Below are 144,179 nucleotides of genomic sequence, written 5' to 3'. Positions count from 1 at the left end.
TGTTCTGGGGTTAGGGCCTTCCTAGTTCTGCTGTCTCTATGCTTGATCCCAAGAATATTCAGCAATAGAGGTGCACATGCACAAATTAACTAAAAAACATTTCATCTTTCTACAACACGCTGTCACAAATGATCCTCCAAATGGCAAGGGCAGATGACCAGGTGACTTTCTAGTAAGAGAAGCCAGAATGCAATATTCTATTACAGACTTAGGTATGCACCCTCTTCTTTTTAGGTCTCCATATCCTACCTGATGAATTCTGCTGATTATTCATCACCCTGAGCAGTCATGAGAAGCGAGTGAAGAAAATCTACGAATTGTTTAACCCAGAGTTTGAAAGTATCTAAAGACTGGTCCAGTGACAGCTTGTTCCAACAAGTCACAGCCTTCAGTTGACCTCATATCTACCCACCATGGAACTTCCAGATGTAAACAATACCTCTACATAACCATGGTGACCTCAATATTGTTTCCCTGGGTTTCACTTCCAGAAAATATCACCTTCTTTCTCCAGCTTGTAGTGTCCATGAGCTTTTCCTTTTAACTTGTGGAGTTGGGGGAAGGAACAAGAAAGGTCCCTCCCACCCTGCCATCTAACTGTAGATATATATTTTTTTTTCTGAACTCTAGATTCCTTAGCCCCCATCTGAGTCTTGGTCCTCAATATTCCAAACAGGGCTCTGGATTATTAACCTCATGTTATCTAGATCTTCTTTGTCCTCTTCCATTTATGAAAAGAAAAAAAAAAACATAAGTATGGAAATATGCAACTACTACAGTCAGAAAAAACTCTTATCTTAATAAGTGAGAATTGCACTCAAAGTGTTGCCATAAAAATAATGCCATTTTGGACAAATGGGCAAGCAGTTGGGGCTGCAGAAGTAGTAGGGTCCTGTCAGAGAAAACCGAGCAGGACTGTATTTAAAATCTACTTCTGATATTTAGCATCTCTAGGAACGGTTCCTGCTTCTCTCATTTTCAGCTGCCTCACTGTATGAATGGGATAAGCAAGGCTACTATCTTCACAAGTGGTTATTAGAATGCAATGGCAGTTTCTGTTAGCTACTGGACACAGTTTCTGCTACCTAGAAAATACCCAACTGGTTTGAGCATCCTATCCTCCATCATTAGAATAGCATCCAGGGCTGACAAAAATGACTCAGTCAGTGGATAAAGGAGTGTCCCACCCACCGCATCTGAGCTCAACCCACAATGACCCATATGGTGGGAGAAGAGAGCTGTGGCAAGTTGTCACCAACTTCTGCCCTCATCCTATGGCATGAGTGTACACACACACACACACACACACACACACACACACAGGTCTGATTAGCTTCTACTACATAGTTCTAGAAATACACTTCACCCTTGAGATGAAACAGAGATTAGTACCAGATGAATTCATGGTCTAGTAGAGGTAAGCAACTATTTTTTTTAACTTTTATTAATTATGCTTTATTCACTTGGTAAGCAACTATTAAGTAACCATTCATACAACAAAAATTTATAACAGCAATGATTTCCTGTCCATAAAGATGTGTGTTGATATGAAAGAGAAAATAGGTAGGTTGGCCTGGTTTGATGGGACAAAGAAGGCTTGCTAAAAGGCCCTGAATAAGACATGGCACTAGTAGAAAATGGTCATGATCCATTTCAGGAATTGAAATAAGGTGGCCAGGGCCAGAGACCAATCAGGCCAACCAAGCAGACACAGTAGAGTAAAAGGAGACCTGGCCCTCAGACACTGAAGATTCTGCTGATTACTTCATCTCTAACCAAGAAGTTATGTTCACTCTAGATGTTGTCCACTCTAGATAATGGATGCAGAATGGGGTGAAAGGTAGCTGACCTTTATGGTGATCTGGAGGATCACCATAACCATTTAGGCAAGAGAAAGGAGCTCAGGCTATAGATCTAGATGACAGTGATGGGCATGGAGAGGTCCAATTAACACCATTTTGAAAATTCCATGATGATGAGGGATTTGAAAACCTGGTACCTTGAGTGCTTGTTGTATTCTAGGATGCTAATAATGTCAGTGACTAAGGAGGGATGCACTCAGTTCAAACACAGCTGAAGACAGCAGCTGTGCTCTAGGTTGAAAAGTCAGTAGAGCAAGTCAGTTGTGGAATCAGGCTGCTGTCCAGCCCCATGTTGTCATTTTACAACTTTACTTCACGGATGACCCTCACCATCTACCTCAAAGAGGCAATGGGGGCATGTAATGTTATAGGTAACATGGGGCTGCTATAAGGTCCCCTGGCACATAATACAAATATGTGCTGGGCGATGCCTTCAGAACAAGCTGACTTGCTTATTCTGAGGCATTCGAGGTTCAATACATAATTCTGTGGCTCAGAAGAGGGTTTTGACTAAAGATACTTTTTCAGTGCAGGCAGTAATTGAGGAAGCTGTCTTCTCCTCTCTCTGGATTTCTTTAGCTTTGTTTAATAACATCTGTCCCCTTCTTAGAAAAAGTATTGAAAGAAAAACTTTATCTCGCTAGGCTCACTACACTAAGCAGCCCCTAAAAACACAGAGAAAGGGAGAGGGAATGGGAGGGAGGGGAGGAGAGAAAGAGGATGCAATATAGTAGATGCCATAAAAACACAAGGTGGTACTTATTCTCTCTCTAGAGAGGAATAAGTCAGATTTGTTTGACTGGGAAAAAATGGCAACATTCCGGTATGCCTGAGCACTTGTTTCTCTACTAGGCAGATTTCACGGAGTATTTCATTATCTATAGTTATGTGTATTTATTAATTTGTTTTCTCCCTTCCTCCTTTGCTCCCTCTTTTCCTCTCTCTTTTTCCCTGTCACATTACCTTACAAAACCTACTGATGCTCCACATGTGATCTTTTTTCTGGAAGGTCTTATCCGTAGAGGAAGAAAATGTCTACAGCTGACAGATGAGCCGGCCTGTGACTGAGTGAATGCAGCCATTTGAGAGAAAGAAAGGTATTAAATGAAATGTTCTTGGTGGACGAGTTGGGCATGAATCAGTGTTACCCTTCATAAACCTCATAGTTTTATATGTGTTCGACTTGGTTTTTCTCAACTAGTTCAGAACTTGGTGGGGAAAGAATCTGCTAGTCACACCCATTAAACAAAACAGTGATTGGAAACTATTGCTAATGTTAATGAAACGAGTTTCTGAAAAATATACAGAGAAATAAGAGTGAAGAAGTGAGTCTGAAAGAATGCTAAGGGCCTGCCTGAAGAAACCAAGGATAGAAAGAGCAAGGGGATGGAAGTGTGACAGAGTGTGCTTTGTCCCAAATTCACATGGAAAGGCCTGAAAAAGGAGGGAAGTGACAACTCAGACAGCTACCAAAACCTGAGTAAAGGGTATAGTACCATTCTTCCATTGTCAGTGGGAGATCATAGCAGGCTGCAGTAAAAATTAGGGTATCAAAGCCAGATCTCTGTGTATTGGGACATAAATGTAAAGTGAAGAAGGAGGAAGTACAGAAAGATGATGATTTTAGAGACTCACCTATGAAAAGACAAAGTGGTGTCTCTTCTCTCCAGACAGCAAGCCACATCTCTCCTCTCCCCCCCCCAGGAGCCTGCATGCCTCCACAGCAGCTAGCTTAGAAAAGCTGGGATCTGTGAATGCCATTCCTCTACTGTTGATTACTCTCTTGTAAGCACTGATTCCTAACAATGGTGCTCACAGGCATTTCCCCCTAGAACTTTGAAACAGCACCTTACGTAAATGAACATCCCAATTCAATAGATGCATTTAATCACAGTGTTCATCCCAATGAGCCTCTGTCATAAAACGTGAATCAGGCTGTTGTGTTTTGCTGGCAAGGACCATCAAGAGTGTCTACTTCTTTTCTGGAATGTTCCAGAGCCTGCTGTATTTCCTGTTAGAATACACAGGGAAGAGTACAGGTGTTTTTTGTTTTGCTTTGTTTTGTTTTTGTTTTTTTCTCTTATCTTTCTGTACCCATATCTACCTGCTAAACTTCTCCAGAGCAGTTTAGTCATTTGGACTTTTCTTGTGGTAGGAACTCAGTAAGTCATTAAAAATAGTGGCAAGCAGGACAGTGTCTCCTCATGTTTACCATGATGCCTGTTTCAAGTAGAAACACAGTCCAGAGGACACTGAGGAAGTGTGGTAATGAAATGCACATGATGTCCTTGGTTGGAGCCTGGAACAAAAAGAGAAAGTCATAGAGAAAAGTGATGAGTGCACTCAGGCAGCCCAGCCCAACACACTGAACTCCTACGGGTTTGAGCTCCTATTTTTTAGGAAGAGTCCACAGATACACAGTTCCTTCCTTCAGAGCCCTCCAGAGTGGAAAGTGACAACTACATGTTACTGCCTCCCTGTGAAGCAAGGAAACAAGCCACCCTCTTAAAAAGTATCACTTGTTTGTTTTTTTAATCCTATGAGTCGCCCTCATCTCTAGGATTCCTATCTAGCTAGTAGAAGAGTGTTTAAACATGAGAAGGCTTGAGCTTGTTTTCCTGTTTCGTTTTGTTGTAATTTCTCAGAATTGCCATGAGGAATATATTTATCAGTATGGCAGTGAGGGTTAAGTGAAATAACCTTTCTTATGGGCATATAGTTCTGCCATGCCTGTGTACAAATGAAAGTCTTCCAGGAGATTATTTGCCTGTATGAAAGGAGAATGCTGAATCCTGCAGCAGAACACACCTGGCAGAGAGGAAAGCTAAAGCAGAAGAAATCTTTAGGCGGGGTTAGAAAGTAATGAAAGGGTCTGTTAAATTCTGATGCTAACTATGTATGCTTATGTCCAAGCACATGTTTCACTAGCTTACAGAGCTCGCCATAGGAAAATAACGGCAATGGCAATTTCAATGCACAGTATTTGCTTGTCGTTTGATATGCACAGGACACTGAGTAAAGCATACTGTATTTCATCATTGCAACCTAGCTACAGCCCTGTGGGTTGGTGCTAGCGTTATCATCATTTTTACAGAAGAAGACAAAGAGGATTAAAGAAGTTGAGTAATTTGCTCAAGCCTATTAATTGGGTAAGAAGAGACATGCTCAGATTTGAATAGCAATCTCACCCTAGAGCCTACCATCCGAGCATTTTGTCATATTACACCTAAGCTTGTAAAGCTGGGTACACAATCCAAACATAGGGTCCGCAAAGAGCAGCAATGCAACAGGAGTCACCCTTTGTGGTGATTTGAATTAGAATGGCCCCACAGGCTCCTGTGTGAATACTGGGTCCCCAGTTGGTTGAATTGTTTGGGAAAGATTGGGAGGTGTGGTCTTGTTGGACAAGGTACGTTACTGGAAGTGGTCTTTGAGTTTTCAGAAAGTTCATGCCATTTCCCTGTTAATTTATTCTGCCTTGCACTAATAAATCAAGACGCAGGCTGTCAGTGGGTGCTCAAGCCATGCCTGCCTGCTTGCTACCATCATGCTCTCATCCATGACGGTCATGGCCCCACCCTCTGAAATCCCCAATAAACTTTCTTCTGTAAGTTGCCTTGGTCATGGAGTCTTTTTGAAACTGTAGAAAAGTAGCTAAGACACCCTCCGTGTGGCTCACTTAGCTCAGCATATGCATGTTTAGAGGAGGTGGCAAGCTGCACCAGTGTGAATACTCAGGGAATCCTATCACAACCAGCCTCTGTTCCAGACCAGACCCATATCCCTAGGCCTTCAGAACTCTCAAATAGTCTTCTGGGTAGAATCTTTCTACCCACCTGTCTCTTGAGTTATCTCAAGTCTGAGGCATTCTACTCCCAGAAGAACTTACTTGACTAGGTAATGTCACCCCAAATCCTTATTTGCAAAAAGCTCTACATAACAAATAAATTATATAATAATATTTGTCAGGCAACATGCTAAATTGTGGGGATACAGAGATGATAAACCTTGCTCTCTGATAGTAAATTGATGCACTAATTAACATTAATAGCTTAATTGCTAATAATGGCTTTACTCCATCTAGTTAAGATGTTATCATCTTCATGGAGTCATTCAATGGCAAAGTTCAAAGGATAACTTATAAGTGAAATTCAGAATCCTTTCTAGGTTACAGGAGGGTAAGCACCTGTGGGACAGGAAGGCAAAAGCATTCTAACCCCATTGTGTTATGAAACCATCTAAATAAAAGACTCAGAGAGACTCTTCTAACCCTACTTGCATGTAGTTTCTCTATCTAAAAGTGGAGAGAGCTGCTCTTGCTATCCTCAATTCGCTTCGACAGACTTGCCCATTAGAAGACATCCCAGAGAACAGGGCTTCTCCGATCCTAAAACACACACACACACACACACACACACACACACACATACACACCACTTGGAGATCGTGCCAAAACTCAACTGATTCCTTAGATCTCAGTGGAGCCTGGAAATCACATTTCCAGTAAGCTTCCAAGAACTCCTGCTGTGACTGGGTAGCTGCATTTGGCAAAGCTAGCCTCTCATGTACCTTCTATTGTCACCACACCGCACAGAATATAACTGCATGGATTCCTCCACTTACAGGCGTCTACTACCTCTTGGGGGAGATTTTCCGTCTTTGAACTTCCTATTTTTAGATTAGTCCTCATTATTTTATCAAGCAAAATTCTATTATCCCCTCCCACTAAAGTTGTTCTACCCAAAGATCAATTGTTTCCTTATAGTCAAATTCTCAAGTACCTGTGAGGGACAATAGTCATGGAAACCATTGTCCATAAAAAGGATAAACACAGATACTCTCTGGTTATTTCCACCAGCTGGGGTTGCTTCTTCAGACCTCTGACTCAATGAAGTCATGAGGATTTCACCTTTAGGCAGAGAGATTCTCCAACAGCCATGCCTGGCTTCTTCTGCTCATGTTGTTCTACATAGAAGGGTCTAAAATATCATTGCTAAATTTTATAGTGTGTTTAGTAATACAGAAAAGGCAATTGGGATGGGGAAAATACAGCCAAATGTAGAATGTGGGATGTAGATATGTGCAAGCGCTGATGCAAATGTTGACCTGTCCAAATGAGTGAACCATTTTGCTAAGTATGAGGGGATTTGAGCCTCAGAGTAATGTGTATCCCCTGATCTGATTTCACATTAAACTCCAGTTCACAAGAAACTTCATAGGGACAGTGATATCACAAATCACATTGGATGGTTTAGGATGAAGAAAGGAGAAAACAATGATCAAGTACACGGTCAAAATATAACCCACATCTGTCTAGAAACATCCAACATAACTACTGAGCTGAAGCTCACTCAGTGAATACATGATGATCATGGGCGAGAGAAACATACAGGCAAGCAGGACTGACATCTAACAGGCAGGCAGTGTCTAAGCCACAACTTGGTTTCACAGGTCACACCTCTGTTATCCAACTAACGGAAATATGCAATTTCTGAATTAGAAAGGCTGGACTTGAGGCTACTAGTCATAGACAGATTCACAGCTCCATTTTCCCTAAAATAAACTTCAACAGGATAAAGAAAGGGAGACACCCCACCCTTATCCCTCAACACATCCACTCTCACAACTACCCTGTACCAAATGGGAACATTTTCAGGCCCCAGTTATGCTTCAAGCGAAGCACACCGCACCAATATTGTGTGCTGCCATCTGTTATTTTATATTTCATGAAATTTGGCCAGTTTTGAAATATTATAATTATATCTCCTCTATTACGTATGCAACGCAGACATTTTCTGAAACATAAATACAGTATGTGGAAAATGTGACTGTATTTATAGCCATTGGCTGGTGGGAAGCAAAGGGCAGCTGGCACCATGAAGAATCTGGAGAACACAGCCTGCCAAAGGAGCAGGGCTGGGACTGGGAAGTTCACCTCTCCTTACTCTATCCTCACAGGACTCTGCTGCCCACATGGCCCAGGCCCACGTGGACTTTCCAAGCAAAGTCACGTCTGCTACACTTTAAATGCTGCAAAGTCAGATGTGTCTTTCTCCTTAGGCTGCAGCTACCAGACACAGACATAGTCAATGGTGCCCAGAGTTTAGGAATAGGCAAACTGCTCCCCTGCAGTGCTAAGAAAGAGAAACATGGTAGAATAATGGCAGGGACTTCAGACATAAGGACCAGCAAGCTGACGAAAGCATTCTTGGAGGTAGACTCCCTGGCCAAGGACCATCATGCCCATGTCCTTAGACTGTCTGCTTGCTTCTTTGAAGACAAATTTACAGCATAATGGCTCATTTAGTTTGTGTGTCAAGGGGTGTGGAGAAAATGGTCGGATGTGCTCAGAGCCTCAAAGGGTGTGTTCTGAGATTGATTTCATCTTCAAAGAAAATAGTGTTGTTTACTTGAGTGTTGTTTTCTTCAAAATGCTGCAAAGTGCTTTAGCAATAGCAAAGAGAAGAAAGCAAATGACAAGTATTTGAGATTCCTTTTCTGTCTCTAGAAAACAAAGGCAGTATTCAGGGATGGAAGCCACTGGGTAACTCCAGGCATGTCTGCTACTGCCTGTGCCCTTCTCCTTAAGGACTCAAAAAAAACCTGCCTCTTCGAGCATCCTTCTACTGCCCTAGACAATCTGGACAAGAAAGGTTTCACTAGGACTGCATTTTTAAAAATTATTTAAGTTAGTTGGTAGAATTTAAAAATCAGAGATTTCACATAAAACCCAGTTTCTCTTGAAAAACCCATAAGAGCTGGCATCACTGGCTGTGTGTTTATGCCCAGGAGCAATCTGCCTGCTCTGAGTGGCAGATGCCCCCTTTGGAACACAGTGTTCCTCCGTTTACCCACTCTCCACCCCTCCTACATGCCCCCACTTACTCATGTCACCCGCCCCGCCCAAAGACTCTTGTATTCATAACTTCCTAAAATAAGCAATTAACTCCTATGCAGAAGCATAGGGAAAGAAATGAAGATAACTTTTTCTTGGTGTGGGTTTGGTGAAGTATTACAATAAACCTGTAAATGTTCTAGCAGGAAATTAAAGTGAAATTCACAAGCCTTTATTTTACCATACTTTACTCATCTGTTTGCTTATCACTCTTTACCAACAAGCTGTTGGTATTTTATAGCAGGAGACACATTCAGTTCTCTTTTCACACCAGTGTAGATGGCAATTCTGGCATTCAGAAGATCATGCTTTATGAAAGAAGGGAAGGAAGAGTCATTAAAGCCAGTGGTTCTAAGGGATACATACCATTTGTAGCTTGGCTGATCACAAATGACAGTGAAGGAAGGCAGACAAATGTCTACCTGGAAGCAAACCTCAATCTTTGGTTTGAAGCTGTAGACAGCAGCTTCTCTACTAATCAGCACTGTCATATTCCAACTTGGTCTCAGAAAGAAGAAACAGCTCTGAGTGGAATAACCCTGAGTAAAGGAACAAAGAGGGTTATATTGAGGTGATTGGATACTCCATGCCACTGCCATAAAAGAGCCCCAGGAGGCAATAATAAAAATGTTCTCAGAAAGTCCCTGAACTTCCATTGATCTCCCATGAGAATCTAGCAGGCAAAGAGAGAGTAAACTCAGAGCCCTCACATTCTTGACTCTTACAAGCAGGGGGAGAAGCTAAATGTAATCTATTAATACGTATTTTAAAACATCCTGTTACTCACTGTGCTGCTACATTTAAGGCTTCACAAACTACATCAAGAATAAAAAATTAGGACAGACAGGAGAGATGGCTTGGTGATGAAAATCTTGCATTGCTCTTGCAGAGGACCTGGATTCCATTCCAACATGCTGACTCAAAACCATCTACAACTCCACCTTCAGGGGATTCTACATCTTCTTATGATGTCCAAGGGCACCAGGCATGCACATATAGTACACACACGTACATGAAGGCAAACCACTACTTGTATACACAAAATAACCAAATGTATAATTTTTAAAGAATAAAAAAATCTTCCTATAGGAGTTTCAATAAATGGGGTAAACTTGGTGATACTCTTGACATGATATTCTTTGTACATGCCCAATAGTAGCATGGAAGAGACAGAAAAAACCTTCCCCCTCCTAACTGCCCTAGCTCCATCTCTTAGTTGGATTTCTGAAGCCTACAACTTGACTTCTGTCCTTCTTTCCAATTCTGCACCAGTGTAAACAAGGCCTTCACCCTACCCTTAGATTAAACTTCCTCAAAACATCAATCTGGTTATATTGTCACCCTCCCACTTAGAACAATTCACTGTTGCCCAGGGCCTGACATTCATATAGATCCAACAAACATTTATGCCTCGTGCATGCTAGACATCAAGAGCAAGTGCCCACATTCCTCAGTTTAAGCTATTTGGCCCTTGCCTGTCTCGTCTATGTGACCTCCCAATTCTTACCTACATTGCCTTATGCATTTCTGTCAAGCCAAACTACTTATGCTCTCACAAATCATTAGTTGCCCTTAAGCCTCCACACACGCAGTTACTCTACCTGAAATATGCCTGCATACCATCTTTCTCTTACACATTCATGCTTCTTAATCTTAGAGAACTGGGTTTAAATATTTCATGTATAAATAGTGTCACATGCTCAGAAAAAGACAAGTATGTCACTTTTCTTACTTTCTTCAGAATGCTTATCATATTGAACTTGTCATGAACCAGAGACAAGAAAATTACACTGGTCTTCAACCTGAATACCTTTTTTTCTTCATCCTGCCTATTATCTTTTGGTCTCATATGTGACAAATGGTGAACTATTTTTGCACCTATTCTCAAGCCAACACCTAACTCTCTTCTTGTATTTGCTTAGCATGGGTATCATAGTTGTTTCCCAGGTTTGGAATAACCAATGTGTGATGGCTTTCTTTTAAAAATATTTATGTATTTTTATTTAATGTATACAGTTGTTTTGCTTGCATTTACGTCTGAGCACCACATACATGTACTACCCACTGAGGCCAGAAGAGAGCATAAGATCCACTGAAACTCAATTTATTAGATTGTTGTGAGCTACCATGAATGAAGGTGCTGCAAACTGAACTCAGGTCCACTGCAAAAACAGCAAGTGCATCTAAGAATTGAGTAATTTCTTCAGCCTCTGTAATGTCTTTTTTAGATACAGCTTTCTACTTTTTCAGAAACCTTAACCTAATAAACTGTAGATCTGTCATGCCTATTTTCCCTCCCATCTAAAGACCACATCCTTCCTCCTGGTTCAGTTGAACTGTACCTTCTGAGCTTGGATCTTTTGGTTCTAACCATGCTATTTAAAACATTAGGAATTACAGCCTTATTACTCTTCAACCCTTCACCTGGATTTACTTTTCTTCATAGCATTCATTACCTCACATGATATATTTTCCTTCTGGCTATGTGGCTTTCCCACTAGGATACAAGTAGACAATTTCCATTCCGCATGGAGCATCCTCTGTCTATAGAAGATACCCAATAAACAGCTGCTGAATTAATCAATTAATATGAGCATGAGGTGAGGTACTGACAATTTGATATAGCTACTCTCTGTCAATGTGTATGGTATTCATACTAGAAAAGACTCCTTTTATTAAGAATAACATATCTTTAATTTAACTAATTTAAGTGGCATGTGGTTGGAATGGTTATTTTCACCTTCTGTAAATATTTAACGGGAAAAGAGAAAACCCTCAATTTTCAGAGGAGTCAATTCACTAAATAAGTCATAATGGCTTACACCCATAATCCTAGTATTTGAGCGGTAGAAGCAGGAGGATTGCCATTAGTTTGGAGACAACATAAATGACATAGTGAGTTCCAGGCCAGCCTGAACTACAGAGCGAAGCCCTGTATCATATATATATTATATGTCATATATATAATGATGACATATGACATATATTATATATATATATATCATACATACAATAAAATGCTAAGCTTTGACACTCACCTGATACACAAATGGTAAACTCTCCCATACAGAAGTCCCCCCTTACTCTTGTTGGCCTGGGTTATGAAGTTCTCCTGGAAGCTTACATAACCTCATGGAAATACCTCCATAGAACACAGCAGGTATTACAGCTTACTCTCTGTGCCTTTCCTTCTCCATCCTCACTTAGGCCAGACAGAGATGCTTGGATAGAGGCTATCACTCTTTCCTTTCCATCGTTAGCCAGAAGTTGCACAGGTGCTTGGTGAATTGAAATGGAAAACTACGAAGCTTGACTTCAGGTTGATGCAGTAAAAAAAATATCTGGTTTAGCAGAGTTATGCTCATATCTTTAGTCTTGCCTCACTTGCTTCAGAAAATGCTGGGAGGGCTTCCCTCCCCAATAAGGTAAATTAGAGTGTATTTCCTATTCTTGTATTTTGACATCCAGGTGTAGTGGCATGACTTCAGGTTGGCAAACATCTCAGTAGGTAAAAATGCTTGCTATACAAACATGAGAACCTAAATTTGGATCCCAGGCACTCATATAAGAAGCTATGAATAGCCAAGGGCATGTTATCCCAACAGCAAATGAAGGGTGTGGGAGCAGGGAGACAGGAGAATAACAGGGGCTTAATGTCTATTAGCCTAGTTTAAAAACAGCAAATCCCAGGTTCAGTGAGATACTGTCTCGGGAAAATAAAGTAGAAAGTACTAGAAGATACTCAGTGTCTTCCCCTAGCCTCTGTGAATGCCTCTGCACCTTACAAAGTGAAATAATATAAAGAGACCGAGATTAACTGCACAGGAACAGATCACCAATTCAGTTAAGACTTGATCCCTAGGAAGAGAATATCAACCCACCTTCAAAACCTTCAACCCAAAATTCATCCTACTTACAAGATGTCCAGGGATATAGATGAAGCAGAGACTAGGGGAATGGCTAACCAATGACTGGCCAAACTTGAGACCCATTCTACTGGAGAGAGCCAATTTCCCTGACACTATTAATGATACTCTGCTATGCTTGAAGACAGAAGGCTAGCATAACTGTCTTCTGAGAGCCTTCATCCAGCAGCTGATGGAAACAGATGCAGAGACCCACAGTCAAACAACAGGTGGATCTTGGTGAGTCATGTGGAAGACTGGAAAGAAGGATTGAGGAAGCCAGAGAGATCATGGACACCACTAGAAGACCTAAAGAGGAAACTAGCCTAGATCCATGGGGGCTCACAGAGACTGAACCACCGACCTAAGAGTTGGAAGTAAACCCCCTACACATATGTAGCAGATGTGCAGGTTGTTTTTCATGTGTTCTCTCAGCAACTAGAGTGGGTGCTGGCTCTGACTCTGTTACAGGCCTTTAGGTCCCTTTTTTCTAGCTGAATTGCCTTGTCTGGCTTCAGTGGGAGACATGCTTAGTCCTGCTGCAACTTGATGTGCCAGGGTGGGTTGGTACCCATGGGGGCCTCTCCTTCTCTTAGAAGAAGGAGGGGGGATGAAGGGAGGGGTATGAGGGTGTGACTGGGAGAAGAGGAGGAAGGGGGCTGTGATCTGCCTGCAAAGTGGTTAAATTAATTAATTAACAAAAACCAAAAATCTTCATGGACATATATAAAACATAAAACAATTACATATATGTAATTTATGTAGTCAGTGCAATGAGAATCAAATATATATTTAAAAAATACACTTGATACCAGTATCCTCAGTTGCTCTGTGGAGGTGTGGAGAGCCCCAGTGCTATAGCCTAAAATTGTCTGAGCTTCCTTATTCATCTTCTTAGTTTCTGCTTTGTGTGCTCACCTATGCTGAGTCTGTCCCAATGGGAGGTCCCTGAGTTGGTTTCTGTCACATGCAATCTTTCTGGACCTCAACTCCTTAGCACAGTCAGAGTCAATAATTCTGACTTCCTGCATTGATGGAGAGTTAAGTGACATGAACTGTTCAGACGAGGTGCTTCAGCAATAGAAAATATATAGCAAACTGCTATATGTTTGAATTCCTAAACTGTTAAAAACTGTCCGGGAGTCAACCAGCCAGAGAAAATGGGCTGTATCACTAGTAGTTAGAAAAGATTGCTTAAATGTTTGTGAACGGTAAAACAATGTTTACCCCTCTGCTGGCAGCTCAGGCTTAATTAGTGTTTACAAACTACTTGACATCCTTGAAAGAAAGGTGCCACCCAAGCACAGGCCATTATCATAATCAGCCGGTGGCACACAGGCCTGCAACAAGGAAGACAGACAGAGATACTCAAGATGGAATGAATTGTGGAGAGGCCCAAGGGACAGATTTATTGAGACAGAATTCAATGACCATTAATACACTCATTTAAAATGTACAAGTCTAATGGGGCTTAATATATACACAAGTATGCACAGCCATTGCTATAGTAGATTTTAGAGCATTTTCATCACATTGAAAAGAATGCTTACCTTTCCACTATCACCCTTTCTGTCCTCTATCTTCCCCAGCTTAAACAGCCACTTTCTGCTTCCCATCATTGTAGATTAGGAGCAATTCCAAGTTGTTCATATAAATGGAATCGTAAGTATGCTGGTTAGTTTTTTGTCGATATGACTTAAACTGGGGTTATTCGGGAAGAAGGCGACCCTAGAAGATAGAAGAAAGCTAGCAGAGCGTAAGCCTAAAACAGGAAGCACTCTGTTGGCTCCCATCTGCTCCTGCTTGAGTTCCTACCCTGACTTCCACCAATGATGGAATAATTAGACATGTAAGGCAAATAAATCCTATACTCCCCAAGTTGCTTTTGGTTCTGGTGTTTACCACGACAATAGAAAGTGGGCTAAGATAGCATGTTATCTTGCCCCTGTGCTCTGCTCACTTAGGCACCATTTTCCAGGTTGATTCATGTTGCAACAAACCCGGGTATGCATAGCCCTAGCCTATCTTTCGCAATTAATATTTTTTAAATTTTTCATCAATTACACTTGATTCATTCTGCATCCCCCCATAAGCCCCTCCCTCCTCCCCTCCCAATCCCACCCTCCCTCCTCCCTCTGCTTGCATGCCACTCCCCAAGTCCACTGATAGGGGAGGTTCTCCTCTCCTTTCTGATCTTAGTCTATCAGTTCACATCAAAAGTGGCTGCATTGTCCTCTACTATGGCCTGGTAGGGCTGCTCCCCTCCAGGGGGAGGTGATCAAAGAGCAGGCCAATCAGATTATGTCAGAGGCAGTCCCTCTTCACATTACTATGTAACCCAATTGGACTCTGAACTGCCCTGGGCTACATCTGTGCAGGGGTTCTGGGTTATCTCTATGAATAGTCCTTGGTTGGAGTATGAGTCTCTGGGAAGTTCCCTGTGTTCAAATTTTCTTGTTCTGTTGCTCTCCTTGTGGAGACCCTGTCCTCTCCAGCTCTTACTATTTCCCAGTTCTTACCTAAAATTCCATTCACTCTGCCCAACAGTTGCCCATCAGGCTCAGCATCTGCTTTGATAGTCTGTAGGGCAGAGGCTTTCAGAGGCCCTCTGTGGTAGGTTCCTAGGTTGTTTCCTGTTTTCTTCTTCTTCTGATGTCCATCCTCTTTGCCTTTCCGGATGGGGATTGGACATTTTAGTTAGGGTCCTCTCTCTTGCTTAGTTTCTTTAGATGCACAGGTTTTAGTGGGTTTGTCCTATGTTGTATGTCTATATGAGTGAGTATATACCATGTGTGTCTTTTTGCTTCTGGGACAACTCACTCAGGATGATCCTTTCCAGATCCCACCATTTACCTGCAAATTTCATGATTTCCTTATTTTTCATTGCTGAGTAATATTCCATTATGTAGATGTACCACAATTTCTGCATCCATTCTTCAGTTGAGGGGCATCTGGGTTGTTTCTAGCTTCTGGCTATTACAAATAAAGCTGCTACAAACATGGTTGAGCAAATGTCCTTTTTGTGTACTTGAGCCTCTTTTGGATATATGCCCAGGAGTGGTATGGCTGGATCTTGAGGAAGCGCTATTCCTAGTTGTCTGAGAAAGCGCCAGATTGATTTCCAGAGTGGTTGTACAAGTTTACATTCCCACCAGCAGTGGAGAAGGGTTCCCCTTTCTCCACAACCTCTCCAGCATGTGTTGTCACTTGAGCTTTTGATCTTGGCCATTCTCATGGGTGTAAGGTGACACAATTAATATTTTGAGGCACGGTCTCACTATGTAAGTGAGGCTGGCTTGAACTCGTGAGACTTCTGTTGCTGAACTACAGGCACATGACAACATGCTACTGGTGTTTTGTATCTGTGGGTGGCCAAATTATGTCTCTGTTCATGATGTGCACTATAGGAGTATACAGGTGATGAACATATAACTGTACCTTCTTAATATGAATAATGATGTTAGGAACTTTTGTATACAAATTTCTGCTCAAACATTTTTTACTTCCTTTGAGTGTAAACCTAAGGTCTATGGACACTCTACACCCAACTTTTGAGCAAGCCCTAGACAGTTCTAGACAGTGGCAGCACAGGATACAATTCCACAAGGCTGATGTCTCTTTGATCTTATAAAGGTGTGAACATTTCTTTGTACTTGTAAGTATCTGAGTGCCTTTAGAGTTTTTTTTTCCTCTTTTCCGGGAAACTGTATACACTTTTACACATATGCATCTAGTCTTGTGTGACTCTTTCGATGCTCATGCATCTTGCTTCTGTTAACTTGGACAAGCATTTCTATTCTGGCTGTGTGTCTACTGGAAGCTTCTTTGGCCAATCTCACCCCTTCCACTCTGAGTTTTGCTGTATATCCCATGATTCAATATGCATGCTGGTGTGATCTACTTCCTCTTTAAGAGACCAACACTAAAGTAGGACTCTCACAGTCCTTTTCTGTTATACCTAATGCCACTGTTCTGAGTTATACTAAAATTTTAAAAAATGCCTTCTCTAATTTAGTCTCAACTAGTTTGTCCATATCTAACACTCTGGTATGTCATTTAGCTTTTGTATGCTAGATAAGGTGCATATAGCAAGTTATCCATTCATCTCAGGGAGTTAGGGTGTTGGGTAATAAGAGAACATTACTCACAGACATGTTTCAAAGGACCATGAAGTGGCATTAAAAACATACAGTAGGACAGGATGTCTCAGTTCTCTCTAGGCACTACAGCTTTCTGTTATTGTTCACTCGGCTCAATTCACACTTTTGTTTCTTATTTTTCAATTGCTGTGATAAATACCATGAGCAAATGCAGCTTGGTAGAGAAGGGTCTATTTGCTTTTATGTCATGATTACTGAACATCACTGAGGATAGTGAAGGCAGGAACTCAAGCAGGGCAGGATCTGAAGCAGAGATCACGGAAGAGTGCTGCATACTGTCTTCCTCCCCACGGCTCACTCTGTCTGTTTCTTATGCACAACCTGCCCAAAGACAGACCACCTTCAGTGGCCAGGGCCCTCCTGCATTGATGATTAATCAAGAAAATGACCCACAGATTTGCTCAAAGACCAATCTGATGGAAGATGCAATTCCCCAACTGAGGATCCCTCTTCCCAGATGACTCCAGCTGGAAAAAAACATGAAATCAACCAGCACCTTGCCAGATGCTGTGGAATCTGAACTTACAATTCCTTAAATCAGAGGTCACTGAGACAGTGCTCCACTTCTTAGAAGAATGTAGCACATCCAAGCCTCACCAGGATCTTTAGAAGCATTAGATTCAGAGCATTTTACATGTTAATTACAAATTCTTCCTTAGGGACATGATCAATGAACAGGCAGCCACATTCATCCAGTCAGATATGCATTTTAAACCTTCCTTTCATCCTCATAGCTGCATGAGCTCAGAATCGTACTTAGCATCTTTGAGAATCAGTTCCTTCTGATATTGGGGAATGATCCTGGAGACTGCAATGAGGTTGTCTGATTGACTAAGAACAGAAGATATTAAAATTATATTATTTTAGAACCTTTGGTCTCCTAAAGATTCTTACTAGTAGAGATGCAGCCATACATAAGTGAAAACAACACAAACTTAGGAGAGAGAAGAGAAACACTAGTGTAGATTCTTGGCTGAACAGTAAAACTGCTCAGCTCCTGCTAGGATATCCCATCCCTTCATGTCTCTATTCCTTTTCCTTATAGCATCGAGCACAAATTCACACCACTCAGAACAGCAGTCATTAGATAAATGAAACTATCTAGGGAGAAGGAAAGTGAGGTGACCCCAGTGGTCTACCTGACATTGCTCAATGTCAGTGTGTCAAAGTAGGTTGTGAGTCCATGGAATGGACTTAGCTGGCCCTGCCAGTGGTAATGAGAAACATTGCTTGCTTTGTAACAGCAGGTAGCATTCCCCAACAAATATTGCTTCAATTTTTAATGACATTTCTGGATAGTTTTTATTTATTATTTTATGTATGTGAGTGTTTCCTCTGCATATATGTTTATGTATCACAGATATGCCTACTTCCTGTAAGTCAGAAGAGAGCATTGGATTCCTGAAACTAGAGTATGGATGGTCATAAGCCAAGATGTGGGTTATTGGAACCAAACCCAGGCCCACTATAAGAGCAACAAGTGCTTTTAACCACTGAGCCATCTCTCTAGCTCTGACATTTTTTTATTGTAATATAGACTTTACATGCTCCATTAATTCATGCTGGAATTCAGAGTGGTCTTTCCCACAGTCAGCAGGTATTTAGAGAGTTCTATTATTTATTTAGAAGTACTTGGAAAATAAAAAAATACTGTAAAATTGAATATGCCCACTAGTAGTAAAAGATGTTTTTTTAAAGAATACTGTATTTTTTGTATAATATCTGTGACAGGTTTCTGTTAGAGAACTCATATTTGTGTGTGTTGAATGTGGAAATCAGGCAGCAGCTGTTGTCAATTCCAAAGGGATCTCTCCAGTGGAGAGCATTGGATTTTGCCACCTGATGAGAGGTGGGCTTCAGTGTGGCCATTGAGGGTGAAAAGCCCGAAAGATTTATCTCCTGCTAGGGAAAAATGCCAAACCTCCATTTCCTGAAGCATGTAATGCTCAGGAAACTGTACATGTTGGACTTAGACAAACAATGGCTCTTGCAAAATGCAGACCATTTTCCTTTCTTTTAAACCTCCAATGGACTGCAGTTTGCAACAGAAAGCACCAGATTCTATCAATCAGTTTCCTCTGGGAAACTGAGGCTCTGCAGTAGCTCTCTCCATGAAGCACCTAGTAAGTGACAGCCTTCCATGACAGTAAATAATGTCAAATGATGGGAACTTTCTGTTTGGGTCTACCTCCTGATGTCTTTCTTTGTAATGTTCTGCCATGTGGTGTAATTTCCTAAAAAGCTAATGCTTGTCCTTGTTCACACCCCTTCAGTAACCATGGACTTCTCAGCCTTACTTTTCAAAGACCCAGCATTGGATCCAATGGATGCCTCTGGCTTATTTATGGTCCCTCACATATCTTCAACCCCTAGGTTTTACTACCCCCAACCTTTACTTATAGCTTCATTGAGAGGGCAGCTGTAGCTCTGTGTCATCTGCCAACCACACCAGCCCTAGCTCTATAGCGTTAGTGGCAACTTCACCAGACACCTATCTTCAGCACGTCCTAGAAGCTCTGAATATATTACCTGTTATCATCAAATGATTCCTGATGATCAAGTAATATATTCTCTGGTGCTTGAATGGGATAATCAAAATGGTAAAGACAAAATCTGCCTTCTTTCTAGTTTAATTCCAACTAAGAAGTAAACATATATAGTAAGATTTACTGTCCTGTGAGGGAGGAAATAGCAAGAGTGTACCTTGAGGAGAAGAGCAGGAGATTCCCTTATGCAGCCTTAGCTTCTTCTCCTTGTACCATTCAGATAATTCCTCTCCTCTCCCTTATGCTGTCTCTGGCCCTCTCTGCCTTCCCCACAGAACATTTGTTGGTAGGAGATGGTAGTCAAATAAAAGAACTGGGAGCTGTCATGTAGATGATGCTCCCAGGAGGTGGGACCTTGCCAAATCCACTTTTCCTTTTCAATACATTTGGCTGGACCCAAAAATCTGGAGGTCAAAGCCCATCTGAGAAACAACCATTTCAAGCAAAGGTCCAGATCCCTGAGATGGAAGTTTGGCAAAACCTAGTTGTCACGGTAACCACACTCCCAGTTTCAACATTTCCTACTTATGTTTTTTAGTGTGGGGTTTATGTTTCAGAAAGGTTTTTTTTTTCCTTTCTTTTAAACCTCCAAATTTGTGAGAAAATGTCTGCCATGGGAATTAAGAGAACACACTGCTTATAACTGAGTAGGAACCATGGGGGATTTGAAGGTCTCTCTGACTGAAAAATATCACACACAGGACTTGGAATCTAAGCAACAGGATATTAGGACTGGGTTGCCGTTAGTCTCCCAGGCCTCCTATGTAGCCTCCTTCTTAATCAACCAATCCTTCTTTTACCACAAAGATCACATCGCATTTTTTTTTTCAAAAAGAGAGCACTGGGCATCTTATATTTTGAGGTGTCTGGCAACATTTTTAAGGGAAATACACTTAAATCACATAAAAATATGGCCATTTACCACATATTTAGCCCCCATTTCCTTCAGTTCTTCCCCATGACAGCCTTAAAACACTGTCATTCACCCACCAGATCAGCTGAACCCAGCTATGGTCCTAATTCTTGAGGACAGATAAAGAGAGGTGATACCCAGAGGACCTGAAGGCCCAGGAGTATCTGTGGGAAAGGTGACTCCTGCTAGACTTTACTTTCCATCTGAGAGCTCCTGGCCTGTCTCTGAATGGCCAGTCAGGATCCCCTTTGAAAGTGACAAGGACAGAGCCAGCAACTGGGATAAAATCCTCCCTGATAAGGTTTTGTCCTGCATATCTGTGCCAGCAGGGCAGTTTGGGCAGATTTAAAGTTGTAATGAAAATGGAGTACCTAACTTTGCCAATTACAGAAAGAATGCTGCTTATCTCTCCAGTTAGCTGCTAAGATGCCTTAAGGGTTTAGATTAGAAGACACAGACAGACGGAGAGAAGAGTTATTAAATTTTGAAGCTGACACAGAAAAAAAAATTAGAGATAAACAGATGAGAAATAGAACATGTTAAATCTCACTAAGAGATCAAGTTGATGAAATTATCAGCAACTTTAGGCTACATAAATAGCAAGCTCAAGTGTATATCTACACACATATACATGTGTGTTACAAATATATATATCAAGCTCAATGTAAATATATATGTTACAAATAATTATACATATATAACAACCATAGATATAATGTGAGCACATTCTGTCATGTATTGAGGTGACTATATACAGATAAAGACTTCAAACAATATTTTTCTCTAAGCACAAGGCTGCACATATATGGCATGCATCATTTCTGGAGGACATGATAATAACTTATCAGTTTTAGAAGCTGAACAGAGCTCACAGGGATAGTTATCTCAAGCACACAATGACAAACACGCAAAGATAGGATAGGAGAAACACTTCTTTCCTTCAAGAAGGTCCATGTGAGGCAATAGTTCTTCTATAGTAGGTGAACAGCAAACACCCATAATCAATCTTCCATAATAAAGTGTCTCTTATTTTGAGTTCATCTACATTAGCCCAGGAGACACCTATGGTGATAGACTCATGAAATTGTAAGTGGCAGTCTAAATTTTAAAATAAGCGTCCAGTTATTCATGCCTCAAGGTCCATAGGTCAACTCTCTGAGTTTCAGGGAAGACTTCCCTTAGCCTGCCACCACCTGTTACTGTCATCTTTATCATCATGTTTCACCGTACTCTTGATTAGTTTAGGAAAGATCACCTCAGTCTTTAAATGCACATGGATTTTAATATCTCAGAGCAAGTTTGACATCAAGCCATTTCTCCTGATGGTTTCCTTTAAGTCATTACTACTGCCGAAAGGTTTTAAAAATTCAACTTCTTATTGTTTTATCTTCTGTGAAGAAATGAGGCAATTTATAATGACGTTATAGTGAAAACTATTTAAAAGAAAAGAAACTGCTGGCACATAGCTGCAATCTCAGCACACTGGAGGTGAGGCAGGAGAATTACAAGTGTGAGGCCAGCTTAAGTTATATACTAAAGTGGTGTGTGTGTGTGTGTGTGTGTGTGTGTGTGTGTGTGTGTGTGTGTTGAAAGGGAGCAAAAGAGAAAAAAAATGGCCTTACTGAATGCTTACAATTTTCTTGATGATAAGTTCTATTGGCTTTAACACAAGCTATTATACCACAGTGGATTTATATTGCATCAAACATCAAGTTTTTATGGAGGCAGACGAAAATTTAAGATGCTGTTATAATACATTTGCCTTTCCTGACTCTCACAAAGTCATGATTGTAGCACATGCCCGAGAGTCAGTGAATTAACATGTAGACCCCAGAGACATGAAAAGTAGAGCACTTACTTTAAAACTTAAATTCTACTTCCATATTCATGATCTTAGCACTCGGTATCTCCTGGAGTAACTCAGATTAGCCCCCAAAAGAAGAAGCTTGTGGAGACTTTGGAGTACATTTTTCATCTCCTACAGTAGTTAGTTGTTACTGTCAACATGACATAACCTAGAATTCCTAGGAAGACAGTCTCAGTGAGAGATGGTCTACACTGGATTAGCCTATGGGAATACCTGTTGGGGGCTGCCTTGATTATGTTAACTGGGAAGGTCCAGCCCCAGCATGGGCAACACCATTTTCTGAGCTTGGCTTCTGAACTATGGAAAGGTGGAAGAAATGAGCTGAGCGGTGAGTGTGGTGCACTGTTCACTCTTTGTCCTGGACTGTGCATGTGACTAATTCCATCGGACAACTGCCTTGCCTTCCGACAATGATAGGCTGCAACCCAGGATCGTGAGCCAAATAAACCCTTTCTCCCTTGCTTCTGCTGGCATGTTTAATCCCAGAGCAACAGGGAGAGAAACTAGGACGCTGATCATAGAATCAAGAAAATGTGGTTTTATTTTTGTTTACTTTATTGTCTTGTTATGATGAGTGCATTGAAGTCATTTGTGCAGAGTATGAAAACATGTTTATTCCTTCAGTACTTGAATTTCATTTACCATAAGATGCCATCAGTCTTAGTGTTTTGTCAAAAGAGAAAAGTTTAGATTAAGTGAAAAAAAAAAAAAGAATGAAAAGATCTCAGGAGCTCTGAACTCACTGAAGACTACTAGTATTATATTTATAAAACATTAATTTAGTATATTATATAAATTATCTGTATAAATTAATTATATAAACTAGCTTTCCATTGCAGGCACTGGACTTCTGACTTTTACATCCTGATCAATTGAAAGCAGGATAGGCAGTGGCTTGGTAGAAAATACAGATTGTTTCCAAGGAATGGTATGTACTTTGTTGTACTCTCAAAGTGCCCTGTGCTTTTACTTGTTAGTGCATGTCATATATCCACGTATTTTTGCTTTCTCTTCTCTGACTTAGGGCATTCTTTCCTTTTTGCCTGTTTCCTCCTCCTTCCCTCTTCAAACTTTATTTTGGTTTTCCCTTATTTCTTTTTTTAAATTTTTTGAGATAATACAATTATATATTTCACCCTTCCCTTTTCTTCCTCCAACCCCCTTTCTCTCTTTTAAATTCATGACATTTTCTTTAATTGTGCGTGTGTGTGTGTGTGTGTATTCCTGGATACATAAATACAACCATCTTGCTCTGAATAATGTTACTTATATGTATGTTTTCAGGACTGATCATTAGTATTGACTAACCAGTTGGTGCGCTTTTCTCTGGGGAAAACCATTTCTTTCACTCTCAGTATTACTTATTTCTGATTTTTTTCTTCTTCATTCCTCTTCTTAAATTTATTTAATTTTTCATTTTGAGCTTTTTATCTCACTTAGAATTTTTGTTTTCACATTTTTCCTAAACCCCTTCTCTTTCCTCTTCTCTTCTTTTCTCCTCCATAACCTTATTCTTTCTTTGACTGAACATTTATTCTACTGTTTCTTCCTTTCCTTGTCTCCTTAATTTATCTCACTTATTAACTCCTTATATACCCTAAGTAACTGTTAGTTTTGCCACTTTCAATGTTATCACTGATGATGCACTACTAGGTTGTAACTGATTTTTAAATATTTTTCTATGTTTTATATGGTTGGATGTTATTTATACTATAATGACTAATATTGGTGGTTGAGCCTTTAAGTGTAGGCTGCTCAGTAAGAAGACCATCCCCAACCAAATATATATATATATATATATATATATATATATATATATATATAACAAATATGCAAGTGGCAACACAGAACACAGAAACATAAAGAGAAAGAAAGAAAGCACAGGTGCTTCAAATGACCATCACTCCTCAACTGCTGAATCCAAATACACTGAAATAGTTAGAATGCCAGTTGAAGGCTTCAGAAGTTTTCTAGTAAAAATGAGCATTGACCTGAGGGTATAAACAAGAAGATGAATTCAATTCAGGACTAGGAGAGGGAGGCCAGACACACAGAGAAAACATAAAAAAAAAAAAATCACTGAGAATATCAAACATTTGAATAAAAATGTCAAGGACAAGGAAGAAAAAAATCAGCAAAAAAAAAATGAAATTTGGAGTAGGGAAACCCAGAAATGTTGAAAGTTAAACTCAATCAAATAAAAACAGGAAGAAAGCACCACCAGTGGACATGAGAAGCAGAGAAAGAACATCAGGGAAATGTTGAGAAATTTACGTCAAACACCAACACAGAAAAATCAGAAAAATGAGCATGACCACAGCCTCCAAGAGCTGCAGTACATAATGATGAGAGGCTTATTAACCCATTAGCTAGAAGAAGCTGAAGAAAACTGTTAATGAAATTACAACAGAAACCTCCCCAGATTCAGAGAAAGACATAAACATACAAATACAAGAGATATTCAGGACTCCATATCAACATGACCAAAGAAGACCATTTCCACACATATAAAGGTCCAGATAGCAAAATAACTGAACTAAGATTGCTATATATAGCAAAAATATCTTTTAAAGGTGATAGAAAAATAAGGACATGTTGATATAAGCATAGATTAAGGTAATTTCTGGCCAAAGTCAGCACTGTGGAAGATTTTTATAGAAATAGTATATGCAGAGGAAGAAGATATACAGGCTCAATCACAATAATATGGGAAAGAACACATTAATGAGAGAACTACCTGAGTAAAGATAACTAATCTGTTATGTTCAAAAGTAAACCAGTAGCTCTTCAACAGCAATAGAGTAACAAGTAAAGAATGATAACCCAGTCAAGGGTGAAGATGACCAAAAAAGTTTATAGAAACAAGGGAATAGCTCTCAATAATAACCCAAATTAGAAATAGCTTCAACTTCCAATAGCTATGGAGACTGAGTCACTAAAGTACAAAACTAGATACAACTATCTATCATCACCAAAAAATTCACCTCATGGGTAAAGGCACTCACAGGCATTTAGAAAGTGGATGGAAACAAAAAGCAATTTGGTATAGCTATTCTAATACCTCATAAAGCAGACTTCAAGCCAAAACTGTAGACTTCAATTAGTTCAAAGAGAATGAAGAGAAAATCACCAAGAAGATAAAAAAAATTATAAATATACATGTAACAAAATTGACGTTCCAATTTTATAAAAAAATTACAGCATTAATGAACATAAAGGTCATATGGGTTATGATACAACAATAATAGGTGATTTTAATACTCCATTCATGTTTAGATAAGTCACACAAACTAAATGTCAAAAAGGAACTTCAAACTACACCCTACATCAAAGAGTCTTCACAGATACACCCACAACATTCCTTCCAACGACATAGAATGTGCATTCATCTCAGCAGCCTATAGAACTGTCTTTTTAAAATAATCCACATTGTAGACTACAAATAAAGTCTTACAGAATACAAAAGAATTGGAAGAACCTCTTGCATCTTAAGATCATTATGTAATAAAATTAGAAATCAGTAACTACATAAACACATGGAGTGAACAGCAAACTTTTGAATGACCAGTGGGGTCATTGAAAAAGAAAATTAGGAAGAAATTTAAAAGTTCTTAGAAGCAATGAAAATCGAAGAAAACTCTTCCAGAACCTTTACAATGCAGTTAAAACAATCCTAAGAGGAAAGTTTATAGCACTGAGTACTTCCGTTAAAACTCAGAAATATGCCTAATAAATGACATAATGACAGGTCTCAGTATCCTAGACAAACAAGAATAACCTAAAGGTGATATGCTAGGCAACAATAATTGATAAATATCAAGGGAGAGCCTTGCACAAGGAGCCTAAAAATAACAGAACTGTCCTCTGAGAGTCTCCAGCAAGCAGCAGATCAAAACAGATGGGGAGGGGTGGAATAGAAGGACCCAGAGTGGACAAGAACTCCTTGAGAAGGCCAACAGAGTCAACTAACCTAGGCCCATGGGGGCTTACAAAGACTGAAGCACCAACCAAAGACCATGTATGGACTAGACCTAGGACCCCAGCACATATGTAACTGATGGGCAGCTTGGTCTTCATATGGGTTCCCTAGCAAGTGGAGCAGGACCTGTCTATAACATGGATTCTGATGCCTGCTTTTGGCTCACTTCCTCATAATGAGGCAGCCTTGCCTAGCTTCAGTGGAAGAAAATGTGCTCCTGATGAAACTTGATGTGCCAGGGTGGTTTGGTATGAGGGTGAGGCAGGGTGAGGAGGGCAAGGGGTAAGAGTGTAGAAGGGTGGGAACAAGAGGAAAGGAGGGATAGGGTTGCAATCAAGATGTAAAGTGAATAAATAAATATATTTAATAAAAATAAAACAAAATGGAGTTTTAAAAAGCAATGTACAGAATTGATCATAGAGCCGGTTCTTTAAAAAAAATACGATTAACAATCCCCTATGAAAACCAATCAAAAGAAAAAAAGAAAAGAGCAAAGTTAAGAAAATTAGAGATAAATAAAAGATTACCATAGAATCCAATGAAATACAGAGAATCATTAAGTGGGTACTCTAAGCGCTTACAACCCATACAACTTGAAAATCTAGAAACAGTGCAAAAGTGCTTAGACCTACGTGGTTTACCAGAATTAAACCAGGAAAGTATAAACAACCTGTTTGTAAAATTTCACCAGCTGACTGGATTCTTGGCTCTACCTTCACAGCCAAGATTCAGATTATTTCCACCATTCCAAACAATCCCTCATGTCACCATTTCACATTCCTTCTTCCCAGCTTCTGCCTTCCCCCAGCAAGTATCTAGCCAATGGCAATGACCAAATTCCTCAATTCCTAAATTCATTCCCAAAATGTTATCATCTCAAAATACTAGGTAAGTGGAAGCATGCAATTAGAACAGGGCAAAAATGAAATGTGCACAATTTAAACAGATCCATTTGGGATTGGACGATTTGATCTTTCAGTGCTTACATTTGAAGTTCTTTGTATATTCCAGATACTAATTTCCTCCTATCTGTACCTGGCTCAACTTTTATTTCTCTCATTTTGTATCTTCACTCTGGTGGCTTCATTTCTGCTGTGCAGAAGCTTTTTCATTTCATGTAATTCCATTTGTCAATCCTTCATGTTATTTCTTGAATTACTGAAGTTCTTTTTAGGAAATCCTTGCCTGTATCTTAAGTGTTTTCCTCTAGCAGTTTCAAAGTTTCTGTTTTTATATATTAAGGTTTTGGTCCATTTTGAATTGACTTATTTTTTATTTTAGATATTATAACACAATTACATTTCCCCCTTCCCCTTCTTCCCTCCAAGCCCTCCCATATACCCCTCCTTATTCTCCTTCAAATTGATAATATCTTCTTTCATTAATTTTCATTGCATACATATATAATAAGTCATGCCAAAAGAAGAAATAGAAATGGCCATGAAAAATTTTAAAGAAAGGTCAACATTTTCAAATACCTCAGAAATGCCAATTTTATTATTATTATTATTATTATTATTATTTTGCAAATCCATCTCACTCTAGTTGGAAAGGCTATCATCAAGAATACAAATGGTAATGAAGGCTGTGAGGATGTGGGCACAGATGAACATTTTCCAGTGCTAGTGGGAATCAGTTTGGAGGCGCCATCAAAAACTGGAAATAGAAGTACCTACCATATGATGCAGATACTTGGGTATATACCCCTAAAGACTCTAACATAACATACTTTCAAACCCATTGCTGTCACTGCTCACAGTATTGTGCTAGGAAATGGAACCGATGTAGCATTCACCGACAGACAAATGGAAAAAGATAATGTAGCACGTACACACAATAGAATATTATTTAAAAGTCATGAAGAAAAATGAGATTTGCATGGAAGATCATTAGATGGGTGAAGACAGAGAGGGTAACGGAATACATCTGATACAAAGGCAGAAGACTAAGACTAAGTTGGAGAAGGAAGGGAATAAACTAGAAGGAGGGAGACTCCTGGGAGAGAGTGGAGGAGGAGCACAAATAAGAGCAAAGTATGCTCACTCATATGCATGATTATATCATGATGAAATGCATTACTTTGTATGATAGCTTAAAACATTCGTTTAAAAAAGTACAGAAAGGAAAAGAGAGGAGAGATGGGGAGATGTAAAGGAAGGAAGAAAAGAAAAAGACAAAAGGGCTTGGAAACTTATTTACCTTCCAGAAACTATGGCCAATAAGGCATAACTTAAACACTTCAACATGGTGACTCCTAGAGTGGGGTGAGAATCTATGGGAGAGGACTTGTATGTGCCAAGTCTAGGTTTCATTTTCATCACTGAAAATCAAAAGCTGTTAGTCAACAACTGCACCACCTTACAGAATAAGAAATGTCACTTATTAGAGGAATATCATAGCAAAGTAACCACTATGATATCTACCACCCTATAAAAAAATTAGTAGATAAAAATTATTCAAAAAAAGGCTTCAAAACTAGTAATACAAGGAACACCCTAAAATGGTGTCGACTTTAGCAAAGAACTTAAGGTAGCTTTTACAAATATGTCTGAAGAACTTCTAGAATTTCAAACATGAGAAACAAAAATTACTTTAACAAATAACCAAAAAAAAAAAAAACTATACAAGAAAAGGGTATGGTTGATAATTAAAAAAAAAAAATTAGAGAGGTTCAACAGATGAGTGGTGAAAGGAGAACTCAATGAACATTAAAGTTTTCAATTAAGAGTATCTGGTTTTAAGAAGAGGTTAAAGAGGTTGGTGGAAGATGAGAAAACCCTCAGGAATGCTTGGGAAAGTATCAAACTGTGTAACATATATGAAACAGGTATTAGACAAGAATACAGTGGGCAGAACTATAAAGAATAGTTGAAGAAGCCAAGCACAGTGGTGCACTGCTAGCACTCGGGGAACAGAGGCAGGTGGATCTCTGTGAGTCTGAGGCCAGCCTGGTCTACAAAGTGAGTCCAGGACAGCTAAGGTTACAAGAGTCAAAGGCTTGTCTTGAAAAAAGAAAAAAGAAAAAGAAAGAAAGAAAGGAAGGAAGAAAGAAGGAAAGAAAGAAAGAAAGAAAGAAAGAAAGAAAGAAAGAAAGAAAGAGAAAAGAATAATTAAATTGAAGAAATGCAGTAGCTACGGACTGGGAGAATTTAAAGAAAAAATACTTTAAGATCCAAAGTTCCATAAGCCCAAGCAAGACAAATACAAAAAAAGACCTCAGTGAGCAAGTTGCGTGGGAAACTGCTGGAAACTGAAAACAAAGAAAACATTCTGACACAGCCCTGGGCAGTAGAGAAGGGAAAGGACAGGTTGCAGTGTCACAGCAAGGAGGATTATTGAGTTTATTTCTGATTTGTCAAACATAAGGGAAGCAAGAAAACAATGTGGTGTCTTTAAAGGACTAGAAGAAAATTGTTCTCAGCCTAGAGTGCTGTGTCCAGTTATATATATCCTTCAGAAACAAGGGTCGGACACAGGCACATTTGGGTGAAATAAACCGGGATGAATTTTTATCAGTACTATGAATTTTCAATACATGGTACTGTCAACATGGGTATTCATCACAGAGTGACACTTCTCTACTCATGTGCTGTAACACCATGACCAAGGCAGCTTATAGGATGAAGGGTTTATTTGGGACTGGCAGTTCCAGAGAATAAGAGTCTTATCACCATCATGGTGAAAACATCCCAGGAAACACTAGGCAAGGCAGTAAGAACAGATGAGTGTTCACATCTCAAACTGTGAACAGGAAACAGAGAGAACGAACTGGAAATGGAACAAAAGCCTACCCCCAGCAACACACACACACACACACACACACACACACACACACACACACACACACACGCTTCACTGGCTAGGCCACACCTCCCAAGCATCCCCAAGTAGCCATCAATTGAGGACCAGGTATTCAAATAGCAGAGAGAGTAGGGGATACGTTACTCAAACCACCACAGTAATATACTGGTGTTTCCCACTCCCCACCCCCCACCTCTAATTATTTGTCGAAAAACTGAACCCTTCAGACGGTTAGTAGTCCTCATGGTAACAGTAATGTGAGATCAGAAAACTGGACACAGGAGGCCACAAAGAGATCTGAATATTCAATGTCAAAAGGCGAGTGTTCGCTAATGTTTTTCTCAAAATATCGACTCTTCCTATTGATCACACGAATATATAAGAAAATGGGTGAAGAAGGAGGAGGGAAGGTGGGATTAAGGGGGGAGGAGGGAAGGGTTTATGGGGGGATACAAAGTGAATAAAGTGTAATTAATAAAAAAGAAAATGGATGGTAAAATTAACATTTATTTGATTTACTTTAAAGTGTTAGAAACATGGGGATTTCAAGTTCTTCTGTCATGAAAGTCAAATTATTTACAGCAGTTTGCCTTTTTTTCACGGGTGTTGACACACATTCCAAGGTATGTTATCTATCCTTAGAAAAATGCACATTCTTTTTCTTAAGCACAGGCTAGGTTTTCATGGGATTTGTGTGTGTGTGTGTGTGTGTGTGTGTGTGTGTATTTGAACCTCTATGTGTTCAATGTCAAGAACTATTTGAGAGTTTTTTTTTATGTGGAGAGGTATCATAGTGTCATCATTCCCACAGTTATGTATTCCTCTGTAACTCCACTGAAGTTTGTTCAAATCTTACTTCCATCATTATTATACGTCTTTTCCTTTCTTACTTTTTTGGAAAGTGTGAAATGTGAATTTGTCAATGGGAAAAAAAGGAGGTGACATGCATCAAGCCTTGCTGTCTATGCATTAACCAAGTGAGACATTAAAAGTATAGAACTAGATGAGGGAGGGAGGGAGGGACTGGGAGGGAATGAGGGATCGGGACACAGCTGGGATACAGAGTTAATAAAATGTAACTGATAAAAAAATTAAAAAAATAAAGTAATTAAAAAAATAAAAGTATAGAACTATGAAGGAAGGTGGCATGATTGCTGCAGGTCATGGTGTGTCCCTGTCACTTACGTTGTAATCTATGGGTGAACTACCAAAAAGTTTGTACCTCATACAGTTATTCGCTGTGAATAAGTACTCTGTAGTAATGAGTCAGATGAGCAGGTCCACCTCTCCCTAGGGCTCTGGACATCTGCTAAGCACTGTTAAAACACTCCTCAAATCTGTTTAGTAATCACTATTTAGTGTTAATGATAAGTTATTTCAGTTTGTATTGTAAGCACTCCTGGTGTTACTTTTTGTTGTAAATAAGAACAGATATTGGGGGTGGGGCAGTCTGGCTCCCTAAATAGCACCTATTTTGCTGTCTTCCTGCCTGGACTGTCTTGAGCAAAAGACATTTGTCTAATGCCAGCCAGGCTGCCCTTATATCAGCACCAGTCTTCTGGAACACTCCACAGAAATTAGGAGACAGCTAGGCAAAGATTGGCCCTGATTGCCTGGGTCCCTGAAGGTGCAGTCTCAGCAAGGGCTGTTTGAACCTGTTTTACTAGACATTTTGCTATTGCAAGGCTTAATGAACTCTAAATGACCCTGAAACTATTTCCATCTTGGCCACAGGGAGAGTGCTGGCCCTGGTAGAGGGACCACTGTTACTGTCTCTAAGAGTCAAGGCCATCACCATCCAAGGCACTTCCCAGTGACTGTGACTGGTGATCAGGGTCAATCTGTTGTTGACCCAAACAAATGGCTGTGATGGGTCTAAACATCCCTTCTTGGGCTATACAAGTAGGCTGTATCTTCTGGAGGGCACCCTCCGTGCCGCCTCCCCCAGCACCACTAGGCCCAACAAAAGATTTTGTTGGAATGATCTTAACTTGCTTCCTATCAGAATAATGGGAGATGAGCTGGCAGTAGGAAGGCCTTGCAGAGATGGCAGAGAGCAGTAATGGGGAAGTGGGGAAAAGGTACCAGTCCCTGTCTATGTTCCATATCCTCCGTGTCTCTGTCACCCAGTTTCCAAGCTGCAAGCTGCAGCCCTCGATTGAGCCCTGGAATAGTCAGCAACAACCATGGCTGCTTGACAACTGCAGATGCAAGGCGGAGGCTAATCTATTAGCAATCCCACCTGCTCTGTGCCCACACCTGAGCAATTCCAGCTGTGCCTGGGGACTGGTTTCCTTGGTGCCCTACTGTGTTCTCTGGCTCCAGAGCATCAGTGGATGCTCAGGTTCACAAATCTGGCTCCCAGATGCTGTGCCAGCAGAAGCAGAAAATCCCAAGTCAGCCTGGCAGCAGCCACGAGATTTAGTAACGGGTCAGAGAGCCAGCTTTCTTACACCTCAAGAAGCAGCTCCTGATTGGCCAGGGCGGAAACAAGCTGTGGAGCTGAGACATTAAAGGAAATGGAGGCAAGAGCCTGGAGAGCTGATGAGGGCTTGTAAGGAGCAGAGACAAGAACCTGCAGACCCAAGTCACCAGGTGAGTTTCAGAGAGCTGTCAAGTCTTCAAGCAGATCTCAGATCTCCGTCTCAGAGATGTAAGGCTGTTAAAGTACCAAGGGCCAAGGGTCCTCAGGCCGGAGGCCTGCATGGAATTGCAACACTAGAGGGCGCCTTCTGCCGTTGCTTCCACCTGCCTCCTGCTGCCCCTCGCTCTGTCCAGCACTGAGGGAACTATGGGATCGCTGCTTGCCCACCTAGTTGTCTATCCCGGAACCAGAAGAGACCTCTTCAGCCAGCTGCTTGCCACAGTAAGAGAGATACCAAGTCACACTGCCAAGGAAATAGGGGCTGCAGTTGGGAAGTGACAGAAACTTGAAAAGGCGGTGCTGGCTGGGACATCTACTGGTCATTGGCAGCATGACCTTAAGGGGGCCTATGAGAATGTGGCACCTTTCCTCTTCCTCTCAACATGCAACCCTGAGGTGGTGTTCCCCCTTCGTTGGAGTTGCAATGTCACCACAGGCCTCAGTGCAGCAGGGTAACCAATTACAAACCAGAACAACTGAAACTTTGAGCCAAACTCCACCTCTTCACATCATGAGGGACAATATGGAGACTTCATAGGACCCCTCTCTCAATTGTTTCCAAAGTAATGGATTATAAAACTTTAGTATGATATCAGAAGCAGGATCCTGACATTCTCATAAACATATTTTACTCAGATTTTCTTACTTCTGTGTGTAGTTCTATATGGTTATAACACACACATGAGTGTTTCTGTCACCACAGTCAATACAGAGGACCACCTACACAGCCACCCAGATGACGTGTGCTGCCTGCTTAAAGCCATCTCTAACTCTCTCTTCCTGTTCTCTATTCTTCACTGACCAACTGTTGGGGATCTACTTCAAAATGCTGCCATTAAAGTTTTATGTAAATACAAATAGATAATGTACAAACTCTTGAGATTGCCTTTCCGACTCAGAATATCCTCCAAAGAATCACAAAACTGCTTATGTCAATAATCTGTTCCCTTTTTATTGCTGAGTAGTATTCCATGGCATGGATATATGACAACTTAAGAACTCATTCATTGAAAGACACATTGGCTGGTTTTGGTCTGAGAATACAATAAGCAAACTTGCTTTGAAAATCTATTTGTGCCAAATTTTTATGTGAACATATATTTTTATTTATTGGAATTTAGAAATTAAAAAAGCATGTTGTTATTCATGAGAAAATACTAAAAAGAACAAAAAGTATTATTTTTAATGAGTTTGGTAAGGAAATTAAGATGACACTCAATATTTAAGCAACCCTCCCCAAAAGGCAGAACAATAGGATTGGAAAAAAAAGACAAAAACAAAAAGAAAAATGGAGAGATACAAAAACAACAGCAACAACAAAACTATTTAAGCAAAATCATATAAATTATTAATTAGATGTTGAGTACATTTCAGATAATTTTAAAAACTATATGGTATAATCAGAATGACTATAATCAGGTATTGTATACCACATGGTGATAGAAAATGCAAAGATGCTGGTAACAGCACCAAACAAGCAGTGTGTAGTGGTTAGTAAGGTTTCTAGTGGCATCCTGTGCCCCTACTTCATGTGAAGATGCTTAGATCATCCCATTAAGTGTGTAGGGGCATTCTGGGAGGTGCACAGCACATAGGACATCTGCAATACAAAGGGAGGACTTCCACTCAGGAGTTGTCTTCATTCTATGTTCTAGCTTTGCCCAGGAGTTTCTTAGTGCATAGACATGCTCTAGCATGACACAGACTCCAGACTTGGTTATCATGAACCGTCATGGACAGCTATGGCAGGTCCGTCTTCTCCAAGTCTTCTGCACAGACAAGGCTTCATACAGGAGCAATAACTGTGAGGAACTCCAGTTACTGTGTTTACACATCACATGATTTGAGCTGAATGTTTCTCCCTCAGGCATCCTAACTGAGCCAAGCCATTTGCTTTGAAACCTACTCTCTCCCCCAACAAATGACAATGAGGACTTCATTAAGCGACTCCGCCATATGTGGGTAGATCTATTAGGGGTTATTTCACTTTTTCTTTAATCTCTAAACTATATGGCCAATTGTAAGCCATTTAACCTTTTCAAGCTCCAGAGTCCCAATCCTTAAAATGGCCATAACAGTATCTTATTAATGAGTTACTTGGTGTGGGGTACCTGGCACACTAAAAGTGTTCCTGAAGTGATGTTATTGTGGTAAGAATATTATCTGCGTTCAAATTGAGCTATGTAGACTGACAAAACATTGCTCTTTTCTCTAATTAACACCATAAATATGGAAAAACATAATAGAGTCACTTTGCTTAATCACTCTGTGAGAATACAATTTCAAAAATGATATTGCCCACATTACTGCAAAGATTTCAATATCATGGTTATAAATATGCAGTATATGAAATGCCTATGTATATATACACACTTAATAAATGGTGTCATCTTGGCTGAAGGTAAATTATGTGTTCCAATGCTGTGTAATGTGCCCCCACTAAACCAATCATCAACCTTTAACAAGCAAGCTTCTACTCACCCTACAAAGCCCATGAGTGCCTGCCTCTAGCTGCCTCCCATGACTTTCTGCCTTATAAATAACTGCACCACTTTGCTCACTAGCCGCCAAGACCCTTGAAAACATAGACAGAGCCTTGTTCTTCTTTGTTCACTCGCCATGTGCTCTCCAAACACATGGAACTCAGTGCTCTGCACACAGTAGGTATTTCTGAAGAGTGCTCAAAAGCCTAACCTAGCCTCCTCTGTGCTATTTCTTGTCCTTAAGAAGTTATGTCTATAATGTGCATGTGCTACATTATTCAAGTATAAACATTTCAATCCCATCCAGATGTCCACATCAGCTGATTCTTCTGATTCTGTTTCTCTTGGGAGTACCGAGTTGCGATGGGGAAGCATGTCCTATTAATGAGGCGTGGAGGAAGCACCTGGAACCCATTAGCCATGGAGACGCTGCCATGACGCTAATCTGACTGGGGATGTCTGTCCTGTGATTGGATGGGATGTGAAATGTACTTTTGCTTGGACTTTACCCTCTCCTCTGTCTCAGTCACTGTAAGTGGTTTCTTGTCATTATTCAGGGAACCAGGACAAATTCAAGTTTCACGGCCAAAGAACTGACTTCTACTGCAGAATCGTTGTGGCTGGTCTAATTTGGATCAAGGTAAATTCCACATTCAGGGCCTTCCTGATCAACTCAACTAAGTACCCATTTGTGGTCAGTTACCAAGGTATCACCGAAAACAATAAAGACTGGCAATTGAAGGGAAGGAAACGGCTTCAGCCAGAATGAGCTAAGTGCAGAAGAATTCTGATTCTAACTTACAAGCTTAGCACAGGTACCCAAGATATTAGAGTCAGGTGGCCAGCTAAGGTCAGAAGCAGCCAAATTAGGTGGGAACCCCATAAGAATAAAGTTCACATCAATCCATCATTCTCCGCCTTCAACAATCAACACTCTTTTGTAGAAAGGGAAAACAAACAAAAACCTTCAGAGTAATCAATTTTGAAAGTTCCAATAATTAAGCCATTAGGCCTAAAGCACTCAGAGAGCAATTTCATTTAATTTGCCCTGCAGTAGCAGGGAGAGACCTCTCCCATGGTGTGGCACTGTTATATCCCAGATCCATCCTAACAGCAAGCACCACTCTCACAGCAAGCCCCAGTCTCAGGCAGAGATTTTTTTGTTGTTGTTGTTGTTGTTCACCCACTTGAAGTAGCAATCATAAGAGTTCAGCCAGCGGCCTAGTTCTAGTCATCATGACTCCCTCTGGTCTCTGTCATCATCCTCAGCTGGTTCAAGACAAAGATCAAATGCATGAGTATGAAGGTGGACTTTTATGAATGAAGCTTGCGTGGGCAGAAATTCCTCACATTCTGCTGCCCAGAACAGAGCTACACATTTGGCCCCAACTGAAAGGAAAGGAAACAAATGGTCTTAACCTGGAAATAAACAAGCAGCCCCAGAGCTGGATCCCTCCACCTTACCACCTCTACCTTCCTTATTTCTCCTATCTAAGAAGGTAGGGAGGACACTTACACCTCTAAATGATGAGATCTGAATTTAATTCAGCATTTCCAGCTTATTTGTCATCTAAAAAATGTTACACTACCTTGGAATAACCCTCTAGGGGTTTAATAATTTCCCAGCTGAGCAAACTAGGTAGGCAGAATTAGAATCACTTCCAGTACCTATCTTTGATATGCCAACAACAAAAGTTCCCCTATGGTTTTATTCATTTATGCACTCATCAAAACATTAAATATTTATTCAACTGCCGTGGGGTAGACAGCAGTGTTCTGGGGAGAGAAAGAGACAAACATTCTCCCTTCCTGAGAAAGGGAGGGATCTGTCAGGTGGACTGTGCTCAAGTCCTAACCTTGCCATGCCAAGTCTGACTCACCTCTGGTTGAGAGTTAGGGCTCAACCAAGGAAAAGGAAAAAAGCCGCTCCCCATCTCAGAGTCCTTGCTATTGAACTACACCTGGCTCCTCCCCACTGCTACAGTACTTTCTATGTTACAGGAATCTGCCTATTTACACCACCATTATCTGATTACTCCATTGTAAAGTTTTATCCAATGTGAAAAAAAAATTACCATGTCTAAAGGCCACTGAAACACATACCAAAAGGTAATGAAGAGTTTGGGAATAAGAACCTGTGTGGAACCAGAAGCTGGAAACAACCCAGATACCTCTCAACTGAGGAATGGATACAGAAATTGTGGTACATCTACACAATGGAAAATTACTCAGCAATAAAAAAATAAGGAAATCATGAAATTTGAAGGTAAATGGTGGGAACTGGAAAAGATCATCCTGAGTGATATATCCCAGAAGCAGAAAGACACACAGGGTATATACTCACTCATAAGTGGATATTAGACATATAATAGAGGATAAACCTACTAAAATCTGCACACCCAAATAAACTAATCAAGAAGGAGGACTCTGGCTAAGATGCCCAATCCCATTCAGAAAGGCAAAGAGGATGGACATCAGAAGAAGGAGAAAACAGGGAACAAGTCAGGAGCCTGCAACAGAGGGCCTCTGAAAGGCTCTACCCTGTAGAGTATCAAAGCAGATGCTGAGACTTATGGCCAAACTTTGGGCATAGTACAGGGAATCTTATGAAAGAAGTGGGAATAGTAAGATCTGGAGAGGACAGAAGCTCCACAAGGAGAGTAACAGAACCAACAAATCTGGTCGCAGGGGTCTTTTCTGAGACTGATACCCCAACCAAGGACCATTCATGGAGATAACCTAGAACCCCTGCACACATGTAGCCCATGGTAGTTCAGTGTCCAAGTGGGTCACATAGTAATGGGAACAGGGACTGTCTCTGACATGAATTGATTGGCCTGCTCTTTGATCACCTCCCCCTGAGGGGAGCTAGCCTTACCAGGCCACAGAGGAAGACAATGCAGCCACTCCTGATGAGACCTGATAGACTAGGATCAGAAGGAAGGAAAGGAAGACCTCCCCTATCAGTGGACTTGGGGAGGGGCATGTGTGGAGAAGGGGGAGGGAGGAAGGGGTTGGGAGGAAAGAAGGGGGGGAGCTACGGCAGGGATATAAAGTAGATAAAGTGTAACTAATAAAAATTTAAAAAAGAACCTGTGTGGATAATATTTTCTCCTACTAAGAAAGGAGAATGGAAAAGGGCAGAGACTGGAAACAGCAAGGAGACTCCTCCCCTGATCCAGAGCCTGCCTCTGTTCAAGGGTGGGCCTGGCCTCAGGAGTCCACATATGCATTCTATGCAGAACCATCAGATCAATTGCTTTGTCACAGCCACTCCTCAGTTACTGTTAAACACACACACACACTCATTGTTGGCTTTGCATCTCTTGGTTCAGAAAGTCTCAGTGACCATCTGTATAAAATGCAGGATGAAAGAAAGAGGAGAGATCTTTGAAGGAACAAACTCACTGCCCTTGTAGTCACTGTTCACTGGATTGCCTAAAGGACTTCCTTGGTTTCATGGGAACCAAGGAACAGACAGGCATGAAACGGAGGCAATTGCTTCAGTATCTTATTTGTTAGATACCAAAGGAGTCCCATTTCTGGATTTGGAAAAACTGCAAAAATATGTACATATTTGGAGGGGATCCAATGTAAAATAATAAATAATATTGTTGTTTAAATTTACACCCTAGATGTTCTGGTCTTAGATTCTAGACTAATGCTGGCCCATGAGGAACTGATGACAGGGACAATCTTGAAGGTATAATAGCATATTTATAAAGACATGTGGGCAAAGACAGGTCACACATATAATGACCTGCATTGCATGACACTAGAGTATAAATAAATAAATAAATAAATAAATAAATAAATGATATTGTGGAAGCAGAGGCAGGTGGATCTCTGTGAGTCCAAGGCCAGCCTCTACAAGACAAGTTCCAGGCCAGCCAGGGTTGCATAGTGAGAAAGCAAACAGCTTTCTCAGCTGGTATTTCCTGGGTCTCTTGCAACCTCAAGAGGCCAAATTGAGTGACTGACACCAGACTGTCTGTGTTTGTATAGTTCCATGATATTTACACAACAATATTTTATCTAACAATGAAGTTCTCAGAAACTGCCACCATTAGGACACGTCACATATGACCATATTCAAAAGAGACCCACAAGGTTTGGCTGTTTAAAAGATACATGAAAGAGGCTGAACTCAAGTAAGTAGGCAGGGGAACATCCAGGAAGGAAACTGTAACACTGGGATGTAGCATGCAGCCTCTGAGAGGTAATTGGGTGCAGAGTTCTGTCAATGTTAGATGGGTTTAGCAGGAGGATTGGGCCCTTTTAACTGGTGGATGAAAAGGGTAGGACGCATCACACACCATTTAGAAAAGCTGAAAAAAATTTCTTCAAAACTTTCAAGTACATGGGTTTAGGGTGGGTAGGTTTTCTTGCTTACCATACACAAGGCCCTGGGTTCAGTCCCAGCACAACAAAAATCATTACAATAAAAGAAAACAAAATAAAAGCCATTTATAACAGCTGGGCATGGTGGTATACGCCTCAGCACTCAGGGAGACAGAGGCAGACCATGTCTGTGAGTTCGAAGTAAGCCTCTCTACAAAGAGGGTCCAGGACAGCCAAGGCTACACAGAGAAACTCTGTCTCAAAAAAACAAAACAAAAAAAAAAAATTAAAAAAAAAAGCCATTTATAATATTTACTTTTAGAGTAAAGAAAAGAGCAGAGATTTAGTAACTATTTTTTTTTCTTTCTTTTTCTTTCTATTTCTATATGGAAAAATTGAAGTACCACGGCCCCGGCAGGAGCCGCACTCACCCACACACTCAGCAGGTGCTAACTAAAGGCCTACTTGCAGTGAAGGTGGACATCTTTGTTTTTGCTAGCTACTGAAACAGTCACCACTACATTTTCAGTCTGCATTAGAAGATGACTCTCGCCTCATCAGGCTTTTCTCATCGGCTTCTCTTTCACTCTTCTCTCCTAATATCTCAGACATAAGTTCATTCAATAATTGGGGAAAGATGGGGGGGGTTGGGTGAGGATCTGTATAATTGTATTGATGAAACTGGAAACACAGCCTTTTGTTTCCCTGCACAAAATAGCTTAAGAACACGGTGCTAAACCCTATACTTTCAAAAGAAGAAGTAGATTGTCCACCCACACACAGCCTTAGAAACAGCTCCCACCAAAGTAAAAGGTGCCTGGGTGCTTGCCTTCTCTCACACAGAAGCTACTACTAACCTCTCTCTCTCTCTCTCTCTCTCTCTCTCTCTCTCTCTCTCTATCTCTCTCCTCAATGTATGAGTGTGCTGCGCCTTGTGTCCTGCAAGGGGTTCTGAGTGGTAGCCAGGAAATACAAGTGTGGTCTCTTTCCTACAGAACCTGACAATAGAGCATAATGAAACCACTGGGTAACAATTCAAGGCAACATCTGATTAAGTGCTGAATGAGTGATCCCCACGATACATACCGGAAAATAGCACAGACGCAGAAAATGGAACGAAACTCCTCAGAGGGGGAGTGGTGAGACAGATAGATCCTCCAGTAGAAGAGGAGACCAAGAAAGCCAGGCGAAGACTGTAGTACCCTGAGATCAAACTTAAAGGGAACTACAAACAGCTTCCTTTGTCAGGGAGAGGCTGGACTGGCTGACAGGAACAAAAGTGTGCTTTGTTTTTAAACACATTTAAAGGCAAGTTAATGATGGACCTCTGTCTGAGAGAGGGAGCTAAAAAAAAAGAATGTACCGGTAGAAAATGGGAACTCACCAAGGGAACTGACTTTTGCAACAGCGATTTTGAATTTATTGCAAGGATACAGACCTGAGCAATCAAGATTGTGGCAGTAGCTGTAGGACTATATACTGAAGGAATTTGTATAATTTGTTTCCTGGTAGGATATAGGGGGAAAAAAAAGAAAAAAGAAAACTAGAAGAAGCCTACATGATTTAAAAATGTGCTGGGAATGCTCCTTGAAAAGGATGATGGAGTCATGAGTCCGTGTCCATGGCTTAAGAAACCCAGAAGAAATATGCAGGTGGGGAGGTACCTTGGAAGTGGTTGCTGAAGCAGTTTCTGAGTTGTCACAAGAAGTTGAGAGATGGACATCCTCTGAGAGAAGTCACTAGGACAAGGGCACAGTGAAATGTGGCAGAATGGTCCAGGAATGGAGAATAATTAAAAGAAAAATTCAGCAAAAAAGTAATGCAAGCTATAGTCCCAATTGCTCAGTCCCAATTACTGGGGGGAGAAGTGGAGAATGGGACTGCTTGACCACAAGAATCCAAAGGCAGACAAGGCAGCATTGGTAGACCTTTTATCCTCTCTCAAATAAGTAAATACAAATAAGACCCACTAATTATTCAACAAAGCGAGCAAACCCATTAAGTAAGGATGGATGACCAATGACGCATGAGTAAAATCATCGAAACTGAATTGATGTCAAAGCTACATAATTTTTTAAAGAATGAAAAAAGATAAACTATCATCAATTCAATACTATGTAAGATTATAAAGAACATCACAGAAGAGAATTTACGTGACTCATAAATAGCTGTGGCCCTCCTAGACCAGGGTCTGGGATTCTGCCATGATGCATATTTGGGGTCACTCCTGGCAAGATCATGTGAGACCTGGGACTGGCCACTTAATTTCATTTCTATGATATATAAAGTAGAAACAACAGCAACAGACATGCTGTGAAGTGACCGTAGTGAGGGTGCGTGAGTCCATCTATGTATACTGCTTAGCTTGTGGAGGGCACCATAAAAGTGCTGCATAACCCTGGGCCATTATTATTAACGGGAAAACAAATGGAGACAACAATGAGACATAATTTCTCACAGGTTCTCAGAAAATTGAAAGCAGGACAGTATTAAGTGTTGACAAGAATTTTGGTGGAATGGTAATCTTATAAAAATTTCCATTGAAATCTGAAGCATTACATCCGTTTTGGGCAAGAGTGATGTAGGTTATAAAGTTGCATAGCATATTTTATGGCCTAGCAGTTCTACCTAGGAGTACCTCAGAAAAAAAAAATCCTGCATGCCTGTGCAACAAAACTCACCTAAAAATGTTAAAAATAATTATGTATTAAAAATATATGTGATATATAGCCGTATACACACACATACATTCTTCGTGTCTGTGTGTATTTGTGTGTGTGTACGTCACACATGTACAAATGTCAGTGAAGGCCAGAAAAGGCCATTGGATCCCCTGAAACTGGAGTTACAAGTAGTTGTGAGCCTCTAGGCACAGGTCCTAGGAACTGAACTCAATGCTGGTCCTCTGAAAGAGCAGCAGGGACTTTTAACTACTGAGTCATCTCTGGCTACATTTCATTGATGTTAATAATAACACATTGATAAAAATAAAAATATGTTTAACTAGGTGAACATATCACAAAGATAAATTAATATATTTAATAATACATTAACAGTACACAAATGCTTAACAATTAAAGAAATGAAAGTGTGGCCAGAGATGACCTCTGGAGATAGTGTGAGGTCTAGGTGTGGACATCAGCACGCTTTAAACCATAGAGATGGATGGTAATGTCTGACTTGCGGAGACAAGAAGACAACAGAAGAAAGGATATGGATTGAAGGAAACTTCCATTTTCTCTGTAACTTTTTAATTTTCAAAAAAAAATGAGTACTACAAAGATGACAAGATGCTAATAATTGTTGATTTTTGGATGGTGAAGATAGGCTTTCAAGTTGTATTGTTCTTGGTAATTTTCTGTATTTTTAAAATTGAAAAAAACAAATTAGTGTTCCTTGAGCAGATGTTCTGGGTATCATCTAAAGTGTTTCATGAAAGAGGAGGCAGGGACGGAGAATGCTAAAACAAAGGCTGAGAACTGACACTTTCAAACAGTGAAGAATGGAAGCCACCAGGGCACCCAGAGGGCTCGGCACTGGGGCTTTCTTCATCTCAATAGCCATTCTTTCCATCCCCTCTGATCCTTCCAAGAGCCCAGAGTCTTTTAGAGAGGAAAGGTAGGGGCCATTAGTTCTAGAGCTACAAACCCCTGCTTTGCTATAACCCAGCTAATTATGATTAGCTTCAGCTGTCTACTTGACATAAACCTAGAGTCACCTAGGAAGAAGGAGCCTCAACTGAAGAATTGCCCAAACCTGGCTGGCCCGTGGCCCTGTCCATGAGGCATGTCTTTAAATGCTGATTGATATAGGAGGGCCAAGCCTACTGTGGGCGGTGTCATCTCTAGGCAGGTGGTCTAGGGCTGTATAAAAAGGTAGCTGAGCAAACCAGAAGGAGAAAACCAGTAAGCAACATTCCTTCATGCTCTCTGCTTCAGTTCCTGTCTCCAGGTTCCTACCTCGAGCTCCCATCCTGACTTCTCTCTTTGCTGTAAGATAAATAAGCCATTTCCTACCAAATTTGCTCGGTGTCAGTGATTTATTTAAGCCACAAAAAGCAAGCTAGGATACCTGAGGGACAGACTGAACAGGCACGATCAATGTTTGAAAGGGACCCAGAGAAACAGATCTCCCTAGCACCATCAGGATTTGAGTGGGATCACATGCCAGCCCACATGCTCAAGCCCCCTGAGTATGTACAGGCTTGAGAAACCCTGTACAGGGATTTACTTCTGTCCCCCTCACCCCCCAGGAATCGCTTGCAGAGTCCCTGAGAGTTCAGATAGCTGGAGGAGTCTGTGTGCAGGCCAGGCTTACTCCAGCCACCCACAAGGAGAGCTGGCAGCCTTCCCCGGGATGGGGGCTGCATAGCAGATGCAGCCTTCTCATTAAGTGACTTGCATATGGAATGAAGACACCTTCCCCCTCCCAAGCAGGCTCCCAGAGCTCACGCTCACGTGCTGCTGGAGCTGCCAGCTTCCCAAGTTCCCTCTCACACAGAGCCAGTGCAGCCAAGGCATCAAGTCCTTGCAGGGGAGGACACCATGAGTGCTAAGAGCAGGAGCCAGAGCCAAGCAGGGGGAGATGTTTGCTGAGCCAGAGCTTGCAGGGTCGCTGTCGGATGTGAAGAGAACAGTCACAGACAAGGGGCCTCATTATTTCGCTTTCACTGCTCAGTGATCTCTGCTTCCAGCTAGAATCCTCCAGGGACACAGACCCTAGCTGGCAGGAGCAGGGAGGAGGTCTGGGCACTAGAAGATTGCCACTCAGCTCAGGGGCCCTACAGTTGTCTCTTTTCTTCCTTCCTTTGCCTTAATGGCTCTGTGAAAGCAGACTTTGCTCATAGGGGAAACACAAAGCTCCCCTCCATCCTTCTCTTGCCTCCTCTTAGGACAGGAATCCTTCTCTTGCCTCCTCTTAGGACAGGACAGGGACCTGTAAAGGGCTCAAGTACTAAATTAGAAATAATTAACTAAATAAGATGGCCCCATCATCAACTAATATTGAACAAAAGCATAATAATTAGCCTCAAAAGAAAAAAATTTGAATGTGCACTAAAATCAAAAAAAGCTTCCTTTCTAACTTTTGTAAATTTGCAATTTTTTGGAGGTTATCAAAGCTGAATTTTCTTTCCATTTTGGCATTGTTGTTTTGCATATGGCCTACGCACAGTCTGGGTCTGCATTAACAGAGTCATCCTGACATGGATATGCACGCTTGCACATGCGTACTCTCTCTCTCTCAGGCACACATACACACTCAGAGAGAGAAAGAGAGAGAGGGAGAGAGAGAGAGAAAGAGAGACTAAAGTCTCTTTCTGTGATTCTGCTCTTCCACTGTTTTCTTCCAAACACAGCTCCTGAGAGAGAGAGCGCCTTCTCCAATAAACCCCATAGCACCAAGAATTTCAGGATGTCAGGATCCCAGTCCTCTTTTCTAATATTCTAATCTTTTAAGTACAGACTTAGGTCTTCTCAGTTTTGTTGTGATCTTTTTGTTTATTTTCAGGAGTTTTTAGAATAAAGTTTATAAAGCTTTTAAAAACAGAGGCTTAGAAAATGTGACTATATCGCGAAGGCCCACGGCGGGTGTTGATGCAACGTGATTTCTGCCCAGTGCTCTGAATGTCAAAGTGAAGATATTCAATGAAGCGGGGGTAGATGGTGGGAGTAACTATGACTCTCCTAAGGTAGCCAAATGCTTCATGGTTTAATTAGTGACAGGCATGAGTGGATGAATGAGATCCCCATTGTCCCTACCTACTATCCATCGAAACCACAGCCAAGGGAACGGGCGTGGCAGAATAAGCGGGGAAAGAAGACCCTGTTAAACTTGTTGCTAGTCTAGCACAGTGAAGAGACATGAGAGGTGTAGAGCAAGTGGGAGGTTCCCAGCGACTCCCTCTCATTCCACTCGAGGGGTCAGGGTGGGCTCCGCCAGCCTCGCAATAAGAGGTGGAACCACCCCAAAATGTCCCTTGCTCAGAAGAAAGGTCGGGTTGCTCACAAGAAGGCAAGCTTCTTCAGAGCTCAGGAACTCACTGCTGAGAGCTAAAGCAATTTTCTATGAAGATTTTTTTTTCATAAAGACAATAAACTTATTGGCCAAGCAAAAAAAGAAAAGATAAGAAAAGAAAAAAGAAAATGTGAATATAAAAAAAGTCATTGAACAAGTTTAGTGAGATAGCAGACATTTCTATAATTTAAGTCCCCAAAGCAGGGAAAGATGCTAAAACGGAATTAGAAACAAAACAGATTATTGGAAGAAAAACTCGTGAGGAAAACCAGGGAACTTGTGGAGACCCTCTGGCAGCGGGAGGGATGACACAAAGCGCCTGAAACAGAGGTTTCTTCTCCCTGCACTGAAAATCAGGGCTTAGTCCTCAGCACTCTGCTCTCTCCACACTGGATATGCCCGACTTCATCCTAGAAGTTGATAAGCAAAGAAATAAAGAAACTTAAAGAAGTGGATGTGCTGAGTTGCATAAATTATCATTAATGGAGGCTAGGAGACCCAGAAGCAGCTCTGAGGACACATGTGAGTAAGGCCAGAGAAAGGCACTGGATTCACATCAACAAGTTCAGAGAGGCCTTCCTCTGTAGGTCAAAGCCAAGGGTAAGAAGCATAATGATAGTCCTGAGCTGAACAGTTTCCACTGGATGGTGGAGCCCAGACAACATAGGCCAGGTGGCCCTGCTTAATTGCCACAATTCATTAAGACTTCAAGGGTCAGAGAGCCAGCCAAGGAACTTGCACTCACAGGAGATCATGAAGATGGTTAAGGGATTATCGTGAGCCCAGGGACAAAACTGATGAACCACCACAGGATGCTACTTAACATTCTGAGAAGCAGCTACAAGGCAAGAAGGAAGGGGCATTCCAACTCACAAAACCCTGCTCAGCTGTCCATGCTGGGCCAGTTTCAGCCCCAACCCCACTGAGTGATGAATTGGCTGCAGTATTATGGAGACATTATGATTTCCAAGTCCTTTCCCAAAGGATCTGTGCACTGGTGAAAGAGAATTGCTCACATAGTTGGAGGACTGATGGTTACATGATCCAAGTTGATTCTGAAATTCAGAAACTCAAAGCATGACCATGCCTGTCAAGTGGAACTGTGTGAAACTAGGTGGCAACTGGAGTAACTGATAAAACTGTGGCTTGTGGGCAGCTTCGCTGGGTCCACAAGTTTCAGCCCAAAACAATTACCCGATCCCTAAAACATGCTCAGTGTAGAGAAGCTTGAAATTTGGGTGAAACCTAATACTGTGTGAAACCTTATATTAAGTGATATCACTTGAGTTCCCCGACTGGAAGTCACAAAGTTCACACAGAAAGATTATGGAGGAATACAAGAAGGAAAAGAAAGTGCTGGAGAAGTATTGTACCTGGATGCAGATCTGATTCTTGAGAAGAAGGGAAGAAAAAGCACAGATTATTTTTGAGATACTAAGAGAATCCAACATGGCAAACAAGATGACTTTGAATCAAAGTCACATGTCTGAGAAGTAAGGCAACCTCTAGGGACAGCCCTGCCTTGGTTTGTATGCTACGCTCACTCATAGGCTAGGAGCAGCCATTGAAAGGATTATCTGAGACAAGAGTAGCCATGGACCTCTAAGTCCAGTAGCTGAGACTGTCAGTCCCTCACCATTCTTGCCCGACACTGAGACCTGTGAAGGCCACTGCCATGCCACCACTGGTCCCCACATATTGTCTTAAAGTGCAGGAGCCTTCCTCTCCTCTCTGAATAAAGCGTCTACAGCCAACCTCTGCATTTATGTATCTGGGTTTTACTTTCACACATTTGAAACTCAAAAATTCTGAGAACATTTATCTAGTACTTCCTTAGTGCCAAGTGACGTGCTGTGCACACAAAGTGAAAGAAAAAACTTAAGTACATGATCATGTGGTGTTTGCAGTCTGGTCAAGGGAAACAAAAGGAGAGCAAAGGGTATTAAATTTCTTTGTCAGTGTCATCAAAGGACAGCGGATGCATTGGAGAAAGTGTCTATCATATGTGGTTAGTAAGGAGATACAGAGGGAAGGCTCTCTCAGGGAGAATGGTGCGTTGAGGTGATGTCTAGAGGAATGAAAAGAATCCACAGTTAGCAGGTCAGCACAGGTGCTTGAGGGTCAGGGCACAGCTGAACAGAACACATTGGGGCTCCCAGTGTCAGAAGGACAGCAGCAAGTGATAAAACTGACCCCAAGCTAAATTATATCCGCCTCACTAAGGGCCAGGACCTTCTCCCATGGCCTATGAGAAATAACTAGTAGTGTCAGTAAGGCCACGCCACTATCAGACTTGCATTCTTAGGACTAAAACATTGACATCATTGCAGAAGATGGCTACCCAAGAAGAAGACTTGTTTAGACAGGCATTTCTGGTGGTCCAGGATGCAAGACTGAGGGACTGCTGATTGTGGCATACCTGGCAGCAGAAACAGAGATTCACTGTCAGATAAAATATAGATGTGGGTTGCACCGGAATGCATTTTAGCTGTGATAGCTATAGATGGTAACAAACAGAGGTAGGAGCAGACAGTGATGAAGTCAGTTTGCAGCATGCTGAATCTGAATGGCTTTTGTCTCACCAAATTGGAGTCAATTAGCTTTGCAACTAGAATTTTTAAAAAACGGGAACCTTTCCAAAGGTTCCATTCAGAATAAATATCTGAATGTTTATTATGTTCCAAGTACGGCATGAAGTATTCAAGGGAGTGAGGTGAATGGGACCATTTAGTAACTATGTAAGAAGTGTTCTTACCTGAGAGAAGTGCTGAGAAACCTTTTAGAAGATACTGCATTCCAGTCAAGGGAAAAGCAGTCAGACAGAGAAATGGACAATTGATAGCATGTTATAGGCTAAAATAAAAACAGTATTTGTGGGTTCCCTAGTAAGGGGACCAATGCTGTCTCTGCCATGAACTCTGTTTCCCGCTCTTCTATCACTTCCCCCCCTGGCAAGGCAGCCTTGCCAGGCCACAGAGGAAGAGGGTGCAGGAAGTCCTGAAGAGGCTTGAAAGTCTGGGATCAGTTGGTATGAGAGGAGGGCTTCCCGTTTCTGAGGACTAAGGAACAGGATAGGGGGTAAGAGAGAGGGAGAATGGGACTGGGAGGAGACAAGGGAGGGGGCTACAATCAGGATGTAGGGTGAATAAGTTAATTTTAAAAAATGGTATTCAAGAGAACTGACAGAAGACATGTGAACCCCTGGAGCACCCTTATACCTACTATTATTTGCAGAGTGAGAGATTTTAAAGTTGGCATTGAGGAGGAGGGAGCAGGCATGTCAGACATCTTCCTGTCCAGATCCTTGGTACCCTAGATGGAAGAATTAATAGACAGGTGCAGAGCAAGTCAGCGAGCAAAAGGTTTATTTAGAAGAGGAAGCTATTCAGATAACCTGGACCACATAGGTGGACGTGAGGGTTGGACATATTAAAACTATTTGCACTTGGTGTTGACTTAAGAGTCATGCAATTCTGCTCCCAATAGGAAAGTGGTCATATGCATTGTACATTGTAGAGACCATGGGCATCTCACTTTAAACTATTACCACTGCAGCTGAGTGGCAGCTGAGTGGCCTAGTGAAAATCATATGGTTCGTTAGCTGCTGGGGCTTTAAGGCACTGTCCACGTTCTCTGTTTTGTGGCTAGTGGTTATTTGAGAGCAGAAGAGCCCTCCTTTTGGTTTGGACAAGAGGAATGGGAAGTGGGTCTCATTAAGAGACAAGGGGGCTGGAGGGATGGCTTTAATGAAGGGGGAGGGCATTAACCACTATTCCTGATCCTGACTCTCTGCCTAGTGCCTAGTGACCATTCCTCAGTGTGTGAGACAGGGAGTTATCTCTGTCTCAGGAGCCTCTTCTTCTCTCCTGCTACCACATCCCGACCTCTGTGGCCATTCCTACTCACGTTCTACCTGGTGTAGTCCTCAGGTAGAAACTTGAGTTCTGCAGAGCTGCTTCCCCAGTAGGGCAATGTGATCTGGGATACCAGGAAATAGTATCTAGAGCCCAGGGAACACGTTGATAAGAGAGAAGTACATCACTGCGCAGCAGAGTCACAGTCCTCTGGGGAAAGGGGGTTTCCTGGGAGAGTCCACGACTGCCAATCAAATCCAAGAACAGTCATGACAAAGGATAAACATACCATATGCAGCCCCTGTACTTCAGCAGCACTTCTCACACCATTTCCATTTCAGAAGAAAGTGAGCCTCAAGATGACACAAGAATGATTCTAACTGTAAGAAAATTGGAGGCTTCTGCTTTTAAATCTCAGGCTTTCTCATGATTTCAAGAGAAGTAAAGAGAGAGAAAGGCCTCTTAAGTCAGAGAGGGTACAAGACTTAGGTAAATATCTCCTGGAGTCTGTTTCCTTCTCAGTAAACTAGAAGTATTAATAGTACCAAATCTTTAAGGTGACTGAAAAGTAGTGACTTTTTTTGCTTGTTTATTTGTTTTTGTTTCGAGGAGGGGGTCTCACAATATACCTCAGGTTGGCACCAAACTCACTAGCTTAAAGTGTCTCAAACTCAATCAACTTCCACCTCCACTTCCTGAATGCTGAGGCTGCAGGTGTTCACAACCATACCCAACTCAGATTACAAATGTCTTGAAGTTTAATAGAAAAAATAGTCCCCACAGAAGAGTCTGGCAATTAGCAAGTAACCAATAAATAAGCTTTAATATCCAGGGATGTGATCACATCTACAGAGCCCAAGTAACAGAGCTTAGTGGTGCAAGCTCTAACTTAGTGGGGTCAAAGCTGGCCTGGTCCACGTGGTGAGACCCTGTCTCAAAGGAAGTAGTAATAATGAAGACTGGAGATGCAGCTCAGGAGTCGAGTGCTTTCTTAGCCATGAAAAGCCCCCAAAACCACAGGTTCCCAGGATTCACCCCAGAAATGCTTATGAAACCGAATCAGTGGGACTTAGGGGATCTACATTTTCGAAGAGCTCTCTGAGGCATTAAATGACACATTTCAAGTGAATAAATATTGTGCATCTTCAAAGACAGTGCAGGAGAATGAGTTTAAAGAAGTTACTTTTACCAGGAAACACACATTAATCTTACCAGGACTTACACGAGGTAGGATCATCTCCCATGCCAATTCCTTTTTCTTCAATGTCAATAGCATTTATAAACAGAACGAAGGAGACCACAAAGCAAAGTGAGCCAACTGTGTTGGCCACCCTCTTCCCTTTCTTGTTCATCCCGCAGTGTCTATATGCTCTGAAGGTGGAGTTTGGGCTGCAGTTCTATGCACAGCTCAGGCAGAGTCCTAACCATGATGAGAGCCTTTTATGCTGGGCCGAAGCTGCTCTCGGCTTTCATCCCCTTGCATCTAGTGTGAGATTGTGGAAGAGAAGGGATGAGTTCCTGCTGAACAGGATTTTGCGAGGGCAATCACACCTATCACACCTACTTGTACTCTAAAAGAAGGTAGGCTGGCTTGCAGCAAAGAAAATAAGAGAATCCGAGGACATGTCACCCCAGTAGCAGCCCTGGGCTATGCGCCCTTTACAGAGAGCATCAGATCTCAAGCAAGAAAAGGAAGGATGCAAAACTCACTCATTTACAAACCAAATGTTTGTGAATACAGATTATGTAAAAATAGTTTTCTCCCTGGAGAAGCTTTTTGTAGAGAAGAAGGGAATGTGGACAATAATACTGATCCAATAGTAACTGAGACTGTTGTTTTCAAAAAAAAATTATGAAAATCTGCCAGCTACTGTTACAAAGAACCCAACCCAAGAGGTGAGAGAGAGAGAATGGGGGGGGGGGATTTAGATCATCCCATGGCTTGGATAGGTCCTGTGAAAGGTTGTTTAGCATGCTGGGAGCTTGCTTCCCAGTGTGTTGTTGGAGTGAAGCCTTAGAGGATGCCATCTAATGGAGGATGGCTAGGTAACTCACTGGAGGGATGGGGATTACCACTTCCAGAAGGGACTGATGTTATGCGAGCTTATAAAGCAGGTTTTTACAAAGCAAAGCTATTCTATGAGATTGGCTCTTTCTACACCCAGCCCTCTTCCTCTTCTCCTTTGTGTGTGACACAGAGTATCACTCAGATGCCAAACAGATAAGCCCATTTTATTTGGGACTTTCAGTCTCAAAAGCACAGTTAATCAGACTTCATTTCTTTATAATGTGTCAAGTTTCAGGATTTGTGTTACGACAACATTGCATAGACTAATACAAGGACCGTAGGGTGAAGCTGGCGTGCGTATTTCCCTCTACATCTCATGAGCCAGCACCATACAAAAGCAGAAAGGAGACTGAGATGTCAAGAGACTCTCATCCAATGTAAGCACCAACAGATTCTGTCCCTAACAGGAAAAGGTAAAATAAAAGAAACTATGAAGATGTCATCTAAGATGCCTCATGAGTGGCATCTCTCTAATGCCTCTCTCTAATTATCCCAAACCTCAGAAATACTGCTTTTTAAAAGTTATTAAAACTTTATTATAAAAAGAACATACCCATGGAAATCAAACAGATACAGAGTCTATGCATCTCAACGAACAGTTAGATGTGCAGTTGGAATACTCATTTTGAAGCTCTGGAGCTTCACATTGGAGTTTACACTTTCACTAATATATATCTTTACCAGAAAAATGAAACATCCATGACAGAGTTAAAATTGGAAAAACATCTAGCTTTCTATCCTCGTTCATGACTCACGTGTCCACTTGTATTCCGTCTTCCTCATGACCTAATGTTTACCCTTTCTTGTTCTCTCCACATATTATACTATACCTACAGGTATATGTTTTCTTCTCTGGCCTGGTCTGCTGTGTTAATTCCTCAGCAGATAGTCTAACGTCCTAGATTACTGAGAAGGAAGGTGGCAGGGGGTTGGAGATCGGGGGAGGAGAGGTCGAGATGGAGGTGGTGGTTGTGATATACCCAGTATAGTCTGGGATCATCACATGACAGGAAATGTAGGCTGTTGATTTTGGTTTTTGTTTTTTTCTTTTCTAAGATTGTTTCACCTTGATTAATATTGTACACTCTAAGTCCGTCCATTTTCCTGCAAATTTTGTAATTTTATTTTTCTTTGCAGCTAAATAGTGTGTGTGTACAAGATTTTTCATTATCCATTTATCTGTTGATGGACAACCAGTTTGGTTATATTTCTTTGCTATAGTATTAAATCAGCAAGAACCAAGTATAGCTTTCTTATTATTTTGGTTGAAGAAGGACACATCACTCTAGTAGAAAGATCATTTTCTTCCCTAGATGGCAAATGCAGCATTCCAAGCATCAATGACGTTCCACTAAGACCTATCTCTGTTGTATGAGTTGAAATTCCAAAAACAATAAACAGAAATATCCAACTCTCCCGGTCATGTAAAGTGTTGTTCAAGGGAAGGGTAAAAGATTATAGAGGAAGGATTCAGAGAAAAGAAGCTGGAAAAAGAAACAGAAAAAAGTCTCAAGGAAAAAAACAAAACAAAACAAAAAACCTGACCCCAACTCTAAAAAGCAGTGGGACCAAGCGGAAGTTAGTTAATTCAGTAAGTTACACTGATAATGGTTCTGAGAGTGGTTTCTATTCTGGATGGAGATGTTGGATGCCAGTATCCAGCCTTTTCAGAGGAACTCCACTGATGCCCTGAGCCTTTTTACCACTGCAAGGATGATGCCAAATACTGAAGCTGGACAATGTGCCCCTTCTCTATAGAAGTAGGAAAAGGCTTTCTTCCCTGCCTTGAGGAGGGCTGTTCAGGGAGAGCTGGCCACAGTGCATTTCCTCATTTCCTCCTTCCTAGCCAGCCTGCTGTGTCCTGGGCTCATAGCCTAGCTTCATAAGCTATTGGGTATGGGAAGGAGAGAAGGAGCACATCGTGACAATGTCACATTGATGGTTTATTAGTATTAGGTCAAACTGTGCTGTACACATTTCATCTCCAAAAAGCACAGGGATCACTATAATCTCTACTTCAGAAGCAGGGTGGAAAAAACAAGGGTTAGAAGAAACAATGTATCGAAGGTAAAGTTAGTCTACTTAGTGTGTCCAGTCTATGTGACAACATCCTCATATCTCTGGCTGTAAACCCAGCCAGTCACCACTATGCAGATCAGTCTCTGGAGTTCACTCCAGCCTCCTAGCCTCCCTGACTCATTCTCTTGGGCCACGGGGCTCCAACATCCATCATCGTGCCACTTTGTTGTCAGGTTCTAAGCTGTTGGAACCATCAAGGGAAGAGAGTGAAGGAAATAGACTCTCCTGAATCTCAATTGCTCAGACAAAGGAGCAACCCTGAATGTGGCAGCCCCAGCAGACAGGAAGCTTGACAGCCTATCTGCATGGGGACACAATTGTTCCTGACAGGTTTATCAGCAGCTGGGTGCCTGCAATGAGATGTAAAACATGGAGTTTTATTTCTAGGGGAAAAGCTGCTGCAAAAAGGATGCTAGATACTTTATCTGAAAGCCCTGGAGGTGGGGGGGGAGCATTTCTGGGTGGTATCCCAATAGACCAAGCCTATTCAAATGTTTTCCTCTCTTTACCTACACTTTTAACCTGCCAATGCTGTCAACACTCTTCAGAGACCTGTTACTTCCAGGCTGCAAGGAAATACATAGATAATCCTTTGTCATAAGTCTTCACAATAGAGAGACATGATATTTGGGCATGTGATGTACATGATGGGAAACAGAAGCTGCCATGATTACTGAAATTCAACCTATAGTACTGAGAGGTAGCTGTGCAGGACAAGGGAGAATTAATAATCCATGTAGATGCTTAAATCAGAAAAGGGCGGGGGCAAGTTCTTTTCCAGAACTTGTACTAGACCTAAGAGTGTCCACAAAAGTGAAGGCAACCAGTTTACAGCCCAGGTGACTCGGGACAAAGTAAACTTTATTTAAGCAATCTTGTTACCTAATTTTTCTTTCTAATTACACCTTAGACCAACTTGAAAGAATCTTCTAGTTCCATGGCACCTCCAACTGCGGATTCAGATGACATTTTCCTTTACCATCTTACCAGAACACTCAGTCATGAGTACTTACCAGTTGACATCATGAATCTAGCCTCCCTTTGACCAGGAATCAGGGCCCATTTCTCTCTGTTTTCTTGTTTGTAATGTCCAGGACCAAATGCAAAGTGCAAATTTCACAAGAAACATGTCAACACACTTCTAAACTAGGTCACCATTTCTTAACCTCTGTCCTTGTTATTTTGGGTGACTTGCCTGGCATAAAGATGGAAATTCAAAAGGATGAATGATGGACTTGAGGATGTTATCCACTTCACTGGATAATAGCAAATAAAAGAGCCCCCAAAGGCTGGGCACTCCAGTTAAGACAGACTTTCTTACTGGTGCCTGAACTCTCCCCATCCTCTGGCATCTGGACAGTATTATGTGAGGAAGAGATGAAGTTCCTTTGGCCTTGAAAATGGAGGGTTTGGGCATCTCACTGCATTTAGATCTGTGACGTAACCTTTATTTGCCTGATGTTATTGTCTTCTCAGAGGCTTATTACCTCCACCTGGTAATCAAGGTCTAGTCATGGGAGCTTCTAGCCTAGAATGTTTCAGCCTCTTGAGACTTACTATTGCATAAGCTCACCCTTTCTAGTTTATTTCTGAACTCTTGCTGGCTGGTTCAACTTAACTGTTCTGGCTGAAACTCCTCTCTAAGCTGACTGATTCAAACTGGCTTCTCTCATTTTCTCACTGAATTGTTCTGCTTGGCCTTAAACTAACCCTAGCAATCTGTCCTAATCTTCTGGCTCGTTCTTATTTTCAGGCTCATTCTGTCTTCACCTCTGTCTAGCTTGTTTTCTCTGTAAAAACCTCTCTCTGTAAAACTCTCCTGGTAAGAACTGGCTCCGAACTCTGAGAACTGAACTACGACAAACTCAACTCCACTGCACTGCCTCTCAACTCACTGGCTCAACCCAACTGCCTGAACTCAGAGATCTATATGCCTCTGGAGACATGAACCACCACACCTGGACCTAAGCTTTTCTTTACCTGAAACTTTATCTAGACCAGGTTGGTCTTAAACTCAGAGATCTGCTTGCCTTTCTCTCCTGAGATTAAAGGTGTGTCTGTATTCTAGCTAAATGGGATCATAAAAACCTAGAAGTTCTTTGGATTTTATCTCTTGCCAGAGCAGCCATGTTCTGAATTAAAATTCCTCTACATAGCCCCACATTAAAATATGTAAGTCCACTTTGTTTGTTAAAAAAAAAAGGGAAAAAGAAACAGTATTCTAATTTGTGGGAGCTACTGTGAAGGAAGTCCAGCAGATATTGTCACAGTGGGTGAGCAGGAAAGTTATAGGAAGATGAGAGAAGGCTGATAGCTGCTTGATACCTATTATACGTTGACTGCTGTCCAAGTATTCTCATACATTACCTGAATGAATACTGGTAACCAGACTGAGGATAAATAATATGTTAACTATATGGATTAGGAGACTGAGGTACATATTCTCCCAATAGACCCATAGCAGCTATATAGTTATGTTTCAGTTAGACTTAGCCAATCCAGTACCACATACCACATGGAATGCGGTCTAGGAAAAAATAATGATTCTTTGGAGACAAGCATGCTATAGGAAAAAACATGAGCCAACAATGGCTTCAGTGTTGTCGGATGTCAGGCTCACAACCCCTTGCTTGAGTAAAGTATAGCTTAACTTTACTCTCCGAGAAACAGCTAAGTTGTGTCTCTGACAAAATGAGAATTTCTTCACTTCAACCACTTCTAATGTGAGACTTGGGTCTCTCTCAAACTTATGGAAGAGTCTTACTGTTAACAGCCACTGGAACCACAGAACTAATGAGACAGAAGCTCACAAGTCATCAGGCAAGAGCCAGCACCAGTAACTTAGGCCCTCGCAACACTTACCCAGCACAATCCATTACAGAAAGTGAAAAATAAAAATAAAAAAATACAGAGGCATGCTGTATTAACACCATGAAAGTCTTCACTAATAAACTTGCTTTGCAGAATGACTACCTCTATGTGTCAATGTAAAAGCGGCGTTTGGCTGGGGTGTGCTGCCTTCCTGAATAAAGTATTTTGAGTGCCCTCTAGTCCTGGATACCCCTACTGAGACACACACCCCTGCAAAAGCCTGCCTTTTTCTGATCTGAATTATTGTCCTTCAGGAGCCAAGAGCCGCTTTTGAGTTTACAGTTATTATTTTCTCAATTTCTTAAGTACATATATGTGGATTTTCTTTTGTTCACTTTTTCAGTGTGAAATAATTTCACCGAGGAAGTGGATTTTGCTGAAGGGATATGGCTTCTATGATTTAGAAATTCCTTGTTAGCTTATACTTTCCAGGAAGATCAACTATTATTTGTAGTTAACTCATAGACACTGAAGCAGGAACCAAATCAGATTGTGCAGGTGTGAACTTATGTGTGTGTATGTTTTATTAGACATAATTTGGTTTTTTATTATTATAATTTTTCATTTTTTATTAGTTTGCTTTGTATCCCAGATGTAGCCCCTCTCCCATCCCCTCCCAACCCTACCCTCCCTCTTCTTCTCCTATGCCCCTCCCCCAGTTCAATGATAGGGGAGGTCCTCCTCCCCTTCCATCTGACCATAGTCTATCAGGTCTCATCAGGAATGGCCTCTTTGTCTTCCTCTGTGGACTGGTAAGGCTGTTCCCCCTGTGAACTTTATGGCCCTCTCTTTACTGTTTTATAAACCTTCAAGTGAGACATCCAGGGCCCAGAGCATGCCAGAAATAGGATTCTAAAGGAGCAGAATCTAAAGCTAAGCTTTTCACTGTTTTCTTGAAGCTTTTTTTTTTAATTTGATAGGTTTGCTATGGTATATCTGACATAAGCATCATATGCTTAATATGTATAGTTTGATATATTTTGTCATATCTGTATACCTATAAAACCATCAACACAAACAAAATAGTCAACATCCACCCACCTTGTTTCTTCTGTTTCCGTGTGAGAATTCCTTCAGCTCCTTTATCACATCCCAAGCAAACTACGTTTTTCATTATATATTACCTTGATTTTGTATTTAATTTAAGTGGAATTACATGTCATAGTTCTGTCTGCTCTGATTCATTGACATAATTCTTTTGAGATTCCCATGTAGCCCAGTATCTCAGCCTTTTTGTCACTAATCACACTCTGTTGTGTGAATGAACCTGTTCATTCATTGATCAGAAGACAGACACTGATGATGCTTTTAGTTCTGGACTACTACAAAGAATACTGCACATAAATATTAATGCATAATCTTTACATAAACATATGCTTTTGTTTTTCTTGAATAAATGCCGAGGAATAGAATGACTAGATCATAGGGTACATGTGATTCTCTTTCTTAAGACATTTGTAAGCTTCACTGTACAACTTTATGTTCCCAGACAGCAGTAATCACAGAGTTCTATTCAGTCTCTAGCCTGGCCAATACTTAATATGATAAACTTTTTTATTAGCAATTCTGATAAATAGTTATATATCATGATTGTATTAATTTATATTTTCTTATTTACTGATGATATAAGCATTTTTAATGAGTTAAATTAGCTACTCTTAGGAGAAGTATCTGTTCAAATATTGTGTCCATTTTTCTACTGTTTGTTTTTATTTGAGAGTTCTTAAATCATTTGTAGACAAATGCTGAATTGAGACCAGAGGAATCATTGTCCTAAAATGGGAGTGGGGAAGAAGGGAGACAATGGAGAATTTTAAGCTAGAAGGGCAGTATCAGAATGACATTTTTTAAAAAATAATAACATAAAAAATATAAAGAATTATAAATGGAAAGAGTAAAAGACTACAGATTGTTAACATAATTTATAAGATATGATATTGCCTTACAACACATTCAAATGGCTGTCTCTTGGTAAAAAAAAAAAAAGAGTACCCCTACCAAGATAATATAGGAATTACAACTAATAGAGGGAAGACCAAAGAGTTACCCACACATAGGGCAGCATGACTGAATCTAGTCAACATAATAAATGGCTTTAAAAATTTTTTCCCTAATTTGGATATTTATGTTGATCGATCACGATCACAATTAGAATGAAATGTGAGAAAGGACAAACTTCTCCAGAGAAACAGACCCAGTATGGAAGGAGAGAGATTGATAGGTAGGTCAACAGATGAACAAATAGATACATAGATGAGCAGACAGCAGGTAAACTGATTCAAAGATACTATATTACAGGACAGGTTCAAACAACTGTGAAATGAAGAGATCCCGTAATATGTTCTCCACAAGCTAGAGAACCAAGAAAGCTGATATGATTCAGTCTGAGTCCAACAGCCTAACAATAATTTAGTGGGGCATTGTGGGTTAAGTATAGGAAGCATAACTTGGAGCTTCTACACCCCAACTCAGAAAATGATGGGTGTCCCAACTCTAAAAGAGAGAGAAAAATCACCCTTCCTCCTTTCTCTGGGGTCCTGTAGGACCACAGTAGACTGGAAATGGCTGGCCCCAGTGGAAGGAGCAGAGCATCACTCAGTCTACTGGCTCCAGTGCTAATCTCTGGGAAGACCCATGAAGACACAGCCAGGTATCTGAGCATTGCTTAATCCATTATGTCTATAAAATTCACCTCTGCACTGCTTAACCGAAATGCTGTTTCTCGGGCTCTGTTCTAAGCCTTTATGTACATGTTATTTTCTTTAAGCTCCAGGACAATCCACAGAGACAAAGGGTTGGTACTAGGAAGTTGGTTTTATCAATGAGAAAAGTGGAAGTCAGAGAAATTCACTGGCTCTCTGGGGGTTTCAGCACTGAGAAGTTGCAGGGCTGAGGTTCTTGAAGGAAGTGCACATTTCTTTGCGGAAATCTTTATCTGCCCAATATTGGCTAGAGCAGGATGACCCGAGGCATAAGGGGAAGGCCAACTGATCTCTGCCATGACAAACTGCAAGCCCTTGACCTCTTTAACACCTGTCCCCAAAAGTACTATTAGGGGGATGGTGACCATCTGTTCCCCACACTCACCTGAAGCACAACAGGAGAAATTGGCTTACAGTAGAGCTGTAAGGAAGCAAGCTCATGCATTATTAATAAGACAAGACTCTGCAGGAAAGGTAGTGGGGCACTGGGACAAATTTCTAATAAAATATCTAATATTTATGGAATTTTCCTTCTGAGTACGTAGAATATTTCATTGTATTCTTACGATAACCTTATAGGGTAGGTTTTATTCTTGTGCCCAATTTGCAAATGAGTTTCCAAGTCCTGCAAGATAATAAAACTCTCCCAAGGTCACACAGTCCGTGAGTGACAGCATTAGAATTTAATATGTGCCCAATTCCAGCTGTGTGGCACTTCCTGCCTCAGGGAAGGCCCTGGTTTTCATAAGCCAGGGCAGATACAGGTCCATGCAGTTGAGAGTGGCAAGAAAATCTAGAAAGAGATCCTTCTTGAGGTGTAGACCTTGACTCCCTAGCCACAGCAAAGGTGGCTCTGAAACAAATCCACCTTCCTGAGAAGGTCAGCCTCTGTCACCAGTGACAGCCCCAGCACAGAATCTGAAGGAGGGACAGATGGTGCTTTCTACAGAAGGGAACAGCGGCCAAGGGTATCTTCTTCCTGGAGGTGATAATGGCATCCTCCGGATCTCATGATCTCACAGTTCAGACAGCATGTTACCAGTGACAGGGACATCTGAAATCCTTTCCTGGGTTCTGTCTGTCTCTTCATTCCTTCACAGCATTCTTACCCCATGTCTATGCTAAGCCAGACACTTCAGACTCTGGTAACTCCTGCACGTTCCAGAGGGCTCGGAGTCAATGCTTTCCAGCTCCTCTGAGTCTTTCCCGGCTGGACTGGATCATCTTGGTCAGCCTCAGTTCAGAGAAGGCCCTAGCTCAGGAGAGATGCTCAGAGGCCTCAACATCCTGCCCTGCTTTCACACTTACCCTGCTTTCAGGCCTCCCTCCCTTTGGCTGGGATTTTGGTGCCTTCTGTTTCTAACAGAGACTAAGCATGAGCTATTCAGTTCTGCCTCAGTAGGGCACAGGGCACATTTGAGAATCATCCCAACACAGCCTCACTTCCCTAGAAGGTTGCTGTCCAGTCATGGGGACAGACACTTAGTGGATAATTTATGAATAATTAATTATAATTGGAATAGAGTATCCCAAAATATATGGGGGGGTGTTCTGGGAGGAGAAGACTATCTGATAAGAGGCTGGGAAGGGAAGCACAAAGGCTTTGCTGAGTGAAAAGTTACATTCAAGTTGAAATCAGAACAAGTTGAAGTTCAATAACAGAAGGAGATAGAGGGAGAGAACACAGCAAAGACATTTTATCACAAAGCCTTAAGCCTGCATAAGTTAGTTCACTGTCTAGAAGAGATTATCATGACTGCAGAGCAGTGAGAATACACCTGGTTTTATCTAGACAGACTTTAGAAGCAGAAGTACGTCTGTAATAGAAGTTCGAGGTCAGAGTCATGTTTTCAAGTGTGGGTTTGCATGTTGGAAAACCGATGTGGAAGTGGGGGCCACAAGGTAAGGCCCAGAACTGGATGATACAGAAAGACAGGTCAGGGAGATTCTGTAGTAATTCAGGAAAAGATAAATGAAAAAGCAGAGATTGTCAATGGGCAGACACAGAACTGGGCAACTGACTTGACTCAGGAGAGGAAGAGAAAAGGGTTACCAAGCTTATTTCTCAGGTTCCCTGCAGGAGCTGTTTGTCTTCCTCTGGACTTCCCCAATATGTTGTCTCCATCTCTTCTTTGCTCATCAGAGAATCAGAGCTTAGGCAACCCAGAGGACAGAAAACTGCAACATTCCTGCTGTTTCTGCACCATGAAACCTGGAGATAAAAACCCCTCTGCTCCTTATGTAAGAAGTGGTAAATGTCGCAAAGTAGGTTTGCTCCAACTCCAGGATTTCCTATTTGTCTCCTGGTTAAGCCCTGACCCCTGGGCTTGCTCTAGCACACTACTGGCATGGGAATGGGGAGGGGGGACTGCTCTTCTTGCTGACTGACTCATAGTCTAGATTGGAAAAAAAATTTATACTGGCTTCTTTTGAAATCTCTCTCTCCTCTTGTTTTTCCCCTAAATTGAGCTACAACCCACACACCATACAATCCTTCCTTTTAAAACATACAACTTAATAGTCTTTAGGATAACTACAGAGAAACTCAACCATCACCACAACCAATTGCAGGGTATGTTTGTCATTCCTGAAAAGACACCCAGGACTCACTAAGTTACTTGCTAGGAATGCCCAATTCCTCCCTTTCCCAGCTCTGGGAAATTGCTAATGCTTTCTGGCCCTATAGATTTGCATATCCCGGAAATCTTAAACAGATGTACTACAGATTATATGGTCTTTTATATTTGGTCCCTCACTTACCTTCATGTTTCTGAAGGTTGTCTCTCTTGCTGCATGCAGGAGCGCATCATTTGTGTTGATGGCTAGATAATATTCCATGGAGTAGCTATGCCAACTTTACTTATGCGTCAATTGTTGACAATTTGGGCTGTTTCCACTTTGGGGTAATTATAATGTTTCTATGAACACTCTTATACATGTTTTATTTGAACATATGCTTGCATTTCGCTCAGGTCTCTACCTTGGAATAGATTTGCTGGGCATTTAGAAGTTTCTTAAAGGCAAAGATCATGCCTGCTTTGATTCATCTGTCTTTGAACAAAATGTGCTAGACATGTCTTTACTAAGAATATAAAACAGTACTGTCTGAGAGTCTGTAGGTTCAAAGACTAAGGAATGTACCTGCAAATATGCTTTCTTTATACATACATATGTTAGTCTCAGCCAGAATATAAAAGGAAGGCTTAAGGGAACAACATTTTAAAATGCTAATTAATGTAATGAGACCTGTGAGTAACACGAAAAGCCACATGTGACCAAAGAGGACCTGGGATTGCAATAAATCAGGGTCTTGAATGTTCCACTGAGTTCACACCCGAGATGGCTTGCAGACTCAATGATGAAGCTGATGAAACTCCTGTACTTCAACCTCCCCAAGCCTCTGCATGTCAGAGAAGAGATTTGGGGAAACCTGATCTAGTTATACAGTCATCACAGAGTTCTGAGTCATAACATACATTCTGACAACACTTAGTAGACTGAAGATCAGTGGACCAACTGTGGCTATGTGTGTGCCAGGCTACTACAGGGAGTCCACCTGAGCCTTGAAGGGAAGAAAGGCGGGGAAACCCAACAAGCAAGGTCAGAGACAGAACTATACATGAACTCCACACCTTACCCTTCCTCTTCAAGGAGTTAGAGATTTCAGAAGAAGCCCAAGAAAGACCCCAAGCCACTGTATCAATAACATAGAGTAGAACAGAAAGAAGAAAAAGAAGGCAAAAATGCCTAGGCAATGAATGACCCTTGTTTTAGTTTGGGTTATTATTGCTGTGTTGAAACTAAATGACCTTAAGCAACTTGGGGAAGAAAGGGCTTGTTTGGCTTTTGTATCCTGGATCATGGTCCACTGAGGGAAGTCGAGGTAGGAACTCAAACTGAATAGGAACCTGGAGGCAGGAGCTGATACAGAGGTTATGGAAGAGTGCTGTTTACTGGCTTCTTCCTCATGGCTTGCTCATCCTGCATTCGTACACAACCTAGGACCACTAACCCCAGAGCCTCCCCATACATAATAGGTTGGGCCTTCCTCCAATCAATTTCTGATTAAGAAAATACTCTATAGCCTTGTCTACTTGCAGCCTAATATGATGGAGACATGTTTTCAACTGATGCTCCCTCCACTCAGCTGACTTTAGCTTGTGTCATTTGACATAAAACTAGCCAGGATAATTTATCCCTTGCAAACTTGATACAGAAACATATCATGGTTAAGCCGCAACCGTTTCTTTCTTATCCATACTCAATATTACACATTAATATCAACATCCCAATATAAAACATATTAGAAAGTTAAAATTCCCATATTCTTTACACATTCAAACACTCTAATTTTATTTATTTACATTTAATGTTTATTGGTGTTTGTCCTGCATGTATGTCTGTGTGAGGGAGTTGAATCCACTGGAACAGGAGTTACAGACAGTTGTGACCTGCCATATGGGTGTTGGGAATTGAGCCCAGGTCCTTTGGAAGAGCAGCCAGTGCTCTTAACTGCTGAGCCATTTCTCCAGCCTCAAATTCAAACACTTTAAAATTCAGACTCCTAAAAAAATTCAAAATCTCTTTTAAAATCCAAAGTCTTTGTAAAACTCCAAAATATATGTAAAAGTTTAGGGACTCTCAAGTGTGGGCTCTTGTAAAATTAAAAATAAATAAAATACTTTCTTACTTCAAGAGGGGAGAAGCAGGGTACAGTCACAACCTGAACAAAGCAAAACCAAACTCCAACAGCATAAATAACCCACTTTCTGATGACTGGGTCCACTCACAATCTTCTAAGCTCCTCCTTAGGGCAGCCATCTATCTATAACACAGCAGCTTATCTTCTAGGCATAGGCTGGCTTCACACCATGGCTGCTGCTGTCCTCGGTGCTGATCTCTTTGGTAATGACATCTCCAAAATGCCAGGGTCTCCTGCTGCAACTGGGCTGTGCTTTCAGCAATAGCATCTCCTGGGCTTTCTTTATGATGCCTAGCTTCAATTTCTCTGAATCACCCCTTTAATCACGGAGCCTTCAACTGTTACTGAAGCTGTACCTCTCCTGGCCTCTCACAGTGCCAAGCCTCAGCTCTTCTCCATGATCCCCTCATGCCTTCAAAATACCACCTACAAGGTTTTTACACCAGACTAGGTTCAACTGATAGCAGTAGGCTTAACCTGGGCCACCTCTGGAACACAGCTTTCCCCTCATGCTGGTCCCTTCCTAATCATTGCTAATATCTCAGCTCCAGCTGACTAGCATCAATTGTCCTAATAAAGCAAAGATTTCACTTCAGTGATGCTGGTCTCTTGTCAATCACAAATGATTCTTTGGCCATTGATGACTAGAACCACAGATTCTAACTTTGAACTATGAAACAGTCCTCTATAGATTCTTTAAACTTCAGAAGTGATGCCTTCATTGTCTGTACTTCTCTCAACATTAGTATTGTCTAGTTGGGCTCTCACAGAACAGTTCACCAAGCTTTGGACATTCAATGGCTTTTCTAGCCCAAAGTTCCTAAGTCCTTCCACAATCCTCCCCAAAACAACATGGACATTTCCTTCCCAACAATACTTCACTATACTGGTACAATTTTGATCTTAGTTAGAGTTATTATGGCAGTGATAAAACTCCATGACCAAAAGCAAATTGGAGAGGAAAGAGGTTTTCTAAGCTTGAATATCCTGAATGTCCACTGAGGGAAACCAAGGCAAGAACTCAGACTGGATAGGAACCTGGATACAGGAGCTGATACAGAGGCCATGGAGGGTGTTTCTTACTGGCTTGTTCCTCATATCTTGCCCAGCCTGCATTTTTTATAGAACCTGGGACCATCAGCTCCAAAGTGTCCCCATCCACAATGAACTGGACCCTCCCCAAATCAATCACTAATTTAAAAGATTCCCTATAAGGGCTTGCCTATGTATAGTCTAATCTTTTGGAGGCTTTCTTAATTGATGTTCCCTCCCCTCAATTGACACTAGCTTATGTCAAATTGATACAAAACTAGCCAGCACAGCCCTCTTGTGCAATTGGCAAAGTGTGTTTCTAATCCCTCATCTGGGCAGGGCTCAATCTCTGCATCTTGTGGTGATGGTAAAAACTAGAGATTTGCAGAGCCCCCAACCTTCTGCCTTTTGTTGATAGTGGGCATGTTTGTCCATGAAAAACAAATTCAGAAGGTGTCAGGGGAGAAAAGATAAACTGCCGTAGATCCTACCATGCTGCTTATCTATGCAGAAAAAAATCACTAGGAGTTCAAAGGGTCTGTCCAGAGTTGCAACCATGCTCCCACAGCATTCTGTCTTGCTTCCTATGTGCATCATTGAAATTAAAATTATACAGTTGGTTCAGAGCTGAAGGTTCTTGCATACCTCTATCCTGGTCTATACTTCAAGACCTATGGAGACCTAGAGACAGTTAAAAGGGTTGATGATAAAAAGCTTTCAAACCTCAGACTCAGGACAGAGTCTAGAATCCAGACACCAAGAACCATGAGAAACATATGTCCAAATTTGAGAAAAGAAAATACTTTGACCATGTAGTGTTCAAGTTATTGGTCTCCACATAGAAACAAATATCTACTAGCTAGCTGCATGGCATCAGGATGAACAAGAAAGTTATTCCAACTTCCTTAAATGTGTCAGAGAACTAAGCAGAGGATGGATGCTTGGAAAAGAAAGACCAAAGTTACCTGTAGTTCCCCAGCTCCCACCTCATCACACCCTATATGTACAAAGAACATTATAGCATACATATGGGGCATTGAACCTCATGGGCTGGCAAGCAAGGTGCTGATCCTGAAGCATCTCCAGGGGCCCTTGGAGGAAATCAAGGGAAGAAACCTCTAATTCCATAAAAGCCTTTGATATATTTCTCTCACTTAGCAACCAGTTTGTCACTTTCCTTCAGAGTGTTATCTCTCAGCAAAGCCATTAGCTTCTTTCCAAAGTTTGAATCACCATAGGTTGTTTTGCAGCAGGGGGATCGATGGAGGAGGGAGAGAAAAAAATCTGTTACCAGCTGAAGTACATTTTGCTCTGTTAATCAGCACTTTAAAAAATTATCTTTCCCATCCCTTAGAAAAGTTGGCAGAGGATCCCAACTGTTTGGAGAAAATGTAACCACCAGACCATCTGGGGCTGACATTTTAAACATGGCAGTCAGGAGAGCTCATCTTAGGAGTTCCATGGTAGGCAGGAGGCTGTCTCTGCTGAGATCTGATCCTGGGCAGCAGGGATGGAAGCCTCTCACTTGCAGAAAAGTTGGACCAGTGCCCTTTGCTCTCCTGCTCCACCCCTCCTGCCTCCCAGAGATGTGTGCTTTGGGTGGTTGTGTCTTGAAATATTAGTAATGGATGTTGACTCTGAGAATATCAAAATGCCCTCCAAGTTTAAAGATTTGATCTTGTTAAATAAAACTTAGGACCACGAGAGACTAGGATGAAAGCACATACGTATGTTTACATGTGAAGTGAGATTGTTTCACTAACAAGACTGGGGAATTAAGAGTTCTTAATAACTAGGTCAGCCAAGGGCAGTTAAGGGAATTAGAAAGCACAGCTTAGAATCACTGGTGTGTCCCTCCAGACCTTCCAAACATTCGCAGAGCCAAAGTCCACCTAATAGTTATTACTGCTGTTGAAACCGTGGGTCCCAGGGCTGCAGACCTCTTCCTTGTTAACCACAGAACCGTTCTTCTGGCTGCCAGCCGGCCCGGTCCGGATACAGATGACTGCCCAGCTCCCTTAATTACTTCCAAAGCAAACCATCCACCTGTTACTCATTTAGGTTCACACCTAAATTCTCAACAAGTGAAGCATGCTTTCCAGCCCCTATTTCCAAACAGCAAGCACTTTCCTTGCTTATTTTTTAAACTGGCACTCATCTTTCCTGCACAAAATGAATGCAGTGGAGATCGGAACTAAATGATGCCTTAGAGAAGTGTGTGAGCTCAGTATCCTGCACTCAACTGCCAACCCCCTTAATTCATATTCCTAAGCCACTGGCCACCATCATTCGAGACAAACTGAAATACCTTAGAAGAGGTACATCACTTCCGTATTTCTATGCTGCGGTAAGAGAAGTTTAACTCTAAGATAATACTTCCAGTTTATATAAAGTCATTTCCATGTCCCAGATTCTAATGAATGAGCCCAAGGTCTTACATACTCTAGGAAAGTGGTTTGAACATATCCCCAGCTCTTCTCTGCTTTATAATCACGGAACTTTTTTTTTCTTCCAAAATACACTTACTGGGTGAATGAATGCCCTGCATGTATAACTATGCCAGGGGTAAAGAAACTGAGAAAGAAACTGTTCTCAGGAACTGACCTTTGGGGAAGGGATCCACACAAGTCATCTTCTAAGACGGAAGTAAGGGAAGCAGAGGTCAGATCTACTCCAAATCTCCTGGAATAGAGACTTCTCTGGCCTCTGGCCAAAAACTAGCATTTAAAAGGAGAGGAGTTTCTTAATTCAGGAGAGATGCAAACTAGTGAGACATGTGTGTTATCTCAGAGGTGCTAAATGGAGCAAATGTCATGTACGCAGTAAAGAAAATTGTGTGTGTGTGTAGAAGAGGAAAGGAAAAGGAAGTTGGAGACTTTGGAACAAATTAAGGGTGGTTTTTGTCCCCCAAAAGGTATTGAGTGAGGTCTTGGGTTCTGAAAGTAGTAGTAAGCTTTGAAAGAGTCTTCAACAGCAGGGTCCTGTGGTCAGGTTTTTCTTCCAGAGGAGGCAGGAGTCCAGGTGAGAGGAAAGTAGAAACCAAACTCTCTGAATGCAGCTCCAAGAAGACTTGCTTCTCCAAGCTCCTTTGTATCAGACCCTCCTCTCTTCAGCCTTAGGAGCCTGCTCATCTGCTTCCAGTCCCCCAAGTCTTGCCTTTTTCAGAACATCCTATAAAAGGAAGTATATAGCACAGTATTTTTCCCCTGTCTGCCTCTTTCATTTAGGATAAGGCATTTAAGATCCATCCATATTGTTGCAGTTCCTTTTTATTGTTACGTCCATAGTCCCTATGCAACACGGTTTATTTATTCATCGCCTGGCTGAAGGACATTTGGGTTGGTTCCAGTTTTGGGGAGATGATGAATAAAGATGTTATAAATATTCACATACAGGTTTTATGAGAACATAACTTTCTTTTAACTTGGGTAAATACCTATGAGTAGGATTGCGAGTTGCATAGTAAATGTGTATTTCATCTTATAGAAACTGTCAAACTCACTTCTACAGTGATTCTACTGTTTTACATTCTCACCAAAAAATGCATGAGAATGCCATTTGCTCCATATCTTTGCCAGCACTTGGAGTCATGGGTTTGTTGTTGGACCTTGTTCTAGGCAAGGTAATAAAATATAGCTGTACTTCATTGTGGCTTTAATTTGAATTTCTCTAAAGACAAATGGTGTTAAATACACATTTTTCCAGGCTGGGTTTTGATGTACAGCCCAGGCTGGTTTCAAACTCATTATCTTCCTGTCTCTCTCCTAAATGCTAACATTAGACCACACCCAGCTTTATCTTTTGACTATAATCATTGGTTGACACCTAATGGGTACTCAATAAACATTTGTAGTATAAATAAATCAATGTCACCATTATCGTCCTCTTTATCATCATCATGAGATGAGAAACTGCCAAGGCAGTGACAATCATATAGAATAAATATTAAGGGGAAAGAAGTGATGGGTTCTCATGATTAATGTGGGGATAAATGAGACTCTCGGGCTCCTGAATTGTGTGATCTGGTAGCTATGGTGCCAGTCAGTGAGACAGGAAATAGAAAAGAGTATGAAGGAAAAAGCTATTTAGTTTTAGATAGGATGAGCCTGACATGACCACAGAATCATCAAGGAGACAAGTCGTGGGAGCCATAAGGCAGACTTTTTGTCTTCTTCACTGTCTCACTCCCAGCTCGTGTGTAATTGAGAATTCATAGCACATTATTTTGGTACATATTATTTGTTGTTTTTCATGTGTCTGAAATATGAGCTATACATAAGAAAGGGCCTTTCAGAAGACTGGTTTTTCCAAATTCACATTCACGAGGTTTATTTGTAATTTGCCAAGACCTGAACTCAGTCCAGGGGCCATTTTTTTCAAAACCCAGTGGAAAATTGTCCTTGTGTAAGGAAAAAAAAAGTGTGGAAGTCTATTGCCAGCATCATCTCTTCCTTGCCTCTTCCAAGAGAGTCCTGTGTGAGGCACAAACATGAGAGGTCTCTCCTCCTGCATCAGCTCCTGAGCATGTTAATTGCACCATGATACTTTTAATTGCACTGATCAGCATAACTGTGCCCTATTCTTTAGTGCAGTGTCATACAGGCAAATCAATACATGTTGTGAAAACACACAGGAAACCTCAATTTAGAAGTGTCTCTAATATAAATTAATCAACTTTAAGTTATATTTATCGCACTCTTCACCATTTCATGATCACAATCATTTTTGCAATTTGTATAACATAACAGTCAGTTTATTGAAGATGGCATTAAAAAGAGGAACATGGGACCTGGGGGTTGACTCAGTAGTTAAAATCCATGCTGATCAACCAAGAGGACCATAGTGTCGGTCCTAAGAACCCTTTTATAGCTAGATAAGTTTACATGGACCTGTAATCCTGGGGTCAGAGGAGGCAAGAGACAGGAGAAACTTGGAAACTCACAGCCTAGCTTGCCTGATGTATGAACAGTGATGAGACTCTGTCTCAGACAAGGTGAAAGCTGAAGACACCTGAGGCTGTCCTCTGACTTCTACACACATAGGCACACACACATAAACAGCCACACACATACACAGGCATGCACACACATAGGCACACACAGGCACACATACATACACAAGCATATACACACAGGCACATAGACAGGCATCACACACATAGGCACACACACATACACAGGTATACAGGCACACAACCACATACATACACAGACACACAAACTCAACCATACACACACACACACACACACACACACAAGATTAAAAAAGAGAGAAATAGATACAGAGAAATATGTTTTCGGGTTGACACTAAAAACAGATATTTGTAGCTAATAAATAAATATCACACTGGATTTACATTGTGGAGCAAGGAGATTTTTCATACATTCATATACAAATTAATGCAATTATATCCTGCCTCTAGTGAACATCTGTATGGTGGGTCCCCTTTATTTGTGTTTTTTCTGTCCATGGTTTGAGTTACTTAGGTTTAGTAACTAAACATGGTTTAGTTACCATTGAATCTGAAAATATTAAATAAAATATTCCAGAAATAAACAATTCATAGATTTTTAAACTGCATGCCACCTGAACAGTATGATTAAATCTCATGCTGTCCCACCTAGACTGGGAACATTTTTTTATCAAGCATATCCATTCCACCCTCCTACTAGTCACTTAGATTGGCAGGGCACCAAAATGGTTGGTTTCAGGAACCTTATTTTACTTGTTAATGACCTTACCCAACACAAGTGGGTGATGCTACCTGAGAAGATGGAAACTGTTTGTATGAAAAGGTGGAAACTTTCAGCATAATCAGGAAAGAAAACAAATCGATGTCAAAGTTGCTGTGATAAGACCATATCATCAACTGTAGTATAACTGTAGGTGTAACTATTCTATCTAGTTATTTTTATCTCATTGTATCTAACTTATAAATTAAATGTTCTCATATGTGTATGCAGGGGGAAAGACATCAAACTCTCCATAGTTTCTAGCATCCACTTGGAGTCTTGGAGTAAAAACTTCCAATTCTATGGGTAAGAAGCAGCAGTAATATGAACCCAAACTTTATAGTGGCAGAAGAAATACAATCAGCCCATCATTTCCATAGCCAATTTCTTTCTCGTTCTCTCACAAGTAGAGGAAGAGACAAGTAACACAGGGTCTCACCTTTAACTGTTTCCTCTCCTAAAGTGAAGCACAGAGTATGGAGGGTAGCTGAAGATACCAGCTAAAGTGTGACCCTTAAATATGGTCCTATCTCATCATCATGGAACCCTGACCCAAGATGTCAGAGGATTAAAACATGCACTCCCAAGCCTGGGAAAGTCTGATGTCCTGCCAATGCCTCTGTATTACATGCGTGTGGTTGTCTCAAGGGCTAACTCAGAGATAAAGGGCTCAGCTAGCATGTGTAGGGCACTGGACTGGATCTCTAGCACCACCAATAAACAAAAAGTCCATGTGCATGAAGTAAAGAAATAAGCCATTGTAAAATGTAATAGCTAACATATAGAGCTTATTTGTGTCTTGCAGTGGTCCAAAAACTTGACTTATGTCGACTCCATTAATCTTCATGGTGAGAATTGTTTTACTAGCAACTCCACAGATGCACAAGAAAAGGCACAGAGAATGGAAGGTCTCCCATTATGTGACAGGTTCCATGTAATCTGCCACTGTGATGTCCTGCCCTTGAGAGAAGACGTGTGTCTGAATGTGTACATATGTATTTGTATATATATACTCATCAATTTATATAAAATCATACCTGAGAAAGTGCAAAAGATCTAAGAAGAACAAACCCTGCCCCTCACTGTGCCTTGAAGAAAAGGAAAGAAATATCCATTTCATCAGCCACATGGTAGAGAAGCCTGTGATCTTGGATATCAAAGTTGGCCCTTCCACGAGCAGAATACTTCAAGGAACAGAACAGGCCACCCTCTAGTCAGACAGAGCCTCCACAAGTGTAAATTCCAATGGCCTCAGTGACAAAGAAGAGATTAACTCCCCCATCGCCAGCCCGCAGCTCCCTTGCCAAAAGCCACAGTGTCCCAAATTGCATCCCTGCTACCTCTCAGCCTTGACTTGAGCTGTACTCCCCCTTCCTCATGTACACTCTTCCTCTCTGTCTTCAGGTATCTGACTCAAGTAGCCTCTGAACTGTAAAAAGGAAGCACTAGGTTTTTGAAATGGAACTTAGCAGATGGACTTCATTCTGGGGATTTGGGAAAACAAGATCTCATCAGTAAGAAGCCCTTCTTTGGACCAACATTGAGCCTGAAAGCCAGCAAAGCTGCCTGTCCTTTAATCATGCAGGCTGATCCAGTGTTTCTGGCGCCTCTTTTCTCTCATGGGTCCTCCCTGTGAGACTTGGCTGAAGGCACATAGATATGTTCTTCAGTAACTACAGAGCTTGGCAAAAATCTTCAAGTCCACTACAAGACCTCATGTAAGAAAGAATGATTTGGGTCTTCCAAATCACCCTGGGTGTCATTTTCAGGGCCAGAAGAGGTTCCCAGGTGTGGCATGGGCAAGGGTTTCCCTCCTACCTCCCCTTTCCTGGGCCATTCCACAGCCACCAGACTGGGTGGAATAGCTTCATAGCCTGAACTCTTCTGTGGCTGGAATCACAGAACGGGGCTGGACAAGTGCTCTAGTACTGGAAATCAACCCTTTCCTAGACAGTCCTTCCAACAGACTTCCTTCATCCAATTAAAACTCTATGAAAGTCAGCCTGCTGTTAGGACACACTCAAAAAATCTCAACAGCCCTCAAGTGGCAAAGGAATTCCTATTTCTGTCAAAATGCCAGACAAGTGGGTCAAGAACTGAGCTGTCTGATTCTGACACAGTTGCTGCACTGTAATGACTCACAAGCACAGGGAAAGGGGCACAAAGAAAGGGAGGGTACAGACAGAAAAGGGGTTCCCCTAAGTAGGCCACTTATTGACTGTGCCACTAATCAAACCCGACCAATCCAGTCTTCCTGCTTCAGACAGAACCTTAAGCCACAAATGCTACTGCTTGCGTTTGAGTGTCTCCCAAAGGTGGGGCTAGCAATAAAGGCCAGGTCCTGCAGTGTAATTACTGGGAAGTGATAAAACCTCTGGGAATTAGAGCTTAGAAAGGTGTGTTTTCATCATTAGGGGTTGCTCTAAAGGGGACCATGTTGTCTGGCTCCCTCCTCTCTCACTATTTGCTTCCTAATTCACAAGATGACAGTACATCTCTACCGTACATTCCTGCCACAAGAGCTGCTGCCACGGATGTTCAAAACTAAGAACACTTAATCTTGGACTAGACCTTCTAAAACTGTACGCCCTCATGTCCTTTCTCTTCCTACATTAAATGTCTTCAGAATTTTATCATAGCAATGGAAAAGCTGGCTAATAAACCAAATAGTTGAGGCACCTGCACGATTCATAAAAACTCTCAAGGGGTGAGGGGTACCTGAAAATCCAACGGGTGGTTTCTCAAAGGGTATTCTTATAGCTGTTGAATTTCAGCAGGGGTTGTTGTTACACAAACATTCTGCTTTTTAACGTTTCTCAACCTTAATTGCTTTTGTAGCCCCATTTCAACCTGGGGTGTGTTAGACTGAACGAGAAGCACACCAACCTGGGTATCCCAGGGGGTTAAAATTTGGGGAAAATGCCAGCTGGGCTGTACATAAGACAGACAGGTTTCCTTTATTTCTGCTATTTCTCACATCTTAGACAACCCATGGGACAGTTTATGGCATGCCAATTCACTTAATGTCACTATAAAGAAACCCATCAAGTGCTGATACCCCCAATAAAGCTCGTACAACAACTTGCAGCTGAAGCCCCTCTATTTCTTCCAGATGCCATTTCAAACATGTAATCAGTCAGTGTCTCAGGAGAACACGGTCCACACTGCCTTTCAGAGTGCATGTTTGGAGCCTGCTATATGATGGAAGGGTAGAGACGTCCAGACTGAGGAGTCCAGGAAAGTAAAACAAACCAACCATAAACAATGTATGCGTGATGCCGTATATGTTGATGTCTGTCTGTAGCTGTCTATCCAGCTATCCGGCCATTGATACATGGCATATGTGTGTGGGACTGAGGTAGGGGTGGGGAAATTAAATCCAGACTTTTGAGTATAAAAAAAAAAAAAAAAAAAAAAAAGCATAGGAAAGGAGAAAATTCCCTGTGGGCAGAGTCATGATTTCCATGCTATCACTGCCCTGCTCCTTCCCTTCAGCCTCCACATGCCAGGGAGCAAGTCAGCTGTGCTGCTCATAGAGTATAAACCTTCTCAAGTTAGCAGTAGTTAAAAATGTGTGTCACCTGCCTGCCCCTCAGCCTTTCAGTCTGAAGTCCATTTCCCCATGGAAAGAGAGTTAGAGTCACCTTTCCTCTCTGTCACACAGCTCTTACATGGGTCAGATAGAGAAGGTCTCTGCATGCACAGCCCCCCGCAGAGGGTCTTTAGCCCCCTGATGTAGCAGCAGCATCCTTCAATCCTTGTCTCTCAGGATGCTTCATGGGGATAAATGACCCTGTTAACAGAGACAAATAACACGAGAGGGAGAAACAGATGAAGAAGCATGAGGCTGAGATATAAAAGAAGATGGCCAGGCAATGAGGTAGAAATACACAGGAAAGTGCCTGCAAGCAGCCGAAATGGCCAAGAGGCTGTAACCTCAACACCGGATCAGCAGAATTTTGTGCCTGAACATGAGCATGTGAACCCAGATGGGAGGAAGACACTAAAACTTGGAATCCTTCTCCTCACAGCCCTGGAAAACAAGGTGATAATGTGGTAGAATGAACAAGGCTTTGGCATAGAATGAATCCAGGTCTGGATCCAAGTCCTATCACTTGCCAGCTGTGTGTATGAGTTCCTTTGCCACTCTTCCTTGTTCTGTGTGTCTAGAGCCCCTGTGGCAGTGTGAGGATGCTGGAGAGAAAATTGGTTCACAGCAGGTGAGGCCAGGTCCCAAATTTATGTCTTGCTATGGAGTGTGATTCACAAGAAGGGAGACTAAAGGAAAAAGTAGTTCTAAAAGACAGAAGGCTCTCAAAGAAATGGAAAGTGAACCTGATTCCTCTTCTCTTAATTCCACACTCAGCATCCTCACTTCTCTCATTTTCCTAGAACTCATCACATCATACTTCTAACAACAACCCTGCCCCTCATTCCCACCCCACCTTGAAATCTTTCTCCATTTTTTTTTCACATGCTAGACTTTTGTGGTGGCCTGCCTGCATACTGGATCCTGCCTAGTGTGCACAGCTTGTGATGCCCTCTCTCCCTGAGCAAGAAGTAGGTCAGACTAGTCAACCAAAATGCTATTGCAGGCATGACTTGTTGCACATGACTTCTGAGGCAAGGTCACAAAAGCTAAGGGACTGCTTTGTACTGCCTTCTCTCAGAGAATTTATCAGACCTATTATAAGGACACTCATGAAGCAGCATTATGGTGAAGTCTACATGATAAGAAACCAATGCCTCCTATTCTTAGCTTATGTTAGAAAGCCTTCTTGGATATGGTACCCCAACCTCTCTCGGGACTTTAGAACATGAGCAATAAGCAAGCCTACAGCTTGGCTGTCACACTCCCAACATGACACCAGCGGGCTAAGTCACTCCTAGATTTCTGATTCATGGAATAGCTTGAAATATCAAAGAAATAGTGTTTGAAGTCATTCTTCTTGGAAAGAATTTGTAACATGAGTAGAGACATGATCTCATGCATATATTTTAAACTGTTACCACTCTACTCTGTTGTTCTGCCATATAACCTGATACACCAAACTTTGTACCTTTGTCTCTGAGACAGAGTTCTAAGAATAGGCACAGTGACTGCCCTGGACCGAACACTATCCCTTGCTGCCCAACCATACAGGCTGATCAAAGCTGGACCTCATTCCTACAGACTCACTTGAACAGCTTCTTATTTTTGACTCATGCTATGCTGTTTTCTTGGATATCTTCCTATTTAATATCTACTTCAATCTTAGTTATAACTTGGTGTGGGCCAGAAATGGAAAGTATCTGTCTCTCTTTTACAAATGAGGAAATTGAGGTGCAAAGCACTTAACTGATTAGCTCAAAACCAGCTACAAGGGAGAGAAACTGTGCATGAGAACCTTGTGTTTTCGCAGTGTTCTCCCTGTTGGCACAAGCAATTGAATATTCATTGGGTTTAGCTTTACGGTATGAACACAATTTCTACATGGGCTCAAAGAGTCTGAGATTTGGTAAAGGTGGGAAAAGTGAGGTGCTACCAAGTGCTGCTGTACAGCAAAGCACTCCAGTATTTGGTGCCACAAAATAATAGTATATTATGGCCTCCTACTTCTAGGGGTAGATGAGCTTAGCTTGGTAGGTTGGGATTCTTCACAATATTGCTACTACATGGTGCTGTCACAGGCTGGAGATATTTGAATAGGTTTTGATCTGTATGTCTGTTATTGGGGCTAGTATGGCTGCGAATGTAGGACTGGAGGGACGTCTCTCCCTTCAGCTGTCTCTCTACCTGGTTAACTTCCCCTTGTTTGTGGCCTACCAGCCCTCCGGGTAACCAGACTTCTTCTGCAATAACTACATCCTTCTATGCGTCCTAATTCTTCTGAGAGCATCTCCCAGAGCTGTGTGTCTTCTTGTGATCTAAGTTCAGAAGGCTCAGAATGTCATTTCAGGCACACTGTCTGTTAAGCAAGTTACAAAGTTTCCTTGTTAGCACAGGTGACACTGCCATCAACATTCACCCCACAGCCCCAGTTCTCTTTTTTTCCTCTCACCTCCAGCAAAATTTTCTTCTCCATCTTTCAAGCCCTCACTAAGATCTCTTTGAAGTCTCTCTAGATTTTTCTAAAAGACTCCCTGTGGATATTATCTCTCACTTATTACTCTGTCTGAAAACAAATACCACACGCTTTTTATGTTATAGCTGCACCTTACTTGGAGGCACCGAAATTCTGTTCCACTTATCAATTTCTCCTCTGAAAAACTCTTTTAAAATTTAGCAGCTTAATGTAGCTGAGCTGGGTGGTACATACCTGTAATCCCAGGTTAGGGATACTGAGGCAGGAGGATTAGGAGTTCAAGGCTAGCCTGGATTATGTTCCAAGACTTTGTCTCAGAAAATCAAGCAGGAAACCTCAGTGGTTCACAATAGCAACGCATACTTCTCTGAGTTCTTAGGGGTGGGTTCATATAAGTAGTATCACATGATGGCTTCTCACTTCGCTTTTAGGTGGCACTGAAACCAGTTGAAGTAGGAAATTCTTCTGGCACAGACGACTAGAGGAGCTAGAGGCTGGGTAGACATTGATCTGTCTTCACATGTCTTTTCTTCGTAGCCTCACTTGCTTTCCTCAGACCCAGGATGGTTGGACCAGTCATGTGATGTTTCCTTCCTCCAGAGAGATAATGCCAAGAGCAAAAGCAAGCCATCAGCCCAGACCTTCATAGTTATGTTGGTTCATAGGTTCTTAGTGTGTTTGTATCATCCTTAAAACATCCCTAAGCCAAAACAGCAACACAGAAAAAACCCAAATGCCCCATTTATCAAGTAGGTAGTGGAACATTTTAAATTTTTTCTAGTAACTGAATAGCTCTGTTATTTTTTTAAAGTTGAAATTTAACTTAATTTTATTCTTAAGTGAATGTCCTCACTGATGGCGCATGTATATCCAGGCACAATGCAGCTTCGAGATGCTTCAAACAATCTGAATACCCTTGTGAATTGTCTGTGCTATATGTGTTTCATATCATAAAGGTCACCAAAAACCAGGCCATGCAAAGTCGTGAAATCATCAAGAGAAGAATGTAGCAAGATATTTAAATTCTCCATTACCTTGAAATGGGAGTTTTATAATGTCTGTCTAGAGAGCATGTGTGTTCCTTGAAACTGTCAAATAATTTGTACTCCTGTGAGATTTCCAAAGCAGCCACAATGTAGCACTCAAGAAACACTCCACTACACCAACCCAATCCTGATAGCAGATGTGTAAAGTGGAAAACAGTTCCATCTGGGCCCCACCTTCTCTTCCTATTGTTGTTACCTGACCAGCAATGGCCACACAGTATATGAACAATAACAGTTTACTTTTACCAAAATCAGGAAGATGTGGAACCAAAATGAGATACGGTCTGGATCTCTCTCCTGACTCTAGGAACAATTCCACAGAATATTAAGGAAGTCACTAATATTGGCATCTGCTTACTACTAACATTCAGTTTTCCCGTCTTTAAACTGTGCACTTAGGTTTCCCAATGATATATATTTTATATATATATATATACATATATGCATATATATGTATATTCAATATATTCATATACCTACATATGTATATATATTCAATATATATTCAATTGACTATATATACATATTATATATATTATATATTGAATATATATAACAAATATATATAGATAGATATAGATAGATTAATAGTAAATATCAAAACTATATGCCCAACAAAGAAATACCTAGGACACAGACCTGCAAGAAAACAAGAACAAGTTTTCATGAAAAAACATCTGTGTTAGTTTGACAGATCTTCTTTAACAAATGTAGATGGAGCAGCTTAAAAGCAAGAGTTTGTTCCCCAAAGCTCCGGATTTGCAATTTGCCTTGAAAGCGTGTCAGCAGGGCTGCTTGCTCCCAAGGCCTTTCCCTGGCTTGCAGGTGACTGCCCTGCCATCTTGCTTCTTACATCGCCCTTTCTCTATGTGAAATACATCTATTATGCTTATTTTTTTTTACAAGGACACTAGTCATATAACCTCGTTTAACTTTAATTACTTCTCTAAACTACTCATCCCAAAATATAGTCACATTGGAATTCGAACCTCAGTCTTCAGTTACTAATTGCTAGTCTTTAAGATGACTAATTAAGGAGTTTACCTTATACCATTTACTAAAAAATATCTTTTATTTGAAGCATAAGTTTTAAATTTGTATGAATTAGATCATGGAAATCCTTAACCTCCAGAAAAAAACAAAACAAAACAAAAAAACACCATGTCTATATGTATTTGGAAGGGGGCATATGTATACCCTTTTGTAGACTGTTAATGTTCCCTTAGAAAGGTTTTGGAAAGATGCCATACTGAGAAGCTATGATTAAGTCCTGCTGAATGAACATTAAGCATGGGTTTTTCTGCAACATTCTCTGTGCAACCAGGATTAGGGAATCACTGGTATAAATGCTTTCTATTTAAATTGTAGTCAAGAGACCAGGAGCATTTTCATTACCTGCAAACTCACTGGAAATGCTGAATGTTAATCTACTCTTGGGTACAGACGAACTACAGGTCATCACTTCTGTGAAAGCCACAGGTCATGTGATGTGTCCAGTAAAGTTTGTGATGCACTTGGCCATAAAACTCCTCCAATCATGGGAGAGAACTGTGATAACAAAATTTCCAAAACCACTGAGACAGATTTCTAATACATAGTTCAAGGGTACTTTACGTAGCACTCTTCTTTTTTGCTTTGTGACGAGATCTCGCTATTTTAATGGTAAGACTGTGCCTAAAGATAAGAGCTCACCACAGGCATCTAATCCAAAGAGAAACAAACAATGAGATCAGCCCACAGATGACCTATCATTCATCGCCAAACACTACAGATAATAGATCAACCAATCACTCTCAGGTGGGCTACACAGCATTCACCTTATAAAGATAAAGGTTGATCTTGGCAAAACAGATCCAGGCTTAGCCATGATGACACTGAAAAAACAAAAAGTAAAGTCAGAAGTAGGGCATGATGGGAAAAATGTGAAGAGGGGAGGTATGCTACTTTACTGAGCATTGGAACCACATTCCCAACCCCAAAAGCTTTCAGATCATAATTCTTGGCCTCTTTCAAAGACAGCCCTCACTATTTCTATACTGTTTTTAGCAAAAGGGGGAAAATGGCTCAGAAATAAAGACCTAGAAGAAGAAACTCCTGGAAAGACAAATCAACTACTAGAGTCATTGTTCTGGGTGCTTTACCAGATGAATTTCACTGAGAATTCCTAATAATGATTCATTCGGAAGCATATTTTTCTATGTTTTAAGAAATTACTTTCAAGCCTGACATGGTGGTGCATTCCCTTAAAAATCTCTGCACTCAAAAGGCAGAGGCAGGTGACTCTCTGAGTTCAAGGGCAGCCTGATTTACAGAGTGAGTTCCAGAACAACCAGAACTACATAGAAAGACCCTGTCTCGATAGATAGATAGATAGATAGATAGATAGATAGATAGATAGATAGATAGATAGATAGATGATAGATAGATAGATAGATAGACAGACAGACAGACAGACAGACAGACAGATAGATAGATAGATAGATGATAGATAAGAAAAATTAAATTCAAAGTTCAATTCTTCTACCATGTCTTCCATTAGAATGTGTATTTTACACTATTCTGGTTCTTTTTCTAAAGTAGAGTAGTTTGGGTTGAATTTTCCATATTTAGAGAGACTAAAGGGTGCCCTTAGCAGGGTCTTTTGCACCAGCTATTTGTCTCAAAGTTCCTCCCGACTGTTGCCTTCACATATCTTCCTACCACCCATGCATTTTATTTATAAATTACATTTGCAGTGTGAAATAAAATACCCTGAAAAAGGAAACAAAGGACAAACAGGGGGTTGGCTTGTGATTCCAGAATGATACAGCCTATTACGGCAGAGGAGACATGGCAGCAGACAACAAAGGTACTACAGAGGCAGATGCAGGAGGCTGGCCCCCTTGGACACACACTCAAGAAACAGAGAACAGGAAGTGGAGCTGTGCTTTAAAGCCTCAGTTCGATGTCCACCCTAGAGACTCACTTCCTGAAGCAAGGCTCCACCAACTTTCAAAGAGTGCATCTAGCAGGGGATCAAGTGTTCAAATTCTGCAGCCTGGGGAGACTTTCACATTCAAACCCCAAGAATTCTCAACTAGCTGAAAGTCCTAAGAATTGAATTTTATCCAAATCTCTGCTTCTTAGCACTTGTTACAAAAATATCAACAACTAAAACAACAAATATAGTTTTAAAATATATAGCAAGTGTGTATGAACAGTCTTAACAGGCAGATATGTAGACAGTAATCATAAATATCAAGACTTTCCTTGCTATAATTTACTAACTATTCATGTTAAAATTTCCATTTTAGAGTTCTTCATCTCTGATTGCTGACACATTCAGTAAAACCAACTTCAAAATCAAGCGTGCCTTTTATTAGACCACATAAAATATCAAACAGTAGCATGACTATTAAGATTTTAACAAAATAATATCCATTCATCTAATAATTATTTACCTAATTATGAGTCAATAATTATTTTAGTTTTCTATTTTATATGTTTCTGTCCACATCTTTCTGCATGCTTTTATTTTCCATCTCTCAGTAATGTATATTCAAGCCATGTTTCAGTGAGTAGAAAATGTCCAATCTGATATTTTAGTATTCTACTTGAAATATTTAGTCCATTTCTCCTGAATGTAATTACTGAAAGGTATGAATTTCTATCTCCTACTAGATTATTGTTCATTTATATTTGATTGACCTATTTCATGTTATTTTTCTCTCATTTCTTGCCCTTTTCTTTATGATTAATCAGATTTTATTATTTTACTTTTTCCATTGTTACCTTCTAAGTCAGACTTTTTTGGAAGTAATTTCAGACATTTTTATCTAATAATATTCTAATACAAATTATTAGCTTTAGCTCTGACTTCAATGCTAAAGCCCTGGAATATTTTAAATTGCTTACCTCCCCTTCAAAACTTTTTATTTTAAATTAACATACACTTTGATTCTGCATCACTTTTACATCCCACCAAATTTTAAAAGAACTCTTCCTCCCACCCCAACAAGTAATACACACTCATATGTGTTCTCTTATTAACATTTAGTGTCCTCTCTCTCCTTTTCTTTTTTCTTTTCTTTTTCTTTCCTTTCCTTGAGTTGATGGGTTGCTCAATATTGAAGCCAAAAATAATTTGAGAACATATCAGACAAGCTTTCAACCATGGATACGAACCCATCCAATAACACTTTTTATTGTTCTTTATTTGTTTCTCTATCTGCTTACTTTTATTTGAAGTTATTTCTCTTCTAGATAAAATAAAACAATTATTTTACTAACTCTTTTAAAAGTCATGACTGACCAGCTATGAGCTAAACAAGGATAATAGATAGGCTAATGCAAATGGGGAGGAAGCAGCCCAGGCCTCTGCCCTACACAAAGAACTACAGGCAACCAAGGAACTTTGTGAGGGTAGAGAAATAGTCTTCCCCGGAAAAAGTATACCAATTGGTTATCCAATACCTAATGGTCAGCCCATAAAAACATACATACAAGTAACATTATACAGACTGATCAGCTTTTAAATGTTTGTGTGTGCGTGTGTATGTGTGTGTTTAACAACAAGTAATGAAAAAGAGGACATGGCTTTGAAAAACAAGTAAGAAGGAGCATATGGGAGGCTTTGGTGAAGGGTAAAGCAGGGCAGAAATAATGTAATAATAATAGAAATAATGTATTTTATAATTTAAAAAACATCATTTACTGATAGCTAGCTTTCTCGGCTTTTGTATATCTGGTTAGCGTGGATTCCTTCATTCTAGTAAAAGTATCATTCTATTGTCCTCCACCTCCCATTGTTTCTGTTGAGAAGTCAGCTGTTAGATCTCTCAATGTCCCCTTGCAGGTTACGTATATTTTCCTTTCAGGTTATATTTTTCTCTGTCTAATGCTTTCTGTAGTTTCACTGTGATGAACCTCAGTTTGTTACACTTCTCCTTCTTGGAGTTTACAGAGATTGTTGATTTGCAATTTATTAACTTTCATCATTTTGGAGGAATAACAATATATTCAATTATTTTTTTCCCAGTAGGCAACTATTATTCTATACTTCTGGGCATATTATCATATTTTAGGTCTTATTTTTTATTCTGTCTAATATATTATATAACCTTATATATTTCCATATCCTTTATATATTTCGGGTTTAAATTTAAATCTGTGCCCTTTCTTAGATATTTTCTATTGATCTACATTCTTTTCTGTGATATCAAATCTAATGTTAAATCTATAAAGTTTTTCACTTCAGATTTTGTACATTTTAGTTCTAGAATTTGCATTCATGATAGGCAGGTGGTATATGTCACACAAAAGCAAAAAGAATGTTAGTTATAAGTCTAACTTGCCTACATAACATTTTCCAGACTGTACACATGATGAAATCTTACATTATCAAAATATCAAAACCAAGCAATGATATTGATATACTATTACTGTTAATGAAAGAAATAACTTATTAAATTAGGTATATGTTATATCTGTACATATGTGTGCATACATATGTATATTATGTGTGGTTGTTGAAAAATTTGTCTTGTATATAGATTTAATAATAAATATTCCCCTATTGGTTTTTTAACTCCAATTCTTTGATGGAATTATATTCTGTTTCTTGTGCTTTCCTGAATGTTTAACTTTATACTATTTTGCAGTGATAGAATAAAACTTGGGATCCTATGCTTGCTAGACATAGTATGTCAATGAGATACATCCACAGCCTTCACAAATATTTTAATTGGTGTATATGTTATTGTTTGTTGTGAGACAGAATCTCACTCTGTAGTTCAGGGTAGGCATTAAACTTGAGCTTGACTAAGCCTTTGGAATACTGGAATTACAGGAATGTACTACCATGCCTTGATCAGTTATTTTTTACTTATTATTTATTAGTTATTATGTATCTGATGAAGAAGACCTAACAGTGATTTACACATTGGAAGGATTTCCTTGGTTCAGTTCTATTTGCAATGTTTGGTAATATTTTTTATTAGCTTCCTGAGACTAAAAAGGTAAATCATAGCACTATGTTCTTTTCAACGGGCTCTTCCCTTTCCTGTGTGAGTTAGTGAGCTGAGAGCCTACCAGAATACCCCTGAGAAAGGGCTACAGCCTTGACAATTCTCTGTCCACTATGGCTAGCTTTAGTGAACCTAGCTGAAGGCATGGCAATTTTTTACCAGATACCATTCACACAGGTAGGTTCCTAACTTCAAGTCTTTCTTCTTTATTATCAAACCATCTAAGTCTATTTTTTGTTTGTCAAAGACCTTCTGCTAAATTCCTCAATTTCTTTTCTTGGCAAACTCACACTGACAAAGGTCTTGAGCAGGAAATGGCCACATTTCAGGCTACTTTCTCTAACCTTTTCTTTGACTTGGATCCTAGCCTCTCCAGTGTCTAATTTTGCACCTTTAGCTCTGGCAGAAGGCCAATACCTCTCTCTGCTTTATGCTGTGCACCCTAGTATTACCCTTCTGGGGCTGGGGGTTGGGGGCATCATCTGAATTTTCAGCTCCCTGCTCAGGCCCAGAATTAGCAACTACCCTGAAGCAAAAACAGAGCAATGGAATGCTGTATTCTATCCCTGGGTATTCCCCTTTTAAGGTATTTTAGAACTTCAGTCCTCAATATTCTCTGTGTCTCTGATTTTTTCAAATGGATATTTTCACTTGATACTTTTGTTGCATTGAGAAAACATGGATGGACTTTAACTTGTAATAGTCAGAATCTGAATATAAAATGCCCCCAACCTGGATCTTACATTTTTATAGGTGTTACAGTTAGAAAAGCAGACAAAAGCCTACCAACAAATACTAAATAAAACAAGTGCAAGTAACGATGCAAAATCATGTTACCAGGAGACCAGGCTTCCTTTCTGTCAGATCTTGCTTTTTATCAATAAAAGAATTTTAAAGGGGAATCACAAGAAAGCTCAAAGACCATTTTATTAGAGTTTGAAAGAAAAATAACAACCAGGCAGGCAAAGTTATAAAATTGGTAACTACTGGAAAGAGGGAAACAGAAAAATAGAAAAAGTCAGGTCTTTTGACATATGGTCAGCAATAGAGGTCTTATAAAATGTGGGGCTGAGAGTCTTCATAGAAAATAGTAAGAAAACAGTATCAGGAAAAATATGCTTAGGATTTTGGATAACATTCAAAAAGACATGAAGGGAAAAGTCATATTTACTTTTGTTTGTCTTTTGACAGGGTCTCTATATAGCCCTTGCTGTTCTGAAACTCATATGTAAACTAGGCTGAGCTTGAACTCACGAAAATCCCCCTGCTTCTAGCTCTTGAGTGTGTGTCACTGCATTTAGCCCCCAAACTTACAATTTTTAAGTCAGAACTCAGAAAAGCTGGCAGGCCTAACTGTAAAGATCTGCAAAGAACTATACCATGGGAGGGACTTCCAGGGGTTATACCTACATCACCTCATTCAGGGGACAACTATTCCTCCTGTTTCCCTAGTGTGTCTAAAGGACACAGGTTCTCTCCCTTCCTGATGCTGCTGCCTTTTAATACAGTTCTTCATATTTTGCCCCCAACCATAAAATGACTTCATTGCTACATCATAACTCTAAGTTTGCTACTGTTACAAATTGTAATGTAAGTATCTGACATGCAACCGCCCAAAGGAATTGGTGTGACCCACAGATTGAGAATCACTGCTTTAGGAGACTCAGCTTTCCTGAGTCCTCCCATCCAGGGGATTTGGGGCTAGCTGGATTAACTCTTAAGGAAGAAGACAATAGTATGCTACGTTTCAGAAGTTCAGAATGTTATGTCTCCAACCAGGGGCAGATGTAGAACTTGGATTCTGTTTTGACCAGGAGCTTTCTGTTAACAGAACTCAACAAAGCCCTGTTTGTTCATTCTACCTTTTCATGTGGTATTTTCCATCTTTTGTGGCAATTGTGATATTTCCCTTCCTAGCATTACCAAGAAATGGGAGATGGGATCCAAAGCCAATTTTAAAAGAAAGGAGTCCACCTTCAGTGTCCTCAAAGCCTCATAATGCCTTGTCTGCTGCTTAACACATGATGAAAATAAATAGGATCATGTGAAAATTATAACATGGCCAACTGCCTTCCACCTAACCTAAGGATATATGAGGCAACCTTTATTGATTGAAAAGCTTGCAAAGAAAAGAGCTCTTGTTATCCCCACATTAAGAACTTGGGTGGGAGCATGGAAAGAAGTAGATTTATTACAAACATCCCTGAAGGGGACAGAGGAAACTCCTGTCACAAATCTCTGTCTTAAGACTTTAAGAGTGCAAAGACTTTTGGGGGACATAGAGAAGCTACAATGAGCCAAATATCCCCATGCTGGGTGAAGTCTTTCTAGATCTCCTCTTCCTGTGCTTGGTGGTATGAACTTTGAACTCTGGGCAGCAGCTGCATTGTTTTAAAAGGTATTCTGTAAGTCAATTCCTGTAAACAAAGGAGAGAGAGAACAGTTATAAAGGATGCTGTATGAAAGGGGTGATGAAAAGATCAGGAGCAAAGATGGAAAGGACAGGCAAAGACTAAGGTCCCCAGTTCAGCAGCTCACACCTAATTCTCTTTCTGCCAAATAACCAACTTAATAAGTTTGTTCTTATTGCTGATAGGTAAAAATATCTAACCTTGAGGCACAATTGCTCCCTGTGCCCCACCACAGGGCCAGCTGGGGAAACCTTTCTCAGGCTTTATAACAGGGGAGTGGCATTTAATCCAGCCCTTGGCCATTGGGGACCACACACCTCCTACAAAGGCTCCTTGCTAACCTGAGTAAGAAAAGAGAGAAAATTACCCAAGAGCTCCTTTTTACATATATTTAGTGCCTGCTAAGAAGCCACTGGGGGGCACTTTGGTAAATGGGGCTTCCTAGGTCTGTCTTTAGCAATTGAAGGAACCATCCATTGTAAAGCTAGCTCTACTGCTATAATTCACAACTCTCCCTAATTCAGATGGGTTGGGGATGCTGAAGTCTGGAAATAAGCTTTCCCCACCACTGCATCTCACTCAGCTCCTAGCCTTATATCATTTCCAAAGCATTAAGCACCCTGCAACTGGAGAATCCCGCCACTGGCTACATCTGTAACACCTGACATCATTTAGAAGACACTGCAAGGGCAAAAGAACTCTCTTTCACCAGATACATAAATAATGCTGAAGAAAAGATTAAGTTAAAAGCCTTTTCTTTTCCTAAATGGATTTGCAGACTGTGGCTTTCTAGCCTATGAAACACTATGAGGAAGTGTTTCAGAGAGCCAAGTAGGTAACTTGAGCAACTGGCATTCAGCTATGAGATGAGACCAAGAATAGAAGACATGATGAGCTCTAGAATGCATGATGTCTTGTTGACCTCCTGGGAAGGTGGGATGAAGAGTGTAGCTCTATTGCACCTCTAGGTGCCCATATTGTGTGCAAGTGGAAATGGAACTGATGCTGGAATTTGTTCAGAAAGAAAATCCCCTGGTTTCCAGAGCTATCCACTAAGATCTTGGGAAGCCACATAGGACTAACTTCTGCCAAGAGACGCCCAAAGAGATTCTCTATATTACCACTACTTGGCAGGAATGAAAAGACTGTGCAAACAGTCTGCTTTGTCTTCCCAAACTCAGCATCCACAGTGGGAAAGGGAATGGGAAACCAAAAGTCTCAGCTTTTTCTAATGCTCTAGAACTGTTACCAGGCCCTTGGCAACAAGAGGATTCCCATCCCACCTCATTTCTGGCCTTAAGCAGAGTAGCACTGACAATGTGCATGAAAACCTCCCAAGGGTTTTCAAGCCTATTGCATGAAGCTGCTTAGACTAGGCATTCTAGAGGAGCTATATGTCAACCTAGGGCTGCATGCAAGCAGCAGATCCCAGCTTCTTAACCTATATTCTAAACTAGCCTCAGCTCTAGGCAGTGAGAAGAAAAAGAGGCACCACAAAGCATTGAGGAAAAATGGCAGTATATTGCAATATCTTTTAGTCTAAAGTATTTCAACACAAGTGGAGAAATTGGAGCTGGAATTCTGAAAAGCTGGTTCTGGTGGGGCTCTTACTGTACAGATCCTCTAGGAGCCTTTGTTTAATACACAAGAAGGTCATTTCCTTTGAACATAGCTAATCAATGACAGGGGCATAGACTATATAAACAATGGAATTACATAGATTTGTTTACTGTCTAGCAAGACCCAGCACATAGTAGATGCTGCTATGGCCCAGAAACTTGCTTAGCCCTGTGCAGAGAGAAGAGTACACGACTGTCTAAATCATTGAGGGACTATAAGCCCACAAAGGAATAGACAAAGCAGTATTGTTTATACCTTCAATTATACAAAAACAGGTTCCAAATAAAGAATCCATGGGAAACAGTGTTGCCTGTGGCCATCTAATAATGAAATGCCTGACAAACCCAACTAGACATTGATAATGAAACAATATTGACTATGATACAGCCTTGGTCCTAAAATTCCAGACTGTCTGATGTACAAACATTGCTCAATAAGATCATTTCATGTTGTAGTAAACAGCAACATGGACGCTATGAGAATATGCAGAAGGCACACAGCCCAGGCTAGAAAAGGCTGGGAAAAGATTAATGGACAATTTCTGGCATGGAAATGTAATTGGAATGAGAGCAAAAGGAATTTATGTAGATGGAAGGAAGGAGAAAGAGTCTAAAGACATTTTAGGAGGGACATAGGTAGAGTATAAATGTTTCAGCCTAAACATTCAGGTGGACTTTAATCATCATCGATTCTTGGCAATGAGGTCAGTCTTGAGAATAGTAGGAATCCACCAAATATTTTCAAATATGCAACAAAATGGTCAAGCTTTATTTATTTATTTATTTACTTATAGATCTTCTAAATATAAGCTAGGAAAATGCAAATTTCGCCAAATAGGGGCAGGGTTAATTAGCATATTGTTAGAATAATTCAAATTAGCATTCCCTATAAATTTTGACCTTTCTAATTCAACTATTCAAAAGTCGATGTAAGATGGTAGTTCCCTGGAAAAGTGTAGAGTGAGTATATGTAGGGGTTAAAGCAATAAGGGATATATAGTAGAAATACTGCCAAAGTCTGCTCAGTGATTGAATATGGAAGATAAGGAGTCAAAGAAAGTAGACATTCAAGACACCCACGCTGAACCCAAGAGTGTTGGTTGAATAGGAAAGGGCTCATGGAGGAGTGTGGTCAGAAGATGGCACTGGGGTTGAGTCTACTGGTTAAAAATGAAAGCTCTGGATGCAGGGAAAAACACACAAATAGCTATGAGATGGTATATCCTATTAGACTCACATGAAACCAGCTAAAATCACTAATATTGCTTCATCAGACACTTAAAAAACACAGACAAAAAGAGCAAGAAAAAGTGAATAACCAAATTAAGCTCATTACTGAAAAAAAAATCATCCTGGGAAACATCTAAAAGGCAATTCTCACAGCTGGCTGGAGATATAATAGATGGAGGTAAAGGGTTATTGGAGGGTGGGCAACAATCACTAGAAAAGGCAGAGACACAAAGAGGACATCCCACTATTACAACTCTCCTGCAGTTTCAGGCCCAGCCACCCTCAAAAAGAAATAAAGAACAGAGTGAAGGAGAGAAGCTGGCAAATCCGATAAAGATGGATGGAGGGGATTGAGACAAAGACACCTTCAGGCACTACGTCAGCTCCAACTCACCAACTCAAAAACAAACTCATTAATTATCCACCAGCCAGGGCTGAAGTAGGCCCGGTATAAACACTGCACACACCAACTCTCAGTGAGACAAACAGCCCTGAGGTACACACACCAGGGGCTCTTACTACTAACCGAATGCATAACCAGCTCTGCTGTGGCCAAGAACAATTTTTCCCTGAAGGATGTAAACTCCAGATAGCAAAACTTCACCCAGGACCCTCATTATTTCTCATTTTTGTAAGATGGCCAAAGAAAGTCAGCTGCAAGCTTTCTTCTCAAGCATGTCATTCACTCTCTGTGTTCTTTCCAACCTAGTTATCAGCAGCATGAAGAAATTAATTTTCTTCATCCATAATTACACATATTATCCCATTCATAATTTCCAATATGTTTAGAATATGAGGTCATAAAGGACATGGGCCATTTTGAGGGATACACTCACTATTTCACCCTGGATCTATCAATCTTCCTCTTGGCTGCTCAAAGCACACCTGCTGTCTTCATCCTCTGCCCTCTGCTCCCTGTGCCCCAACACCCCCATCCCAACAGACACTATGGTCTCTGTGATCCAAGTCCTCCTGCCTCTTCCAACTTCTCTCTCCATCCTTGCTGATCCAGTTCTGGCTTCCGGCATTGCCACATCTAGCTTCAGTTTCCATCACAGATTTCCCCAAGGCCGAGCTATACCCTTCCAAGACATTCTTTATGCCATAGTCAGACATGTCACTCAAAACCACAAAGCTAAAATTGTCACTTCATTTTAACAAAGCTCCTATTGACTTACAGCTCCAGTGAAATAAAGTAAAAACTCTTTAGCAGGATCTGCACGGTCCTTTTCAATCTCCCCAGTTCCTGCATACATTTAATACCATCCTGCCCCACCACATTGAGTTCTATGTACTGGACAAGTCATATTTTCCTGACAGCATATTCTCTCTCTTCCCTCTAGGACTCTGTAGATCCTCTCGTCCTTACCTGAGAATATTCTTTTGTCCACTTCACCAGAAAATTTCTCCTGTAATCTGTTCACCCTGAGTACACATTTCAATTTGTCCAAAAAGCTTTTTCTGACTGACATTTCTAAATATCTTCACTGGGTGTCTTCCATTAAGCACAATGAGATCTTCATCATAACAAATAATAATGACCTATTTTTCTCATCTGTCCCCTAAGAGTAGAGATAGCGTGTGGCTTGGCCACTGCTGTATTGCCAGTTTCTATCAAGTACATGAAACACATACTCAGTCTTCAATAAATATTTCCCTGGTAGGTGATCAGAGATAGGTAAGAAAATGGAGAGTTAAAGTTATTTAGTTGCAAATAAGAAAATCCACTTTTAGATTATTTAAGCAAAAATTAATCCTGGGTTAGGAGGCTGAGTATTCAGACAGGAAATGTGCAAATGCCAAGGCAGCTCACACGGCCAGCATATCTGAGATCAGGTGTGGCTATGTGACAGCAACAATGGTCAAATAAATAAACATAATCAGTTGGACCTATTTCACTCTATTTAATCGCCCTAACTTTAGTCAAGTGCCTCAACTAAGAACATGGCAGAGCTACAGTAGGTCACATGATGTGAAGTGGGAAAAGTGTAGTCCATAAGAAAAAGGGACACATATTAGTGGCCACAGCCAATCAGTGTCCACAGGTGTCCAATTCTGAGTTCTTATTAATAGTATTCTAGAGATTAAATTTGTTGACTCCTGGATATAAGTTTTAGGGTTCAATGGGAGAGGAGAGAGAAGGAGAGTAATATAACATGACTTTGGACATAGAGAATCAAGGAAGTCTCTATGTGTAAGTCATCTAAAATTGCATCATATAAAAGACACCATTAAGAACTTAGAAACATAGAGAAAAAACAATAGTACCTGACAATACAGGAAAAGATGAATTGTAGAATGCTTCTATAACCACCAAAACTATCTCATGAGCTCACTTGTTAACTATTTTTCTTCAAGATCACAATTACATAATCATTTTTTCTTTTCCTATTCCCATTATTACAAGAGATTCAGTAGATTGAAATGTAGTACGAAGATCTCAGGATCCATAACAGAGTGTGTGCACTGAAGACAGACTCTTTCAGTTTTAAAGACGTCCAGTAACTAGTGAACAGCAGTGACCAGAAACTCAAATTTCGGAATCCAAGAATTCAGAGCCTTGCCAGCTGCTGGCATGGAGAACAATTTCTGTGATGCCAGGAGTACTCAGGGAATGGCAGTGAATATCATTTTTTTCTGCTTTCATGTTTATTATTTTTATTAATTATAGTTTATTCACTTTGTATACCACCAGTAGCTCCGTCTCTCTTCCCTTCCCAAGCCCACCCTTCGTCCCTCTTCTCCACCTATCCCCCTCCCCAAGTCCATTGATAGAGGAGGTTTTCCTCCCCTTCTTTCTGATCCTAATCTACCAGATCTTATCAGAAGTGACTGTATTGTCCTCCTCTGTGGCCTAGTAAGGCTACACTCCCCGAGGTGGAGATGATCCAAGAGCAGGGCAATCAGTTCATGTCAGAGACAGGCCCTGTTCCCTTTACTAGGGAACCCACTTGGACCCTGAACTGCCATGGGTTACATCTGCACAGGGGTTCTAGGTTATTTCCATGAATGATCTTTGATTGGAGTATCAGTCTCAGAAAAGACCCCTGTGCCCAGATTTGTTGGTTCTGTTGTTGTCCTTGTGGAGCTTCTGTACTCTCCAGGTCTTACAATTTCCCACTTCTTAAGATTCTCTGCACTCTGCCCAAAGTTTGGCTATGCATCTCAACATCTGCTTTGATACCTTGCAGGGTAGAATCTTTCAGAGGCCCTCTCTGGTTGGCTTCTGTCCTATTCCCTGTTTTCTCCCTCTACTGATGCCCATCCTCTTTGCCTTTCTAAATGAGGATTGAGCATCTTACCCAGGGTCCTCCTTCTTGATTAGTTTCTTTAGGTATACAAATTTTAGTATATTTATCCTATATTTTATGTCTAATATCCACTTATGAGTGAGTATATACCCTGTGTGTCTTTCTGCTTCTGGGATATATCACTCAGGATGATCTTTTCCAGTTCCCACCATTTACCTGCACATTTCATGATTTCCTTCTTTTTAATTGCTGAGTAGTATTCCATTGTGTAAAGTGCCACAATTTCTGTATCTATTCCTTAACTCAGGGGCATCTGGGTTGTTTCCAGCTTCTGGCTATTACAAATAAAGCTGCTACAAACATGGTTGAGCACCCTTTACAATCGCCACAAAGGACATAAAATTCCTTGGTGTGACTCTAACCAAGCAAGTCAAAGACTTGTATGAAAAAAAAAATGTCCAGTCTCTGAAGAAAGAATTAGAAGAAGATATCAGAAGATGAAAAGATCTTCCATGCTCATGGCTTGGCAGGATTAACATAGTAAAAATGACCATCTCACCAAAAGCGATCTACAGATTCAATGCAATTCCCATCAAATTGCCAACACAATTCTTTATAGACCTTGAAAGAAAAATTCTCAACTTCATATATAATAACAAGAAACCAGAATTGCTAAAACAATCCTCTACAATAAAAGATCTTCTGGAGGTATCTCCATCCCTGATCTCAAGCTGTAATATAGAGCAACAATAGTAAAAACTGCATGGTACTGGCATAGAAACTGACTGATGGATCAATGGAATTGAATAGAAGACCCTAAAATAAACCCATACACTTATGAACACCTGATTTTTGACAAAGATGCCAAAACCATACAATGGAAAAAAGACTGGGACACAGAGTTAACAAAATGTAACTAAAAAGAAAAATAAAAATTAAAAAAAAAGAAAAAAGATAGCATCTTCAACAAATGGTGCTGGATGTCTACATGTAGAAAAATGCAAATAGATCCATACTTATCACCCTGCACAAAACTAAAGTCCAAGTGGATCAAAGACCTCAATATAAAACCAGACACACTAAACCAGTTAGAAGAAAAAGTAGGGAAAAGCCTTGAACTCATTGACACAGGAGATAACTTCCTGAACAGAACACCAACAGCACAGGCTCTAAGAGCAACAATCAGTAAATGGGACCTCATGAAACTGAACAGCTTCTGTAAAGCAAAGGACATTGTCATCAGAACAAAACTACAGCCTACAGACTGGGAAAGGATCTCCACCAACCCTCTATCTGACAGAGGGATAATATCCAGAATATTCTTTTTACTTATGCTGTACTTTTCCTTTTTAAGTGCTGGGGTTGAACCCAGGTCCTCATGCCTGCTAATGCTATACCCCTGAGCTACACTCCCAGCACCAATAATAGAAAATTTATTAGACAATAAACTGTCTTTTCACAGTGTATCATTTTCTGATGTTTAAAGGAGTAAGGAGCTTGGCCTGGCCATTCCAGGTTTTGCTTAAGGGCAGGGGCATAAAGCAATAGCATCTTTCTCAATCCTTTGGGAAACCAGCTTCTGTGTCCTGCCCACAGCTTCACCTATCCTTTCCAGGGGAAGTGAGGCATCCCAGTAACATTTAGTAGCATTGCTAGCTCCACCTCTCATTTTCTGTCTGATTTATGGCGGTCTCCAAATGTAGGTTGGCTGCTCTTGCAGGCTAAAGTAGAATATAGATGCCATGTGAAAAGTGAAAGGCAAGTGAGATAAGAAGTGAAAAGAGGCAGTGGCTCGAGGTCTATATTCTCGGGAGTCCCATTCTATCTGACCAACTTCATCATTTGCTGACTTGGCAAAAGAGCTATCCCCTCATCCTAAAGTCCAATCTTCTTGAAACCAAGAGTTTTCCAGAGAAGCAGCTACAGCAATATTTCCAAGCCTCCTGCTCAGCACACGCCAAGAGATGCACTTTCATACTGTCCTACTTAGTTTTTAAGGGATTCCTCAAATATGATTGTTTTGTAATGGCATTATCATCACTCTGGAATTTTACCCGGTCAGTCAAGATTCCTTATTATTCTCTTGCCTTCAACAACCTCTCTGTCACCTTCCTTGGAAACTGACATTCTGAAAAAGAAAAAAAAAACTTAATAACTTTACGCTCTGAGAAAATAACAAGTCAATATCAGAGGTGGCTTAGCTATTTTTGCCAACCTAGAAAAGGATGAAGAGAGACTAGCAGAAAGGTAGATGCTGTCTACAGTGGCCAAAGATAATAAATAGAATGATGGAGAAAAATAGTGATAAGGCAAATATTGTGGGTAGTAAGGGCCAAAAAGAAATAAAAGATTGGAAATTCAGTGAGTCATATACACCATCAACAACCCACTAGAGCCAGCAGCCACCCAGGCCTGAAGGAACAACTGGAGAAGCAGGTAATTCACCATAAATGTGTCACAAACTTAAAAGACAGACAAGGCAGAGAACTTAAGAAATAAGAGTTTAAGGTTCTTAAAGTACTCACTAAGCCTAGTGAGCTAAAGCCACACTGCTTCATACTGTTACAGCATGGTACAAGCTGTCCCATCTGTCACTAGAGACTCTTTCCCTTTGGAAATGCCTGTTTAGTCTCCAGCTTTAATTTCAGCTTCTCTCTGTGTCCCCCTCCCCCAAGGAACACTCGTGGCCACTATAACTGCACCGTGAGACATTTTTGGCTTATTTCTTTTCATTTATGTCTTCCACTTTAAAATGCTTACCTCATGCCCATCCCAACACCACTAGACTAATTTACTGGTTGAGGACGTAAATCAACAGTAGAATTTTTGCCTAGCATATATGAGACCCTGAATTCAATACCCAGCATTGAAACACATACACCACACACACACACACACACACACACACACACACACACACAAACACACAAATATAGTGTCTTTCTTAGACATCAGTTTAGGTTTTATTAGCCATCATGCTGCTGTTACATATTATAATGTCTGCCTCAGTGAATATTTATTGGATGGAACAGTCAATAGATTGATAGGATACACTGAAATAGTCTTTAACCAGTGCTATTTTAGCTGCCCATCTCAAAGAGGCTGAAAGAGAGGGCACCTGACTTCCACTTCTCTCAGCAGAAGCCCATCCCTTTATTTCCCCTGTCTGTAGCCAGCAGCTTTCTAGATTCACTAGGAAAACTAGGAAATCTCTAGTGGGAAGCCCATCCAAGTCTGTGCCCTTGGGACCTCAAGGCTTAAAAACTCCACAAAATGTGGCTGTAAATGCTATTCCTTAGTGTGAAAATATCCCCATTCAGCAATGTAATTCTTTCTGTGGATTGAACCGAATCACACAAGCAAGCCCCTTTCCAAGGGAAGGCTTCCCAGTAAAAGAATCAATGGAGATATTTATTTGTAAAAATGTTCCATCTTGTTCTTACACCAGACCTAATTAATCATAATCTGAAGCCCAGGACTCTCCTTCTTAACCTGGTTCTCAAGAGAGTCTGATAAATACTAAGTTTGAGCATCATTATCTTAAAGAAATGAGACCAAGGAAACAAGAAAGGAGGGTGTTGGGAGAGGAACTCACTGGTAGAGCTCTTGTTTAACATGTGTTTGCACATGCATTTGATCCCAAACACTAAAACAACAAAACCAAGACAAACAAGAAAAGATGGGAAGAAAAAGAAGGAAGGTGGGACTGGTGAGATGAGTCATCTGTTAAGAGCATGGATTGCAAGAGCAGAGGACTTGGGTTCAGTTCCCCATGCCCACACAGCTACCAGTAATTTCAGCTCTAGCACTGGACTCTCTGGACTCTGCAGATACCTGCACTCATGTGCCCATACACAGACTTAAACACACAGACAGATAGAAACACAGACACACACACAGTTAAAATAAAAATAAAGCCTCCAAAAGAAAATAAAAGATGAAAAGGGGACAATAAAAATAGATGTGCTTAGCACAATCCAGGTATAGAAAGAAAGATTGCAAAATATGTTGAGATACTTTTTCAAAGTCCTGAAACTTTGAAAGTAAAAAATGTAGGAAAAAAAACACAAAACAAAACAATAACCAAAATGCCAGTTGAAAAAACAATAAACCAACTTTGTGCTTTTAGCAACATAATAAGCAAGTTATTTTTCAAAAACTAACGAAAAGATCTCTTGAAATCTAAAATTCTAAGGAAAGAAGTAATAGCATAAACACCAAGCATGCGTATAGGCTCTACCCACTGACTGTGTCACCTGAAACAATTCCCTTCAATCCCCAGATCTCATCTTCCCAGAAGGTTTTTGTTTCTATGAAAGAGACATAGTGATTCTGCACCATTTCCATAATTACTGTTTTCTCCATTCTATACTGTTAGTAAATATGTACAGAAACCTCAATGCTTACATATTATCTCTAGTTTTTTTGTAAATGCAAAACATCATAAAATAACCACATTTTTTTAAATACAAAACCTGTGAATTGGGAACTACACAAAGTATTTAAAAACATATTTCTTTGTATCAATATGCAAAAGAGCACACCTACCTTGTTATTTCCCTCACCTCTCATTTCACAAGCATGGACCCTAAAGCCCAGACATGTCAGTAATGGTTCTAAGTATGGTGGTTTGAATGAAAATGGCCCCGGTAGGCTCTTGGGGAGTGACACTATTAGGAGCTGTGGCCTTGTTGGAGATGTGGCCTTTTTAGAGGAAGTGTGTCATTGGGGGTGGGCTTTGGGGTTTCAAATGCTCAAGCCAAGCTCAGTGTCACCCTCTCTTCCTGCTGCCTGTGTATCCAGATGTAGAACCTCAGCTACCTCTACAGCACCATTTCTGCCTGCTTGCTGGCATCTTCCCACCATGATGATAATAGACTAAACCTATGAACTGTAAGCCAGCCACAATTAAATGTTTTCCTTTATAAGAGTTGGCATGGTCATGGTGTCTCTTCACAGCAATAAAACCTTAAGACAATCAGTAAATTGCAAATCTTAAGTTTGCACCAAGGCAATTTGAATCAAAACCCATAATCTTAATCACACTCTATAAAAATGGATTTCATAATCAGAAAATCATCCTTGATGTAAGACCTAGCCAGGGACTGTTCTTGGTGAATGATTCCAGCTTCGAAATTTCCCAGAGATGTTCTTGGAGTAACTTTCTCAGACCAATTAACAGACTTTTATTGACTTCTGTCAAGTCTTAATATTTTTTAGCATCATCTTGTTACATCACAAAAACAGAATCTAAACTACCCAGTGTTGAGTGATCCACTGCCACAATGTCACAAGATTTTCTAGTTACTGAACCCTTTCCCTTTCTAAAGGTCAGTCTAGCTTTCTCAGAATTTTCTCCAAGGCCTTCCCTCCTAAAGGTTGTCTGTTTCTCCAATTTTAAAAACCAATGGTTAATTTCATCTTTTATTTTTTCATTATCTTTGTACAGCTAGGCAATGCTACTGGCACCCCTCTTTTTGAGATTCTGCCTGCGTCTGACTTCCATGTCTGGCCTGCTTTCTTCCAGGTTTTAGTGCAGCTCATGACACCCTCTTCTTCTGCTCTCCATTAAATACCTGTGTTCTACAGTATCCTTTCCTGGAATAATTCAGCCCTAGTCTTCACAAGATCTCCCTTCTCAGTTGCAGACCAAGATAATCAACAGCCCGTATTCATCTCTACTGGAATGATGTTCAAATGTCTTAGAAGTGAGAAAAATCTAGGAAAAACCTTCTTGCTCATCCCCAGTATCTCAGTTCTTACAAATTTACCATACCACTTACGCCAAACCATTCTCTCTCCTCCCTCAGAGTCAACACATAGATCATCTTCTGGCTTTGTCAATTCCATTTCTTCAGTATGTCTATGACTTGACCTCTCTTTCTCATTTGCCCAGGCACTATCTTCATACACCTTCTAAAATACTTGTCATGCTTCCATTAGAGTGATTTTTTTTCCTAAAATGTATATGGCCTAAGGTTCTCTCAGACTTCCAGTCTTCCCAGAGCATCCTATTACTTTAGCATAATCATGATCACCTGCATTAGATGGGCATTCTAAGATAGGAGGCTCACAGCTTGATCTCTACCTGCCCACTTCCAGTTTAAGCTTTTGCCACTCCTTGTTACAGAGACTCAGGCCATCAAAGAAAACTACCCATAATTTATCAGACTTTTCTATAAACATGCTCTCATCTTACGATACACTGACATACCAACTTCTCCAGAATGCTAATGTTTGTTCCTCATCTCAACTCAGAACTCAATTTCCTTTTCCAAAAGTTTCTTCTAACTCTTCTCCTCACACCCTAAGAGCTTGTTTACTTCACCATACTTTACCGATTCTTTTTTGTGTCACAGAAGGATGTCACTCTTTGGTTCTTTCTAGAATAGGAGGTCTTTGAGGGTATCTTGGTAAGGTTTTCTATTGCTGAGAAGAGATACCATGTCCAAGGCAATACTTATAAAGGAAAACATTTAATTGGATCTGGCTTACAGTTTTAGAGGTTTAGTCCATTATTGCCATGGCAGGAAGCATGACAGCATACAGGCAGACACATAAATTGAGAAGGAGCTGAGAGCTCAACATCTGGGCATGCAGCAGAAAGAGAACTGGATTAAACTTTTGAGACCTTAAAGCCCACCCCTGGTGATGCCCTTCCACCACCAAAGCCACATCTACTCCAAAAAGGCCACACCTCCAAATAGTGCCACTTTCTATGGAGCAAGTACTCAAACACATGAGTCTATGGGAGCTATTCCTACTCAAACCACCACAGAGCAACTAGTTTAAAAACTTAATTTCCTTCTATTTTCCCAGAATTTTTCATGATACCTAGCTAAAAGAACATATCCAATGTAGAATTATGAGATGGATGGATGGATGGATGGATGGATGGATGGATGGATAATGGAAGGATAGATGGATGGAGAATAATATAACAAAGAGAAGCATTTGACTTAAAACTGTGCCTGGCAGTTACGTTTCTTCCTCCTCTATGGTTGCCAGCAGAGCCCAATGCACAGCTTTATGTTTGCCCCTAAAAATATAAACTTTCTCCAAAATGTTGTTTGTGCAAAGACAGCAATGAAAGTGGCACTTCTTTAAATAGAAGCTCTCGGGCAATTAGTAAACTCATAACTTCCCAGGGGCTTTCATAGTCACAGTGAAATGTGTAGAGAAGCTCTAGGAGAATGAAGCTCCTTCTTTAAAAATGAAAGAGTGTTATTTGAATAGCAATGGCTCTCTTCACCAAGGGTGTAATCTATAAAATCAGACAGTATTTTTCTCAAACACTAGTCCTGAGTAGCTGGGTCAAAAGTAACGCGGGGGTTTCTCTGCATTTCTATGTGTTTCTAAAAGAAAGGCTTTCCCTTGAATTGGAGTAGAAAACAAAGATGCAGGCTTATAGACAAGCTATTTAAGGATCTCCTGCAGCTCTGACAGGAAGGAAGGGGTACAAGAAGGTATCTTACAGGAAAAAAGCTGCCTTCCAGACCTATGTGACACATGTTGCATGGGCCTGTGTGTTCGGCAAGGGTGATTAATGAGCCTCCACCTTTCTCTTCCTGGTCATCTATACAGGGAACAAGAGAAGGAAGGGTTCACAGGCCCTGCCCTGGCTCTCAGCAGCAGCCCGTCGTGGGCTTCCACTTCTGTCTGCAAAGTCAGGGAGGTAAACCAGGTGATTTGCAAGGGACTCCTCCAGTTCTAGCTCCTTGAGCCTCTGAAAATCGGTTATTTTAATGTTCAGGCTTTATGCTAAAGAGTGCAAAGGAATAAGGCATAGCACAGGTATTCCAATAAAGTTAAAATAAATCTTTGAGATGAACAGCTTATCTTCTCTACAGGATTTTGGGCTTGCTTGTTTATTTGGGGTGTGTGTGTGTGCATATGTTTGTGTGTGCATATGTATGAATCAACACTTAATAGTTCAAGAACAATTCATCTCTGGGGCCTTAGTGACTGAGTGAGTCGATGGAAAAGGCATTCATAATCAAATACAGCTTTATTTTGGCAGAGATAAATAAGAGTCTGAAGATGGAGACAGAAATGTGACAATCATGCACCCCCTTGGTGAAGCCCATAGATTAACTGCCACCCACATAGACAAGTCTGAGTTGGATGACCTCCTACCTATGCTATGCAATATGACTTTGCATCTGGGGACTGTCAGTCAGCCTTTCTTTAAGATGCAGCTCCCCTGGGCTTAGCTTGAGAGATGCAGGCTCCCCTGGGACAGTAGATCTGGGCAGGAAAATCTGCAGTGGACAGAGAACACCTGTAAAAGGTAACTGCAGGCGGCCAGGGACAAGGAGGAGGCAACGTTTATCCACCAGACGGCAGAGCCCCTCGTTTGTTCTCATCTGCCACCCTCCGTGAACCAGCAATCTGTCAGACACCGGCTTTATGTGCAGGGGAGGATCATTAATTTGAATTAATAGCACTGCACTGGTCTGGACTTCGTTTTGCTTTGTTTCCCTCCTGTGGACACCACAGACTTCTTTGTTGCCTAGTTCTGTGAATGAGGATACACTGTGAACAAGTGCCCAATTAGCCAGAAAAACAAAACCTGTTTGGATTCATACTCCAGGCAGAAGTATCCCCCTCAAAGCCCTGAGACCACAAACAATGCACCCTGGTGATTCCTGTTCAATTCATACCTGTTAGGGGCACTGTGGCTATACTGCCCTTTTAACCTTATCCTATGGAGGCTATTCTCACCATTTACCCCTACCCCATGGTCTCCTCCATCCAAGATGGTTTGGGAATCATATCTACCCCAAAAGACATGGTATTTGCAGATTATGCAAAAATATTTAACATATTTTCATGGTAGACACCAGATACATATGACAACCATTGAGATGGGTACATCCTGGCTCATTCTTCCTGCTATGTAGAATAGTAGACAGGTTGAGGTGTATAAAGTCATTTAAGAGCAACAAATCCATGTTATCTCCAAGAACTTTGGCTAGTGCCCTAGGGCAGCATAGTCCTCAAAAATCAAGGAAGTCTCCAAGATGATCAGTGATCCCTAATGATGCATGATCAGCATGCCACTCCAACCTCTGTCTGCCTCCAAGACATTTGAATGAACCTGCTTCTCTGTTGTTCTAAAGAGAGAAAATTCCAAATGTTCCACTTTACCAGTAAAGACATAGGAGCTAGATGCTGTGGTGAAAGCCTTGTAGTTCAGAGAGGTAGAGAAAGCACCCAGCTGACCTTCCTTCTCAGCATGTCTCAGAAGGAAAAGCCCTTCATACTCAGCTCACATCCCAGAAGGAAGAAGTTCTTTCTCCTCCATGCTGTCTTAAATACCCTTCAACTCAGTGACCCCCTATCTACTTCTTATGCATCTCTCTATCTGCCCTCTGAACTTCTTCTATGTTTTTTTTGTCCGTGTTTACTTCCTGTCAGTTTGGTTGCATGATCCACCTCTTGACCTAGGTTTAAATTTATTTAATCCTATTTACAGAAAGCTCTTAGATTAAAGGTGTTTGCTAGGGCTGAACCATGTCATAAATACTTGTTTACAGAACAAAACAATAGCCTACAGACTGGGAAAAGATCTTCATCAACCCTACATCCCACAGAGGGCTAATATCCAAAATATATAAAGAACTCCAACAAACCAAATAATCCAGTTGAAAAATTGGATACAGAACTAAACAGAATTTTCAACAAAGAATAATGAATGATGGAAAACATTTAAAGAAATGCTCAACACCCTTAGTCATCAGGGAAATGTAAATAAAAACAACTCTGAGATTCTGTCTTATACCCATCAGAATGGCTAAGACCAAAAACTCAGGTGACAGCACATGCTGGCAAGGATGTAGAAAAAGGGGAACCCTCCTCCATTGCTGGTGGGAGTGCAAACTTGTACAACCACTTTGAAAATAAATCTGGCACTTTTTCAGACAATTTGAAGCAGTGCTACCTCAAGACCCAGCTATACCACTCCTGGGCATAGATCCAAAAGGTGCTCCACCATACACCAAGGACATTTGCTCAAATATGTTCATAACAGCTTTATTTGTAACAGCCAGAATCTGAAAACAAACTAGATGTCTTCAATCAAAGAATAGATTCAGAAATTGTGCTATATTTACACAATAGAATACTACTTAGCTCTTAAAAACAAGGAGATCATGAAATTTTCAGGCAAATAAATGGAACTAGGAAAGATCACACTGAGTGAGGTAACCCAGAACCAGAAAGACACACATAGTGTACACTCACCTATAAGCAAATATTAGCCATATAATACAGGATAAATATGCTACAATCCACAGACTTAATGAAGCTAAGTAACAAGTGGACTCTAGGGAGGATGCTTAATTCTCATTCAGAAGGGCAAACAGGATGCAAAGTGAAGAAATTATTTTAAAAATATCAATTTAAATTTTAAAAAAATACCAGAAAGCTTTAGGATCAAAGATTGAGCCATGCCACAATTAGAAACAGGTTTTTACAATTCACAATCTCAGGGTTCACAATGGGATCAAATATCCTGCAACGCTTTTCCTGCTTATGGGCAAACAAGGCATTCCTGCACTCAGTAAGGGAGAAAGGCTGAGAGCTAGTTTAAGCAAGATGCTCTTGGGCAAAGCAGCTCCCCTTGATGATCCTTCTAATCCTGAGCTTGTCTGTATTCAAACAATGGACTGATCTTAGGAAACACGGGCTCAGAGACACCCGCAGAACTTGCAAGGGATTATATTGTCACCTTTAGAAACGAACAGAGATAGTCTTAGACAGCCTATTTCCATCTTTCTTCTCCAGAGAAAAAATCACTGTCTGTGGCTGAACTTCATGAAGACCCAGAGGTCACTGCTGGCTGACTTCCATGCATGACTCGGTGGTAGAGGGGTTGTTCACCAGGAGAATGATCCCAGGAAGGTAGGCCTCTCAGAGGGTCCTCTAGTCCTCTATCGGGACTCTTGGCACCAAGGAACTTCACATTTCTAATTAAAAAAAAAAAAAAAAAACGACAGTAAGCCAGGAGAGGTAGCTCTGCCAGTACTTGGATTACAGCACTCAGGGAGGCAGAGGCAGGTGGATCTCTGTGAGTTCAAGGCCAGCTTGGTCTATAAAGTAAGCCCAGGACAGCCAAGGCTACACAGAGAAACCCTGTCTCCAAAACCAGATAGATTCTAGATAGGTAGGAAGAGAGAGAGAGAGAGAGAGAGAGAGAGAGAGAGAGAGGAAGAGATATAAAAAAGACAAGTAATTTTTGTTACCTTGATGAAGTACAGAAAGGTCTCAGGCATCTGCAATAGGAAAAGGCCACCAAAGGGATTCTGGGACGTCAATAATTGAAACATGTCCTTATACAGCCATCTCTCAATGCCAGTGCATCTGCTACAATAATGGAAAGGATTGGCAACCTATGAAAGCCCATCAGAGCACCTCCAGAGCTCCTCCCTAGTCCACTACCTTCCCTCTCCTCTCCCCAACTCCAATCCCACAAAACTAAAAAAAAAAAAAAACAAGAACAGCAGCTCTAGAGCCAACTGGAATGGAATTGCTTATGGCAGGTGGCACCACCTGTCCTCATTTACTTCCAGCCAAAACAATTCACTCTCCATCACTCCAAACTGTAGAAGTTTAACCAGTTCTTCATGAGCTCAGTCTCATGCAGGAGAAGAGGGCACAAGAGAAAGGGCTTTAGATTCTGTCACAAACCAAGTGACAAAAACAGCAGAGCCAATAATTGCCTGTGACATCTGGTGGTGAGTGACCATCTTGGAAGCATACTTCCTCCTACCTGCTATGCACATGCCTATATGCCAATGCTGCTGAATACAGGCTCGGGTTTGAGGATCTTCCCAGCCCTGCTACTGCTCCCAGGGAAGACTAGAGGAAAGGCACACTCCAAGGTTGCTCCTGTGCTGAACTGCACAGCCCACTTTCTTCATTAGAGATCATTACTTTCTGTCTTCACTGCAGTGTCGCTAAACTTCTAACCCTGCTAAAAATTTCCTAGCCAAGATCTTCTGCCTCTCCTACTTCCAAATTAATTTCCTTCTCTAAATCATTTGTCCCACACCTCACTGAATCGCCGCACTCTCTATGTAATGAGTCTCTAATATTTCAGACTTTGCAGGACACCAATTGGACCACTTATCAGCCCTAATTTGCCTCCTGCTTAAAATTTCATTTTTCAATAGTCCCTGCGGATCCCTCATCTCTTCAACTGAGGAAGTTAAATGCGTTCTTTCTGTGGAAGAGGAGAACTTGAAGTAGTCATGTAGTTGAATAACGAGAGTCATTGAAACTCTATTACGATGACCTGAAAGTGTTGAAGATGTAAACGGTTAGCAGTATTGTCCCTATTATTATTAAAAATGTTTAAGTCCAAATGCGACACTTCTTTTCTCCCAAGTTCTAAGTGTGTATTAGCTGTGTCAGCTCTGTGCATGAGACACATTAGGCTGCACCCTCTAAAAATTCTAGGTCCATCTCTTCGATCTCCAGAGATCATCAATAACAGCACTAAGTTACTCCCGTGGGTGCATACTGATTATATCCTTGAAGTTCAGTCCTGGAGATTGCAGCGAGGATATGTGCCTTTTAAGCTGCTAAGCTGATGAAAAGTCTTAGCAGTGTTGTCTGTCACTCAACTGACAGGAAAAAGTGTCATGAGCTATATTTGGGTTTGACTTGGCCCTTATTAGGGCGTTATGTTCAGTTTGGGGATTCTAATTTTCCAAAAGGCACAGAGAAATTGAAGAAGATCCAAGACAGACTATTTGAGCAGTGAAATTGATTAAATAGGTGGAGAATGAAAACTCAGAAAAAAAAAGGTTAAATGAATGTGGGCGATTTATCAAAAGGAAGAGAAAAATGGGGAGAGACCAAATATCTTAAAATAAGGAAGTCATGACTTTAAGGAAATCAAGGGCCAATGCTTCAAGATACAAAGATACATCAAAGAAAGATGGTATTGGATGTTTGAGTATTAGATCTAGTCTACCCATGTCTTCATTAAATTTTGAAAATAGAGAATGAGTTATCAGAATCATTTTTCTGTTATGTTCAAAAATGAAATAATTTCCATCTATATCAAATGATTTAATCTTATTAATAATTTTAAGATAAAGAATTTGAATTCCCAGAAACCAATACACCAAGGTCACCTGGCAATGACGTGTATCCAGAATTTGAGATTGTGAACCTTAGATCTTTGATTTTTATGTTGACCAAATCCCTCCCAGAGCTGGTTTCATGTGGAAGAAGAATTCACTGTGACTGAGGTAAGGTGACCATCACTTTTCATTTTCATTATGTGAAAAAGTGAGGAGGGAATTTCCCTCCAAAACATGAAGCATAATTGCCTCCAAATTAGTCTTTTTAAAAACACCTTCTGAAACAATGGGTCTAAGTTTGCTAACTCTGAAGATTATGATTTTGATTAATACCTGAGTGACTATATAGACAGTAAGACATGAAATGGACCATATAATACATATACAGGTGATTTGTTTATGAAAGAAATGATGGATATTTGGGGTAAGTTGAGTTCACAGGCCCTGTGGATTTTGCACGCAAAGAAATCCATCAGAAAGTTGATTAAGGTAGCTAGAAACTTGCACAAACCCCTGAACTCAAAGTTTAAATGTGAGCATTATTACAAGTATCTACGTGCAGCATTTGCCAGCACAGGGCAGAGGTACCTCAGAGAATACAAGTGACAGTGTCTGACAGAGACCAAAACCACATGGAGCAGCCTTTAGTGAAAAATAAACACTTGAGTAGAGAAAGCCAACTATGGCAGGGATGATTTGCACAAATAAAAAGGTTCATTGTCCTAAGAGTCTGCAAATACAGTGAACATATGTGTATTGACTAACATAGCACTAGGAAATGTATAGAAAAAATGTTTGAAATAGATAATCAAATACATATATGGAAAGTCTAGTAGCCAATCAGTAAATAATGGCAGAAATTATTTTAAAAATATTGGTGATAATGCATTAAGTGCTTATATTAATATTAACAAGCCTGATTTATTTCATGTTTTTTATATCTTTATGTATACAAAGAAGAGAATGCTGCTTGGCCCTGCAGTGACAGATGGAAGACACTAACAGCAGTAGAGGCAAGACCAGGAGGTTAAAGTCATCCTTGGCTACAGAGAAAATTTGAGCCAGCTTAGGCTACATTAGAACATATATTCAAAACACTGAGGGAGTGGGATAAGAGAGCATGCACATTTTTTTTTCAAATACTGATAAAACATAATAATGGTTTGAGTATTAAGAAAATAAATATATTTCCAAATATGCAGGCTACTTCCTGACCCAAAGGTAGTAAAACTCGCTATCCACAACAAAAGGAGGACAGAAAATAGGTAAAGAAATACACTCATGGTATTGAAAAATACTCTTCTAAAGAATTCATAGGTAAGTTTGAAGCTAGCCTGGTCTACACAGTGAGCCCAGGACAAGAAAGGTGACACAGAGAAACCCTGTCTCAAAAAGAAAACAAAACAAAAAAAGAATTCATAGCTACAAAAAAAAAATAATTTAAAGCATTAGAGATGCTAAACACGTGGAACTAAGCGCAGTCTTTACAGAGCAGAAGAGGCTAATCTCATGAAAATCAGGACAGAGAGATGTGCAACGAAGGAACAATCAACACCAACTATAGATACCAAAATAATGAAATGAGCTGAAAATGCTCATTGGATTTACAATTTAAAAAAAAGTTGTTGGTGAACTTGCTAAAACCATTCCAGCAGATCAGACTATTTTTTTAATAGAAGAATTAAGATGCTATTGGTAGAAGGCACTTCTAAAATGTGAAGAAGTAAAAAATTGGAAGTTGAGAACACTCTTTTTGGATGCTTAAATAAATATGAGAGAAAAGTACAAGAGTAGCCAGATTAGGATGCAGGATCAACAGAGACTTATTTCATTTGCATATTTTTTTAATTGGAAAGACTTAGATATGTAAATGGAGAACACATATGAAGCCATTAGAAAAGAAAGAACGATACTACCATGTAGAAAAGCTTAAGAAGGAACAGTTCATAGGAACATAATGTGACACAGGACAGGGTAGAGTAAGGGTGTTGATAGAGGGCTAGCAGGGAGAACATGACACCCTCCATCCTCTCAGACAAGAGGGAATGAGACTGGACGAGGACTTAGTAGTTTAGAGGGACACAGAGGATAATGTCCTATCTGTAAAGGAAGAATCAAGTAAATCTTCTGAAAAGAAATGGAGGTATAGCTGATCAGGCCATATCATTAAGCATATAAGTCACTAAATACTAACTGGTAAATACTAGCTTGTTTGGGTGAGACTGAGAGGAGAGGAGGAAGGAGGCTGGGATCAGGCTGTAAACAGATTAAATAAGTAAGTAAATGAATGAATAAATAGAGAGGAAAAATACTAAATAGTACTTCTGTGAAGAACTACTAATCTTATAGGACATAGTAGGACATAGGTGTTATTGTTTTCTCTTACTGCCATATTTAATGATGAACCCAAGGCACAAAGAGGCTATTCAAGTAAACTGTGTAAGTCATACATGCATTGGTGAGGGCAAGACCTAAGACTAGGAATCCTGGCTCTAAACACTGTAGCATATATGTATAAGATATAATTCACATAAAATTAAGTCTAGGTCTTTTGTTGTTGTTGTTTGTTTCTCCCTTTGGGTTTAGGAACTAAACATCCAGACCTTAAAAAGCCAAGTGCGGTTGCTGAAATCAAGCTGGAGTGCATCACAGCCGTCTTATTGGAGTTCTATTGTTTCTATCCCCACCACCTATTGATCTTAGCTGGGGGAGCCGCCACGACCTGGCCCAACATGCCCCCCTCCATCAGGGATAATTTATAAGCCTGTTGAGAGGGGCTTTGAAACTGATGAACCCAGTGGGCAGGTGGAGTAGGCCCTATGATTGATTCACTCCCCGCTCAGCCAGTTCCCCTTGCTCAGTCCACGCTGCCTCCCTTGCCATATTCATCCATCACCCAGCAAATATTATCAACAGCCTAGACCGCAGGACTCATCTTGTGTTTTCTTTTTACATGGGATTTCTTAAATGCATTGTTTCTGGCTTGTTTCTGCACTCCTTTCACATGGCAACAGGTGGAACCAGGTGCCTCAAGTTCTCTGGGAGTGGGGAAGGGGGCACACTTTCAGAGTCAGGAGGTGCCTTCTCAAGAGAGCCTGTCTCTCCAGGACATGGATGACGAATAAGTCATGCACCTGTGAATATCTGCAAGGAAGCATTTCTAAGCTGTTTGCCCTGGTGTAGCCCTTTTGGAAAATGCTCAATAGATCCCCAAAACATAGTGGCAAATCTTTCTGTTTTCCCTGGAACAGAATCTATATGTCACTTAGAAACAGCTACAAAATATTCTGTCAGGAAGCCAGCAGAGATTTTGCAAGAGAAGTGAGCATACTGTCACAGGATTGTACAGAACGGTGTAAGAAGAGAAGACAGAGCATATAAAGAAGAAAGCATGCTTCATCCATAAAAAGAAAGTCAGATTGCTCTTTTACTATTCCCCACTCTCAGTGCAAAAGGGTTAAGTCTCTGTTAACTTGAGGGAAAGTGGCTGGGATGCATCATCTTCCATAAACTTACTGGTCCACAGACCAGATCCTCTTGTCCTCCTTCTTTGCAGACAGAGGAGCCCAAGCCCCAGATCATAGCTTGCTGACTCACAGCTGATTTTCTCCTCAAGAATTTCCCTCAGCCAAAGGGAAAAGCTTTACTAAGGATCAGTATGGTAGTACACAACTTCCCTGATTTATTAAAGGGTTACATCTTTTCAGGTCCTTTAGGAGCCGTGTATGTCATAGGTCAATGTGTGTTAAATACACGTAACCTACTGAACATCACAGCTTAGCAACACAATGACCTGCAGGGCACCTGCTATTTCCCTGACTGTCGCATGGCTGACTGGAAGATGAAGCTGACTGCTACTGTCAAGGAGAGCATTCTCAAGGGAGGATCAAGACCACATTGGAGAACTTGGGGAAAATAATCCAAAATCAAAACTCAAAATATTATTTCTATGAACATCTGTAGTTTTTGTATCACATAAAATGCAAAACTCACAAATTGAGCCATCACAGACTGAAGGGCACTGTACAAAGGCCTAGACCCTTTCCCTCAGTTAGGGGCTGTTCTCTACCTGCAGGAATAAGGGTCCCAAACAATGATGAGTCAAGTGGGAGGACTGGGAATGAGAAACCAAGAAGAAAAAAAAGCAATATCTGGGGCCAGGAAGTAGTGCATACACTGATGACTTATGCCAAGCAAGTTTATTAACAAGTACAGCATCTTGTATATAGTTTTCAGGGATAGGGGATCAAGGTCAACAAAGAGCTAAGTCAGACAGTGATGGTGAAGGGAACACAGCATACCTCAGACACAACTGCCTAAGGACTGATAATCATAGCCCCGGAGGGAAGAGTTGGTCTCTAGAAGCTGTACCCTTGACTCCTATGAGACACTGGCTCCAACCCTAAACCAGTCTTGCCAAGTCCACTCCTGGACAAGGACACAGAACTAAAGTTCCCTTTGACCTTTCATCAGGGCTCAAACAAAAGCCTGGGTTGGTTCAACTCCCCTCAAGGGGTCACTCTGAGGGGCCACCCCAGATGCTAGAATGATCTGTGAGATCAACTAAGCCCTTTGTTGTGACTTTACAGTCACTCAACTTTTCACACTACCTGGCTCTACTTCTCTCACTCCATCATCACAGAGGTTGAACCCAAGAGGGCTCCCAATAAGCCTCAAGCTTCTAAATCATGATCTTCCCAGGCACCTCACTCGTGGCTGAGAAAATAGAGGTTCCAGAAAGTTAAGAGATATTAAATTCATCAGGACTAATCACAGCAATAGTAATTACGGTCAAATGTTTGCAAAGTCAAAATAAGAAGGAACCATTTAAAGCAAAATAAAATGAGCTGGCCAAAGGACTGGTCACTTTTCAAATTCAATGCATTAACTGTTCCAAACATTAGTAGAGCTCACATAATCTCCTGGTCTCCATACAAGTTACATCTGTGCTTGAGATCACCCCAAATGGAGCTTCCTGGGTTCCTTTTGTTTGTTGTTGTTGTTGTGTTTTGTTTTGTTGGTTTGTTTTGTTTTGTTTTGTTTTGTTTGAGATAGGGTTTCTCTGTGTAGCATTGGCTGTCCTGGACTCATCTTGTAGAGCAGGCTGATCTCAAACTCATAATAATCCACCTGCCTCTGCCTCCCTGAGTGCTGAGGCTACAGGCATGTGCCACTGTGCACTGTGCACTTCCTTATGTTTTTAAGGTGTTAGAAATGATGCTGGTGTGTCTTCCCATTTCTAAACATTCCTATAGAAAAATAAACAGAAGAAAAACAGAGAGGAAGAAGAAGACACATTAGAGAGAATAGGAACAAAAGGAAGACAAGGTTTGATAACAGATGAATTTGATTGGGGCAAGATAATAAACCATTACATCAGATATGAGCATTCTGTTAGGCAGATCACCATCACAGTGGCAAATGCCTAGGAGAAGTCAGCTCAAATGGAATTTATTATGGTTCAAATTCTCTGAGGTTCTATTCTATGACCCTGTATATCCCTGGGTCTGTAAGCAGAGTATCGTGGTGGCAGGGGACATGGGCACATGGTAGTAGAAAACTGTCCACCTCATGGCTGAAGAGTGAAAAGAAAGTGACAGAAACAGTGACAGGTCAAGGGTCACTATTCCTTCAAGGATACACTCTTTTTCCTGTTGTTTGTTTTGTGTCTGATTGTTAGTTAGTTAGGTGTGGTGGTACACATCTATAGTCCTAGCATTCAGTAGGCAGAAGCAGGAAACTTGCTACATATTTAGGCCTGCATGGAATACATAATGAATTCTACACCAGCCCAGGCTACAAAATGAGACCCTAGGGATACACTCTTAACCATCTAACTTTCTTCTACTAAGCCCCACCTCCTAAATGTCCCACCCCTCCCAACAGTACCACAGACTGAGCACAATGCTTTCAGGTCCTGCAAAGTGCAAATTATATTCCCCCTTCTTCCATGTATGGGGAGGGCAGGAGCCCCACAATGAGACCAACAAAACTAAAAAGTCTGAGCCCAGGGTATCCTGCAGAGACTGAGGTACCAACCAGGACTATGCATGGAGAAGACCTAGACCCCCCTGCTCAGGAGAGCAGGGGCAGTCTCTGTCATGAACTCCATTGCCTGCTCTTTGAGCACTTGCTCCTGGAGATGCAGCCTTGCCAGGTCACAGAGGAAGAGGATCCAGGCCATCCTGATGAGACTTGATAGCTAGGGGCAGATGGCAGGAGAGGAGAATACTAGGGAAAGGGGATGGGAGGAAGAAGGAAGAAGGGTGAGACTGGGGGGAGTTGAGGGAGGGGGCTGCAATCAGACATACAATGAATAAATTGTAAGAAAAAAAAATACAAAAAAAGTGTAAATTATAACTAGGATTTCCAGGGAAATGAGCCATGACTTTGTTTTCTATGTTCATGAAGACAAACTGCCTTTGCAATTTGGGTGAACGTTTTCACAAGAACCTGGCCACCAGTGCCACAAACTAAGTTGCCTTGGATCAAGTTTCAGCCATGTGAATGGTTTAGAGCCATTGGTTTGGCCTCTGAGTGCACTGTAAAAGTAACTAAAACCGGACAGCATTAGACTTGGTCATACTATGAGCCACTGAGCACTACCAGATGGCACTTGTTTATATGAAGTGCCTGTCCCCTGGGCTTGTGAGTGTGACACCCCTTTTGACTAACCCATGACTATCCTGTCCTTTTTTAAAATTTTACTTTATGATTTGTTCATTTATTGTGGTAACTGCACTTTCAGTGTTTTTTTTTTTAAATTATTATTCGCCAATGTATTTAAATCCTGAGTGCTGTTTCTCCTCCCTTCTCCCCTCCCAGATTCTCTCCCCAGATTTACTCCTCCTCCATCTCCCTTAAGAAATGGGCAGGTCCCCCAGGGACATCAACAAAACATGGCATATCAAGTGGCAATGAGACCAGATACTTCTCTTCATATTAAGGTTGGATAAGGCAACCCAGAAGAAGGAAAAGAGTCCCAAAAGCAGGCTAACGGGGGAGAGACAGCCCCTGCTTCCACTGTAAGGAGCCCCACAAGAAGATCAAGCTACACAGGCATAAAATATAGAGAGTACGTTAGTCAGACCCAGGCAGGCTCCCTGATTGTCAGTTCAGTCTACTCGAACCCCCGTGAGCCCAGGCTACTTGAGTCTGTGGTTTTTCTTATGGTGTCCTTGAACCCTCTGGATCCTATAATTCTTCCTCCCCCTCTTCTGCAGGGTTCTCTGATTTCTCCCTAACATTTGGCTGTAGGTCTCTGCATCCTTTCCCATCAGTTGCTGGATGAAGCCTCTGTGATGGCAATGACGCTAGGCTCCTATGAGAGTTCTTTCTAAATGTTGGTTCCTATATCCTTTCAAGTAGATGCTGTATTGATTTAGTTCTTGCTAGCTCAATGGGAGAAAAATAAAATTCTAAGAAGCATGTTAAGCACACGAACTTCCTCCAGAGAGAGTAGTACCTTTGATAACAACAAAAGGGGCAAGAGAGATAGTCCAGCTAGGATAAAGGCATTTTTGTCTTAACCCATAAGTACATCCCTTTCTTATGGCCCAAATTACAATCTTGCTGCCACTGAGAACCATGCTTCCATCAGTAAATTCCCAATAAACCCCACTCTGCGCCATCCTAGATCAATCTGCCTCTTTTCTCTGCTCTCCTGGCACCTTGGGGCCAGTGGGCCTCATAGACTAGTATGGAGCTATTCTGTACCAAGCAGGGGAGAATAAATCAGCCATGCTCTAAAAAGAATACAAGGAAGTTGTCGACTGAAAGAGCTGAAATTCTGGTTGACATATGAGAGTTTGAGGGTAGAGAGACCATTTCTACATGTCATTAGAAAATCTCAATGGCCAAGAATTTTCTCTTTACAGGTAGATATTGGGAAATAATTTACATAGTGTTACGAAATTATTTCTTCTTTCTTTTCACTTCATAGCAGTTGCCAACAACCAATGCTGTTCTTGCAGTTGTGAAAAACCAGTCTTCCCTTCTCGGTATCCTTGAGAGAGTATATGTACACGGCAGAGGGTGATGCATCTCAACCTTGCTTTTCATTATGCTTGAGCCAGAGTGAGTTTCTGGAGATAGAATCGAGTGAAAAAAAATCATTCCCCTTAATTAATGTAAAATTGGAAGGTCTGTGCTATAGGGTCTGCTGCCTGAGATTCCTATCTTTTATGTATGCTCAGATATTGCATATACTCCATTCTCTGCCATTAAAAACTATGCTTAGTTTACTAATTGAGAATTCTATTTCCTGGGTGCACTTTGCTTAGTTTAGCTCTAAAAATACATTTTATAAATGACTGACATCTTGGGGATGTGGCAGAAAGTTGGATCTAGGATAATTGTGCTGATAATTACAAAATTCTGCCCATCATCACCCTTCTCGATGTCTCAACTTCAGGCTCCTCCTCATCATGGTCATGAAACACCTAGAAGTACTTAATAATTATCACTCCTCCAAAAATCATAATTTTAACAATGCAGTTGTTACCAAGATGGGAGAACTCCATAATGGGTGAAGTTCTACTTGGAGTCTCACATTACCTGGGCATGCAGAGGTTGGTACATACTACAGCAAACATGTGGATACACAGAGGACAGTGTACAGGAGTTGGGTCTCCCCTTCTCAGGTGAGTTTTGGAGATCAAATTCAGGTCATCATGCTTGGTGGCAAGCCCTTCTTTCCACTGAGCCATCTCATTACATCAGGTCTTATATTTTTTCCTTCTCTTATACCGACACCCGGTTCAGCCAAGTGCCTTTTAGATGCTTCTAAATGTCAAATGAAGAAAACATGAAGAACGGTTAAATTATACGATATTACAATAGTCCACAAACTTTAAAAGAAAATACAACCTACTTGTATCAATGTAGCATTGCTTGTGAGGTCTAAACATTATGCAAACATTATATTACAAATACTAATAATCTAACTCACCCACTGAGACTTTTCTTGGTGCTCACTTTAGTTTGTATATAAATACTAACTATATCAGGGGCTAGGAGGATGGCTCCTCTGTGGATTGCTTTCCATGCTATCTTAAGAACCTGAGTTTGAAACCTTCTTCACCAAAACCCAAGTAAAAATACCAGGCATGATGGAATTCAGTGATATTCCTGGGTCTTATTGGCCAAGCCTACCCTAACCAGCAAGTGTCAAGCCAAGTGAGAGACCCTGTTTGAAAAAGCCAGATGGACAGCTTCTGAGAAATGATACCTGAGGTTGGCCTCTGGCCTCCACACACACACCTCATCCTGAATACACACACACAGGTATAAATGCTCATGCATAAATACACACATACATGCTTACACATACTCATACATTAAGAAAAAAGCACTGCAGCTGCTTTCAATGGGAGAGAAAAGATTATATTCCCGAATGTTCAGACAATGGAAATGAAGCAGAGCCAAGAAGACACATCAATGGAAGAAGGGAGATACAGCAGGACAGACAGGTGCGTGGTGACATTACAGAACAGGAGTTGAGTTAAAGTAATACTGAAGCTATATTCTCCAGATAGCAAACTATGGGGTGTGAATGTGCACAAATAACACACTGTATTCAAGAGGCAAATATAAATGACTGGGCTACTTGTTTCTACATTCTGGGCCACTTGCTTCAACATTCTGGGCTATGGCTTTGCTTCTCCTAGCCTAGAAATCTGCCCCGGTAGTACTTCACGAGACATCAGTCCTAGGAGGACTAGGTCACTTTTCAGACAGGATGAACTTCCATGTGGAAGGAACTATAGTTGAGAGACAAGAAGCAACATAATTTATTGTAAAAGTAACTTTTATTCTCTAGATGTAATTGTCATCTTGGAGGCTTACTACATCCGTTTGCCAACCTAGGCCTAGTCCTGGAAGCCTCTAGCCTCCATATAATCTAATCTGGGTCTAGAATATTTTCAGCCTCTGATACTGCTAAATAAGCTCACCCTTTCTAGCTATTTCTGAATTCTGGCTAGCTGGTACAACTCAGCTGCTCTGGCTCAAACTCCTCTCTTAGCTGACTGATTTAAACAGACTTCTCTCACTTATAAATGAATTGTTCTGCTTGGCCTTAAACTAACTCTAGCAATCTGTTCTAACCTTCAGCCTCCTTCTCGTTCTCTGGTTCATTCTGTCTTTACCTGTGTCTGTCTTGTTCTCTCCTCAACCTGTCTATGTAAAACTCTCCCAGTAAAACTGCCTCTGAAGCCAGGCATGTTGGTATATGTCTTTAATCCCAGGACTCAGGGAGGCAGAGGCAGATGTTTCTCTGTGAGTCTGAGGCCAGCCTGGTCTACAAAGCAAGTCCAGGACAGCCAAGGCTACACAGAGAAAGCCTGTCTCAAGAAAACCAAAAAAGATGCTATACCATACCACAAGGATACTTGTTCAACTATGTTCATAGCAGCTTTATTTATAATAGCCGGAATCTGGAAACAACCTAGATGTCCCTCAACTGAAGAATGGATAAATAAAATATGGTACATTTACACAACAGAATACTACTCAGCTACCAAAAACAAAGAAATCATGAAATTTGCCTTGTGTCCTTGTGGAGCTCCTGTCTCTCTGTGTCCTTCTATCCACCCCCCCCCACACACACACACACACACACCTCTTCCATAAGACTCCCTTCACTTTGCCCAAAGTTTGGCAGTGAGTCTCAGCATCTGCTCCAATCCCCTGTTGGGTGGAGCTTTTCAGAGAACCCTGTATAGAAGATCCCATTTCGTTCCCTCTCTTCCACCACTTCTGGTGTCTATCCTGCTTGCCATTCAGAATGAGATTTAAGCATCCTCCCCAGGGTCCTCCTTGTTGTTTAGCTGCTTTTGATCACTTCCCCCTCATGAGACTGCCTTACTTGGCCTCAATGGATGAAGGTGAGCTCAGTCCTGATGTGGTTTGATGTGCTGGGGTGGGGCCTCCATTTTTCTGAGAAGAGGGGAAGGGGGATAGGGAGAAGAAAGTGGGAGCATGGGACAGGGAGGAGAGGAGAAGAGGGAGAAGCTATGATCAGAATTTAAAGTGAATAAATTAAAAATAAATTTAAAAAGAATAAAATGAAAAGAAAAAAAAAAAAGAAAAGAAAAAATGCCTCTGAATTCCACAAACTGAACTGCCAGAAACTCCACTCCACTGTACTGGCTCTCAACTCACTGACTAAACCCAACTGACTGAACAGCGCTGACTAGAACTCAGAGGTACATACCTCTGTTTCCTGAGTACTAGGGATAAAGGCCTGTACTACCATGCCTGGGCCTAAGCTTTGCTTTGACATCTTTTGTTTGTTTGCTTGTTTTGTTATTTGAAATAGGGTTTCTCTGTTTAGCCTTGTCTGTCCTTACTCTGTAGACCAGACTGGCTCAAACTCACAGTGATCTGCCAGCCTTTGCCTCCTCAAGGGCTGGGATTACAAGCGTGCACCACCGCTCCAGGCCCTAAGCTTTTCATTACCTAAAACTTGCTTCATATCAGGCTGACCTTGAACTGAGAGATCTGCTCACCTCTGTGTCCTGGGATTAAAGTTGATCATACAGACCCAGGTCTTTGGATGTGATCTCTCACCATGTTCTGAATTAAAATTTCTCTACAACTTATTGCCAAAATAAAGCTGCCTGGGTTATATGGAAGATATCTGGAAATCTCCTCCTTGGTGTACGGGTTCTTTTAGCTGAGAGGCAGCCTGGCACTGAGATGGCAGTCAAATCAATTCTGTGGTTCCCGATCTCCACGTCCAGTTCAGCACCATCACCAGTCACACTCTTGATTATGTTCTTCCACACCTTGGTTCTGCCGATATGTCTGCTAAATGGAACAGTTAATTCAATAAACTCCACCTCATTATGGAGTATTTTTTGCCTCACATCGTTCTGTTGGCTGGGATTTTGATCTCTTAAGCAGCTGCATTCCTTCTGTTAGGAGAATCGCTTTCACCTGTGTTACTCTTACTCCTAGTCATGTTCTGTCTTGTGGCAGAAACACTGTGGTTATCAACTCCTTGAACAGTCATCTTATCACTGTGTTCTTGGTCTCCAACATCAAATCCCGACAGGAAACCATTAAACTAACAGAGAAAGGTCACCGTGTTGCCTGTCACCCTTTGGAATTCATCTGTCAGAAAATGGCATTTACCGAAAGCCCCCAGGGGTACAGAACAGTGTGACAAGAATGAAGATGACCATGTGGCCTCTTCTTGGGAGTCCCTGTGCAGCTACTAATGGAGAGACTAGGCAGCCAGGCTACTGAGGGGATGGTGGGATCGAATCTCCAATGCTATATCTCCACCAAAAATAAAAACAAAAAGAAATAAAAATGCATGAGCTGTGGCCTTGTCTCCAGAGCTCTGAAAGAATGTTGGCAGTAAAAAGCACAGTAGGTTTGTCATGTTTGTGCTCTACTCCAGGAACCTGAGCCACACAGGACCCTTCAGAGAGTCTGGGTGTGATCCTGTGTCCATACCTATGGAGATCTACTTGAGGAGAAATGAAGACAGTGGGGAGGGGACAAGGAACAGGAAGCTGGAAACTTTGGGCCTGGAATACTAAATGCATGTTGGACAGTTCTACCATGGTTAGTCCAGTGGTGGGAAGGGAGACTCAGTTCAGTAGCACTAATTGCCACTTGAATGGCATACCTATGTCACCCTGTCTGCCTTTATTCTGTGGGAAGTTGTCAGTTCAACTCTTCAATGGGCAGGTTTGTTATCAGCAAGTGGTTTACAGCCCCTGGGCTGTGCATTAATTAAAATGGCTTTGTGTGGAGTCTTATTCATTAGCACGCTGCTTCTTTAATCACCGCCTCTTCAACCACCAGGACAATCTATAAATCTCCTCAAATATGAAATAATGAAGTGGAATGGTTCAATTTATTACAATGTAATAAGTCAGGATAATGTGGGGGTGGACAGGGCGGCACTAATGCAGGCTGCCTGCCCCGTGCCGCCCTCCTCATTACCTGAGGCACCCGGGACACACAGCAGCAGATAGAACCAGCTAGGCCATGGCATAGCATAAGCTCTGCATGCTCTTTGCATCTCTCATCCAGACAGCGATCTTAAGGAAAAAAAAAAAAAGATAAAAATCACTGGCCTATAAGTTCCCCATGATGACCACTTATTCTACAAAGCCTGTGGCTGTGGAAGTCCGTGTCCATTGGCAGCATCTAGTAAGCTTTGCAGAGTAACTAAGCACAAAGCTGAGCAGACCCATGACCTCTTCTTCCTGCAATGAGGATGCTCAAGCAGAAGGTGCCTGGACAGAGACACAGATTAGGAAAGGGATTCAAACTCAGCTCTTCTGCACAGAAACCTGAACTTCCCCATTTGCCTATGGGGCCTCACCTGAACTTCACCCAAGACTAACTTTCAGGCATCAAAACATGCATAGCACGACTCCACCCAGATGAACGAGGGCAGATTCCCTAGGCTGAATCTCAGCCATTACAAAAATCAAATGGTTTAATTCTAACCTTTAGTACCAAGAAAAACCGGCTCCATTTATAAGAATCCCCAGTACTGGTTGGCAAAACATATCAATCCTCTATAAAGGATTGATTGACTAGTCTTAAGGCATGGAACCTAATAATTGTTTTCATTGGTGTTTTGTTTTGTTTTAAGGCCCAAACTGGCTTCAGTCAGGCTTGCCTCAGTCTCCAGAGTGCTGAGGATATAGAAATGCATCATCACATCTAGCTAAAAATGGGTATTCTTACTACATTTCACAAAAGATTCTTAAGATAAAGCATGTTCAACATCACTGAGCTGCCTCTGAAACATCTAGTCCTCCTAGATGTTTCTACCCAAAGTAGATGACTATCAATTCATAACATACATAGTACATATCATTTGTATGGCTGACTCACTTCCACCAGGGAATCCAGACTTCTACCTGCAAAACTATGATGAATGTAAGCAACTTTATGACAGTATAAATTTCTGCATGCTAATTATAGATTCCTGCCTTTTCTCATTCATTGATTCTTAATAGCTCTAGGTCCCCAGAGCTCTCCCTTAAGTGGCATTAGTAGAAAACAAACATGAGACTTACAGGGTTTTTCCCATTCTTTGCTAATTCTCTAACTCTGTGATACTCTGTGTCTTAGTTAAGGTTAATATTGATGCAATGAAACATCATGACCAAAGGCAACTTTGGAAGGCAACTTTGGAAGGAAAGGGTTTATTTAGTTTACATATTCTGAACTGCAGTCTATTGACAGAAGCCAGGAGAGGAATTCAAACAGAATTCAGGCAGAGAGGAAGGGGCCATGGAGGAGTGCTGCTTACTGCCTGACTCCTCACGTAAAACTCAGCTTTCTTATAAAAGCAGGGACCATCTTCCCAGGGGTGTGGCATCACCCACAATGATCTGGGCCTCCATCATCAACCACTAATTAAGAACATGTCCCACATTCTTGTCTGCCTCCAGCCCAAGCTTATGGAGGCATTTTCTCAATTGAAGTTCTCTCCCCTCAGATGACTCTAGCTTGTGTCAAGTTGGCATAAAACTAGACAGCACAGCCTACAAGAAGAAACTAGAAGCACACCCTAACTCTCAGAAGAAAATAGTTACATGCTTCAGACTAGAGTCCTGGTCTCAATCAGCTGAATGCTCACTGAGAGACCAGCTTTCTCACCATCCATCTATCAGGTTCATCAATGGCTCACAGAAAGAAGATCCCTGGTTTTACACTGTCAGAAAGACGCCAGGGGCAGCCATAGAGGAATCAGTCCTAGCTAAGGAGGAACATGGATAGCTAAGTGGCCAGAGCTTCCCAAATTCATGCATTTGGAATCTGGGCTTGCTGAGAGTTTTTATCAACTTACCTGGATGACAAATGTTGAGCACTGATGCCTGACTTTACTTGACATTCACTGGCAAAGGATGAATGGTTCTTCAGCTCCACTGCCAAGTATGGCTCTGCTGTTCTCTGTAACCTAAGCCTACCCTTTCTTCCTAGAAGGGCAAGGGAGGGCAGGATCTTGGAGCTAACATTAATCTGCAGTTTTGCGGATGGGCAGCACAAGGACAGGGTGGCCTAGAACTAATGAGTGAAGTCTTTGAAGACAATTAGGTCAGAGGGTTTCTCTCTCTCTCTCTCTCTCTCTCTCTCTCTCTCTCTCTCTTTCCTTTCCTCCCTCCCCCTCTCTTCCTTTTACATGGAAGAATATAGCAAGATAGTCACCTGTAAACAGGACACAGGCACTCAGTGACAATCAGACACCATGTCAACCAATGCCTTCAGCTTCTTTCTAGAACTGTGAGAAGCATCTGTTGTGTAACAAATTACAAAGTCTGTGGCAACTTGATAAAAAAAAAAAAGGCCAAGTAAAGACATAACACTTGCCACCTACTAATCTACTAGCGTACTTACATATTTATTGCATTTATTTCTGGATACTTATCTCCTCTTGCTAGCAGATAAGCCCACAAGAGCAGAAATTGTGATCTGTTTTGCTTACTAATGCATCTGAACTGTTTCTGATAGTGCCTGCCAGAGCAGATTCTAAACCGTTGGTGAGTGACAGCAAGCATGGGAAACCAAACAGTGGATTCACCCTTCTATTGTCTTGCTCCAGCAGAAAGAAGACACATGAGAAAGGGAAAATATGTGCCCTTTCCATGTCCCTGTCTATACTGTTTATGTACGGAGCTTTGGATTGTCTTCACAAGCAATAAGCAAACTACAAAAACACAAGTTTAGTCTGTCTACTGACCTCCAGGCTGGCTGTATCCTGCTACCTTTCTATATGAAAGATATTTTTATTTCCATTCCTTGATGGCTAAGGCATTGAGAAGTCAGGTCTCACAACAGAATATTGGTTGTTCTTGCTCAACCAGGTGACAAATAACATGCTTAATAAATTATAAATGATAAAATATTACAGAAAACCTGATATCAATTTTAATACTTTAAAATGATTTATTAATATGCTTTCACACTATTTGAGGTGTCTGTTATTTCTCACGTTGCAATGACACACTGTGAATGAGGAAGGAAAACTGGACAAGGGGAATAAAGGGAGAAATGAGGCTATCTTGATGGATGGAGTGTGATGAGAAAGATCCATACGAGCTGTAACAAAGGATGAAGCACCACTATTTTGCATAATATCTAGATATCTTTGGAACCTTTCTGCCATCTTACCTTATTAGAAGATGGCAGAAGATCATAGAGCCTTCAATGCAAGCATTTCTAAGCTCCTCTCCTACTAATGAAGCCATTCATTCTGTTAATATTAATGATTTTACATCTAGCCTGTACTTCAGATATGGTACCTCTGACACAGGTATGAAGAAGCCTATGCATTGGATGGATGGATGGATGGATGGATGGATGGATGGATGGTTGTATAGATGCACTTGCTGGTATTCATGCCTTCCCCACGCAGTCACTCTCTACTTACTTGTGGACTCTGCTCTTTAGCCTAAGGATCAGAGCCAACCTCAGAAAGGCACAAGGTCTCAGGTCATTCATTTGGGTAGCAAAAGAATCAGCCAGAATAATGACACTAAAGGGGCCATCTTAGCAGCTTTCATTTTGTCACAGGAATTTCAGAACCAAAATTTAAACATATGCTAGAAAAAGGGAATAGAAAGCCATTGAAGCCATTGCTCCCTCATACCACGCCCTGCCCCCTATAAACACACATACAGTGTGGAACTGGTATTTCTAGTTGTTTGTATATCCAGAGGTGAGTTAATAGCACTGGCATCATGTAGTGGTTTCATACGTGTGTGCTGAGTGGACTCAAGCAGTATAGAAGCAAATAGCACAGGGGAGAGTCCTGAAAGGATACTAGCACTGGCTCAAAGCCTAGTGCCACCCCTCACAACTGGCTTTCATGATGTGAGCAAGGTATACAATCCCTTATGTCTCAGTCTCTTCAGCTGGAAAATAGGAAGCAATAAACATTTATCTCTTGTGGAACTGTTATGGAAATTAACTGAGTCATATAGGCAAAGGACTCAGAAAAGTGTCAAGCATTCAGCTAGTGCTGTGTCCTATTTTCTGTCAACAGTCTTATATGACTCTCATTTGAGCCACAGGAGTTCAGATTCTGTCCAGCCCTTTCCCAGCTTTGTCTGGAGGCTTGGATTGATGACGTTTTTTTTGGGTTCTCAACAATAAAAGGGAGATGATTGCATCCATATTCAAAAGCAGTTGAGAAGAGCTAGTGACAAGAAATCTAAAATTTAGTATCTGGTACGCTGTTACTGCCTCAAAACAGTACTGGAGGCAATAATAATTAGCATTACCAGTATTGCTTATGATATCTGTGTTTGTCAGCACCCCAATTACTGCAGAGAATGCCAGAGAGAAAAAAGGTTTATCTGAGCTCACAGTTTGAGAAGCCTCAGTCCAGGTTTGTCTTAGTTACCGTTCTGTAGCTATGAATGAAGAAACACAAGAACGATAGCAACTCTTATAAAAAGAAAAACCATTTAATTGGGGCTGGCTTACAGTTTCAGAGGCTTAGTCCATTATCATCACGGCAGGATGCAAAACAGCGCGAACGTATGCTGGAGAGGAGCTGAGAGTTCTGCATTGAGATCCTAAGGAAGAAAGAAGAGACAGACACTGAGCTGGGCTTGGGTTCTTGAAACTTCAAGACACACCCTCGGTGACACACTTCCTCCAACAAAGCCACATCTCCAAATCCTTCTCAGGTAGTGCTATTAACTGAGGACCATTCAAATAGACAGTCCTATGGAGCCATTCTTATTCAAATCACCACAAAGTTCCAGTGTACTCAATGCTTTTAAGTCTGAGTTACGCCAATACATCCTGGTGGAGAATATGACTGTGTCAACCTACACTTCTCATAAAATCCACGAATTTCAAAAGGAAAAAGGAAGGAAGGATACTATTCCAATAATTCTTTTAATGGTACATTCTGAGTGATCAGAAGGTCTCCCACTATACTCAACCTCTCAGTGGTTCTACCTTTTCCCCAAAATCAGAAACCAGTCCATTAACACACAGGTCTTTGGGAGACACTTGCTTAAACCATAGCAGTAACTTTAATTGTCCTTCATATTTGGGGGGAGGGAGAAGGTAGAAGACATAGGTTTGAAAGTAGATTGCCTCTTCTTATTGGACCTAAGCCACTCTGTTAGCTGCCTCTTCCTTCCAGGCATTCATGTGTGATCTGGATCACATTATAAATGTACAAAGGAAGACCTGGGCTCTTGGAATCTATCCAAGTTTAGCCTGCCTGGGGCTTACATTGCTCTTAATTAATTATCACAGCCAAGTTGTTTAGGGTTATTTCATTTTCTCCATTACCTGTTTGCAAAACATACCAACTACAGACAGAATTTGACTCCCTGCTTCACCCCAAAGGAAAATTTAAAAAATAATAGCAGATTAAGACAAATTTTAAAAGATACAGAGAATGGGAAAATGATGTGACAGGAAAGCAGCAAGAGAGAGACACACAGAAAGAGGATAACTCCAGTGAGGAAGAATTAACTCAGCTTCAGTTTGTGCAAAGATCATGAACTCAAGAGGTTAGATGATGAATACAGGTATAAATGCTGTCACCATAAGCACAGAGCAAGCTGCCTGCTCGCAACCTATTAGCTGGTAAATAGCAATGTTCTGTAATTCAGCTATTAAAAACAGCTTAAAGAAAAATCAAATTTCATTGAGCAGGGATTGCAGGGGTCTTCTTGGACTATTTTAAACTTTCATACTCATCCAAGGAAACAGGCACTAATTGTCAAGTGTTGGCTTTCTTGGAAGCAATGCCATTTCTAAGCTTAATAACATCCATTTGAAGTGATGAGGAGGACCCCTGAATGCTCCCCTAGAGAGTAACAGGGCTATGAATGATTTTCAAAGTCTTGGAAACTACTGAGACAGGTGGAATATTTACTTAAATTTGCATATGAAATGAGATTGTCTCCTTCTGTACCCAGTGGAAGGAAATGATCTTCAGCAGCTAGCTTCAGTTCACTGCCAGGGTACATGCCAAAGGAGCAAGGGGGTTCCAGGTGGCTTTCTTTGCAGGGTGAGTCCGTTGTTTAGACACCCCTACTCTCTCAGAGCCATGGGAACTCTCTGAGGTTTATTTGTATGGACCAGAGTGGTCACAGCCTGAGGACAAGAAAAATCTGAGTCCTCTTAGAAGCTATTACATGTTTTTACTTGCTAACTTTCAAGTGTGTGAATTCAGGATAGTCTTCTATACTGAATGACATTTGCCTCTCTGATTCTCAGTGTGCATCTGCTCAGGGACTAAGAGATAAACAGGCTTCAAGACAAAAGTGTGGCCTCAGACACCAGTCAGCTGACAGTTGAGAGTCAGGTCTCTAAGGTCTCCACTGCAGGGCCCCATAAGCACACCAAACCTCCGCTTCCTTCTCTCAGAAACCCGATTCTCCTTTGCCCCTTCCTCTCAGACTTCTCAGACTGACCTGATAGGAGGACAGCCTTTAGCCTAATTCCCCCCTGTAACCACTGGAAATGCCATGGTTTTGTTGTGTTTTTTTTTTTTGTTTTTGTTTTTTGTTTTTTGTTTTTTTTTTCCCCCAAACAATAACCAGACATACTAGACGCTTTCAAGAAGGCTAAGGCCAAATCCTCTCCAAGACCAAGTGCATGATCCCCTCCCCCAATACTCTATAAGAAGGGCACTGCCCATTGGATGCCTAACATCCCAAGCAGTGGGACATTTTGCAGGTATAAAAGAGATCCCATGTGTCCCCGCCCCAAGACCACTAAATCTTCTTTAATTACCATGCCCTTCCTGTATACCTCCTTTTTCATCATTGCTGATTACAGATATATCCATGTCTGAATAACATCTCCCCACTTTATAATCAGACAACTACCACTTACTCTGATAACCTGAGACACTCTAAGTATGATTTTGCCTCCAGAACACTCAGCCTGTGCTTGGTCTCCTTTCAGGGGGTAGGCAAATTACCATACCCTTTGAGGAAGAAAGCTGACTAGGACAACATACTAAGACAGTGGTTCTCAACCTTCCTAATGCTGGAACCCTTCAATACAGTTCCTCATGTTGTGGTGTCCTCCAATCATAAATTACTGTCATTGCCACTTCATAACTGTAATTTTGCTACTGTCAAAAATTATAATGCAAATACCTATGTTTTCCAGTGGTCTTAGGTGACCCCTCTGGAAGAGTCTTTTGAACTCAGAGGGGTCGTGGCCCACAGATTGTGAACCACTGTACTAAGATGACATCCTGGTCAAGGTGAGACTTGGATCACATAACTTGAGCTGAAAACTCCAATTCCTAGAAGTTGGTATGGAGGAGATGCATTGCATCCATTAGCCTGTAACCTCTGGATTTCAAGGTCCATCCTTAGACTGAACCAATGAGTAACTGGGGATATATTTTCATGATTTTAAAAAAGAAAAAGATTATTTCTTAAATGGGTCACATGGGTGGTCCTCTGCTTTAAAAAACAAATATCGCTCCCATGTTTAAAGAATCATCTCATTGGCCTCACAGAGAAACTTTGGCACAGAAGAATCATCAGTGCTTCCAGTGACACATAAGGCAGATGGGATTAAAAGGCCTGGTGTACAGAGGAAGCAGGCACACTTTGGGTGAAATTAGGGCTCTTCCATGCATGAAGTGTGGTCATGACAAAGACACAGAACAAGTCTTGTAAGTCACAGATGTGGATCACACCACCACAGAGCCACCAAGAATTCAGAATCTAAATGTTTTAGAGCAGTACTCAAAAACTGGAATAGTACAGGGGGATGGGAAGAAGAAGAAAAAATTGTCCTGGGCCATTCTCTATATTCTGGTAATATTAATCTAAGAAGAAAAGTTCTTAAGACTCTCCCTATTCAGATGGAAAGCCTGTGAACCACAGTGTTGACCATCACAGCAAGATATCCTTAACAGTGAAGCAATGGCATTTATATATTTGGGGTAACTAACAGCCATCTACGTGTATGCCAGGCTCATTCAACAGGAGGGAATCCATACCTGGTGCTGTAAACCTAACCAACTACATATATCTGGTGAGGTCAGGGACCCCAGAGGAGAACCTACTACTGCCACTTTCATAAACTAGTATAATTCCCAACCTTATTCTAAATACACATCCTTATAGCCACAGATAAATATAGCTTATCAAGGAAGTTTATTTTTACAAGCAGAAGAAAATCATCACAGAAATTTACAAGGGGTCAAAAATGCAGCGTGCCCATCCCTAATTGATGCATAGAAAATACAACTCCTGCACCTAAAGGATCACAGAACATGGAGGAGGAGTGGGTACAAATACTGGAGAAAACAAGACCAGGACGTCTACTTTAAAATAGCATCTTTTAAATATTACAAGGAATAAAAACCTCAGAAATACAGTCACCTAAATGCAACCTACACAATGACAACAGCAGTTGACATGGCAACATAGATGGGGGAAATCTCCCATGGCATTATCCCTTGATGAAGAGCTAAAGGCATTCATGACTATTAAAAGGAAGGTCTCCTGGCAATACTGCCTTGACAGGCCACAGGGAAAGAAGACATGTTCATTCCTGATGCAGTGTGATGAGCTGGGGTAGAAGGGAAAGGGAGCTCCCCTCTTCTGAGGAAAAGGGAGAGTATGGAGGGAGAGAGGGAAGGAGCTAAGAAGGGAGGAGGGAAGGGGCTACAGGGATATAAAGTGAACAAAATAAATAAGAAGAAAAGGTGTCTGAGTGATGAGAGAGAGAGAGAGAGAGAGAGAGAGAGAGAGAGAGAGAGAGAGAGAGAGAGTGAAAGACCCAGTCTTCCCCAGAGACAAGCTCCTGATAGGTTATCTGATCCTAAGTGGTAATCCTGAAGCACATAAACAAATTAGCAACATTTCACAGGTTTTATACATATGTACATGTATAGATATACACACACACACACACACGCCTACCCATATGCACACATCCATTTATGTATGTAAAACAATAATAAGTCATGAATTTTAGAGGAGGTCATGGGAAAACCAAGAGGAGCTGTGTGAAGAGGGAGAAGTGAAAATGATGTAAATACAATACTACATATGAAATTCTCAAAAAAATAATAAATTAAAAAAAATTCCCCCCTAAAGAGGTGAGGTATATTCTGAGACTAGCTGATTCAATACAGGACAAGAACTTTGTGTGCCCTGCTAAAGCATTTCTACTTCTGCTCCCCATTTTACAGACTGGAAAACCAAATCCCACAGACTCATTTACTAAGTCAAAATCACACAGTGGCCAAGAAAGTGGCATAGTTAGGCTTTTCCTTAGAAAGCAATTTCAGAGGTCAGGACAGGGGTAAAGGTGGGAAACCAACTGTGTGGTTTCCCGGGGATTGGTAACTCAGACCTGAAAGAAGGAATTAGAAGAGAGGCTGACGGAGGTGCACTGAAACAAGGGCGTTGGGAGCATTTGGTGGTGAGGCATGGAGAAATAGTTCAGCAAGGTGGGTTCCTGTGCAGAAGTCTGCAGCACCCCCACTCTAGCCTGGCCCTAAGGCAATCATTCCTGACTGAGGCCATTTTAGATTCCCTTCGTTCTCATGCAACTACCCACCTGTACGCACTTCCTCAACTTTGAGATCCACACAAGTTGGAAATCATTCGAAATTTTTCAATTAAATGTAAAGAAAGAAAAAACAAGTAAATCTATTCTTTCTTTTGACTGCTCTATTGATTAAAATGAATGTCTGTGCAGGGACTGCTGAACCATGAAAAGCAATCTGTCTTAGATGGGTAACAGATCGTTAGGAAATCATTGGGTTGGAGGAAAGAGTCAAGAAAAAAAAAATTTGCAGAGCTTCACATGTGGGAGTGCCAGTGTGCTTATCTGTAGCCACAGAGCCGTGTATAGATGTGTGCTTTTCTATATATAGGGGACATATGCCACACACTTCAATCAGTAATCATGAGCCAAAGATACAGGCAAGATTCCTGACAAGAGTGGCACTGTGGATGGCTTAGCAGACACTAAGCACGACTGCAAAGTATGTACAAGTGTGTGTGGGGGGGGAGGGCTATTCATATAACTAGTTAAGCTCTTAGGCACTCCTCTTTGACATGTGAGTTTGACAGAACCTAAAACATCGCATCTCAAAACCATTCTCTGGGAAATTTAGAAAAACAAGTGGCATTAATATGGATGCCTCTAATTTCATCAAAATGTAGTTCATGAGAGCTATTCTACATACAAGAGAGCTTTTGGTTAAGAGGAAGCATAGGGGGGAGGGGAGATAGAACTCTCAGTTGCGACAAACACTTTTAATGAAACAAACTGTGGCCAGTTCTGGAAGGTCCAATCTAAGACGTGAATTGCAACCAACCCACCTTTAGAAAATTGGGAAATGAAGCATGTTTTCTCCCTAAAATCCCATTCAGTGAATAGGAAGGGAAGGAAAGTACAAGTTGAGGTTTTACATTCAACAGACAAAGGAAGATAAGGGGAATAGGATTCCCTTTCCCTGTGTGACAGCTTGCTCTCACACATATTCATTAGCTACACTATTCAGATCAGCACTAAGGCCTGTTCTTAATGGGCATTTCTGTGCCCCTCTTTAATACCTTCATTTTTGTGTGGGCTGTTCTTTCTTTATCCCAGCATTCTTCCTCTTCCCTCTCCAAGACCTCTCTCCCTCCAGAACACAGGACCATTGACTTTGGTGCCCTCTGTGCTCCATCCATGTGCTGAAGCAGATCCTGGCTAGGCATGCCTCTGTCTTCAGGGTCAAGTCTAAGGAAGTGGGGCTTCATTTGGGAAAGTTGTGACTTCATTTAGGATATTCCATTGTAGGACACATGTTCCCTTCACGGACCAACTATGCAGCCTTTATGCACTTCAACTAAACTCTCAGAGTTTCAACTTAATTGTGAAATGGGATTAATAACTATTGTTACAGGAGAAAACCTTGGCACTTGCAAGTTGATTCATTAGGGTATCCCCCAGAGTCTAAAGAGCCGCATTAAGTCAAGGATTTTCTGAAAATCTGGAAGCAGTTTTGACTAGTTGTTGTTTATTCTCTGAGAAGTATGCTGAGTGTTTCCTATCAGTTCATACGGTGGTGGCAAATGCATGTACACCCTTAAAACGGCACCTATTTTATACACTGGTACACATTGTCTTTGTTCAGATGCTGAAGAATACTACAAATAAATTTTCTTAGAAAAGTAATAAATATACCAGCATCTTCATTATAAGATGCAGAGTAGCTGGACATGCTGGTACACACCCTTAATCCCAGTGTTTGGGATGCAGAGGCAGGCAGATCTCTGAGTTGAAGGCCACCCTGGACTACAGAGTGATTTCTAGAACAGCCAGGGCTACACAGAGAAACCTTGTCTTGAAAAAGAGAAGAGAGGGAGAAAGAGAGAGAGATTCAAAATAAAGGAAATGGGCTAGAGATGAAGGAGTGAAGGAAAAGACACTCATAGTCTTCAGAGAAAAACAGACTCCAAATAGGACTAGAAAAGGGACCATTGAGCCCTCTAGAGTTCACTCCCAGATGCCCTTCCTGAATTCTCCTATTGCAGTGTCTGTGACATGAACAAGCAAGCTGGAGACAGACATAGCAATATCCAGCTTATGAAATTAAGAACCAGGGGAAGGATTTGAGAAGGAATGAATGGAACTATAAAAATAATGAGTACCAATCTCTTCCATAGGAAATGCTTTGGGGAAGATAAAAATTGCTAACGTGGAAGTCCATTAACCTTTGAGCTCAATTACCCTTTTATTTCAATGTACATAAATAATTATTTAATGTACACTATCAGTAGGAAATAGGCATAAAGAAAAACAGCAAATGCTAATTCCTAGAAAGACTGAAGAATGACTTAGTTCCATTTATGTTTTTATCTGTTCTCTTTGTTTGTAAAATTGAGGATATTATAACAGATAAAGTTTGATTGAAAAAAAAAAACACTTCCCTCCAAAAATTAACTCTCTAGAGCGTATAATAAGAATGCCAAGCCTATGAACATAGACTGGAGTGTACACTTATAATGGGTTCATTATCTCTCCCCTTTAATTTACTTTTCCCAATCAAGATGCTCCATCTTCTCACTTAAATAGCTGTCAATAGCACCTGCAAATTGATTTATCCCTTGATGAAGTTAAAGATTTTTCTTAAAAAATCTAGAAATAGTCTTTGAATGCTTGCTGATGTTATTTAGTATCTGAGACTTCTAAGTTGCCCCCTGCCCCCCCACACTATTTTTCATCTTAGAATTCTAGCATCTGCATATATTTGGAGCCCAACTTGCTTTTTGCTTAGATACCTGGATATGGAAAATGCAATAGAGCTGCTTATCATGCACTCAGGCTGAGTGAAGTTTTATCATAATGAAACTAAATGAAATTCCCAATTGCTCTGGTGAAGAGGGATGCCTTGATATCCCACTTGTGGAAAAGTGGCTCTGCGCCAAAAATAAAGTGACATCAACCTCAGTACAGGGGGAAAACCAGAGTAACAGACTCACCCTTTGAGCCGGAAGGTTGCTTATAAAGGTGGTCTTGATAGATGGTCCTTATTGGGAGTTTCGTGGGAATAGAGGTGAGGCTGGGAAAAGGAGGAGCAGGATGCAGGAAAGAGAGAAAGGGGGAAATGTCCTCTGGTGCAGAAAATTGTACTCATTTGAAGTGTGACTCAGGGTCACACTATGCCATGAGTTCATTTGTGTCCCCATCTGTTTGCCATCCTTCATTGTTGTTTCACTAGCCTTCCCAGGGACAACCATTTGCACATGTGTGAGATAGAAAACCAATGGTAGTTATACCATATAGGTGCACAATATATACATATACATGTGCTATAGATGAAGATGCACAAAGATGCATATGTATACATACAAGTCCCTTTATACATACTCTTCTAAAACATGACTTGTTTATATGTATTTTCCCTTATTCCTTCAATATTGTACGTCAAACCTTACTCAGTTTCTTTTCACCTTAAACACTGTCATTTTAAGACCTAGCCATGCTGTGCTAGACAGATCTGTGCTGTTGCTTCTAAATGTGCCACTGTAACTCACAGTATGACTCCATCATGCTTTATTTATCCATTTCTCCATTGGGACAGTCAGCTTTTCTCCTTTTTTTCCACTGTCACTAACAATGCTATGATGAATATCCTTACCCATGTGCCCACATTGCCTTGGGGAAACTTCTGAAATATACATACCAAGGAGGGAACTGACTGACGTGTGTGTGTGTGTGTGTGTGTGTGTGTGTGTGTGTGTGTGTGTGTGTTTAATGGAAGAAATACTGGCAGATCCCTCTTGGGTACAGACAGCTTGGCCTGTGCTCTAAAGATGAAGGTTTCTGAACTTCCACACTTCACCACATCACACCACCAGCATAGGACTCAAATTATTGCCAGTTATGGAGTAGTAATTTTTATTTTATTTCAATCAGTTTCTAGCTTTTCTTGCATTGCTATTGGTTTCATTAAGTTCCATCTGATGCAAAGTTACTACTCATATCCTGTTTGCACATTGGTGTTTATAGTGGTTTGAATGAGCAATGGTCCCCATAGGCTATTTAAACATTTGGTCTCCAGTTAATGGTACCATTTGAGAAAGTTATGAAATCTCCAGGAGGTATGGCCCTGTTGGAGAAAGTACATCACAGGGCTTTCAGAGTTTATAACCTCGCCTTGCTTCTAGTTCACTCTTTGTCTGCTTCATGTTTGCGGTTGAAGATGTGATGTCAGCTTCCTGCTCTGGACACCAGCTACCATACCACCTGCAGCCCCAATATGAACTCTCCTTCTAGAACCACTAGCCAAAATCAACTCTTCCATGAGTTACTCCAGTCATACTGTTTTATCACAGCAACAGAAAAGTTCCCAATACAGGGTTCATGTCTTTCCCTTGCAGAGATATAAGAAAATTTAAATATTAATCTTTAGTCAGTTCATCATTATCTATGACTTCTCAGTCTGTGCCTGTCAGTTCTATTCGTGATGTCGGACTACAGTCAATTTTTTGCTTTCATGCACTTTTTGTGTCTTAAAATTATTTTCTGTCACTTCAGCGTTTTACCTTTCAAACTAACATCTATAACTAAGCTTTGGCCAACACCACTGAGAGGGTCAGCTAGGGTTCTAGTTTCTTCTTAATATAACAAGCCAGTTCAACTCATAACACCTGCTAAAGAGACCACCACCTCCTGGCTGCTTCTCACTGCTACAAGCACGATGCTCCTCACTAACTGACTTGACCTAGTCATGCATGGGCTTTTCTACCTTTGTATAATTTTAGAATAAATATATTAAGTCCTTTTCCAAAATATACAGCTAGTATTTCTTTTGGAAAGGTACTGAAGTATAGAATAATTTGAAAATATTTTATCTTTATTATAATAAATTATTCCATTCAGAGTCTAAAATGATCTAATGCAACATACATTTGGAATACACACACAAATATATTAGGTTTTTAGGGTTTTCTATAAATATTTAGTGTACTCCTTGGCTTAACAACATATTTTATTTTAGGTTTCTTGTGCTCTAGGTGGCTCTTTATATTGTTTAAATATTCTAGAATGTTAATGAAAGCATAGAGAACATGTAGACTCTTAATGGCAATGTTGTTTCTGAAGGTGTCACTATCCTCTTCCATTATAAAGGCTTGATTCTTATGACACTTCTTTGCACATGATCATATTACTTGAAAACAAAAAGTTCAGATCTTCCAATCATTTCACCTTTGATTTCTTTTTGTATTTATTTCCTTTTAAAAACATGATTGAGTTTCTGAAGAAATGACTCTGTGTTTAACAGTACATGCTGCTTTTCTGGAGAAACAATTCAAATCCCAGCACCCATGTCAGGCACCTCGCAACCACCTGTGACTTCAACTCCAGGGCATCCAATGCCTTTGAACTCCACAGTACACATACACACACACACACACACACACACACACACACACACATTCGCACACGCACACACGAACGTGTATACAAGTGTGAATAATTAAATATATTTGATTAAAGATAAGTCTTTTAAAAACATTTTGGAATATCTGCATTTTGGGCTCATTTGAACTGAATGTTGGCTACTTCCTAGACATGTGGCTGCTTCTCTTTGAGGAGGGAGGGGACATCTGCAAATGTTTATTCACTTTAAAGAGCCCTTTAACATTTCCAGAGATTTTTCTACAATATCTACTCACTCTGCAAAAAAGGAAATTGAGGCAAGAGGAAGGTAACAACTTTCCAAAGGTCAGGATTCTGCCTATGACAGCCTGGTCCTGGCCCTGTGTTTTCAGTCTCAGGTCGTATGCCCTATATCCCAGGATACATGGCCATGATCTATCATGAAGTGACAGCATTATTGATGGCAATCAGCGATCAGCTTTGCCTGGCCACTTTCGTCATGAATCATTCTGTTTACTTTCTATAGTCAAAGGAACTAGCACAGGACTCAGCCAATCCTTCAAAACTCATGGTCTTGGTCTCCACTCTATGGGCTCCAACTGGAAGCTTCTTCAAACTAGAATCCATGTATCTGCTATCTCAAAGAACATTCAAGAAAAAAAAATAAAATAAAAGAAGGCAAGAAAGAAAAAGTGACTCTTGACATCTTCTGCTTTCCATCTGAAATTTTAGTCTATGGAAAGAGGAAGAACTGAGCAGGGTTGACACAGGATTGTCTCTGTTGTCTGGTAAGTGCTTCCTGGAAGAAGCACCTGCATTTTTGAGTCCTGAAAATTCCCAGAGATGGATATGCAACCCCAACCCCTTGCACCTCACCACCTAGAGCAGACAGGAAAGCTGGCCCCGAGGTATGAGGGAAGAGCCAACCTTGTCCCATTCTTGTGCACCATTGGATGAACTAGCCAGGACAGTGCTGGAGAGCTCACCCTGGTGGTCTGGGTACAGGAAAGCTGGCAGACTTCCCAGCTCTGCTACAACCCAGACACAGATCCAGGGCTTTGGGCTGGCCTACTCCAACATCTACCCCATCTATGACCTGCTCGAGCACGTGAACGGCCCAGCTCTACAGATCCAAAGCCTCAGAATCTCCAAGACACAGGGCAACAACAGGACCTTGGAGATATCGCTGTTGGAGATATCACTGGATCCCCATGGAGGACCCAGTATTGATAGGGGAGCAGAAGCCAGAGGCCTCAAAGCACACAATGACTCATTGCAATGAATATTTGCAAGTAATGTGGACACAAGGGCATACTATGGGTCTCACTGTGACACACTACAGCTTCCACAATGAGATTTGTTTTTTCTTTTTGAGGAGGTTTCAAGGGCAGAGGGCAGGTATGAAGGGAAGGAGAGATGAGTAGGATTGGGGTACATAATATGAACTTCACAAAGAATCAATAAAAAGTTAAATTAAAAAATGCCACAAATGGCAGCAGAGACCAGTGTGCTGGTTTATAGATATTCTGATTGTAGAAATTATTGGTTCTTTTCTGTGTAGACAATAGAAAGATGGCTGGATGATAGTGTATTGTCTATCTGCTAAATCCAAACAAGTCTTTTAAAATTATGATGAGGCAGATTTAATGGTGTAAGAATAGGCTGGAAGTTTGCAGCTAAATTTGGTTGTGAATTATAAGTGCAATTATTAGAGGCACTAAATGAAGAACATACATCTGATGGCAAAAGCCTGCTGTAGGCATGGCCCCCAGGTTAAAGCTTATGTGACTCGGGTTAGACAGTGTGAAATGGGCACTGCTCAATATGGACAAACCCTGCTGGCCTGTGGTTGGCTCCCAGGAGTCAATGATTGCAGGTTCTTGGGGTCCATGGGCACCAGAGTTTCTATTTCCAAACCATCATTGTGCTTGTGGGTGCCAAAAACTAGTTACCTCAGCAAACTCAAACAGTGGCAATTTTGTGGCGCATAAAATTGATGTATGCTTACAATCAAAATGCATTCCCCTAGATAATTTATGCTCAACAATTTAACATGATTATTTGTGTCACAGTTTTAACATTTTTGCCTTCATGACTGTCAGCTTCAGAGTGTGCTCACACATGCATGCACACACACATACACACACCACACACACACACACACACACACAAAAGTAAAACAACACTATCCTTCCAAGGCAAGGTTTTCAAAAATCAATGTCATAGCAGTCTCTTTTGTTTTTCTGTTGTGACAGGACTGAATTTAAACAGCCTTGGAAGTCAAAACAACAGGAGAAATATCAATACATATTAACTTAATCAAGATGCTCTGTTCCGCCATCCCTGTCTACACTGGAATTATGTTCCCTTCGTAAGTTTCATGTCACTACTGTCAGCTTGTAACTTCACCACAAATATTTGTAATCAGTGACGGTCATCCAGAATGGAGGGTAGCTACAGGCTCCCTGACATCTTCTTTGTATCTGTATGAGATTTTGTCACAACTGTTTTAAGAAAATTACTCCCCAGGCAGGCTCAAGCTCACTTGTTTGAATTCACAATCTTAACATGTCTTTTATCCAGTTAATCCTTTCTTCACATCTCCCAATGGCACTGCAACAGAAACTCCATTCTCCATTGTTCTGCATAAATTTCTTTGAAAAGAAACCCTAATAAAAGATGAATTAACCCAAATAAATGCACACTGTACTGGCTCCATCAAACACTGGGTGCACCACACAGCATCGGAAGCAAGCATCCGATGAAGGCATTAAGAGATGGAGCCAGGGGAGGAGTCTCTACTAGCGAAGGGACCTAATCTACTTGACCTTTTAAATGAACACTCGGCCAATATTCATTCATGCCAGCATGTTCTGTTCTTTTTCCCCAGAAAAGTAATTGGAACAGACTTGCCAACAGTCTCATTAGGCACATAAAATGTTCACTTTATCATATACAGAGATAATTCCTCTGGCCTGTGGATGCTAGAAACTGTTTCCAAAGTAACAGCAGATAATCCTTGGCCAGACCTGTCTGTCATTCATTGTCCCCTGCAATGAAGTGCTCAACCTGTGGCAGTTCCTATGAGCATCTTAAAGTCATGGGAACAAATGAAATCCAGTTCTAGTCAGCATGAAGCAAGGTTGGTATTTAGCATGGATGTCATGTTTTATAAGAACTTGGGGTCAGCAGCAGGGGTGTATTCATCTTTACATGAGATCCTGCAGGCCCAGGAAGGCTGCCCTGCTCTTATTCTAACCTTTCACTGGAGATAAGGTGAAAGGGCATTGCCACATTGCCAGTGCAGGCCAGAATGAGTGACTGCCAACAGAGATGCTCACACATGAAGGCTGCTGTAGCTAGAAAGGAATATGAGCATAGTGTTTCTTCTTGCTCCAAGTAAGAAAGGTCCACTGGCCAGGCATGGTGATGCACACCTTTAATCCCAGCACTCAGGGAGGCAGAGGCAGGTGGATCTCTGTGAGTTTGAGGCTAGCCTGGTCTACAAAGGGAGTCCACGAAAGCCAGGGCTATACAGAGAAACCCAGTCTAGAAAAAAAGGAAGAAAGAGGCCCACTGACTGCCTTCAAGAAAGAACAAATATTTAAATTCTCAAGTGCCTGCCCAATCTTCAGTATTCTTCCTTTTAAAACAGGAGGGTTATCTTGGTGCTTGGAGTTTTAAGAAGACATAGGGATATTCATTAATCCTGTTCCTCACATTCTCAGGGCCTGAGGATAAAGCTCCTTGCAGGTTTCTGGAGAAGTCATCCATCTGAGATAAGAATGCATGTAGCCCTTCATCATAATTAAATATTACAACACCTGGATTTGACATCCATCACCCTTTAAATGGCACAAACTGGAGAACAGTCAGCTTGTGTTGCTGTCATGGACTCTTAAGTCAGCACTTACAATTTTTTGTGTGTGTGAGATATGGATCTTTATCATCAAAGATAGGACAGATGAACCAAAATTGAGCTCTTCCCATTAAATTCACTTTCCAACAATTTAGGATCCCCACAGCACAGAGAGGTAATACTGCCAGCTTGGGGGAAAGTCAGCTTCAACTTCTCCGACAACTACGTGCAACAGAAGCCTGATGTAAAAACGTCTGTCAACAATCAGAGTAGAGATTTCACCTGCAGGTCACCTTCAGTTAATTGATTCTATCTGAAAAAAAATTCAGTGTTAACTCAAGTTCCAAACTATTTCTACACAATTGTGATTGGTGCTCAGATTTCTGTACTCCTTCGGTAATTATTTATTGAGTTCTTGCTGGCCTCACAGCATTATGCTGTATACTTTATATTCTAAGGTTTAGGCAGTTAGAATACAGAAAATTAAAAACTAAAGAAATACACTGTGCACACACACATACACACACACACACACATAGGCTGAATCAAGTAATTTATATCTAACATATACAGAGATAACTGTAGTTTGGGTTTTAGTAAAATTAGATGTCATGAAGGAACTATAGGACCAGTATTGGAGAGTTATGAAATAGAAAATGATACGTGCCCTGATTCAGAGACCTCATGTCTAACTATTAATTTAGTTAACCCATGGAAACCAAGCATGCTAGAACATATCTATAAACCCAACGTCAGAAGGCTGATGTAGGGGGATTGCCATGAATTCAGAGTCAGTCTTGGCTGCAAAGAAATCACCAGACAAGCCTGGATTCTATAGTTAAAAATCTGTCTCATTAAAAAAAAAATTATCTTTTGGACTGTGGACCAGAAGGCAGTGATAGAAGAAAACGCTTCCAGGAAAGTGGTCTCAGTGGAGAGCAACCTTCTGGCCCCTGGTAATCATGTAGGTAGTAGCCTTCTGGCCCACCAATATGCCTCCTCATGTGCAATCTTTGGAAAAATTCATACTCACTGAACATCTTCTCCTCCTCCAAAGCCCTCAGTAATCTGGCTGCTGTTCCCACCTCCAATTGAATATATTCTCAGAAAATGTCACTTAGGAGCTCTTAAATGTCACATGTAATGGGCAATTTAAAATCTTAATCTTACTGGATTTCTTTGCTACTTGTGAAATAATTAACCACTCCTCCCTTCCTGAGTCTTCCATGACACCACGTTCCCTGGCTCTCCTTGTAGCTTGGATGGTTCCTTCTTTGGCCCCACCACAGGCTCCTCTTCTCCCATCTGCTCAGCAAAGACTGCCATTCTGCAGGGTTCCGCCCTCCGCCCACTGTTTTTCTCACTCCACATGCTCCCTGGGGAACCATAGTCCTCATCATTTTCATTACCATCTATATGCCAATAACTCCTGAATCTATATTTCCAGGTGTGGCCTCATCTTGGCCAGATCCACATATCAGAGTCCCAAGTCACTATTCTACAGGCAACTAAAACTCAAAATATTGTCAACTAAAACCATTAATTTTTCTCCTAACAAAATCACCTCCTCTTGCATTTTTTTTTGCATCAGTTGGAGTTTGCAGGTATTATTCACTATCTATTTCTCAAATGTGATGCCTCCTTCCTATCACCCTTACAAGACTCTCTCTCAGCTCTTCAGCAGCCTTGTCTACACTCTAGTCTTATCCTCTCAAACTCACCTCCGGACATCTTCCAGATAAAACATAGCTGACTTTCTGAGTTGCAAATACAGTCATCTTTCTATCATTCTACATCCCTTTCCCCCCAACACATGCATACCTTGATGACAGTCACCAATCCACCAACAACCTATTTCTCAGGAATAAAATTCAGGCTCCTTAGCGTGGAACATTCCCTTTATGGTCTGCCATTTGAGAAGTTCTTAAATAGCCACTTGGCAGCAATGTAGAACTCAGAAGTGATTTCTGGTAGCAGCAATGACACAAATGAACTGAAAGAATATGATTATTATAGTATTCTTTGTCTGACTTGATGTCTTCAGCACCACATAGAAGATAAGTGAGCAGAACGAATGAGGCTGAATTGGTATGACAGAATAACAGAGAATTCGGGGTATTGTCCAGACAGCCATTGAAATTTTAATATATAGTTCATGGGGGAGTCCAAGCTTGAAAAGAAGACAAGCTGGTATAAAAAAAAATAGTCGAAGCAAACTAATAACAGTGTTAGGGAGATTTAATAATATCACAGCAAAGAAAAACCACAGTGAGGAGGTGGCACATTTAAAGCCACATCTGGGAAGGAAACTGTTTCAAGTAAAACATGATTACAGCTATGGTCAGCTGGAATGTGTAGTTAAAGTACAGACCATATACTGGGTGGAAGGGAGCCATGAACTTCAGAAGCTAGATAGCAGAGAAGACCATTCATCACTGTAGTAATTACAGAAGACTACAAATGCCTATGTAAGTTTCTGCTCTTACTAGGCAAAGAGCTGCTGGAAATCAAGGACTATACATGTTTAAGAGTTCTTATCCACCATTACCTAGCATGATGCATGGGACAGAGTGAATGCTTAATACATCATTTCATGGGTTACAAATGCTTACATATGAGGAATTCTGGGAAATGCACAAGGAGTAGTATAATTTGGCTGGTTTAACCTTCAGATATAAATAGCAGGAAATTATATTGGAACCAGACAATGAGTATTCTGGAATAGCCAGCTGTGTTAACTGGGCTTTCTTGAGTGTTCAGTTGGAAGCCACAGACGGTTTGGGATTTGAGAAAAGTGGATTATATAATAATCAGCACTATTGCTACAGGATTGGTTGATTCCTATAACCTTGAAGCATGCTAGAATGCTATCTTCTGAATAATCAAAGAAGAAATTTTTTGCTTACAGCAGTAGGTCTGTTCTGATAAGTATATTATTTTCCATTGCTGTTTTCTGAATCACTCTCTGTTCAAATAGTAGAAATTCATGAGCTATTTATAGTACCCTTTTGTCCCAAGTCCTAAGCTAATTTTTTATAATTTTTTTTGTTCTTTTCAGAAGATTAGCTTCATAAACTATAACATCAAATTACTAGACTATTGGCCAAGAGCATAAAATTTACATATCATAAGATCTGTTACACACAATGATCTCAAAGCCACATACAAGATCATCTGAAGGTTATTTTGTTCCGTTATATATATATATATATATATATATATATATAATTGTTTCTGTTCAAAAAGAAAGGGATACAGGTAGGAACAGGTATTCACCTCCTGCAGATAGAACAAATGAGGCTCAAAGTGACCTAGCCACATATCAAGGCCACAAGAACAACAAAGCAAAGCCAAAGTCAGGGTCTGCCTGCTGCTCATGAGAGATCTTCTGCTGCCTCCATAATTTAGATGTAAACTTTACCAGCTCTGAAATGTGATCTCTGTACAACAGACAAGTGGAAAATTGGCCATTCAGAGAAACACTGTGGAAGGGAAGCAGGCTGCTGGGTGAGTTCTATCATTTATTACCACGCTGGTCCTAAATTTTCACACCTAATTAATCAAGCTTGCTCTGTAATCACTTTTCTACATGTGGTGCTGGTGGGTTTTACAGCTGCAATTTTAATGAGCTGCTGTTTCTTTTGACATTTAGAAATCTAATCTGGAAAAATGATTCAATGACTTCTAAGGACCTTTCATATTATATGTTTAGCCATGTCTGTTTCCAGGGTCCTTGGAGCAAACAAGGGGATAGCCATACTTCCCGTACAGCTCCAATACATGCCAGTACACGGCAGGCCAATTTCTACTGATATCCTGAGCAGATGTGGCTGGCAGCCCAGAGCATTAATGAGAATTAATATTAGAGATTGCAAGAACCTAGCAACTAAATGGGAATTTGCAACTTGACTTACAAGAAGATGATATTTGACAACCCAAAAGCTTGCATACAATCCTGAATATTTGAGAGGCCATTCTACCCTACAGAACTAAGAGCTATCATGGTGGAGAGTGAAATATACTCCACACAGATAGGAAACAAGCATTGAATTACAAAAATATGCCAGCTACTGAGAGAAAACTCACAGAAGGAGCAATATTTCCACTCAGAAGAAACATTAATTAATATTCTATAGCCTATGTAATCGTTGTAATTACTTCTCTGAAACTGGGTGTTTTGCTGAGAAAGGAGATCCTACAGGAAATACACATGTCAAAATACATTAACCCTGAGTGCACGGCACATATGGATGAGGCTAAATTGGCCTTCTTATTTCCACAGCAAACCCCCTCGGCACCCTAGGATTGAAAACTGGCAGTCAATGCTCCATCAAGCTGTTCATTTCCAGGGATTTCTGATCCTCAAGCTGGAGGAGACAATCTGGACACAGAACAATTGGCTTTGAGTTTTGCAGCCACTGCACCCTAATACACTGAATGAGATTAATAAACAATTGTTTCTTTCAGATCTCAAAGTGTTCCTAAACCGCTCTTGCCACACGACTCTCTCCCACAAGTGTGCTGATTCAGTACTTACTGAACCACAGTCTTCTCCCTCCACCCTCAACTGTGCCTCTCCAATTAACTGGTAACTATTTGTACAATCCAGCCAGTCTTGCTTTCCTCTTTGCGGGCTTCCTTAGTTCATTGACAAGTGAAGGGAAAAAAAAAAAAAAAAAAACTCCCAGCTATAAAATCAAACAATCAATTTTGGTTGCTAGGAGGGAAAACATCAGTCTGAAGAAATTGAAGCTGAAGGGTCAGAATTTGCTAATGTCATTTCAAGCTCAGAGCTCATAAATATTCTGAAGTATGAGGAACTTTGCAAATAGACTGAAAACAAACTGAATCAAAGCACTGGTTCTGCCGTTTGTGATATTTCAAAATGGCACTCCTGAAAAGCAAGGCTAGAAATAATACGGAAAGTATCTCATGTTAAGGCTTAAAGTTACAGATACAGGCAAATGCCCACAGTAAATGCACAGGGTATCTTTGTAAGAAGTATCTATGTCTGACCTGTGTCCAACCTGTTTCTGACCTGTCTGACAATGGAGCTGGGGGACGTTCCTCCTATAAAGGACAAGAAACTGATAGACAAACAGGATGTGGCTTTTCTCTGGACCCTATGTGTGCTTCACTCCCTTTAAATCTTGTGTCATGTACATACATATGTGTCTAGTTAGAAATAAAATCCTATCTCTATCCATTTGGGGTTTTAAATCTACTTTTTGAAACATTTTATAACTTGTGTGGTAGTGGTGTGTGTGTGTGTGTGTGTGTGTGTGTGTGTGTGTGTGTGTGGTATGTCCATGTTTATGTGAGAGTCCACATGCCCGTTCACATTTGTGGAAGCCATAAGAGGATGTCCTGTGTCCTCTCTCACTCTTTACCTTATTCTTATTGTTATCCTCACATTCCTAGTACTGGCAGAACTTCCAGCTTTTTTCTAGGGGCTGGTGATACAAAGTCAGGTCCTCACATTGGCCCTGCAAAGACTACCTACTGAGCCATCTCCTCAACTCACAAGAAGGAATTTTACACACTCACCACAGAGGTCTAACTCCATAAGCCTGTTGTTTTCCTCTGTCACTCTTTGGAATTGCACATTTCTCTCAACTACATGGCTTTATGAAAACATAGTTTGAACCAAATTATCTTTATAATATTAATTTATTAATTCAGGGTCTGGCTATGCAGCCCAGAGCTGGCCTTGAATTCTCAATCCTCTTGCATCAGAGATTACAGTTGTGTGCCACCACATTCATCTTTCAAAAAATCATTTAGTAAGAGAAGACCGCTTCATACATTTCTAACATTTCTTACTCAAATAGAGGCTACCACAGAGTTCTAAGATGAAATCATTCACCCCAGAGAAATTTTCTGGGAACTAAAGTTCCCCCCGGTGAAGCTGCTGCTTCAACTGAAACCTGTGTAAGGCTGGTTGACAGACGAGTGCTGCAGTGACTGTGAGAGAGGATAGAATGCTACAGGTCTGGAGTCTAGTCACAATTTCTCTTTAGCCCCTAAATAGCCATTCTTTGCCCACCTCTGTGTCTGGCCAAACATCCTGCAACCAACAGATAAAGATGTTTTGGAAGGTACTAACTTAATAAAACTCTAGCCTCTACCAACTAAAAGGCTGAGGGTCATCAGATAGCACCCAAGGCCTATAGCAGAGATTTCTCTTTTCTGCTCTGACCATCTATTTACCGTTTCCACCAATATATTTAAAAGCAATTTTATTTACTTTTATAAAAACTGCTATAAAACTTCATCCAGCTGTTACCACATTGTAACATGAGATTTGGGGTGCCCTCAATCTGTGTTCCTGGGTCATGGCCACTCCCATTTGGCTCCATAATAAACTACCTGTTCTCTGCTTTTGTGTGGGAGGGGGGTCTTATTTGCTAGAAGTCTCAACCCTACCCCAACATCTCCTGCACTCCTGTGCCCCTTTTATTGTCCTACCATTCCCAGAAAGTCCCTTCCTAATGCAATTAAAAAATCTAGAGAGAACCAGATTTGTGTTGATTTAGAGTTCCTAATCCCAGATCTGCCCCAGTAGACATTAGTCTTCAAGCAGGGTCTTAAGAACAACTGTGACCCAAGTTCAGAGCATCCGTACCCTGATGCTAGTAGTGATGGCCTCTGTACTCATTTATCAGAAGGGATTTCTCAGCGTCCTCCTTTATCAGCTCATGGAGAACACAGACTGACATCTTTGTAACCAAACCTGGCAATGACAAATCCCAATTTTAGTGACAAAGACCTGAAGGAGCCCAGTGAAGCTTTGAATCTCCATTGTTACCCATGGCTGTCAGGATGGCTGAGTAACGCGAGGTGTCAAACCATGCTGTAGAACAAGCTCTCTATGACACCCAATCCTGGACCCAGAACTCAAACGTGGAGGGAGAGCGTTCTCTATTCAATAAGCCAACCCATACGACCCAAAGAAGACTCACCTACCTAGAAAAAAATCACAGGAAGGAAAACTGCCACCAGTTCCAAGCCTTCTCAGGCCCTTATCCTCTCAAATCCATGCAGAGGACTGAGGCCTCACCACCCCCCTACACACTCTGATCATATCACTCTCCACATATGAAATGCATTTACTCTTTTTAGAAAGTAATAGAGAAAGAATCCAGAGCCTTGTCCACACTAGGTAAGTGCTCTACCACTGAGCTAAATCCTGAGCCCCTTTTTTGTCACTTAATTCTGAGACAAGTTTTAGTAGGTATCCCAGGCTGACCTTTTAACTTTACCTTAAACTCAGGATCT

The sequence above is a fragment of the Meriones unguiculatus genome, chromosome 1 (genome assembly GCF_030254825.1).
Source record: "Meriones unguiculatus strain TT.TT164.6M chromosome 1, Bangor_MerUng_6.1, whole genome shotgun sequence".
NCBI classification, from domain to species: domain Eukaryota; kingdom Metazoa; phylum Chordata; class Mammalia; order Rodentia; family Muridae; genus Meriones; species Meriones unguiculatus.
This window is presented reverse-complemented; position numbering follows the sequence as displayed.